This window comes from Cyclopterus lumpus, chromosome 14 (assembly GCF_009769545.1).
Source record: "Cyclopterus lumpus isolate fCycLum1 chromosome 14, fCycLum1.pri, whole genome shotgun sequence".
NCBI lineage: Eukaryota > Metazoa > Chordata > Actinopteri > Perciformes > Cyclopteridae > Cyclopterus > Cyclopterus lumpus.
Window position 1 is genome coordinate 18,910,887 of NC_046979.1, and position 143,323 is coordinate 19,054,209.

General features: G+C 43.5%; 8 protein-coding genes across 13 annotated transcripts in view; 4 read left to right on the forward strand and 4 right to left on the reverse strand.

Moving 5' to 3' along the window:
* The first annotated feature begins 6,944 nt into the window (after nucleotides 1-6,944).
* On the forward strand, nucleotides 6,945-15,629 carry spns3 (spinster homolog 3 (Drosophila)). 3 transcript variants are annotated; one of them, XM_034550744.1, is made up of 13 exons: nucleotides 6,945-7,003; nucleotides 9,457-9,688; nucleotides 9,778-9,843; nucleotides 10,193-10,329; nucleotides 10,697-10,848; nucleotides 11,898-11,964; nucleotides 12,042-12,184; nucleotides 12,407-12,559; nucleotides 12,647-12,836; nucleotides 14,044-14,109; nucleotides 14,205-14,303; nucleotides 14,429-14,600; nucleotides 15,255-15,629. In XM_034550744.1, exons 2-13 carry the CDS (start codon nucleotides 9,478-9,480, stop codon nucleotides 15,353-15,355), a joined length of 1,557 nt encoding a protein of 518 aa, XP_034406635.1. In that variant the 5' UTR covers nucleotides 6,945-7,003; nucleotides 9,457-9,477; the 3' UTR covers nucleotides 15,356-15,629. The 3 variants fall into 3 exon arrangements, with proteins under 3 accessions (XP_034406635.1, XP_034406636.1, XP_034406634.1); XM_034550745.1 differs by lacking the exon at nucleotides 6,945-7,003 and adding an exon at nucleotides 8,353-8,719 and having other exon boundaries at nucleotides 12,497-12,559; XM_034550743.1 differs by lacking the exon at nucleotides 6,945-7,003 and adding an exon at nucleotides 8,354-8,719.
* An 11,827-nt stretch (nucleotides 15,630-27,456) lies between these two features.
* spns2 (spinster homolog 2 (Drosophila)) lies at nucleotides 27,457-83,956 on the forward strand. Its single transcript, XM_034550415.1, is given in 16 exon segments — nucleotides 27,457-27,953; nucleotides 43,211-43,233; nucleotides 43,235-43,277; nucleotides 55,874-56,010; nucleotides 58,971-59,122; nucleotides 61,339-61,405; nucleotides 65,860-65,999; nucleotides 66,807-66,959; nucleotides 67,247-67,440; nucleotides 69,683-69,747; nucleotides 70,389-70,487; nucleotides 73,828-73,882; nucleotides 73,885-73,925; nucleotides 73,927-73,991; nucleotides 76,384-76,430; nucleotides 80,941-83,956. Coding segments are annotated over 15 exon segments (1,509 nt in total). The 5' UTR covers nucleotides 27,457-27,721; the 3' UTR covers nucleotides 76,427-76,430; nucleotides 80,941-83,956.
* A 10,888-nt stretch (nucleotides 83,957-94,844) lies between these two features.
* Nucleotides 94,845-100,220, reverse strand: ruvbl2 (RuvB-like AAA ATPase 2). Its single transcript, XM_034551021.1, has 14 exons — nucleotides 100,110-100,220; nucleotides 99,107-99,161; nucleotides 98,883-98,938; nucleotides 97,953-98,094; nucleotides 97,633-97,762; nucleotides 97,474-97,540; nucleotides 97,247-97,353; nucleotides 97,063-97,156; nucleotides 96,742-96,960; nucleotides 96,540-96,658; nucleotides 96,187-96,306; nucleotides 95,941-96,070; nucleotides 95,649-95,763; nucleotides 94,845-95,225 (listed from the first exon to the last, which is right to left on the reverse strand). The coding sequence occupies exons 2-14, from the start codon at nucleotides 99,159-99,161 to the stop codon at nucleotides 95,200-95,202; spliced, it is 1,380 nt and encodes a 459-aa protein (XP_034406912.1). The 5' UTR covers nucleotides 100,110-100,220; the 3' UTR covers nucleotides 94,845-95,199.
* Nucleotides 100,221-101,444: 1,224 nt separating this feature from the next.
* ftr83 (finTRIM family, member 83) lies at nucleotides 101,445-106,001 on the reverse strand. Its single transcript, XM_034551139.1, has 7 exons — nucleotides 105,334-106,001; nucleotides 104,839-104,934; nucleotides 104,449-104,682; nucleotides 104,081-104,240; nucleotides 103,893-103,949; nucleotides 103,425-103,493; nucleotides 101,445-102,562 (listed from the first exon to the last, which is right to left on the reverse strand). The coding sequence occupies exons 1-7, from the start codon at nucleotides 105,907-105,909 to the stop codon at nucleotides 102,036-102,038; spliced, it is 1,719 nt and encodes a 572-aa protein (XP_034407030.1). The 5' UTR covers nucleotides 105,910-106,001; the 3' UTR covers nucleotides 101,445-102,035.
* Nucleotides 106,002-108,900: 2,899 nt separating this feature from the next.
* ftr82 (finTRIM family, member 82) lies at nucleotides 108,901-114,811 on the forward strand. Of its 3 annotated transcripts, none has more exons than XM_034550715.1 (8): nucleotides 108,930-109,307; nucleotides 109,743-110,361; nucleotides 111,954-112,049; nucleotides 112,149-112,382; nucleotides 112,680-112,839; nucleotides 112,938-112,994; nucleotides 113,198-113,266; nucleotides 113,478-114,811. In XM_034550715.1, the coding sequence occupies exons 2-8, from the start codon at nucleotides 109,771-109,773 to the stop codon at nucleotides 113,996-113,998; spliced, it is 1,728 nt and encodes a 575-aa protein (XP_034406606.1). In that variant the 5' UTR covers nucleotides 108,930-109,307; nucleotides 109,743-109,770; the 3' UTR covers nucleotides 113,999-114,811. The 3 variants fall into 3 exon arrangements, with proteins under 3 accessions (XP_034406604.1, XP_034406606.1, XP_034406605.1); XM_034550714.1 differs by lacking the exon at nucleotides 108,930-109,307 and adding an exon at nucleotides 109,314-109,636; XM_034550713.1 differs by having other exon boundaries at nucleotides 108,901-110,361.
* A 2,146-nt stretch (nucleotides 114,812-116,957) lies between these two features.
* atp5l (ATP synthase, H+ transporting, mitochondrial F0 complex, subunit g) lies at nucleotides 116,958-118,718 on the reverse strand. Its single transcript, XM_034550119.1, has 3 exons — nucleotides 118,598-118,718; nucleotides 118,012-118,172; nucleotides 116,958-117,163 (listed from the first exon to the last, which is right to left on the reverse strand). The coding sequence occupies exons 1-3, from the start codon at nucleotides 118,647-118,649 to the stop codon at nucleotides 117,065-117,067; spliced, it is 312 nt and encodes a 103-aa protein (XP_034406010.1). The 5' UTR covers nucleotides 118,650-118,718; the 3' UTR covers nucleotides 116,958-117,064.
* Nucleotides 118,719-119,034: 316 nt separating this feature from the next.
* pdzd3b (PDZ domain containing 3b) lies at nucleotides 119,035-124,560 on the reverse strand. Its single transcript, XM_034550425.1, has 11 exons — nucleotides 124,454-124,560; nucleotides 122,788-122,815; nucleotides 122,127-122,191; nucleotides 121,816-122,027; nucleotides 121,531-121,735; nucleotides 121,307-121,443; nucleotides 120,951-121,155; nucleotides 120,668-120,864; nucleotides 120,331-120,540; nucleotides 119,997-120,209; nucleotides 119,035-119,892 (listed from the first exon to the last, which is right to left on the reverse strand). The coding sequence occupies exons 1-11, from the start codon at nucleotides 124,485-124,487 to the stop codon at nucleotides 119,857-119,859; spliced, it is 1,542 nt and encodes a 513-aa protein (XP_034406316.1). The 5' UTR covers nucleotides 124,488-124,560; the 3' UTR covers nucleotides 119,035-119,856.
* Nucleotides 124,561-129,164: 4,604 nt separating this feature from the next.
* cltca (clathrin, heavy chain a (Hc)) overlaps nucleotides 129,165-143,323 on the forward strand; it is a 29,206-nt gene continuing 15,047 nt past the window's right edge. The window contains exons 1-7 of one of the 2 annotated variants that reach the window (XM_034550422.1): nucleotides 129,165-129,522; nucleotides 137,995-138,202; nucleotides 138,591-138,593; nucleotides 141,231-141,499; nucleotides 141,625-141,786; nucleotides 141,906-142,019; nucleotides 142,564-142,737. In XM_034550422.1, the coding sequence (XP_034406313.1) occupies nucleotides 129,481-129,522; nucleotides 137,995-138,202; nucleotides 138,591-138,593; nucleotides 141,231-141,499; nucleotides 141,625-141,786; nucleotides 141,906-142,019; nucleotides 142,564-142,737 (972 nt within the window). In that variant the 5' untranslated portion in view covers nucleotides 129,165-129,480. The remainder of the gene's footprint in view (nucleotides 129,523-137,994; nucleotides 138,203-138,590; nucleotides 138,594-141,230; nucleotides 141,500-141,624; nucleotides 141,787-141,905; nucleotides 142,020-142,563; nucleotides 142,738-143,323) is intronic. The other variant, XM_034550423.1, reaches the window with a different exon arrangement.

Consider the following 143,323-nt stretch of genomic DNA (forward strand, 5'->3'; position numbering starts at 1 on the left):
TATCTGTATATATATGTGTATATATACAGTATGTATATATATATATATATATATATATATATGTGTGTATGTATGTATATATATATGTATACATATATATATATATATATATGTATATACATGTGTGTATATATACATATATACATACACATATACATATGTATATATATATATATATGTATATGTGTGTATATATATATATATATATATATATATATATACATACATACATATATATATATACATATATATATATATTGTGGTGGAAGATATCTATGTTTGATCAGGTGGAGAGTTGTGGTTCGAATATTCAATTGTAACAAACAGAGTCTTCGAAGGACTCAAAGTTGTCTTTCCGTTTATTCAAGCTTACAAGCTGGGAAAAGGGTTCAACAGCCACGTATCCCAGTGAGCTGCCGAAAATCTCTTCGTCAATATGTTGTGTTACACTGGGATTTATACAAGCATATGCCCCCTCCTCCATGGCCCCCAAATGACGACAGGGGAAAAATATGTACAGGTCCTAGGAATTGAGAAGGACAAAGAGGAGAGTGTTTTGGTTTCAACAAGACATAAAACAAAGTAGGTCAGGTTTTGGTCATCTGTCCTCCTCCACATCCTCCCTGTTACTCTGCCCTTGATCCAGTCCACAAAATAACACATATGTTTACTGTCACATGATCCAACACCACCTCCACCTCTGTCACATCAAGCAGTTTCTAGCCAGTTCTCTAGCCAGGGACAGGTAAGATACTGATAAGAGGTTAGGGAGAGATATCATTCAGAGCTGAAAGGATTAGTCCATAAATGATATGTCGATCTAGAACTATTTGGATAATCAATGAATTGTATTGCAGAGTTTATTACAAACACTAAGCCAGGACGACAGTGACGACCTGGACGACCTGTTGGACATCCTCCATGATATGGTTGGTGATCTAACACCACCTCCATCTTCACCTGCGTCTCTTCCAGGATCCATCCAACCAGTCTACATCGACCCCCTGACCCTCATGCAGCCGGGTCCCCTGTACAATCAGGCAGCGCTCTATAGCCAGAGACAGGTAAGACACTAAGAAGAGGTTAGGGAGAGATATCATTTATAAATTATATAATATTTTCTTAAACAACAATGAACAGAAATCACCGGTTGCAGCTTTTCAAATGGGAATATTAGCTTTCTAAATGTTTTATTATAAGTGCACTTTGTTGAATGTAATGAGTTATACAACATCCATGTAAGACTCTGTTCATCAATACGCGTAATAACTGACTATTAGTCATAATTCCGAAGTATTTATCCAAGAGTTTAATTTATGGTAAATCTCTTAATTCATCTCAGAGGCTCAGAGATTAAATAAAATTGTAAAAAAGAAAATATTGTAGATTTGATTTTAAATGGCAACCTTTTACAAATATTTTTCCACAACTTAGCAAAGGTTTTTTAATTTTGGGCATATTATTTATGCATGACGCAATAATTCAAACTTTTTGTTTTAAAGACCTGGAAGTTGACAATATTCGTCTCAAGTTATTATTTTTTCTTGAGGAATGACATAAATGATTGTTTTAACAGAATACTACTTGATTGGTTTAACTGTTGTGTGTTTCCATACATTTGAGATGAGTGTTTTATGGCTGGCTAACCTTCCCTCTCTCTTCACAGGGCCAGCCTATCGTCGACAACACCCCCACTGGTTACTCTGCAGCTCCTCCACAAGCCAGTAAGATGCATTTATTTGTTAGATTAAATTAACAATGTATTCATAAATGTATGAACTGTCTGTGTCGGAGTTACACTTGTCAGGCTGAGCTCAAGTTCAATTTATAATTCAACATAATTGCAGCTTAATTCGATCAGTGAACCAGTAAGATCGTCGTTAGTGGCGTCTTCTGATAGACAGGTGACACTGTTGCAGCTTCTCTAACCAGCTGCTCTGTCTGTGTTTGTGTCTCCAGGATAACACTTTTACAGTGCAGCAGATCCAGAGCCTGCCTTTTTTTGGATACCTGTAAGTAACACACGTGTGAATGCAAACACACACACACACACACACACAGACAGACACACACACACATTGAGCTTGTGCTTCATTCTTTAAACACAATCTTTCTATGAACTAGGCCAGATGGACAGGCGGTGCACTTGCTTCCTGCACCGACCACCATTACAACTGCACCGTGTGCCGTGGTCAACACCATTCTAGGACAGAAGGTACGTGTGTTTACACTCAATGTGACACAACCTTCATGACATTTTAGTAAAAGACTCTGCAGATGTGCTTGAAAACTCTTTCCTCTGACTCTACATCTTCACATCTTGACAGCAACTTTTGATAACTTAATGCAAACTGCTAGGACACAAATGCACTGTGGGAGTTTGTGGGAGCCCGCTCTCATTAATGTTGTCGTCTTTCCACAGAGGAAGTCTCTGTACAATGAAGAGCAGGCCAAGTACTACGAACAGGCCAATGGTGAGAGAAACGCCTCCACGCTCAGTGCCACCCTGACCGGACCCCCGGCAACAATTATGTATGTACAATTCATGTTAAAACCAGAATACTAGAGCTTATAAAGCAAAGTCACTGAAAGAGTCTTGTTTTTATCCGCACATGTCGGATGGAAAGTCGAAGGCGCATGGCCGCCTAACTGGACGCCAAACTAGCCGAAGGTAAGACAATTTTGCTGAGGATCACAGCTTGTTTTCATGTGAATGTAACGGAGTTCAAAATACACTTTGTCATTTCTTATTTTCAATGTATTATATTTTATTTTTGTTTATTATTCAACGATCCTGTTGAGTGTGTGTGTGTGAATTTTATTTGGCGTTATTTCTAAAATCAGTTTCCTGTGGAAATTGAGTTTCACAACAGTTTGATATTGCTCAGAGTAAGTTGTGGGGGGAAATGATATTGCACTATATTGTTATATTCTTTAAAAATGTAACCGTTTATGTCACACACGGTAATGGTCGATAATATGATCACGGTGTCCACCTGTTGTGTGTCATTTGGATGGTTAAAATATAATTTTTGAGGCTGTTTCTTTTTGCCTCTTTGCCACCATTTGTATTTGCTACTTCCGCACTTTTGTTTAGGAAGTACAGAAGGCAGACAATCTGGTGTTTTATTGTCTTCTACAGGTATGTGTTTTTCCTTTGTTTAATGTTATAATTTTCGCTAAGTCACACTTACTCACGCAGTTATTTATTTTGTCCACTTGGGGTCGCTGTTTTCCCCTTGTATGTCATGATTCATGGTTTTGATAAGAATTGTTATTTAGATTTAATGTACAGTTTGATATTGCTCAGAGATATACAGAAGAGAAGACAATCTGTTTTTTTATTGTCTTCTGCAGCAAATAAATACTGGAAAAGAAATCATCTGAGTCAACTTCTTTCCTGCCCTATACAAATCTATTACATTGAAACGGATGAAAACTGTAATGACAGGCTCATATTGGACTTGGATAGATCATAGACAGTCAAAATACATCGAATAAGAAGCTTTTACCATGTTCTACCAAGTCGTAGAGCATCGACACCGGGAGAGGTCACCCAGCCGGCTAAGAAGCTGTGTGCGGCCTCAGTGTCCACAGGAGTGGTGGAGGCTCCTCCTAGAAACACAGGGGTAATGGAGACCATCCACTTCCAGGGTCCTGAAGGCGTTCCACCGATGTTGGATGAAGATGAACCCTTCTGGCCGTAGTATATTCTCTCTGTGTCCCAAAAATATTCACTTTAGGCACAGAGGAAACGCTAAATTATCAACTTGAATCAATCAGAATCATGAAAGGGGTTAAGAGAGGGCGTAGACCTGTGTCTCCAGTATGTACGATTCCCGCCAACATACTGACACAGCCGCTTTACCACCGTGCCGTCTACCCCTCTCTACTGCACAGCGGGCGGGACTCTGGGACGGAGTTTACATGTTCTCCTTCGAAAAACATGTAGGATTGGGTTTTAATGTAATGTAATGTAATAATATATGTATTTTGTCCTCCGCATATTTCTGCATTTCTATGTGGATTTGTATGTATTTGTTTGTGGATCGCTCCACATTTGTGTGTGGGTTTTTTATGACGCTGCTGTTTTTGTCAACATGTACACCTATCTGTAGCCGATCAGATGTAGCCCTCATTTTCAACCAATCACATGAGCCCATCTCATGTCTCAAGTCAGCAAACAATGGAGTCTGGTAGTGGCGGTGCTCCCGCTTCAAGTGTAATGCTGTGTTCACACCAAAAGCGTTGCAAATATTGCCAACACTTTACTTGCGTGACTTTACAGCCTCGTAGGGAAGGGAGAGGAGGCGGAACGAAGGTTCCCAAGTCTCTCCACTGGTCCTCTGGTTCTTGGGACAGTGAGATCTGTGGGCGGGAGGATGGCACCTGAAAGAGATGCTGCTGAGAGGGGGTGAGAGAAACAGAAACAGCTGTTTTAAATGTAGACCAGAACAGTGTAGAACACGGAATGTGATCATTTAAATCCTGCAGAAACAACTTTTCATATGGTTTATCTGGCTCATGTGACACATGTGCGGTACAATGGAGATGTGAAGAGGCCATGCACTCTGCTCCAGACTGGACGTTTTCTGCAGCCAGACGAGACAGTTATGTTAGCGCATCGACAGGGATCCACCACTGGTACACCAACAGAGGATCACCAAGGGTTGATTTCACCATCTGAGTGATAGTTCTTTGTCTCACTACTTGCAGTCCTGTGGGAGTAGAGATAAGGCTGATGCCAAAAGAACACATGAGATCTCTGCCCATTAGATTAATGGGACAGAAAGAGGACAGTCAAAATGAATGTCTTGTCATTATGTCAGGTTTAGGGTCAGTTGAGTCAGTGTGTGTACTTGTCATAGGAATGTTAAAGTTTTCAACAACTGTTAAACCTGATGCCCCTTGAGAGTAAACATGTCTGCCACTCAACTTTTGATTAGGAAAATGCTTTTGTTGTATCACAGAGAGTGTTGCTCCTGAATCAACTAAAAATGCTAATTGATTCCCTTGAACTTGAACTGTGGTGGTTGGCATGTCTTTAAAAGAACCTTCTAAGAACTTTGCATAAGTGTGTGTACACAAAGGCTTTTGTTGTTTATGATGTCAACGAGAGCTTGTTGTTGTTCTGGTGTGTGTATGGACGTGTCTTCATTGCAGGCGGCGGTGTGTGTGTGTTTTACTTCCCTTATGACAAGGCCCAGGTGCGTTGGTTACCGTCTCCCCCTCACTGCAGCCTCCTTCTTCCCCGCATCATGTCAATCTGATTGTGCGTTGCCGTCTCTTCCTTGATTGGTTCGTCCACGCCTCCATCCTCTTTGCTGAGTGGCTTTCTGTGGACAGTCTCTGGACCAATGCCCTTGTTCGCCACATTGGAAACATGTGTCATTGTCAGCGGGTGGATCCAAGCTCCTCCTTGGTTCCAGGACTGTCTTTTTGACATGTCACATCCACGCCCTCTGAATCGGTTTCGTTGTTTGGAGTCATGTGGGCGTTCGTTAGTGAGTTGAGTGACAGCTTGGCGCATAGACAGCTGAGCCTTCTCATGTTGACACGGGCACTTCTTTTCCTCTGTACCAGTTTTCTCCTGCGCGATGTCGTGAATCCACCATGCCGGCAACAGAACATCTACTTTTTTTTGCCGACAACCATCAACACTCGTGGAGGCCAGTTCGGGCTCCAGATCCAGACTCAGACTAGTCCACCATGCCTTGGCAGAATAAGATGAATTTGTCCATGAATCTATGTTGAGGATCATCAGATTAACCTCTCCATCTCTGAATTGTCAGGATCTGTAGTGTTGTCGTGTTTCCTGTTTTATTTTGAAGTCCTTGTCTCTCGTGTCCTCTGTTTCTCTGCACTTCCTGTCCCTGTGATTGTCTGCCCTGTCCCTGATTGTTTCCTCCTGTGTCCAATCACCTGCACCAGCCCTCTGTATTTAAGTCCTGTTCATGTCATTCCCCTTTGTCGGTTCGTCTTGTCTAGATCGTGGAAGATCTTGTGTGTGAGACTGTTTTGTATCCTGTTGAGCAAAGTTGCTTTTCCATCGTTGACGGTGTTTGGGTCCTGTGTTTCGAGCTGCACATAACATGAATGTCCCAGCATGCAGCTGCTGCCTCCTAATGAGATCCAGAGGGGCCCTCAGGCTGGACCACGACAAATGCACATGATGGATTTAAAGATGGAGGGCTTTATTTTCTACTCGCTGTATTTACTGTAACAGTTGCTCGAAATCCATCTCATAATTCCACTTTCACTACTCACTTCAGTGGATCAGGAGGTGTCTCAGAACCCTGTATGTTTTCTGTACACTAGGGAAATATAAATGTGTGTCTATTCAAACAACAAATAAGTACATTAATAGATGAATTCTGTCTATTGTCTCCTCAGTGTATTTTAAGAGTGTCCACTAGATGGTACAGCTGCACTACTGTGAAACATGCCATCATGAGGATCCCAGTTCTATTCCATTGATGAGCTACAATGGATTTGACAGATGTTCACTGGGATGTCCAGTAGAACTGCTCTAAAAATGTTCATGTTTGCAGCCTCCAAGGCTCCAAGTGATGATTCACTGTAGGGCTGTTTGCGGTTCTTTGAGGAGAAACATGTTCAGAGCTGTCAATCAAATCAACTCATCGATAAGTCGTCACAATTGTTGTGTAAGTTGACTGAGTTTCTTTGGTGGAGGACATTTACAAGCAGCTGCCTCTGTGCTACAAGTGCCGTCAGCTCGTACAGGTCGCACCACTGCTTTGGGTACAGGTGACTTAAACAACACAGATTCTATGATAAGTGTCTCTATGGCGCTTCTCGATATCCTCAGGCCGTGACGTATGTCAAGCATGACAAGTTTGGGGCAGATTCGAGCAAGTCCAGTTGAGCCAATAGGTGGCGCTGTGATAATGTGAAGTGTAGACCACGTCATGTGACGCAAGAAATTAGCCCTGGCTTGGATGTGAACCCAGTTCTCTGGGTCACAGAGGGAGCACTTATCAAGGTAAGCGAGACCCTGAGATGAATTACATGAGTACATTACGGTCTGAATCTTGTCATTTTATTTTTTTTAGTAGGTGTTTCTATGACAAATTCGAATGTATCTTCATGTAAATGTGTTCAGGCCTTGACTGGCATCATGCATGATTGTTTTTGGAAGGATTGGATGAGTTAAAGCAACAGACTATAACATAACAAAACACAAAGTGGGTGTTTATTGGGGTCCACACCACGTCAAGGTTTTTCGGTGAAAACTGACCATTTTGATAACTAGTCATCTTTAAAGCCTTCAGATCATCCTTGAATAGAATTTTTGACAAAAACGGCTAAATTGGGCAAATTATTTTGTAGAGCAGGTGGAGATTGCCGTGTGAAGTCAATCGGACATTCTCGGTGAGGGGCATCGCCGGTCAAACTTTGAGAGGGCGCTAGAAAGCCATTTAAAAAAAAAGCAAATTTGACGTCTATATCAGATGGCTATTTTCACCAAGCCTGGCAAGCGTGCACAACAATTTGGTAAGTTCCCCACATATGCGCTCAAATGTCTAAAATAAAAAGTGTAATAATAATAATACCCCTAGCAAATACAATAGGGTCCTCTCGGACTGACTTCGCCAGTCGCTAGGACCCTAATGACCACAACACTAATGAAAACATAACGTTTTGTTAAAGGATACAATAGGAAGAAATAGAAATAAATAAAAAGAATAGCATTAAAATGCTTCATGTCATTTAATACACAATTATTTGGGTCATTTTATTTTTTGGCTCACACATTTTTCTACTTCTCTTACGGTGCGATACAAATTGCCACGTTCTCGTTTACCACTTACATCACGGGTTATTTCTTCATCTGGAGGTGAGAAATGATTTGATGCCCGTGGCAGCAGTGAAGGGGGAAGTCCATTTGTGTATCGTGATTGCAAGTTCTTGTGTTGGTGGTGGATGAGCCGGGAAACTAGCTGACTGTTGAACCCTGTGGCTATGTGCTAAAGGATCAGTTAAAATCATCACTTCCATTAGGAATATCCAAGTTAAATAGTAATGTTTATAGAACAGCTGAATCAAGACTTTCTTTAGAGGGCCAACAAGAGACATCTGTGTGTCTTAGTGATTCTCCAAACCTGCTGACAAAAACATCAATTCTGGGGGAGCAGTTCTTGCTGGAAATGGTGAATGACATGTTCACAGTAATAATGTTCAGAATAAAAAGAACTTGCTCAGTTAAAAAAATAATAAAATAAAATAACTGTGAGGAATGATCAGTGATCAGTTTGAGTAGACAAACACCTTTCATAGAGACCTTTTCATTAGTCCAAGTTGACTTCCGCCCCGACGAGCATTGTAACAGGAAATAGAAGTTTGAAAAGCTCTCCGGAACTGCAACCGCCTGTGAAAGTCAGCTGACACCATCAAAGGCTGGTAAAACTCCTCATTGAATCAGTTACTTACTTACTTACTTACTACGAGAAAGAATACAAAATCAAAAGGAAGACCAGAGGTGCATGACACGATGTTGCTTGTTTATGGCATTGCATCACAGTGAGGATCTGTGTGAAAGCATAGGACCAACCCAGAGAGGGCTGGTCCCTTCAATAACTTCTCTCCAGGCATGTTTGAGCTGAGGCCCTTATTAGCTTCTTCAAGCCTCAGAGGCATCCTCTGACAACTGCACATATGGAATGAACTGAGAAAACCCAGAGATAATATCGACAAGCAGGTGGGTCTATAAATTATTTTTATCTGAAGGTTTACACCTGTATGATATGAATATATCAACAGTATCGTAATAATAAAAAAAGTCAATTTTAAGAGTGCAGCTATTCCACTATGTTGGTTAAGAAAAAACATGTTGTGCACAATATGGTCATTGGTGACACTGCATTAACTTGAGACAGGGCAGAATGCATGGGTTCTTTAAAAAAAGAAATACTGTATATATATTTATATCTACTGAAATGCTAATGAGGATAAGCAGTATTGAAAATGGATGGATGGATGAAATGCTTTTATTTACCATATTAGGTATTTTATATATTTTATTATATTTTACACTTCTTATCTTGTCACGTTATAATCTGCCATATGCATGCTTTCATAGTAGTTTTGAAATTGGACAGCATTTGATATTTTTTTCTAAGCTCTGACCACATCCTCTTCTGTTCTCTGGTGTAAGAACCGTGAAGCAGCTGAAATGAAGCTTAACTGAAAAACGCTCCTTCTCCTTCCTCTGACTCGTTGACATAGTGGCAACGCTGTGTTCGTCCACCGTTGTGTTATTGCCTTTTGTGTCATAAAAACTACGTTACCCCCACTCTAAATAGAGTGTCACTGAGCTATATTGAGTTGTCTTATACAACTATTGTGTGCGCACACTGCATCATTACCATCTTTGGTGAGAAGGAAGAGGGTCAACGATCTCTCTGAAAACGAGGTCACACGTTCTCTAATTCTCAGGTGAAGGAACAGCGGCTCACTATGGAGCCAAAAGAGGGGCCGATGCCTCAAAGGAGTCTGGGGTCCGGCTCCGGTCTACCGTACAACTCTTTCGTGGACAGCGTTTCATCACTCACGCCAACGGCAGAGGACAAGGAGAAACCGGCCATATCACCCAGACGCTCCTACGTAGCCGTGGCCGTGCTTTGCTACGTCAACCTGCTCAACTACTCAGAACGGTACACAATAGCAGGTGAGAAGAGCTCCTGTGCATCAACAAACACCCGTGACTGTTTCTCATGTGGTGAGCTCACACATTAATTATTTCTTATCGTCTTACAGGTGTCCTTCCCGACATTCAGACATTCTTTGACATAAGTGACAGTATGGCCGCACTTATACAAACAGGTATGATGATGCAGAAAACACACTCTTACACAAACACACGTGTTTTGAAAGTCTGCAGTTCACATTGTATTACTTCAGTAAGTTATGCAACATGTGCTGCAAGTGAATGTCCTGCAATAACCAACGGTTCTCTGCAAGTGAATTGCAGAGAACCGTTATTATTAGCCGTGGTTATTGCAAGATGTTCTGGTTCTAAATGAGTGAGAGGGCTGCAGGTTGATCACCCACCTTCTTGCAGCCGCTTTAGTTCAAAAAGTTTCACGGGTGGGTTCCCTTCAATAATTATGAAATAAGGAGTCAATGTGTCACATTGTGATGAAGGAATTAATTGTCATCAATGCACTTGCAGTTTTCATCAGCAGCTTCCTGCTTTTGGCCCCTGTCTTTGGTTACCTTGGGGACCGTTACAACCGTAAATACATCATGATTGGTGGTTTGAGTGTGTGGCTTGTGACTGCAGCCGGCAGCTCTTTGGTCACAAAGTCGGTGAGTGAGAACTGGATGTGTTCACATTGTCTGAAAAATGAGATGCGACCAGAGCAGACGTCACTTCCTGTTTCTTGTGGTTTGTCTTCTTCCATCATTTGACCTCATCGTGCATTTACTGCTCAGATGGAAAATGATTTTGCAGTGCAATGGGTGTGTGGTCCAGGAAACTTAACATTTGGACAACAAACAAGCAAAGCAAATAAATATTACACAGGATTAAAAAAAAGATTATTGCAAATGATTTCTTTGTGAATTTGTTCTGTGTACAACATGGACCTTAACAGAAAAAGGAATGTCATATGTTAAACAGAGGATCTTTGTGGTATTTAGGACTGAATCTTCCTGAACTGCTTCTCTCCTTTAGTACTTCTGGCTTCTGATGCTGCTGCGGGCCATGGTCGGGATAGGAGAGGCCAGCTACTCCACCATTGCTCCCACCATCATTGGCGACCTCTTTGTTGGGACTCGACGGAGCGCCATGATCTGTCTCTTCTACATCTGTATCCCTGTCGGAAGGTGATCAACAAACTCAGATCGAAGTCAATAACTGTGTTTTGATCTTTTGTTGTCGCTGCATATTTCAAAACATGGAGGCTACTGTTGTGTGGGAGTGAAATTGAACACATTAATTGTTCCGACACGTCGTGCACGGTAGGAGAAGGTCGTCCTGTCCACTGGAACACTGCGGGGGTCTTACTTTGAAAGGGATGCAGGAACATGTGGCAGATTGTTCAATGAATGGCACGATTCTCCTCTGTACTTCAAATGTAGCCACTGCCACCTTGTGGCACTTGTGCCGCACTACACATGACAGTTTGGCTTGGACACATTGTACATCCACTGTGACGGAAACAAATACAAAAGTATTGTTCGTTTTAACAACATAATACCGTAACAAAAAATCTAACAAGGCAAACAGGATTACATTGTAAGAGAATGAAGCTTTATTCTAAAATATGATGAAATTACACATAAAGGCCTGTTTCCAATACACTGTACAACTTCTTCAAATAAAGCTGGTACTTTGCATTTGAGGTGGTTCGGGCCCTGGTCACTATTTCACACCTACGGTAATATAGTTCCGCATACACATTTTTCTTTTACCAAGCTACAAAGACACACCCACAGCCTAATTGCACCTACGGGGTGAGCACACAGACACACGCACCTGCAACAACGGGGGCCGGTTGTAAGATTTTTAAATATCTCCCAACTCTTCTTGATAGATCAAGGATGCAACGTCCTTCATTCCGACAAATGGTGGAACTTGATCCCTCAGTAACTTCACTTGCTCACTTAGAAACAGACTTTCCAGAGGATAGGCTAACAACGCTGCTGGGAAATAACATGAGAATCTTTTGAACGACGTTGTGAAAAGGATGATGTGAATTTTGTGACAACAAAATCAAGTCTAACTCAGCCAGAACATCCAGATAATGTCCTTTAAACAGTGTAAAGTCAAATCAAAGACATGTCTTGTTAATCTGTGAATTCCACATGATAGGTGTACCCCTATTGTTTCCTCGTGATCACTCAAATGGTTTGACCTTTCTGTGCATTTTCAGTGGTCTTGGATACATAACCGGGGCCGGGGTTGCTCATCTAACAGGAGACTGGCGCTGGGCTCTCAGGGTGAGAACGCTTTCATTAACAGACATGTAAATCTGAGCTGAACACTGATTGATATTTTAAAACGTTTCTGTTATCAGGTCACTCCCATCTTGGGTCTAGTGGGACTTGTCCTGCTGGTCCTCTTATGCCCTAACCCAACCAGAGGTGCTGCAGAAACCCCCAGAGAGGAAGTCACAGGGGAGAGCTCATACCCGGAGGACGTCAAGTATCTTCTGAAAAAGTAGGACACAGAAACTCATACTAGATTAACACTGGAGTCTGGCTAATACTGGATTCATGAGGCCAATACAGGGACGACAGATGACTCTGATGACATTTAGAAATGTGTTTATTAATGTGCACTGTCCCATTCTGTGATACTTTGCATTAGTCCCTAAAATACAGAGAGATATGATGTGTGATCTATATTTAAAATCTCCTTGATTTGTTCCTCTGACCTTAGTAAAAGTTATGTGTGGTCATCGTTGGGAGTGACAGCTACATCCTTCCTCACTGGAGCCCTGGCTTTCTGGGCGCCTACTTTTCTGTCCAGAGCTCAGGTCAGTCAAGGACTCCAACTGCCATGCGTCAAAGAGCCCTGCAACCCCACAGACAGGTGAAGCATGACCTTTGACCCGCATCACCCTTCATTTCCTCCTATTTTTTGTTGTAACAGTGCTGTCTGCTTCTGCTCCCGATACAGTTACATCTTTGGTGCTGTGACGGTGGTGACGGGCGTTCTGGGAGCGTTTCTCGGCAGTTGTTTATCTAGATGGTTTGGGAAAAGGATCCCAAATGTGGACCCACTCATCTGCGCAATAGGCCTGGTGGGATCGGCTCCCTGCCTCTTTTTCACCATCTTTGCCGCATCAAAAAGCATTACCGCAACTTATGTAAGAGACAAATGTCTGGAATGATAATTTTGATATATGGTTGTAGAGATTCCTGTCCATTACTTTATTTCAGACTGAAATATCTCAACAACTATTGGATGGATTGCCATGCAATTTTGTAGACTCCTACTGGCTTTGATGATCCCCTGACATTACCTCTACTGCCATCATTACATTTGAGTTTTTTTTGTTTAATATCTTGAAAACTGGTGGAATGCAATACAATTTGGCACATACCATGTATACTCAGTGGGTGTAACTGGGTGTCCCTTGTCACCGACACAATTTCAAGGCACAGCCAGGGGGAGGAGAGTGTCCGGTTTAGGGACTGCAGCTCTTCTCTTTGCAGATGATGTGGTTCTGTTGGCTCCACTAGATTCCGCATGAAGGGTCAGGATCAGAACCTTCAATTGTGAGAAAACTCTGAATTGTTGGGAAAGTCACTGTAGCAAGCGAGGGGAGTTCCAGTATCTTGTAGTCTTGTTCACAAGTGAGGGACAGGATCGGTGCTGCGTCAGCAGTGATGCACGTGTTGTACCGGACCGTTGTGGTGAAGAGGAAGCTGAGCTTTTTTCACCTATAGTCATGAGACTGATAGAATTAGATCACAGTACAAGCGGGCAAAATGCGTTTCCTTCCTTGGATATAGGGTGAAGAGCTCTCCGGGGAGAGCTCGGAGCTACTACTTAGTCTTGAAAGTTGCCAGTTGAGGTGGTTTGTCCATCTGATCAGGCCTCTGCCGGGCTCCTCCTGTTCAAGGGTTTTCTGGGCACAATCCTGAACACACTGGAGTGATTCTCTCATCTCATCTGACCTAGGAACAGCTTGGGTTCCCCCAGAAAGAGCTGAAAAAACTCATAGTCACTCACTCAGGGGTGACTATGGATCAGTGGTTAGCAGGTCCCTCTTTCAATCAGGGGGTTGGTGGTTCAATCCCCGCCCTAGTTGATGTGTCCTTGAGCAAGACACTTAATCCCAAATTTCTCCCCGTAGCTGTGTCTACGGTGTATGAATGTAACACGTAAAGTGTCTTTGAGTACCTTAAAAAGTGCTATATAAATTAAATGGATTATTATTAGTTAAGGCATTACAGCTCCAAAAAAATGTCAGCTCATAAAGAATGTGTGGTAATGTCAAAAAGTATAGAACAAGAGACATTGTTCAATTTATGAATCCTTTGTTCTGTGTCTTGAATGTCTCATTTCAGGTATTCATTTTCTTTGCTGAAATGTTGATATCACTGAACTGGGCTGTCATGGCTGACATACTGCTGGTGAGTTTAAAATGTGTGTGAGAAAATATAAATATGAATCAGTCTGCTGAAGCGTGAAGCCAACTGGTTGTTCTGTGCTATTTTCTTTACTTCAGTCCATTGTCATACCAACCAGAAGGTCCACAGCTGAGGCTCTCCAGATTTCCGTCTGTCATCTCCTGGGGGATGCTGGGAGTCCTTACTTTGTAGGATTGGTGAGAAAGAGTTCAATGTTCCCTCTTCTTTTCAACTGTACTGTTTCATCAATAGTACCTCTGCAAGCTCGAGGAAACCATATTTTCTGCGTATCATAAAGCTGGCTTCCTACCTTTGCCAATAGATCTCTGATGCTATACGCAAATCTGAACCTGCGACTCATGATTGGAGCTTCCGGAGTCTGCAGTACAGCCTCGTGGTCTGCCCATTTGTTGCTATCGTGGGCGGACTGTTTTTCTTCGTGACTTCACTCTACATTACCGAAGACAGGAAGGCATTGGCAAAATTGGTTGAAGGTACTGTAAATGGGTCATTATTGCCCCTTTATTCTATTAAAATGGTGATACTGTATGACCATGACTCAAACAAAACCACTTTGTTCTTTTCAGCTTTGATTACTCGCTAAAATCAACATATTCTGAGAATGTTCCAATTTGAATGTCTGTGCAGGAGTTCTGTGGGGATGACACATGATGTCCTCACCATTGTGTTTGCTTGTTAACGTCACTTTCACACATGCTGGAGAGCCCTCCCTGAACAATCGCCCTCTATTCAAGTCCCTTACGACAAAATAGCACTCCTCCTTATGCAGTTAAGGCCAAACACATGCCCAGTAACACACTATGTCTAGTTTTTCTTTTGACTTGATCATTTAAAAAAATAATAAAAAACAGCATTTTCTTTGTAGTTTAGATCAGTTTAGCTCATGCTCTTCATTCTATTAGATTGTTAATAATCGACAATTACAGGTTTGTGAAGCAGCTGCACCAACAGGGCGACATAGTTTTTAAAGCCTCCAGCGATGCATGTCAGTGCGATCCCTAACGTGGACCTTGTCATTAAAATGAGTGCTCTGTTCTTTATTTTCAAATGTTTAAACGTGTGTGTGTGTGTGTGTGTGTGTGTGTGTGTGTGTGTGTGTGTGTGTGTGTGTGTGTTTGTGTTTCCAGGAGCTCCCCAACCACAGCAGGGTGCTAATTCTGAGCCCCCAATAGAACTGAGCAACAAGGACAAAAGAAACCCTAAAAATAATGTATCCGTAAATATTTAAAAAGTTCAAAACTACTTTTGACAACAGGATGTTGAAGTGGACTTGAAAGGATCCTTTTTATCACGATACAACCACAAACTGATGACAGAAGCAAAGACGTGTTAATTGTAAGACCATCATAGGCTTGTTTGTTTACCCAGGCAAGTCAAGGTTTTATGAAAAATTACCTCCAATTCAGGGCCCTGTGCTGTTGTATTTTTACTTTAAAAAGTACATGCTTATGATTTCTTAATGGAAATGTTGTTTTTTAATAAATTTAAAAGTTAAACTGTTATTGTGCAGTTCCCTCCTTCCAACCTTGGAGAACTCTCTTCTTTCTCTGTCTATCCGTACGTTCCTCCCTCCATCCCTCTCTGGCTAATGTTATATATTGCCTCATCAATCAAAATTGATTGGTGGGAGAGATGTTTTCATTTTGCTTCAAACTATTTCATAGTACATCTTTTTACAGAACACATCCACTTACAGTGACCGGCCACCACAGAATCTTTCAAAAGACAGTCAATGAGCTGATGTTCCATCATCACAAAAGTAAAGTCATATTTTCCCAATACATTCAAAATATAAAGTTGAGGAAACTTTTATTAAAAGGTGTAAGTAGTATTTTAGGGGGGATTGCAACCTCATTGCTAGATGCTGCCAAATCCTCCTAAGTGCCAACCGTGTGGGAGAGATACGGTGGTCGGCCCTTTAAGCTTTTTGTAAGTGATAGCCAGCCCCAAGACACTGTTTTGCTGACCCCAGCATTTTAAAATGGCTTCGAACTATCTTACTTGTTTTTCTTTTCTTAATGATTCACCTGAAGTTTTTTTGCTGACAACCATCTTCAGTTTGGCCAGATTGAGCTCCAGCTCAGACTAGTCCACCATGCCTTGGCAGAATAAGATGAGTTTGTCCATGAATCCCTGTTGAGGATCATCAGATTAACCTCTCCATCTCTGAATGTCCCAGTCAGCATGCAGCTGCTGCCTCCTAATGAGAACCAGAGGGGCCCTCAGGCTGGACCACAACATATGCACATGATGCTTTATTTTCTACTTGTATTCGCTGTAAAAGTTGCTGGAAATCCATCTCATCATTCACTAGATGGCGTAGCTGCACTACTGTAAAACATACTAGTATAGAGGATCCCATTGTCATCCATTGAACTGCAATGCATTTGTCAGATGTCAAGACAATGTCCACTCAGCCTGGCAAACAATTGTTTTTTGTTTTTACAAATCTTTTTATAAAATATATACATATAGCCCCACATATACATATTCACATGTATATGCTTACATACATATTATCACATGCGTATCTCAAAATGAATGAATACATTCGGTAATGTTTCATTCCATAGATAATTATGAGTTTCATTCACATTTATTGTTTTATCACATCCATCATTTTTCCATTATCTATGACACACTCCTAGGACACACACCCAGTGTTAACTCTGCTGTGGCTGAAACCAACCTGACCACATGACCAATGAGTGTGTATAGGCGTGGTCACAATATAAACCCTAGTCACCTACTGGATATAGCCTACTCAAATCAATGTTCACTATGAAATATACATACATTCACTGGGTTTCTAACCACAATCTGCCCCTGGACATTACCTTGAGCAACTGTATTCTTCAAAACTAAATACAGGTTAAGTCAACAAGCTCAAAATCAGTATGCACGTACAAACAGACATGTTAACACCACCTCATATTCAGTGAGGAACTACATTTCACAGGTGTTAGTCCCTGCAATATTTCCCCACTCTTTTCTTTTTTTCTTTAAGAGTTGACCTTCCATTTTTTAAAAAAGTATTAACAGTTTTCAAATCGTTTGGTAAAGGCATGTGTGATATTAAATGGGTCTAGGTGAATGTAACACAATCACAGCACAGACCGATACACAGCTGTTTTAAAAAAAAAACTTTTAACCCTGCAACACTCATTCACCATTTCTCTCAGATATCAGAGGATCTCCTCATCAATAAAACGTCTGTGGGTTGTCCGTGTGATGTGTTGACATGTCTGACCAACCATACGAGTGTCATACCTCTGACACTTGCACTCTGAGTGTTTACTTTTGATCTTCCCTGAACCTGAAACTGTGAGCGTACGTCCGTGACCTCTGCGGAGTTTGTGGAACATGAGAGGTGCGAACGTTCATCAGCGTGGGCCCGGCTGCGCTTTGAAAAGACGAGCACAGACTAGACAAACAGGACATCGTTACATACCCGAGTGTGACAGCCGCTTGTCACTCAACCTCTCAACCCCTCATGCTGCTGCTGCGGACGTGTCTATCGTCCCCTGGCAAATCCTAACAGCTGCATGTCTATGCGTGCCCCCATTATTTTGAACCGGGGTGGACCACGCAGGGAGGTCAAAGGTTATTGTCTCTCTAAGATACGAGGTCATGCAATGATTGCCATCGTGTTAAACGCCCTTATACAGTCAACGTCGTCAAACATACACAACGTTTTGCTCCAGCCATTAAGATAAAAGAGCAATCTTTAAAAAGCTGCAGTGCAGAGGATCTGTCGAAAATATATTTAAAATTAGTTATTTAATAAATATTAAATTAAGTGTAAGTTCATAAACAGAATTGTATATGGTCTATATTAAATCAGACACTGATGTTACAGCGCTGTGTATTACATATTCTTTTCAACCCAAAAAGATATTTCACAGGGGGTACATCACTGAAAAAAGGTTAAGAACCACTGGTAAAGATAATGAACCCAGATGAATATATACAATTGATCGAAGGCTTTTACAAGCACTGTACGCGCAACCCCAGAGAGTCACCAGCCGGCAGCCAGCTATTAAAGTACTATTGAGTACCATTTGACTGATCAAAATTACTGGAGTTTGTGGCGGCCATTTTCAAACTCAATAAATTCCAAACTCAGAGACCATGTTCTGTACATGACCACAGATAAGGTAGTCATTTCTTGTTGCACACTTGGCTTCTCAGCCAGCTCGACGTCGATGTGAGGGCACGAAGTGTTGGGCCACTCGCTCATGTTTTCTATCCACTCACTATTGGCACACAGAACTGGGAAGTCCATTTGTTTTGGTTGCATTCGCGACCTTTGGTGGTTAATGCCCTCGCAAGTGGAATTGTGTAGAGGAAGTTGCTTGCTGATTAATGTAATTTCTAGACAAATATCAAATATTTCTTATTGTTGAATCCTAAGTGTTGACTGAACGTGACATTCTCAGATGAATGAAAGCTGTAGTTCAAGGCTGCCAGGCCATTGTTAAAGGTTTCATTGCTTTGTTGTGGAATTCACTGGTATTTCCTTTTGTTTTTCAACATTTCAGCCTGACGCGTGTGATTTTCCAGCAGGCATGATTCCTCAGTATGCTGAGGGAATAGATTGGGCAGCAGGACGTCTGCGTGAAATAACAAGCAAGCACACACGCACACTGAAAGGTATGTGGCAAACATTCTAGAGGTAACAGTTCAACCTGGTATTAAAACACAATAGGTATTGTGCGCCATGTTTCTGAGCACTTTATCTGCATACCTCTCCGTTTCCCCTGTCGACCCTGGACGTACAGGAAACTGTCACAATGGCTAATAAATTGTCCAGGCCGATCAATGAGGGAGAGGGGGGGGGGGGGGGGGGGGGGGGGGGGGGTAGAGCAGATACAGTCAGTGTTTACCCAGGGATGGGGAACACTTCAGTCGTGAAAACAGCCCTTCAGATGCAGTCATGCAGAAAAAAACATGCTGATACATACAACATGGGAACAATCAGAATGCTGTCACGATATCAACAATAACCAGAGCGTGTCTCTTGTGCGTTTCGCATATTTACTCTGACAGAAGAGACAGCTTATCTCCTCCATGTTTGTGTTATTCTCACCCTTCCAGGACAATGATAAGAGACGTCAAACCACATTTGTGGATGTGAAGTCGCACTCTTTTCCTTATCACCAGCAAACTGCTGCAGTGACATGACATCATGGAGAGGAAGAGCCCTCTCCGCCCTCAGCGCTGCCCCTTATTTGGACAATTACGTCATATGGGCCTCCTGTCTCTACACCGCAGCCTGCAGGGACACATATGGGTATCCTATTTTACTGTAAAGTGTCAGGACGGTGGGAGCAGGGTCGGTGACGCGCACAAAAAGAACCAGGGAAATCAAAGGATTCGTATTTCAATGCTGAGACTGGGGTGGGAGGGATACTTTTGTAACAATGTACAGCTCTGTGTGTCTGGTGATACAAGTGTGTCTGTCTGTGTGTGTGTGTGTGTGTGCGTGTGTGTGTGTGTGTTTGTGGGTGGGGGGGGGCATACACACACACATTTTTAATTGTTAGCATAAATTAACACAGAGGTTTGGTGATTGGTCTGTTGAGCTTGATTTGGTTGTATCCACAATGTGAATGCTTATTCATGTTTTGTTTTGGATTCAGGGCTCCATAGCAGATCAATCAAGCCCTTTCTCGTTGTCCGGAGCAGAGAGTACAAATGTGGACTGCAACGGAAATGCAGCCAAATCTGAGGTTTGCCCCATAATGGCATACCCACATTCTGGTCCTATGTATTTAGCATTCCTGTTTCAGAGGCGTGCTGGCCACTGGGCTGGAGAGAGCTGATTCCCAGACACAGTCGCAGCAATGGGGTAATTACAAAGACCCGTCTATAAATATGAGCCACGGCACCACACAGATCTGCTCTCACTGCAAGTCAACTTCAGGCACATAAGCAGCACACATTTCTCCAAAGAAGGCAGAGCTTGATATAATAATATATATATATATAATAGCAATCGGTGGAGAATGACTCGGTGGGGGCAGCTGCACACATGCAGCAAACAGCAGATAGGTAAACATGCAGCAACATAGTCATCCTGCATACCCACATGTTGGGGAGAGGATCGACTCGTGACTATTTTGACCAAAACGAAACTCAATTACATGAGAACACAGCAAACAATGCTAACGCCCTAACAAGCTCACGGTGTATGCCATCTGTCACTCTGAAAGCTGAGACACCAGATTCCAATGCTATGTCTAATCACTCCTGGGCCAAAAGTTTTCATTTTATATAGCCATAACCATACAAGTATGTCTTTGCTATTTTGTAATCGAAAATTGCGTTCAAGTTCTTATCAACGCAGTTAAAAGCTACTCCGACTTCTCTGGATCATGTCTGAAATGATTGACGGCCTTCTTCCAGCATCGAACAGCCATACATGTGTCTAAGTCTCCAACCGGTGGATTAATCGTGATACTGCACTCTTCCTAAAGGCATTCACCTTCAATAAAAACATGAGCTGGTCAAATAGACCAATTGGTTATGGTTTTCTTTGAATAGGAGCATGTATGGAGGTCTCAAAACAAAGCCAAAAAACGTTTAATTTAGATGGAATGAGGACCTACATTGACGTGTAAATTACATTAAATGATTTTTGTAGTTACCTGAGAAATTGTTAAATGGCAAAGATGGTACCCAAATGGCAAATTTGAAGATTCTATCTCGACGTGCCTCGGTTAAAACCTCTCCAACTTTGCCCTGCTTCACTTTATTAGCATCAGTATGTGGGACAGGTGATGTCCAGATGTGGTTTTGGGCTGCAACAGCAGCATCACATGGAGATATTCTCTCTAAAAGTGAACCGGAAATGAACTCCTTGAACTGTGTTCCATCTTCATTTACATATACCCAGTAACAAACCGAGGGTGACATCAATCTCATTAGAGTAACCTTTATTATGATACCAAGCTTATTCAGATAGACCCTTTTGGAGCAGGAGCCTGAGCCAGAGACCCGGGTTTATTAAGGCAGACAGTGGAGTCAGCGCTGGTTTTACCTCCCAGACCAACTGAGACTGATGACCCACGACCGAGGAGTCCAGCTTGGATGGAGCTGTCCACTAAATATTTAAATGAGCAGCCGTCGCTGCCCCTGAACACTATATTTAGTCACTGCTGTCTCTCTAACCCCCCGCTGCCCCCCCCCTCCCACTGCACAGTGTGGCCCCCAGATCAGACTTCCAGGGAGTGGAGACATCAGCCAAGATCTATTCAAATCCTCAGCTGCTCTGCCTCCAGACACTCTGTTGCTCAAGTGTGGGAGTGCATGGCAGAATGGGGGCGGGGGGCCGTGCAGGAGCTACAGAGAGCCACTGTCAGGCACAGACGGTCAAGCGGACAGGAGGTCACAGCGGACGAGAGAGGTCGTTATGGTAGAGCCCACACCTCAAGACAGACCCAGACGGCTCCGGCTCCAAAAACAAATGCATGTGACGAGATGGGGAAGTGGGGGGGTCCGCTGCCACCAAACGTCATGTGCTGATGATAACAGCCTTGTCTTACCGAATGTCCCTTTAGTCCCCTGCTGGGCACATGAAAGTGTTCTGGCAATATTAGGGCATCAGTCTGTTGAAGCGGGCCTATGTTAATGCTATCAGCTGAAAGAATGGAGCAAGATCTCCCACGGTCCCTTCTGCTCACTGGCCTGTGTGAAATGAGTCCAGTTAGCTGCTTCATTGCGTCATCATGACCATTTCTACCACTTGTGCGGATTGGCGACATGAGTCGAATAGAAATGGAACGAGTTCATTTCTCTCACGAGAATAAAACAATTGCAGAAGATTAAATAATGTGGCCAGACAACTGGATGTACAGTATGATTATAAGGACGAATTACATGCTACACCAAAATATATGGTGAAAGAGAAAGAGATGACCAAAAAGGTTCAAACACAAACGTTCTCCGGCTTGTTTTCTCCGGATCATTCTCTCTCTCCTTCCGGATCTTTAATGTACATCGTGTACTCAGGGAAACTTGGTACAGGAAGGATCGAGACGACAACGGGAGGATCACAGGCTGTTGTGTGATCACTGTGTTTGAGAAATTCCTTGATTGCTTTAATTGCACAACATTTTTGTTTATTTATTTCAATCTGCACTTGAAAGCAAAGAGATAGAGAATAAAATAGATATTTACACACATTAAAGACAGCAGCAATCAGATGAAAGCGATCCCTATCAATTACACATTGTGAACGTTTTGGAGGGATTCATTGTAACTGATGAAGACCAGAAGCGCAAAGAGGAACACCAAATCATCTGCATACACAACATGATGATGAATCCCAAAAGCATAAAGACAGGCTCCGTCACGTGGGGTGAGAGAGCCTTCTCCATATCTGCCCCCTCCCTCTGGAACTCTCTCCCCAAACTCATCCGAGACTGCACTGATCTTTCCTCATTCAAATCGCAAATCAAAACCCACCTGTTCAGAACTGCTTTTAATGTGTGATTGTTTGTTTTTTTGTTTTTGTTTTCTTATCAGGAGCCGAGCGACTCAAAGTCCCTATTTATTTGTTTTATTTGTTTTACCTGTATTTTAGCTATTCTTATTTATTTATTTTTAGCTTTTAGGATGTTTTAATTATGTGAAGTGTCTTTGACTATTATGAAAAGCGCTATATAAATTAAATGCATTATTATTATTATTATTATTATTATAATGAAGACTTTTATACGCATTAAACCGCCTGGACAAGTTATTCATATACCAGTTAAACAACCTTGACTGACCTGAAAAGAGTCAGATACAGCACTCCATCAAACCTGCATATTTATTAGTTCAAAATACACTTATTGTGAACTCTGAGCCTAAAGAGGTGGAGTCGTGTTCACTAGTAGCACAGCTGATATGCACACAGCTGATAGACACATGTTTCACTCGGGACATTTAAACTTCTTTGGCAGCCACGCGCTGGAACGCAGAAGGAGTCGGCCTTATCGTCCTGCAGCCGCTGGGCGCAGCGATTAGCAGGTTATCTCCCATCCTGCACTGGAGGCTCGGCCCTGGGCAGAGGCAGGAAGGAAGGCCGGGGGGCAGTGACTCGGTGGCTCCGGGACACATAGCAGAAAAGCGCAAGAGATAGGCCACCGAGCCAGTCTGCACGAAGGAAAAACACACAGGGTCCCATAGACATGAGCAGCATATCAACCACATCCCAAAGAATGAGGAGGGGGGAACTGGGGGCTCCAGAGAGAGGAACAACTGTTTACTGGGGCTCCCTCCTAAGCCCTCTGCGTGAGACCACTGGTTGGTTTGGCCCTCGTCTCTCTTCCTGCATCCTCTGTTCCTGGATGTCAGCGCGCGGCACTACAAAAGCCATTCTGTATCGCTCGGCCGTCCTCTGCCAGGCTGCACTGTCGGCATCATCCTTTCCAGGCTCAAAACCGAAGGGGGGAATTTCGAAACAAACTCCATGAAGGGGGGAGGGGGAGGGGGGGAGGTTGCTTTAGGTCTTGCTGGCAGAACTTCGCAGTCTAAATAAGACAATGCAGGTCAACTCAGTTTATGCGAATGCCTTCAAATCTGATACCCTTGCAAATGCCAAACGCCTGCAGAGCCAGGCGAGAGCCCGGCCTCGTCCCAAACGGATGCCAGGCTTCTTCTTCATCGGGTACCTCCTACAGCCTCTCACTAGTTTGCATACTGACAAAAAGATTGGCCTAATTTCACTTTCAGGGTTATTGGGCTGAGCGCTTTTGTTGAAGTACGTGACGTTAAAACACACGCGGCCATTAACAGGCAACCCGGTTCGCGTGGAACGAGAGCCTCTTGGCCAATGTCCCCTCTGGCTTTTCAGTGAAATCAAACTGCACTTGTCAGGAATGCCCCCGCAGCACGCCCACCGTTCACTCACGCACTGAACTCTGCGCTGGTGCTAAATCAACACTCGCTCCTCCTCGCACCTTTCCGTTTAAACTCCTTCCAGTAAGTCTCGGTTCACTATCACAGAACTCCCGACACTCTCGGCTTTTTCTGCGATCTGCAGTCGAGGACGATTTGGGATTCCTGTCTTGGCAAAATTCAAAATACACATTGGAATAGTCTAACAATTAGTGGGAGATGTTTGGCTCCTGTCTGACCGAACACAGATGGCCCAGAAACACTCATCTGCATGCAGGATTGGACCTGTCCCAGTCATTCAGAGAGAAAAAAAAGAAGCTTATTCTCCTCATTCCCAATGAAGATTCACCGAGGTGTGAATAATCTGCAATATTTACACACAATGTGCATTGTCACCTCCCTCAGTGGCATTAAAACCATCATTGTAATCAGTTAAAAACGGTCTCGCAGTAGAATCAACAAAAGGGAGTTATAGACAAACTGTATGGGAGAACAAAGGCTTCCTATGACCTCTCGGCCACAGACTGTAATGAAGTTGGAGACACTGGTGGCTGTCGGATCAGTACAGGAACCCAGCGAAACTGTCAGGACTGGGCCAGTTGCATTGTGTTCATCATTTTAAACAGAACCAGATGATATCCCCCTCTGGATCGGTTCTGTAACCACCAGGAATGTCTCAGACGAGCATGTCCAATAGCCCGATTCATCCAGCGTGATGAGCTTCGTTTCCTCAACAGCTTGTAAGAGGTGACGTCTAAACAGACAACTTTGTTGCTCGCAGACAACACGTTTACTTGTTTTTATTTTTCAGCTGCAAATCATTTTTCAAGAATATGTTTGGCCACCAAAACTCAATCAGAACTTGCCAGAAGGGGCAAATCGGTGTCAGAATGAAACATCTAACGGGTCTGCTGATGCTGGTGAGTGAAAAACAACGTCAGAATCCTACAGGGACCTGTTTTAAACTACCGCTGTTGTCTTTTTGTGTTAACATCTTCTGAATGCGTGCAGTGCAGAGGAGAGGGAGAGGCAGAGGAGCAGCTCGGGCTCAGGTGGACGCTTGAAGTCACAGTATAATCCTCTGAGGCCTTCATGGGTGCCTCAGACATGTCATGCATTTGTGTGTGTGTGTGTGTTTTTGTTTGTATCACTTCAATGTAGGGAGGTTCCTTCATTATCACCACAAAAAAAGAGGGAACAAAATATCTACCTGCAGATGTAGGCCTATAGATTGGTATTACTGAATTATCAGGAGATAAATATAGAAGGTGTGAATTACTGTCTAATCCCTGTGTCACAGTAACATTTTCTTGTCACTGACAAAAGCCTGATTTGGCTGTAATTGTGGGGTTTGAAATGTGTGATTCAGAATGCTTCTATTCTAACTTTTGAGTCTGGATGATATCTGCCCCCACACAAGATCCATGGGAGTTTCAGATGAACCACAATGCTGCACTCTCCTTTCTGCTTTATTGAACAATGGAGTGACACGAGTATGGACTCATTCTTAATTCCATGTGTACAGAGCGCTAGTACGGCTTAGACCTCAGAAAGGCTGTGAAGCGGTCCCCGTTATGTTGATCGGGTATTGTGTCGTGGACTCCTCATCCAACAATGAACCTACGTGACCGCTTCAGTGGCCGGTAACTGTTCAGTGCACTTCTCTGTAAACATTTCATTTACACACACCTCAACAGCAAGTTCCTGTTCACCTGACCAGACCTCTTAATTCATCAAAGCAATCTGTTTCCTTTCTACAGTAATAAAAACATACACAAGCAAAATGCATTAACATATTTAGTTTGTTAGTTGGACTCATAAGACACAAAAAATAATGCAGTAATGAAACATATGACAGGCGTGAACATAAAAAGTATGACAGAAAAATGGAGAAAATGAATCAGAAATGAAGTCCTTAAATCATAATATAATGAACAATAAAGCATCTCGACTAAAGCACATAGCCTGCCTGTTTGGTCGTGTATCTGAACGCAGAGATCTTATATATTTGTGTCCGCTTTAAGTCTGGCTCCTCCCTGTAGTTGTTTTTTGTGTTTGTAACATAAAGGGGTGGTTCAGGAAACATTTTCTTTCAACCTCAGTTCCTATGAAACTGATCACGACAAGTTTGTCTTCTTGAGTAATCGGTGTCATGATTTCTGGAAAGAGACATTGCTGCTGAGCTTTTCACACATACTTGTTTTGGGTGATTGGAGCGCCACAAGCCAAGCGCCTTCAATAGCTGCATAGAAGGCTGATATGTCGACGGCTGATATCCCCAAAACAACTCACACTAAAACAATGTAGACTGATAAACGGCACTACAGGAAGAGGAAAATGATGTACCTTTGATTTGATTTTGGTGTTAACTGTGCCTTTAATATCCAATAATCTACTCCGACGGCACAATCAACCCTCTTGAGTGTCTGCCATTGAATGTAAACTAAGTAATCTCTGTGTTATCTTTGATGCTGGTTTAACATTAATAAACACATCAGCTGTGCTGTCAGCACCAGATTAGATCACTTGCAAAAGCCTTCCTGCCTGTTAAGGATTTGTGGAGAACAGTTAATGCTTCTATGTGTCTTATCTGGTCCATTACACATTCAGACTGCTTTATCCCTGTTGTTGAGTGACGGTAGTTTGCCAGTCACAGTGAGATGTTCTGTTCCATTTCTTCCCTGTTCGGATTTTATATATACTTTTACTAAATTCACTTATTGATCCTCATATGTCTGTGGTTTTATTTGAGTGTCACCATCGATCAAATAATTAAATCAGTCGGTAAATGAATGTGCTTTATAAATTAAATTGACTTTTCTTATTCTTCAATTACAAAAGTTCCAAGCAGACATGTCTTTAATCAGAAATTGCTAAATAGGCATGGCGGTCAGTGTGACATGTTATGGGGATTAAATAAATCTTCTTCGTCTTCTATTTTTTAAAATATTTTAGATGGAGAGAGGACTACATGCATACAAAAACACACACATAAATCCTGAGATCTATTTGGGATCTTTTACTATAAATACGAGCAGACCAAGAGGGAGCTACCGTCCATCTCTAAATGTGCAACATACTTCTGTGACCTGCTTCTATCAGAAGCCTATAAATATTCCGTATTTGTTTCACTCAGTCAGCAGCCATAATGCTCCCTATATGTGAAATATCAAATATATACATTAAATACATGTATATATAAGGGAAGTCACACACACACACCCGTTTCCCACCGCCGTCAGCTTCCTTAAATAACAGAAAAGGGTTTTCCAACCGCACTCTCCTCTCCGGTTGCATTCCCCGGCATCTGTACCACAGTATCAGGTGCGCGCCTCCATCATTCGCTGCGGGGCTTCGGGAGGGGGGCGGAGTTAGTCAAGCCGGGTCACACCCCCTGCACTATAGCGCGGTGGAGGCGACTCTCCTCACAGAAAAAAAGGAAACATAAATCCTAAGGAGCGCACAGCCCGTCCGTCACCGCGCACTGGCAGACCAACATGATCCCGAGAAGATCGAGTCCTGCACTTCCACACTTGCGACAGCAACTCCACTGAGAACAACCGCAGCAGAAATCACAGAGCATCGCCGCGTCCGGTCCTCGGTGAACTATCCTCCTCTCCGTTCTCCCGTCTATTACTCTCTCTCTCTCTCTCTCTCTCTCGCTCTCTCTCTCTCTCCCCCCGCGCTGGATCTTTCGTGCCAGAAGATGTGTGTGGAGAGCGACGGGTGCGACATCGAAGGCTGCAGCAGTTCGGACGAGGTGCGCACGCTGTCGGGCAGCATGAGTCCCGCGCTGAAATCCAACCCGGACCTTCACCCGTGCAAACCCGGGCAGAAATTCCGCGCCGCGCTGCTCAGATGCCACTCACCGGCCGCCGCCGCCGGGATCCTCAGTTTTGGGAACGTCCTCAATTACATGGATAGATACACCGTCGCCGGTAAGTGACCTACCTGACTTCTCCCTTTCTGTCGGAGCTGTTTGTTTATCACAAGGGTGCCGGCAAAAACCTCGCAGAGCAGCCCCGTGTGAGTGTACGTGCATGCGCTAATTGCCCGTGAGCCGCTCCGGGCTCTCGGAGAGCAGCCAGCACCTCAGCGGAGACGGGCGGAACAATGGGGGGGGGGGGGGGGGGGCTTTAATGTGCGCTCCAACCGCACCGCGGTGCGCGTTACGGTGCGGGGAGACTGAGTGTGCTGGTTACACCAAGGCAGGGCAGTCGTGTTGCTGTAAAGGAAATGTCATGTCATTTAGCTGACTGCATGCGCTTGCACTGTGCGTGCGTGTGTGTGTGTGTGTGTGTGTGTGTGTGTGTGTGTGTGTGCGTATTTTTGGGCTCTTCTGTCAGACGAGTTTCAGCGATTGAGAGAGAGAGAAAGAGAGAGAGAGAGAGAGAGAGAGAGAGAGAGAGAGAGAGAGAGAGAGAGAGAGAGAGTGCTTAGTTCCTTTAGTCCATCACCTAATAGCGCGTGTTGTGTGCGGCTGTGATGAGCGGCCATGTGGTCGTCCCACTCAAGTGTCCGCATATTTCCTCACTCCAGCTGAGATCCACAACATGATTTATTAAAGCTGAACACTGTGTACGGATGGAAATTGAGGGTGGTCAAATGTAAAACAGTGCATTTGTACGGGCCAAATTATGGACCTGATCGATTAATTGATTGATTACTAAGATGATTTTGAAGCCAAGAGCAGAGCACAGTGAGATGATGCAGAGATTTTGAAGAACAATATTTTTTTCCTGTTTTTTATTATCGAAAATATTATAATATTATAGACAAGGGCCAAGCAGAGTAATATTATTGAAATAGCCCAGTTTGTAGATTCACACCAGAAATGTATTTGATTTTAGTTGACTAGCAAAGCAAGAATTGTGTAACCTATTGTTATAGCCAAGGACTCTGCCGGACTCTGGTTAATCTTTATCCTCATTTTAGTTTGACCAACATTTGGCAGTACTTATCCAGGCTTGGACATCGGACTGTGGCACTGAATGGGTTAACATTACTGCTGCAGCATGGAGAATGGAGGGAAGCTGTTCATGGCGGAGTAGACTCTTCTGTACAAAGAGACCCCCTCAAGTTGTATTCATTCTCTTTTACTTGCATGACTGTCACACACAGGTCTACTTGAAATTCCTGTATTCTTTACCCATTACCTATAGCAAAGCATATCTGGCATCAAGATTTCTGAAATTGATAAATTAGGGGGAACGTAAAGATGGAATTTCACTCTGTAGCCCCTGGCAAAGAGAAGGAGTGGCTAATCCAAACGGAACAATGTGTACACTTCTAAGTAGCCACATGCCCGCGGCTCCTCATCCTGAGGGCTTCAGGTCCGGTCTGTTAAGAGTCATACACACCCTTGGGCACCTGAGCGACCATGACGGCGGTAAAGCTTTAGCTGCTCAACCGACAGCTAAGAATGTGTTGAATGGTGGGTGTGGGGTGTGTGTGTGTGTGTGTGTGTGTGTGTGGGGGGGGGAGCATATCTAATCTGAGCAATCTTCTAGCACCACTCGGTCACAGCAGATAGATATATGAGAAGCCACACCGTCATCCTCCGTCGTGGATGCGTCAGGCTCCCTCTACGCTGTAGCGATTTGGACTCCTGTAGCGATTTGGACTCCTGTCTCCTCCGCCCCTCCTCGTGCTTTGATCAGAGGAAACCTCCTCATTAAGGGGCTTGCGAAAAACCAACCCTATTGTCCACAGTCCTCTCCACCGTGATGCTGCCACTGTTCGTCTCTGCCCTTCAAACCGCACGAGTTGCTGTGGCACGAGGACGGGAGACGGGGAGAAAGTGGAAACAGGGATGAGGAAGGGAGCGCAGGATGATGGTGTTGGGGAGGGGTGGGTGGTTGCAGCAGCCCGGGCTAACCCTCGTCCCCATCCCTTCCCACCTGAACGCTGCCGGGCCGTTTGTTGCATTATGCATGGGAGGTGTTAGCGGCGGATCCCCTCGCAAAGAGGGACCAGCAACCATGAGCATCCAACACAACTAATACATAGAATACCAGCTGATCTGCCGTCCTCCCTCCTTCTCTCTCCAACCAGTTCTCTCCTCTCCTGCTCTGTGAGCTACGGTGGAGATGTTGCCGATTGTAAAAATGGGACATTAGTCTTAAATCTGGTCTTTTCCTGATGTAATTTCTGAGCTCATTACATTGTTTCTAAGCGGAATTAAGTATCAATTTGTCCGCTTTCCATTTCCACCACCTCGGACACGATCTCCCGTTAGCTCTCTGTCTCCTCTCCTCCTTTCTAATCCCTCTACTTTTCCGCTTCTCCAGCTTCCTTGTTCTCTTTCTGCAGCAGCAGGTACTCAAAACTCATAGATCTTAATGTCAATTAAGCTAGCATGAGCGCACGCATACACACACACACACACACACACACACACACACACACACACACACACACACACACACACACAGTAGAAAAGACTCTCCCCACCATTTCAAGAAGGGCTGAATGAGAGAGGGGAGTAATGAGGGGAGGGGCCGGCTGCTGCAGTGGCAGGCAGTCAGAGGGAAGTGGACGCAGAATGTTGGCTTAGCGCGAGCGATGCTGTCCTCCCCCCGACGTCAAAAGGTCTTTGTACCAACAGCCATTACTGTAGTGTGTGTGGATCACTAAAGCATTGTCACAGAGACAGAGGGTGACCATCACAGACACCGGGGCTATTCTGCACCACAACAATGATGGGAAAATTGCACCAACCAATGCACAGCGGCTGTGTCAAAGACTTGGATCTTCTCTGTTGATCCCCAGTGTCAGAGGTGAAGCCACACACACACACACACACACACACACACACACACACACACACAGACCTTAGTGTTTTTAATAAAAACTATTTAAAAAACAGCACAAACAAACTGAAGTTTATGATTCCAACGCTCGACTTCTCCAAGATGATGGTGAGAGCCACAAAAGAGGGAAGTCACAACGACTTTTTACGAGAGGTTGTTTTGCTCTGGATTTTATAGACGCTCCGCCAATATGTTATTTTACAAGACTTGAATATTTAATGCGCCCAGTATGTGAGGAGGGACGGCTTGGAAACAAAGTAATTGTTTGAGGCTTGCGCTGCATATTGGAGAGGTTTTAGATCTCAGTATGGCACTGGAATGAGTGAAAAAACCAACTCAATATTGATAGTGTCATCCTTTAAATTCACAACAGGGAGTCACTTTTAGTCTGCGATGTATTGTAATACTGTAATGTAAGCAAATGAATACATTTCCACTTGCAATGCAAAAAAAAATGCATTTTGAATATCTGGTTCACTCTTGAAATGCGGCGTGTTCAACTCTGGATCATCAGAGAGATGCCGACAGTCCATATTTTGTCAGTTTCCTTATTTATAAGTTGTGGAATTGAGAAAGAGGAAAGGATCCGTTTTAGACACACTTAAGTCCAAATCCATGTGTGAAGAAAGACAAGTCAGCTACATGCAGCGGGCTGGACATCGGGCCCAGCTGTCCAGCCTGACCGGGAACGCTCCTCCAGAAGCCTGTGCTCGTTTTTACGACCATCTGTGAAGCAGACGTGGCAAAAATGAGGAGCGTCTGGGGTATTTGAGGGTGCCCTGGTAAGCTCGATGGTGCCCTTACCGCTCACTGCATTTGGGAATAACGGTGTGCAGGGAAATGAGATGGAGATTGGACCATACAAGATTGGAGCGGAGCTGGATGAGTTACGATGCTCCGGTTGGGTCACTTGTGTCTGCCCTTCGGCAGCCACAGCCACTGTTATTCATATTCCATTGGCTTTTTAGAGTGTAGCTCTGAGATTTAGAAGGCCACCACGTTTAATTTAATTTGAGGTGGCTTTGGAACCTTAAATCCCTGTGTTGGTCTCTGCGTAGACCCACAGACAGTCCAAGCTCCCCGACAGCTTATCATAAAGAGGGGATTAAGTGTTTCTTCAGAATATGAATAAGAAACTGAGCACTTAACGTTATTCGCTTCTTGGTAAGTAAGTAAACCCTGATGTGTGTCAACTCCAGCCACCCCCTTGCGTGCACCCAGGGTCGCCCCCTTTTCAGCCAGCAATGGGGCAGTTTGGGGGGGTATACCGACTGCAGCCTAATCTGGGGTGGACAGAAACGTTGGGGTGCCGCAGATTAGCGTCTCTTCCAGGCACCTTAAGCTGAGTTATCTCAGTCAAGCTGTCATTCTGGGAATACCCCCCAAAAAAAAAAAAAAACAGGGTCACATCCCATTGGACAAGGGCAGGACCCTTTGCATGTGGACCTTTGGCATCTTGCATTAAGACACAGATGATCGTGTGGTAATAATCCTTTTAAAGCCAGCTCTGGCACTCTGCAAGAAATAGGTAGCAATCTATCCAGTCTGACTGGCTATGCAGATTAATTCCTGATAGCTTTGTCTACTTCCTTTGGGGCTCCTCATTACCAGCGTCCATACAAACCGTTCCTCTGAATTAGCATTTCCTCATAAAGCAGTCGCAGGGGAAATGCTGCGGCTATGTTCTGTCTCCGACATGTTTTTGCTGTATGTTGTCACAACACTAAGCACCCTTTCTGAGGGTGGAAGTGCACCAAGTGAAAGAAAAGGGCATCACTTTCAGTTCCACAGAGGCCAGAGAAGAAGTCAAGACGGCGTCTGTGTCTGTTGGGGACATTTCGGCATAAAGCAAATTCTACGAAAACAAAAGTCCCCGCAGATCTTCTCAGCAACATGAAGTGCTGCAGCGGAATATGCCACGACGAGACAGACAGGAAGTGTCTCCTCTCTGTGTTGGCCACGCTCGAGTAGCTTTGGGCTTTAGCCGTCGTGTGTTTCACCCCTCACTCTTCTCTCCATTTCAACCTCTCTCGTTTTATAGCGCTCACATTAAAAAAATTCCCAAACAACAGCAGAGGCATTAAAATGATGTAAGGGCTTCTAGTAATTCACTTTATAGGGTTGCTGCGTCTTTCTTCCCGTGCTTTTTTCCATCTGATGTGGGGCTGTTTCGAATTAGACCAACGGCCCCCGTACAGTATGAAGCATCCCTGTGGAAGGCATCTTTCATGCGGTATGTTTCGACATCTTCCAAAATATTTCATTTCACTGTTGACAGCAAAATATTGATGCTATTGAACAGATGGTAAATGGAACAATGACATGATATCCTACCAACTGGACTTTTCCAGACCGGTTTCCCACAGATCTCCCACTAATCTCTTTATGTCTATATCCTGGCGTGCCGTTCCCGCTGCTGTGAGAAAACAGTCTGTGTGTTCTTTAGGCTCCGATTTAGCCGACGTCTGTAATAGTAACCGGTGGAATTAGACGGGAGTTTCTTCCTCTGCCAGACAGCGTAGGCCCTTTCATGTGGCTCCTCCGGATTTTACCCTCAAGCAGACGTATTTCCCTCGGTGCAGCTTTCGCTCCTATGACCTCCTCCGACTTGACCCCACCGCCTCGTGGCTCGGCCGATGGTCACTTTGCTGCGACGCTTCCCCTCCGATACCGCTGACATTTTGGCATCGGCCCAACCTTGCATCCGACATCACTCATCACAGCTGTGAGGTCATTACACAAGCTGCATTCTGGAGAGTGTATCCACTTTTCAAGACAGAGTGACAGCGAGATGAGTCACGAGCAGAAGCAGAGGGATTCTCCAAGTCTCCATCCAGCTCCTGTCCAAAACACCCTGTCGCAATTAGCCCCCATGTTATAAAAAGACGTCCCACCCTTCCTGTCCCATTATATAAGAAGACTATTTATCTGAAGAAAGAGCTGAAATTCGTCTCTTCAGACGGCAGAATCGCGGGAAGGAAAGAGGAGAGATTGGGCATGTGTGGAGCACTGTGCTGTCAAATAACAGATCATCCCTGCTTTGGAAATATGATGGGAAAGAAATGTGCTCTCCTCACTCCCTGCATTCCGCCTCTCATGATAATCTCACATTTCTCAGGGAAGTCTGAGAGGCCCAATATTGTAGAAATGAAAATATGTTGGTCTGTGGATTGTTTCTGCATTCATTACGGATTGTATGGGATAACACGGAGAAAATAATATCACGGTGTGCTATTCTAACAGTCAAAAAGCTATTTTATTAGTCAGATGACTGAAATATTGACTGCTCAGACTACATTGTGTGTTTCCGTTTCCCACCCACACACACGCACACCCACACGCACACCCACACACAAACGCACACACACACACCAAGAGATATTTACAAAAAAAGAGAAAAAAACTATGCAACACAAGTGACATTTCTGTGTTGTGAAGGTCATATTCAAATGTCCCCCTGAGTCCAGTGAGTCCAGTGCTGATACATGCGATGAAGAAATGGAAATAGAACACAATGTGATCCATTTCTTACACACACACACACACACACACACACACACACACGCTCACACGCACACAATGAATATTGATCAACAGAGAACAGCAGCTTGGAATGTGTTACGAGTGATGAAACCGCGAAGTCCTGAAGTACTGAAATTGGATTTTTCATTGACAAGTTGTTGTTGGAATACAACATTTGCTCACAGCATGAGCAACAAACCAGCAGACATGCAGCTAGCAGTGATATTAGCTCTCAGCTCCTGGAAGCTCTCACAGCTGCTAGAATAATATTTAGAGTGCTTATTTACAGCGGCTCTATATTTGAAAAGCCTTCCCTGTTGAGGGAAAATGTAATCTCCACCCTCCATTTACATGTGATGGAGTGAAAAGTGGAGCCTGGCACAGGGATTGTGTAATCTTTTATAGCCACGTTCAGGCCCAGGATAAGGTGTGTGCGTGTGTGTGTGTGTGTGTGTGTGTGGGTGCGCGCGTTCCCTTACATGTTTCATCAGCTCTTTTTTAAAATTTCATTTGTGGATATCAGTCATGTTGTCAGAGCTAGATGAGATTGCAGCAGGATTTTCTTTACTGTGGCGTCCTCGTTACTGTGTTCGTGTGAAGAGCCGGAGTTGAGTGAGGGCGCTGACCTCTGTCAGAGACTTAGATGTCCTGGGTCAGAGGTGGACACGCGCGCACACACGCGCACACACGCGCACACACACGCACACACACACACACACACACACACACACACAGCCCTTAGTGTTTTTCTGCAATAAGGGTTTCACACTTAGGATTGAATTCCTCTGAGAATATGTCATTGGTTTTATGTTTCCAAGATGTGAGTGCTGTCCCAGGGACAATAAGTGCATAGGCAGGTATTAAACTTAATGTCGGGCTGGCAGCCACGCATTATCTTATCCGGCCTCTCATTTCAAATCCGGCTAACTTCGCGCTGCACAGCTTGATCAGCAGGCAGCCAGACGTTTGTGTCTGGTTTTCTTTTTCTGGCTGCACGTAAACAAATAGAAATGCTGCATTTCTATCTTAAATGAATATTGCCTATCACATTACAAGCAAAAGAAAAACACTTTGGCTAAATGCTGCAGATATTTTATTCAAGATCACCACAGAAAACTGTCACTAAAAAATAATCGTCAGATTCCATCCGGGGTCTGCTTATGAGACAATAGCGGGCTGAGTTTAGGTGTTTGTTTCTGCAGAGCAGTTGTGCACCAGAATGGTTGGTTACGCCTCACTGCCAAGGGATGGTTATTACAGCGTTCTTTTGATGCCATAAATGTTTACTGGTCCATGTTTAACTGCATAGATCTGCAGGCAGCTTGTCAACACAATACTCCCAACAACTTTGATTGCATGTATTTATAACGCAGAATATAATGCATTCTACTTGAAGCTGAATGTGGTCGTCGTGCCATGAAATGAGGGACTTTAGATGTTCTGCGATGTTGAGGAGGCAAGAGCGCAGCCAGCATCCCGTGTCGTCATGCAGGTTGCTGATGGAAGTATGTGAGCAGCTTCTTATTGTAAATGACAGGTTAGTGCATCAGGCTCGAGGCTCTGTACTGTGCTGTAGGTAAGTGGGCCATTCTTTAATAAAAACACGCGTGGTATGTGCAGGAAGTCAGAGAGGAAGAGCGGTGGAAAGGAAGGTGTGTTTTCCCACGCCGAGAAGAACTTCCATTTTGAGACACAAGATTCAAGCTGGCCTCTGAAAGACACATTTAGGTTTCTCAAAGTGTTTGATGAAATAGCAGAGTAAGTAATGAGATGCATATCTAATTCATGAGCCAGTGAAAGATGAACCCCACGACCTAAACTAAACTAAACTACACCCCCCGCCCCCCCCATAACTGTGATGAAATTGAGTTGCACATTAGTGTCCCTCCCCCTCAATGGAGACAGTGTGAGAGTGCCACTATCGGATTGTTTTTGAGTGAGTATGTGTGCAGCGGCAGGAGGGGTCACCTTGACAGCGCCTCAGAATGAAAACGCTTTTATATGTCGGATCTCTCTGGCTGTGGTTTTGATTGGAAAACAAGCGGAAACCTGAAGATGGACAAAACATGTTTGACATTCATATTTATCTATAAAGTACTATTCAGTACTATTACTAATTTCCAATTTCACACATTCTCACCCATTTTTTACAAAGAAACTAAATAGAAACTCACTACATACAATAAATTCTTGAATTTAAAAGATAATCTGCCATTCACATTCACTAACTATAAAGTACTATTCATCCACATTTGTGTATTGCTGATTTCCAATTTCACATCAGCCATAAAGAAGCAGCTGGGCCCTTATTGCCCCATAATTCTCAATTTTGAGGAGCCTCAGCACTGTGATTATCCAGAGAAGACAGTTGGCTTCTAGCCGTTTGATGCTAAATTGAGCTGAAAACACAAATCTTCACCAATTTTCTTCCTTTTTTTTAATCATGGCTTGAGGTCACTGTGCGTTCCTTTTTCGTGAAACAGCTCTGCGGGCTACACAGACCGCTCAACAGCCTGTGGACATCTTATTGTTACGCTTTACAGCTCACACGGTGAGCAGATCAAGAGGAAGGCAGAGGAAGTAGATGAGTCAGGTGTCAAGTATACCACACGTATACAGTGTATATTAAGTAGATCTGTAAAATATCAAGTATTTAAATGAATAGATCAGCAGCATTTCAGCAAATGCTGCTTAATCGTTGGATAATTAAAGACGCCTCGTCTCAATGAGCTTCATTAACTAAGATAATGTAAGAACGCCTTCCTGCACTGTACGTATACCAGTTTATGATAATTATGGGGCAAGACGTTTCAATGTCCCCCCCATTGTGGATTCCCCGCATCCTCATGAAAGGAAAAAAAAGTGAGGACAAATAAAATCTCAATAGAAAACACTACAGAATGACTTTAATCCTCCACACTGTTATGTAAAAATAGTGCTGGGATTACTGACAGGATTAAAAAAATTCACATGAGCTGACACTGGCACGCACACGTGGTGATGTAAGTGAAGTCTTAGGCTGTTTTAACTACCTTGACGTAACCCTACATTTACTGGTGGTCGGCCCATTGGTTGGTGGGTCCACCGTTAACAGTCGGATGGATGGCCATGGCATTTTGGCTCCACATGCATGTTTCTCTGGGGAATCCCCTGACTTTTAATTTAATGCCAGCAGCAGATCACATTTTTGACTTTGAACCATTGAAATATTTCTACATCCAGAAGGTAGATTGGAACAAATTTCGCCTTGGACATCCACGCTCCCCAGGGGATGAATTGTAAAGTGATTCTGTCATTTCTTATCTTCTATGGAGAATACATCCTACACACTGTTCCTTCCATTGGTCCAGGACAAATAGTGGGCTTGTGAGAGGGACAATGTCCGTATAACCGGATACCGTTTGAGTCTCTCTCTGGTTAACGTGGCTCCTTTTCAAAATTTCACATAAAACACACTCCGTGTCCACATTCAAGGTTGAGTTCAACTGCTGTTCAGTATTCCTGAGAGACGCCCCCCCCCCCCCCCCTCAGCAGTCAGACAGTCTCATCTCATCTCAAATACCTTTGCTTCGCTTCACTGCATGTCTTTCCAATACTTCTAAAGCATTATCTCATATACGAGCATGTGGGCTAGTCCTGGATGTATTATTGATGGGCTATAGGTTTAGTCTGCTCCCTTGATGCTTCACTATGCATCCTCTCCACTACCATCAAATATTTAGCACGTACTGGCTGGGACTAATGCGCCGCGGCACTCGAGCTGAATTCAAGCTTTTGATTAGTGAAAGAAAATTAGGTTGAATTGTATTTAAGTGGTAAGGCTGGCACACCTACAGGCCTCTAATTTGATTTTGGCCCAGTTTGACAGTCACACATTTAGAAGATTAGAGAGAAAGCTGTCTCAAATGTCATAGTGTTTTTTTGTCACTGAAACAACAGCATGGTCATCCTCACACACTGGCAGGACTTCTGATTCGAGTTTGTATTTATCTTGGTGCATTGGTCATCTTTAAGCACTTACACCAGCTGGATTTGACATCCACACATCAACGTCAGTGATATAAGAAAAGAAAAAACGCAAACTGAAACTGGTAGAAATAGGATTTGCATTGTGTGAGCGTGTTACTACGGGTACACAACACACAGTTACTACAGGAAGTACATTCTGAGCAACACGTCCACGACTTCTAGGTAAAATAATGACACAACTAAACTAAAGAATGTGACACAACAATAACACAAATATTCAAAACAGTAGCCTCTCCGCTCCTACATGTGCGTTTGACTCGCTACCAACAGGGAAGAAAGATTATCCTCACACACTCCCCATCTCTTGTGGATTTTTATTCCCCCCGTACGAGTTCCTGAAGACCCTCTCTTTGCAGCACGTTTGCTTTCTGTGTGGCAGGGAGAGGAAGTGGAATGGAAAAAGCACACCCCCACCCACTGCGGACCGCAAGGCAAAGGGAGGAGAGCAGTCGGTCAGGAGCCCGCCGGCCACAGTCGGGCATATTTGTGGTCAGCTTTCTCCTCTGAGACGCTGTGCAGTGTGGCCTGCCTCTCTCCCCGCGTTGGTTCTGTCACTGTCTCTCACACGCTCAAATCCCAAAATTGGTCACGTGAACGACCAGAAAAGATGCACTTTCTCCTCCCTCATTATGCCCCCCCCCCCCTCCTTCCCCCTCCTTCCTCTCCCAGACTATTTATACTGCTGGGGTTGACACATGAAAAGGAATCACCCCGTAGCAGGAATGAAGGGGAAGGATCTGGCCACATGAGCAGAGCGGTTCACCGCTGCCCGTCACACTCTAGCCAGCATGAATGACTTCCATCCATTGGCTCCCTCTCACACACACACACACTGTAAAACCAGGGGAAAGGGGAACACGCACACACGTATATATACTATATATAAACAATGGAAACATTTGCTTTGCAAAACAAATCCAGCCCAGACTGACCCGGTTTTAGCCAGCACCTATTTCTTGTCTCCTCATGACTCCTCTGCTCTCTCTCCGTGTCTCTCCAACACTGTTAAATTGGACTGCTAGTCTCCCCTTCCTCTTAGCCTAGTTTCTATGTGCAGAAATAGAACCAAGGGGGGCCAGAGATCCACCAGTCTCTGTTGGGGATTTTATATGAAATCTGTCCGCTCCAAGCTGACGGTAGTTCTGTGTGTGCATATCTGTGTATGGGCTGTAGTGTGTGTGTGTGTGTGTGTGTGTGTGTGTGTTCACTTCTGGTGTATTTGTGAGTGTATGGTGGTCCCAGAGGAGCAATGCTTGGAGAGTGCGTCACTGCACGAAAAGCTGGCCTTGCAAAAACAGCATGCTGTATCCTCATTTTAAATGTTTCCTCTGGATCACGCCGTCGTGTTGTTATAACTTAAGATTTCGGTGGAGGTTCACCTCTCCCTGTCAACTTGTCCGTGTGATGTTTTTCTTTAAAAAAAAAATGGTGCTGAATAAAAACACAAGAGATTGGTCTCAGTATTCTGGACAGTTATCAAACTGCTGGTCGCCGTATAATGGAAACAGCGAGGACTGAAAGACTATTCATAATCGAAGAATTATCATTCACCATTCACCGCTCTAAATGTGTGTGGCGTGTTCACCAATATGAGTCATTTCTTCTCATGCTATACTGAAAAACAAAGGTGGACGTTATGAGAGTGGAATAAGTGTCAAACACAGGGAGCTGTTTGGCTCAACTCTACGAAAGGGGTCCTGAAGTGTCACGCAATAAATAATGTGGCTCTGCACTGTCCTGGTGCACGTCGCAGGCATGTGTCAAGGGAGTCACGCCGAAGCAAATGGACTGAAGGATTTGTCAAAGTCAGGAAGACAAATAAATGACCAAGCAATAGGAAATCGTCATTTGTGTTTTATCTGTGAAAGGTCAACTAAGGGAGTGTGCACTGCACTGGCTTGTGTGTAAGAAAAGAGTGGCCTGTGAAGCTGGCTGTGCCGTGTGAGTGCTGCTACTTTGAATGAAGATGGAAGTAAGCGGTGTGTGAGTGTTATTTGCTGTCAGGAAGATCCACATTCCTGTCATGTTTTTCGCGCTCGGCGTCATGCTCAGATGCACGCCGGAGGTCTGAGACTTGAGAAACTCATTAACATTCACCTGCAGTGGTAAACTGATATGTAGCGATAATGTTAATTGTCCCGCTTTCCAGCGTTGCCATGGTGTTATACCTGGTATTTCAGGCATCCTATAATAACCGTGTAACTAAGGGACATGTGAGCAGATACTGCATTGTGACATGCGACTGCACTGAGGATCCTAGAATATAAAATAAATTAAAAAGGCAGTTTTCTGAGATTTCAGCAAGCTGAGCTCCTTTGTGGTTTCTTGACCTTTATCTCGAACAGCATCGCCATGGCAACTGAACTGGGTGCTGCCAGCTTGGGGCTGTGGTACTGCATTATCAGATACATCACAGAGTCTATCTTTCTTAATAAGACATGGGGATTGCGTTTCCTCACAGAGGAGAAAAAAAAGAAAAGGTTGAGGAAGGAAGTAAATCAACAGGACATTTAATTGCCAACATTGAGATCAGAGATGATAGTTACGATAGGCTGCTACACAAACAGAGCTGCTGGCTCTCTGTAATCCCTGACAGATTAGCACACTTAATTACACAGCTCATTGCTCTTGAATTGAGAACAACAAACACTGCTGCTTTGATCGCCATTAACATCCACCGCTACCTCGTCAGAACTTCTCATACAACACCTTCATGTGCTTTTAATAGATCTAATCGCGTTAGAGGACTTCATCACACAGTGGTTCTAGTTTATCCAACACCCGCAGCTCTGTTTTCCCATTGTTGCAGTGAATAGCAGCCAACTCTACCTCTATTAATTGTCTGGTGGTTGTGTGGTAAGGGTAGACGGGCGGGGCTCAGACAAATGCAGACTCTGTCCAGGAGGGACGCTCCACCATCTGGCGTTGGAATCCCCCTCTCAGCAGGCTGCGTGTGTGTGTGTGCGTGTGTGTGTGTGTGTGTGATAACTTGTCCAGGCTAATTAGAGTACAGCTGCAGTTGTACAGTCCACTGTTAAAACACTGTTGTCGCTGTTTGACAGACGTGACAAGGGGAAGGGGGGGCGAGACGCTGTCGCAGCCAACCTGTCTGCCAAGGCCATGTAGTGATGGCAACCTGATGTGTGTGTGATCAGATTAGCTAAATCCCTGAGGTGCATGGATGTGATCAGACTCATTTCAGTAATCAGCCCAACTTGGACTTGGATGTGAACTGCCGTGAGATCTGCTGACGAGCAGCACGGTTACAACATGCGAATGCAGCGACGTTGAAGCCGGTCTTTTTAATAACTGGCATACGAGCACCTTCTGAGTCACGTCATCACGAAACGGGAAAGGAGGGCAGAGAGTTTCGAGTGCAGCTCTCAAACAAGAATGCTGCCCCGCAGTGTAAGAATGTGGGCAGGTGGTTTGACTCACATGACAGGAATCTGACGTATGTCTCTGCTATGCAGTCCCAGTCCAACCTGCACCTGCGCCGGCAACGCGCCGCCTTTGTTGACAATTAGTCAGAATCGGCATCCATTGTGTTGAGCGCTTTATTTTCTGCCTGCTTGGCCGTGACCTTTCTCGCCATCGACCGAGCTTGAAATCCCGGAGATCACAAGGACGGGATGCACGAGCACGCTTCTGAAAAGGTGCGGAGTCTCGGGTGCACGAGTCCGGAGGTCAGGTTACGCTGGGTCACGCTGGCCTGCCGGGCTCGGAAAGGAGAGGAGCAAACAGATCAGACGCAGCGTTTTAAAATGTTAGTCATGCTGCTGTTCCATTTTCATGAGCTGTGTTGCAATCGTCGGGACCAGCCTGCCAGTTTTTACAGAGACACGGCCGGCACTGCCGAGCACACGCATCTCGACTGCAACCTATTCCTTTTCTTTCGGTTCGAAACAGAAAATAAGCCTTTGAACCTTTCCAAGCCGGTGGTCCCGAGAGGAGCAGAATTCATTTGATGAGATGTGTTGCTTCTTGTTTACTGGAGCTTAAAAGTGTATGGTAGCCATAAAGGGGGTTTCTTCCAACCCTTAATTAATCCCCGTCTGATCTTCTTCTTCATCTCGATAGTCTGATGTTTACGACGTGGTGAAAAAAATAAATAAAAGGAGTTTATGAGATTTCATGCTTTACATGCAGAAAACTCTGAACACACACACACACGCGCACACACACACGCACACACACGCACACACACGCACACACACGAGTCATAATGTTGTGCTAACAGCAGATACTCAATGCGTTCCTTGCGCTTCCTGTTGCCAAGCAGGCGCCATTCATTCATTAATGCATTGAAGACACAGTCAGAGAATTCCCTCCATTCCACCTTCTGTTGGGTGACGCCAACAGGTTTAACACGCCTTCAAAGAGCCTGTGGTTTCTCTCAGTGGAGGGACGTCATGTTGCTGCAGCGTGTCTGATGAGAGCCCTCGCGAGTATCAACCCCACACGGTTGCTTGCAGTGCCATTTAGAAACGGCAAAATCAACTGCCTGTCGCCGCAGCGCTGGGCAGCCAGTGGTGGAGGAGCTGTGTGATGGAAGTGTCCATTGAGCGGTTAAAAAAAACGGCAGTGAAATCTTTGCGAGCGTTTACTGAAAGTTGACCACTGTATGGCAGCCAAGAGTGCACTTATCAGGGATTTTATATTGCCCTTCAGGGATGTTAAGTGAATGATAGCTTGTCTATCCAACATATCCGACAATCACAAGCCACAAAAGAGATTCCATTTAGCTGCAAATCAAATAGCTCAGTGTTTCAGTTTTTGATTGTGATCTATTATGTCTTGCAACCACATTCACGTTTTACCTCTCTTTACAGGTGTGCTGCTCGACATCCAGCGGCCATTACGATGTAACAGACAGTGGAATCGGCTTGTTGCAAACAGGTAGGTTTCCTCTAATCCCATAATTGCAGTGCAGCTTAACACCTCAACACAAAGTCTGTGTGGTGGGGTAATTACTGCACAACTCTGTTGTTGTTGTGCTGGGGTTTGCTCACTTGGATGGATAAATGCAGCAGCTTTGAGTCCAAGAACAACAGCAACAATGCAGTTTTCTCACACATTAACATGTAAAGGGTTTTTACTTTGACAGTAAGAGATCGACAGCATGATTTACAACTAGTAATGCTGCACATTATGGAGTTGATTTACATAATCACCCCACTAATGATTTACCTATGCCTCTAATCCTTCTCCTTATTACCTATTAAGCTCAAGACATAGGATTTGAAATAGAAACCGAATCTTTTATCTGTTTTCTTAGGAAAAGCAGATACAAATTGGCTCAACTTCCCGGCGTCTAATTTATAGTCTGCGAAGCTTAAACACATTCTAATCTTCACAAGATAAAGCACTGACATATTTGTGTTGCATATTTGAAAACTGCCAACAATTTTAAGACGTTTGCACTTAAAAAAAAAAAAGAATTATTAGCACCGCTGTATAGCAGGCTTAACGTGAGGGAGTGACATCTCCTAACAGCAGCAGCAGCAGCAGCAGGGCAGGTCAACAGAAAGGAAAACACAGTCGGGAGCCAGGCCGGCTGTTCTCCTGAGAGCCTGCACACATGCACCCAGAGCGTCTGAGGACTCTGGCTCAGGGCAGGGCTTCCTGTTCCACTCTAGACCCCAATGAATCCACCTTTTTAGGGAGATACCTTGCAAAGCCCTCTCATTGGAGGACCGGACCCCCGTCTCGTCTCCGCGTGCCCTCAAACTCACTCAAACACCAACAAACTTGCACACAAAGTGCCATTGAGGGCGAGCAGGCGGGTTTGAGATCCAGGGGGAAAGAATACAGCCCAGTGTTCCCCCACCACCCCACCCCCTCACATCCCTTGATGCTTTTAGACTAACTTTAGGTGAGCTGAATGGAGTGGTGAGGACAGAAATATCCACCGGGAAAAAAGAAATCAGTGTTCTGTTGGCTTTTCAGTAAATAGGCCATTTTAATTCCACATCTCATTTACACACAGTTTCACTGCAACATGAAAGTTTCAGTTACGTTTCTATCAGAAACAACTCCTCCACCTTCCTCCTTCATCTCCATGTCTTTTCATGTGTTTGTCGATTCTGTGAGCAGCAGTGGTCAAAAAATTTAATAGTCTAGTGTTTCAAAGAAACTTTTTCATTTTATGCCTGAACGGACTGCTAATAGTCCGGATGTGTCGGATCAAACATGTCATTCAATTCAATTTCTTTTAATCAGCAGGGTGCATGAATTTGTGAAACACACTGACCTGCACCCAGAGATTAGTACGAAATCTTAACAAGAAACTGTGAAGGGTGTTTGACTCCTAATTCTGTTTGCATTGGCCCATTATTTGAGTTATGCACACTACCGCAGACTCCCCCCCCTCCCCCTTCCCCACGCACACACGGTGTGTTAGTGGACGGGCATGTGTAGCTGGTTTGCCCCCTGTACCGTCTGCGTTTGTAGGTCCCCTGAGAGGCGCCCCAGCTGGCCTGCCTAACAGGGCTGCTGTGGGTTTGGTTTGCCCGGCCCGTCGTGGTTCAGACTCCGCTTGGCCCCTGATCCCCAGGCGACCTCTTTCTCACACTGGCCTGAGGAATGCTGGGTGTCTGGACCTTGGGCTGTGAGAGCGGGTAGGCCAAGACGGGGAGCTTAGGTGTGAAGGCGAGGTTAGGAGGCTGACGTCACCAAGGAGCTGGAGGGGAGAGTCTCAGTGTTGTGCGTGTATGTGTTTACACACATGCATATACACACCTTCCGGTTCCCCCAACCCCCCGCTTCCATCTCCAGAGGGAACAATCCCTGCCTCTGTAAGCACCTGCAGGCTCTGCCTGCTCTCCTTCCTCGCTCCCCCTGTCCTGGCAGCTCGCCTCCACCTGGGAAAGCAAACTGCCAACGGAGGTGTTTACAGGCGGTGGGAGTGCTTTCTCTGCTGCCAGGTCACCCTCACGCATTTAAAAACACTCACCACACACTGCAGGATCCAAGACGTAGAACAAAAACATGTCTGAGTCAGAATCACCCCGTGAACTCTGTTCTGGTTCAGTTTGAGCAAAGGATAGTGTTGACCCTTTTTCTTTGGCTCTCGATCAGGACTACTGGAATGAAAATAAAATGTCCCATATCTAGAAGTGTTTGCATTTTGATTACTGCATGTCCATCTCTTGTCTATTTTTTACTGGTTAAAATGTCATTTTCTTAGAATAAGGCCCCCAATCAGTGAGTGTAATTAGATAATTGTGTCTGTTTCCAATGAAAATCAAGTGTTTGTTATTATTCGCTAAAGATAGTTATGCTCTCCCTGGCAGGTACATATACATATTATAAAAATAATAAAAACTATAATTATCACAGCCCCATTGGATGGAAAATAATGGGAGGGGGGTGGGGTGATGATTATAGTGCAGTGCGATGATTGTTAGCTGGTGTTTTTATGCTTAGGGACAACAAATGGAAAATACCTTGTGGTGAGCTCAGCCTCCGCAGCACCAGTTATTTCTGTTGTTTGGCAACTCCAACCTCTTTCAAAAGCAGCTCACACAACACAAATTGACATGAGGTATGCGCTCATTTCTATTGTGTATATGTACGTGCGTGCATGTGCGTGTGTGTGCACGTGTGTTATTAATGCCTGAGGAGGGGAGGTCTCAGCTCTCTGTGTAAGAGGATGCGGTGTTCAGAGCTGTCAGGTTAGGGCTGAAGGTGGTTGGAGCCGTCCATCAGCGTATGGCCGTGGCCTCACCTGAGCTCAGCAGATCTGTCAGAGCACCAGGACGGCCTGAGCTCAGCTCTCCCTCCGGAGATGACAGGCCTCCGTGCTAATGGCCCTTGGGCAGCGGCTAAGTGAGTGACTCTCACACGCAGCTGTGAACAGGACCAGTCCCGAGGGCACGGAGGGCACGCAAGGTTAATGAAGGAGTGAGGGGGTTCACCTGGATGGTGTTACCTTTGGTTGAGAGGGGGTGGGGGGGGTTGAGCACTTTTGTTAACCGGACGTAGAAATCCGAGAGACGGTATTCTCCCCTCCTGTTGACAAGCTAAGGTTATTGTCTCCAAGTGCTCTGAGGCATGGAGGAAAAATAAGAAAAAACTTCTAATGGGATGAATTATCCCTCATGGCATAGTAATTATCCGCCGCTGGTTTAGCATGGAAACAGCAGTTATTGGGGTCAGTCAGGCTGGATGTACATGGAGCTCTCCAAACAGCTCGCGGACTGTCTGTGCCCTGTTCTGTGTGTGGCTGCCTACCTTGTCTGAAACACGACACCAACACGCACACGCACACACACTAACTAACATTGCCCCATGGTGTCAATCTGCCATTCAGTATGTGAGCTGTAAGGAATGAGGCCACAGGTGCTGTGTAAGACTTTAGGCTTGAGCGCCGCCAACACATCAGACTTACACTGCACATACAAAGCTTCAGCATTATACTAAAAAGAGTTTTTTTTATCCCATGCTGGTGCTCGAGCTGTCTGTCGGGATCCTGTTATATTCTGGGTCTGAGGTTTGGCCTGTTGTCTGTAGGTTTAGGTGTCAATCAAAGGTTTCTATTGTAGAATCTCTGATTTCCCTCCCTACACAGTGGGAAGTTGTACTATCAGTGCTTACTCAGCTGTTTTCGCCACTCATAGCTGCTACTATGTTGTCCTTGTTGGTATCCCTCGGTGCCTCCTCTCTCCCTCTAGTTTGGCAGCTGTTGCAGCCTTGTTGTCAACTTACAGGCGTTAGAGGAGTCAGAGGGATGAAAAGGAAATGGAGCCACCTGTGTCTTCCTCTCTGTGGTCATGCATGGCAGCGAGGTTTAATCTTCTCCGCTATTGATTCCCAAAGCCCAATAATTGCATTGCGATGGTATTCAGCGGGCCCCTCTCCTGATGAGACGGGAATAGAACGATGACCTGTGGTTGCATCACAGCGTGTGAGTGTACGTGTGTGTGTGTGTCTCCATCCCAGGCTGTTTTTATAGGCCACGTCTCGGAGGAGGGCAGCTGTTGGGTGATGATTGGCACTCTGCTCCCCGTCTCCTTCCCCCACGCTTTCTGTCAACGAACCAGCAGCACTGCCCATGAGGGACTGCAAATCCAATCCGGATTTTAAGGCCAATGAAATGAGCATGCTGTCAACCCCTCGTCATGTAAATGTCCAATCAGATCCGAAATCGCCTCTTAAGTTGCAAGCGCGACAGGAACTGCACAAACAGAGGGGGTGTTGTGGTAGGGACACATATTTGAAAAAAGAGGCCCCGTTATTTCAGTCCCTTTTTTCCCCGTTGTCATGGGAGTGATCGAGCATTTCTGGCAACAAGATTCGGGGGCGATATTTTCTCTGGCTTCTCAGAAAACGAGGCTGAACACCGATCGATTGCCTGATGCCGGGCGAGGCTGCTCCACTCTTTTCTGCTCCGAGTGACATCAACAGATCAATTGGAAACACAAACACGCACACATGCGCGCTCGCACACACACACACACACACCACAGCCCTAACACTAACTCCACAGCCCTCCTCGTCGAAACACATGTGCTCGATCCATACATACCCTAGCAAGTCAAGGTCAAGGTGTGTAAGTAATCTGTGTGTGTGTGTGCTGGTTTTCATATCCCATTAGTCCCAGTAACAAGGGGAGCACGAAAGAACACAAACAAAGACAAGCAGAGTCCTCTGTCATTAAGCTGGCTGCTCCCGTAGCTACTGCAGGAAAGAAAAACTCCTCATCCTGCGCTCAAGTGCTCTGCTGGATCCCAGCTTAGTGTCATGTCACCAGCCACAGGAATATATCCCTGGGAAAAAATAACTCCATGTTTTTTATTAATGCTGCAGCTTGGATCTGCAGTCTGGAGATCAACTGAGTGCACAACTCACTGCCGTTTCTTGCTTTCAGTAGAGGCTCAAAACAATCAAGCAACCTTCCTTTATTCCTACCAGCTGTGTTTGCTTATGATACGCGCTGGTAATGCGCAAAAGATGATGTTCCAGCACCCTCCTATGTCAGCCGGCCCGGTATTTGTAGCAGCGTGTAATTCTCCCCATCTGCAGCTCTCGCACTGAGCAGGTAGCGGAGAGCTCTGCTGCAGCTGCAGTGACAAGCCATCAACTCTCAGAGTACATTAGATAGAATGCACGGGTATATGTTCCCAGCCTGCATGTGGCATTTATCAAACAGCATCGGTAATCCAACACTGGTGAAGTCTGAACGGAGAGAATTAGCGGTGATCAGAAATGTGAGGAATGCAGAATGTGATGTATGAGAATGTCTGAGTTAGGGTGCTTCGCTCGTCTCTGGTGTCCAACTCAAACTAAAGTTATGTGTCACACCCTCCACATGCAGTCCCATGCATCATTAGAGGAAGAAGGAACAAAGCTGCCACTCCCAGCACACCTTATGGAAAACACATTGTTGCCTCAGTGCACTGGTCACCATTGATTAGTTGGCGATGACTGAAAGGACGATACCACTCCTTGTCCCACCCTCGGTTGTAGTGCATTTCTTCCCTTTGCACTATTTCAGTCAGAAGAAGAAGTTAATACAAATACATGTAACATCTTATCCCAACCTTTGTAGTAATGATATTGATTTTCTCTCTGGATATCATAACAAACAGGCAGAGAAGAGGAAATGAGTCTGCTGGGCATGGATACACAACAGCCTTTTACGAAACCCAGAACTCCAGTAAACAGCTTTAGATGTAGTGCTGGGTTAAAGACAATACACCCGAGATGCTGCAAACCTCCAGGCTGCAATCTCCACAAGTATATGCTGTCCACAGCAATAAACTCGCCATGTCATTTCAACCTCTGTCCACGGTCTCATTATCATAACCACGGGCCCCGGACACCTTTTTTTCACGAAAAAAACTATACTTCATCTTGCAGAGAGCAGCTAGTTATCTAACTGATACAGTCACTTCCTGTTAACAATGAGGATTCCTGTTCCTGTAAATTCACTCAGAAATTCATGAAGCGCTGCTTCACACGCCCCCCAACGGAAACCGTGTGTCCAAGAATGTTCACGATCAGTTTGAATCAGGACGCCTGTGGCTTTGTCGAGACGGCAGGCTTTAAACGTCACAATTGCCAAACAAGGTTTCGAACCGAAGGGCTTTTATTGTGAAAGGTTCACCCTGTTAAGAAAATGCCACGACAGAATCTTGTTTTGCCACAGACTTAGTGGGCGGTGTTGTCAGAGATGTGTCGGCCAGCAGCTAATGCCAAATACACAGTCGTGTCAGTCCAATATCGTGGACGGACTCATTCATTCGGTGTCTTTTCATCGGTTGTCTATAACTGCCTCAATGCATCTCTGTTGTCTGCTAAAGAGGGGAATTGGATGTCACAGACTATCTGGTATTATGTTCCTTTGCTGAAGGGGTCCATGTGGTTGGAGTGCCTGACATTCTTCGTGTGACGAGATCCTTGACAGTAATGTGTAGAGTTGGGTTGCCTTTTGTATTTCCACAACATTGCCAGGGCCTTCTACAGTGCATGACGTTTAACTGGTAACCGTGACACTTATCATTAAAGTGAACTTTTCACATTAGATTTACAGGAAAAATGTACTTCACGTCATCATATCACAAGCTGCAAAATCTCACATAATGTTAAACTGAATGCCTCTGCCTAAGAATTCTGATAATTGTTAGCAATTTGAAGCAGCAATTTTGTTGTAAAGTCTATTAATAATTGATTATTCAATCTGTGTGATAATAGCGATAATATTTGCCAAGACTTGAGCCCTTCTTGGATTTAGCCAATAGAAGGACAGAGTTACAAAGCAGTTTTCCCTGACGAACAGACTTCTTCTCCGATTCCTCTAATTCCGTCTCTGGCAGCTGAAGGACGTTCGAATTCCTCGAACCGCTGTACCATTGGTTACACCGTCTGCCCTGGCTGGACCGTGCAGTCAGTTACGTTGGGAAACACCCATATCGCAAAGAAATGCAGTCTACATCTGCATTTTATGCATTGGAAGCAAGTTAATTTCCACTTTTACAAACACTGTCCGTTGCTGTCAACATTATTATTCCATATACATGTTTTGTTCATAAAAAAGGATCAAATGGACTGCTGAGCATTTGGATCCCCCGGCCAGATGCAGAGCCTCACAGGTGAAACTAGTGTTTCATAGGGAAATGCATCCGGACAGGCTCAGTGAATATCAATCACACACACACTCACACACACACACACACACTCAACATACGTGTGTCTGCATATCCTCCTGATGCTCTATTCACAGTGGCATTTAATCATAGGAGGTGAGTCATCCCAGGAGCTATTGTTCTGCTGGTCAATCAAAGCTGGACATCCGGTGTTTCTAGTCTCCCTGTGTGTGTGGCGGAAGAAACGTGTGTGTGTGTGTGTGTGTGTGTGTGTGTGTGTGTGTGGCGGAAGAAACGTGTGTGTGTGTGGGTGTGTGTGTGTGTGTGTGTGTGTGTGGCGGAAGAAACGTGTGTGTGTGTGTGTGTGTGTGTGTGTGTGTGTGTATATATATATATATATATTTATGAATATCTATTAATGTGCTTCTAAATACTTATTTTACTGTAAAAAAAATCTAATGTGGGTACCAAACTGAATCATGAAGAAGAAGCATAATCAGACCAACCAATTTAAAGAGTGTAATTTCAGTGTCATGCTGAAGGGCAGTGGTACCAACACACCATGAGACATATTTCAGAAGGTTCATAAAGGTGCCACTAATGAATGAAGAATAATAAAGGGTGATAAGTCGGGCCTCACCCACATGAACCATACTGTTTATAAGTGCTTATTCAAATCCCAAAGAGGTAACCATCGGACACATACAGCGTGAATCACCGGCGTCGAGCAACACGAGACAACACAGTAAAGTCACACTTAAATATGTGACTCCAGAGTCTCTCATGTCATTGTGTCTGCTTTTAGACTTCTCGGACAGCCATTGTCCTCTCGTGGAATGTGCAAAGAATTTGGTAATTATTGTAATTTGCCCTTTGAGGGACTGTGAGAAATATGCACAGCATATGCTCAGCATCTTATGTGGAATCTGAACTACATCAGAACCGGTTTGGCACTTCTACCTGAAGCAATAAAATAAGAATTCATTGTATTCTTTGTGGAGATTTTGTTATACATTCTGTCTGAAGTGCACAGAGAGACTTCCAGATACATTTTTCTCTTCAACCTCTGGCTACAAAGAGAATAAAGATAGTAAAGAAGGCGTAATGATTCATGCATCTCCTCTATATAGGATTTAAAATACAAAACCACTTCTCCTAGACCTCAAAAGGGGTCCCTGCAGTCGGATGAGGCGACATTAATAAAATACCTTAATAGTTCAAACAACTCAGTAAGGGACAGGGAATAGTCTCCATATTCACTGCATGGCTTTGTGCAGCATTGTAATACATAATAATGAAGTCACAAATGTCCTTGTCATTAATTAACCGCACAACTTGTTTTCTAAACTTATGCTGCTGGTGTGGAATAGACAATTACTCACAGCCCAAGAGCAGGGAGGTTTGAGATAAACAATAAAACAATAAAATAAATGCACGCGTTTGTTTAGCTAATAGTGGGAGATATCTTACAAACTGTAGAGCTCGTTTAAGGTGTTTCCCAGTCTACGGTTGAGTAGATCACTGATAGTTATCATATCAACAAGCAAACAGTGAAAACAGTAATCATCTAAATGAAAACGAATCCCGCCATATCATTTTAATATTTCATTCTCCTTATCCATCTAATCTGTGAATTCGTAGAAGCAAACTGAGGTGTTTGACATACTTTTGGGCTCAATAATGAAAGTGACGTCTGCCTCTACTAGACTGAAAAAGTAGTAAACTCTGACCATTGTTCTATAAACGAGGTTATGAAAACGTGTGCTCCCCTTTTGGCCTTCAGTGTAAACATCCACAGAGTTCCAGACATCAACTCCTCACTGTTTGGGCTTTCCTGCTGCATATTTGTTATCTACTTCATTTATGAGAGATCGCCATCTTTGGCCATTAGCCACAGCTTATCTCTGCATAAACAAGAATAAACAAAGAGACAATGGTGGTCAGCGTAGGAATGCGACTTGAGAGGACGGGCACCATTTTATGCATGTTTCACATTTCAGGAGCTGTTCTTTTAAAGGTGTTCCCGATTGTCAAATGAGACGCGTCTTCTGCAGAATGAGTTAAGAATCATTAAGCATTTCCAATCAAAGGTTTTGGGTGTGACCTGTCATCTGTGCAGACTTAGTCATGGTGTATTTATTTTTAGTCGGCCCTTTCTTCATAATGAATCATATCATCCACCAGGTCTGCACTGCATTCATAACATTCAGTAAAAACACAATGCCTTTTCAACCGTTTTAAAAACACATCCCTGAAATGACATGACATGGCCGCCCGTTTTTTTCGAGCGTTATTTAAAGAAAACATGCCGGATAACTCCAAATAAGCTGCACTCGGAGCAGGACATCGTTGTTTCCAAGCGTGACACGATCTCCTCTTTTGTCGGTTTAAGACTGACAAGAGAACAGTGGGATCGTTTAAGACGGTCTTTACGGTGACCGGGCATTTCCTGGGAGCCGATGAGCCTCCATAAAGGTTACATGTGACATCTGGTCTCAAGTTTTTTTATATCATGCAGATTATTACTACGCTTTCATGTGAACAATCTGCTAATATATATACAGTGTAACATTGGGTTAATTACTTGAAGTGACACCAAGAAAGATTCCTTTAAATTGTTCTCAAATTAATAGGTACTTGTATATGTCATTCTAAACAACGGCCTTTTTCAAATATTCTATTCCCTTGAAGATCTACAAATTAGGTCAAACAGAACTCGGCATCCTCTCTTGATCCAAATCTGTCGTGCACAGCAGGTTGTCGGTGCCGACTCCGATTAGAACCAATTTGATGAAAGGGAAACTGCAGCAGCCTAAGCCGAAGGGTGTACCCATTTTGCTCAAAATAAATAACCTAACAACATTCCTCTGTGACCTTTGTCAAATAAAGAATGCATTTAATTGTGACAGCCATTCATCATCTTATTATTCTGTCAGATCAAAGCAGCTTCCTGACAAAATGTTTATGACACGACTCCGTGTTGAATTAAAACTAAAAATGGTATTGTAGGTATTTGTTTGGTTTTAAGTTCTGCACCAGAGTTGAAGGAGTTGCTGTTATCTCTCCTCAGCCTCTGCTTTGCCTACTGAAGCGTAACTCACACCAAAAATGCAGGATATTAACGCAGTATAAACACAAGGCCTCTCTTCCCTTGCCCGGAGAGAGAGGAGTAGGGTTAATAAGCAGCGAGGTTAACGGCAAAGAAATGTGAGCGCACAGCCAAGACCGGACTTCATTCCCATGTGCTGACACCGCTAAGAGGTGATAATGAGCCTGAAGAAAAGGGGCGAAGCCTATCATCAAATCACACAATTACATGAAGCAAGACACACGGGAGAGATAGTGATAGAGGGTCATGCTAATGACTTAAAATAGGCCACTTAATGATGGTGAGGATATGACTTTTTGACAAGCTGCTAAACAGTGATCTCCAGTGTCCTGGCTTTTAAAAACCCACGTGGAACCAGCTGGTGGTGGCTGATTGTGGACCTCTCCCTCATCTTAGCTCCAGTTTGCACCGCAGAACACCCTGATCTGTGTGTGAGTGTGTGTGTGTGTGTGTGTGTGTGTGGTTTCCCCACTAGTGCTTTGGCTGCAGGGCGAGCTGGTAAAGCTCTTTAGAGAGCCCGACCCGCACTGAGCAGTCATCAGTGTCATTTAGCATTACACAACAGACCTGCAGCACTTAGCCACATAAATGATCATGATGGAAGCTGCAGAAAGAGAGAGGGAAGCAGGCAACGGAGAGGGAGAGAACGAACACTGGAGGAGAGAGACGGAGAGGGAGAACATACACACTGAGCTGGGAGAGACTCATTATCTGTGAGGAGCAGATAACACAATCGCAGCAGCTGTGAAAGCCCAAAAACTTTAATTGATTCATTATTTAATAATAATTCAAATTAGATTTAAATTAGATTTTAGATTAGATTTCCTTTTCCGAAATGAGATAATGTTTTTCTTCAAAAGTGTTCTTGTATACACATTACTAATATATTATCTCTCATAATATTTACATAATATCTATTGTTATATACTTGACATCTTAAGACATAATCATTTATAATGATAATGATTTTTACCTTTTTATTTTTGTTCTAATGTAACGTAAAAGTAAAGATAGCAAAACACTACAGTTTTAAGAAAAGAGAGACGAGGGGAAACCACAAAGAGAAGAGACCAAAAGAAGAAAAGCATGGGTAATGATATTCAATGCACATCGTCCTCAATTAAATTGGAGCTGAGACAATTTAGTCGACCGATCGATCAAATAAAACATGAACTGATCTGTTATTATTAAATGGGGTACAGTTCATAATCAACTTAAATTGTGGGTGGTAACTCTTTGTGCATAAGATTGTTTACGAAAGTATTTTTACTTTTACGAAAAAATCATACTCTGATATCACATGTTCAAAACTACCGTTAAGGTCTAATCTGATTATGGTCCCTTTTCCTGTTGGTTGGCTTCAGCAGCTGTGGGACTGTGATGCCTGTGTCTTATATAACCCCAACCCCCCCCCTCCTATCAGTGTTCCCTCTCCTCCCTCTTCTGTATGTTTATACTGATGATGTGTCAAAACACCCGAGCCGGCCTCCCTAGCTCCCCACGCCGCTATCAAGAGTAACGTCTCTGCCCTTTCCCCCTCCGCAAAGACGCTCAAACTCGCTTTGTGACCATTAAAAATGCAAGTCTTTTTGGGATGGTCCTCCCCATAAATATTGACTAAAAGGCCTGAGAACGAGTTGTCCAGTCAGCAGTGGGGAAATTAGGGGGCCACTTTAAAGCACTTGTGCTTCTTTAACTCGCACATAAGTCTGGTTGTGACAATTTAAGATGGAGGAATTATTTATGGCCACCACGATCCTCTGGCGCTGGCTTGGGATATATTGCTATTAATCTGGCCAGTATACATGTAATTCAGGCAGTGAAACATTAAACATGAAATTATTGATTTGTTTGATCCCAATAAACTGACAACATATTATCTCTCTTTCAGGAGCTAATGTATTTGGCCACTTTCCAAATTGTATCCGTCGTTACGTCTCCTCCCCTCACCTTTGTCATTGACACTTCCCAGTGCTGTATTATCTGCATTTATATGTTTCAATGAAGTATATCTGAATCCTAATTGACTGGAGATGAATGGAGGTGTCCTCTGGCAGTCCTTGCCTGTGTCTCTGGCTGTCTGGTATCACACAGTCAATCTGGACAGGTTCTTGGCTCAATAAGTGGACCTGAGGGCTGAGATACTTGTCTCAATCCAGTTGAAAAGCGCAATGGAGAAACGCATGATACTGTAAATAGCCAAATCCATGCAGAACTATAGTCTGAATCAGTAACAGTCATTTTCTGTCACGATGTCCAAAGTAACATGTTCTCTTCTCCTTTCTCCCCTTCCGCAGTCTTCATCTGCAGCTTCATGGTGGCAGCTCCCATCTTCGGTTACCTGGGCGACCGCTTCAACCGAAAGGTCATCCTGAGCTGCGGCATTTTCTTCTGGTCCATTGTTACTCTGTCGAGCTCCTTCATCAGTAAAGAGGTACGACATCGCACACGTTTTTTTAGAGGATCCGGTGTGATTCTATTAGTCCGCCGTCCCACTGACAAGCTAATTATTCTGCTATGATTTGGATATGCTTCATGTTAAGGCTAGCGAAAAAAAGACGACACGCTTGTTAAGTCAGACACCCTCTCTCTCTCTCTCTCTCTCTCTCTCTCTCTCTCTCTCTCTCTCTCTCACACACACACACTGGCTACCCGCCAATCAACTAATGAAGGCCCAACTTGTCTCAATTACAATGCTTTGGAAGATAAGACGGTAGTTTCACTGCTCCTTGACAAGCGGATTTACATGTGATATCTCTAAAAGCTCCTATGTGCCGGGCCGTGTTGAATGCATTATACAATAAAATCATTCTTGGAGGCGGGGGGGTTGAGGGGTGTCCCACTGAGAGTGGCCATCACATTACAGTAAAAGGCTCTGTGTGTGTGTGGCGGTGTGCAAACAGACCCCATTATGCAGTCTTGATGATGGACAGTCGTAATAAAAATCCACAGACTGACAATCTGAAGCCGCTCGAATGGCAGATACGTGGCATTGAAAGCTACGCGAGTCAGATTTATGCAGCGTGTGGCCCGTCTGCAGAGCAGCGTCATGGAGTCCCGCAGTGTCGTCTCTCCAGTGATTAAGCCAGCTCACTGCCGAGGCTCGTCAGCCCAGGGCTGCGGAAGGGAATGACAGCTCGGAGATGTCTCAGGGGGGCGTCCTTTGACTTAAATCTCCTATAGACTCGTCTGCTTGGAGGCGAGATGGCGGCCATTTGCCTCAGCAGGAAATACATTCAGGCTGCTCAGTGCTCCGATGAAATTAAGGGCCTCTTCCCCTCTGACAAACGCCTCAAAGGATGTTGATTGTCAATGAGGAGATGCGGACTGATCCTCCGCACCTTCAGTCCTGTGCCCCAAACTTTGCCTTCAAGACCTGTTCCTGAACGCCAATCAAATGAGACAAATGAGAGTAGATGGCTCTTATGTAATAGCTCCGCGGCGCTGTCGCCATGAGAGATGGAAGACATGACATGTAATGAAATGTTAATGGCCACTTACAACTGAGTCCTATCATTACGCATTCAACAAACTCTGGGGCATTTTGGAGGGATTTGCAGCAGATACCGAGCTCAGATCTGATGTAACACAACTAGCCACTGCTGTAAAGTTAAATTGTACACTTTTTTTCTGCATGAGCACAACAGATTATCGTCATAAAATGATCACTTGAAGCGCATGTTAAATTGAACACATTAGTGGCAAGCTATTTATAATGTTATCCAATGGGATGCGTGACTGGTTACACTGTGATCTTGTGAATAACGTTAATGATTTCTGAACCCCTGTTGTAACACAGCCTGACTCCATGGGTGGATAATCATTCTCAGGACAGTTTATATGTCTTTTCATGATCTTTATAGCTGTAACAATGTTTTTATTTGAATAATAAGGTAAAACATGGATGATATATGTTGAGTCCAAAGGGAATTATTATTATTATTATTTATTACAAAATATCTTCTTGAAGTGATGATATCTATAAGATTTTAACGTCTAATGTCAAAGTAGCATCGACAAATGTGCCAAAACCTGTGCATAGTCATTTATCAAAACAAGCGTCGGGGACAGTCTGGTGACCACACACACTAAAAAGGACTCCCATCCATGACGGGACATTCTCTTTCACCCGACACACGCACACTTTTGTGTCACTGTACAACTTCTCACCTTATGCACAGCAGGTCACAATTACTTGAGGCTTTCAGAGGGTCTCAAGTGTCGATCAAAGGGGTCTTGGACCCGCCGCCGTATTTCACTCACCGCTTTAAGTGCCATCCTAAAGTGAGGTGTGTGTGTGTGGAGTGTCATCTCCAGAGCATGTTTGATGGCAGTGTGTATGACCCCATGACATGATGTAAAATTCACCGGCATGAATAGTAGTGTTGGCTCAGCTCAGCTTCTGCTACCTACAGCACAGTCATTCATCTCTTTTCACGGCTCTACAAAACCAACAGAGTGCAACCGTATCACACACACACCACTCTCTCATCACAAGGGCCCACAACGTGCATAGACAAGGACTGATATACTTGGAGTATATATCAGAGTAACTTCACTGCAACAATAACACTTTGCACTAGTTCTGCATGTGGCTCATTTTACTTATGTGGCTAATGGACACTATGCAAATTAGTGGCCAATATTAGTAGTTTGCGTCACTCCAGTGTGTGTGTGTGTGTGTGTCTGGGGGGTCAGATTTATTTGTAGCTTCACGAGCAGGCAGTCTACATCCAGTGAGTAGCAGTTGCCATGGAAACAGTTAACAATCCAGCTGCCTACACAGGTGCCCCCGCCAGCGTGCAGTCTTCTATTAAATCCTTTTAAGTATTCATCTTTTCACTCCTCAGTTTATTACGTCTCATGGAAGATAATGTGCCGTGGAAATTAAATGAAGCTACATTGGATTAAATAGATTAAAATGCTGACGCGATGCCGTTTCACATTCTCGTTAAGTAAAAGAATATATTTGATTGATTAAAATGACCTTGTCTGACCTCCTGGACCGGGCGCAACAAAATCTCAATATTGAAATCATTTTGATGACCCATTTGTTCATGTGGGTTAATTCACTGCCCATCTGGCGTTTACCTCTGTTTCTCTGGTAGATACATTTTTCAGAAAATACGTGGGACTTTGAAATCTGCATTTGAACACATGAGGGGTGAATTCATACTGAATCTGCTGAAACTTTATGGGCTGAGAGCTGGTCATTGTACTGTACATGCATTGGAAGCCTGATTACAATTACAATAGAGATAATTACTGGCTAGAAAAATTAGGGCTAGAAGTAAAGGAAAAATAATTATGACCAAGATAAATGGCCAGTTGGGTTGACACAGAGCTTGATAACAAAACTCCTATTTCTTTCTCTCTCTCTCTCTCTCTCTGCAGTATTACTGGCTGTTTGTACTCTCCAGGGGACTTGTGGGAATCGGAGAGTCCAGCTACTCCTCCATCTCTCCCACCATCATAGGAGACCTGTTCACTAATAACAGCCGCACCATGATGCTCTCCGTCTTCTACCTGGCCATCCCCCTGGGAAGGTAAGAGGCAGATGGGTCATGTATTCTTGAGGCAAACTCTGGGTAACAACCAAATATGGGTTCTACGACATTTCAACATTTGAGAAACTATAGTTTGGTGATTTCTTCCAATTCAGCTGGTTTGCTGCATGTTAAACCCAAAAAGGTGCAATGCAATCAGGAGAATGAGCATCGATAATTGAAATGATCCTCTCATGGGGGCCAGGCTTGCTCCTATGTGCCTCTCTTTCTTTCCCAGAGGCAGCCACACAAGGAGCTCAGACCCTCTGCAGAAAGAAAAGCAGAACTTAAAGTCTATGTAAAGGAGGGTGTGAGAGTAGGAGGTATTGCAATGCTCAAATCTCCAGCTTGTTCAGTTCATTCAATCAGAAAAAGGACCACAGGGAGTAAACCAACAAAGCCAAGTAATAAAAGCTGAACGTACCGGAGGATGCGGCGCGGGAGCCACTTGAGGTTTATCGTTATATATACAGTGCTCTGCAGCATGTGCCGACGCACACAAGGAAATGCTGAATAGTAAAATGCTGAATAGTAAAGGGTCTGCGGTCTCTGTACACTGTCAACATTATAATGTAGAATGACATTAAATGTATGGATAACATGCCACTCAGGTTCCAACGGCAGATTGGAGACAGGTGTAAGGGAGAGTCTAAACTGGCCTGAGTAGTTGTGTTATGAGCTGCCAAAATGTTTGGGTCACAGTAAACTGCCCGGCAACACGGACAATAGAAGGTGAAAGAGTGGGCCTCAGTAAAGTGCAGTCAAACATCCTATCCAGTCTCCCACTTGTTTGTCTTTGCTGAGGTTGTTATGACCGTCTCCAGGAAATGACCTCAGGAATTAGACCGGATTCACAGGAAATGGATTCCCCTGCCCCTGCCCCCCCCCCCCCCCCCATTTCTATGCGGTGATGCCGCCGTTTGATTTGAGCATATTTGTCCTGCTCGACTTTTATTGTTGGCGTTGAACTTTCCAAACACTGATAACATTCGCTGTTAGTCACCCACTGGAAATATCATATGCTGTCTGAGCCTGTTTATATCTCGCTGTTATTTATGGAGGACTAATCATGGAAAGCACAAGCGTCGACCGGTTCCCCCTTTGCTCTGAGTGAGCATGTGCGTGTAAAAGCGTTAAACATCAGCCAATGGTTGGTAAGAGCCCACTGTAAGGTCACTGGCTATATTTGATCATCAATCTATTCATCAACCTGCTATGCTAATAGAACAGCACCTCTTCACCAGACCAACTGGTAATTCAGGAAGTCTAGTGAAGAGGCTTAAAAGCTGTAGGAATGAGCTGGAGGACAAATGAGAGGGAGTACGGTATTGGGCCATCTTAACACTATTTCTTTCCAAGGAGTCTCCCTCGTTTAGTGTTTTGTTAGATTAATTTTTCATTTTATAAACAAAGTCAAGAAAGCATCACAATTTCCTACAGCTCAAGGTGATTGTGTGTTTTGTCTGATCAACGCTCCAAACCCCTACACATATTCAGGTTATTATCACTCTGATTATTACTTAGAGGATTACTTTCTTATCAGAATAGTTCAGGCCATAGAACACAAACAAATACCAAGAGAGCAGTCAGCTCTGTATTTACAACGCATAACGGTGTTGAAGATAATGCTCACATGTTTAGCTTTGTGCTGCCACTAGCCTGGGTTTACTCTCTCTGTCCTTTAAATGCCGATGCTTTCAAGCAGCAGAAGCTTATCGCAGCACAAGGGCCCCTTTATCTGATCTGATCTTATCTAGCAACATTTTCCCTCAAAGGAAATGTTCCTGTTATTTCCCTTTAGGACTCTCAAAACAGTCTTTAACTAAGTAAAATGCGGTGAAATTCAATTTCCCTGTGCCACACACAGCCTTCAGCCTTTAGCCAACCATGTTAGTGCCGGGACGTGGGCGGTAACTTTGCACCTGCATTTTGTGACTATGTGCACAAATCGCCCAGCCACAAATAGACCAAGTAGCCAACCTGCTACCGGTGCTTTGATCAGTTACACTGTCATAAGCTTTCCATGTCAAGTACCCAAACACTCAACATGGCAGACAAACAGGTTGTGTGTAGTGTAGGCGTAAGCTTCTGGACACTGACTCATATACTCAAAATATATATATATATATATATATATATGTACTTGCCGCTATACCTTAGTGAAGCAGGTTCAGAGTAATGTATATAACGATTTGTGTCTTTCTGTCTCTTCGCAGTGGGTTGGGTTACATCCTGGGCTCCAGCGCCAAGGTGGCTGCAGGAGACTGGCACTGGGCACTGAGGGTAAGGGCATGCATCCTCCAACACTGCACACCAACATGCACACAGAGACAGATGAAGAGCCTGTCTTGGATCTGGGGTCAGAGGGGTCGGTGGTGGCTGAAGCACCAGGGGCGCACACATGGATGAACAGGCGGTCCAGGCCCTGACATTGTAGTGATGTGACAGCTGAGAGGCCACATACATCTACATCAGCATCAGTTGAGCCCCCAGCCTTGTGCACAACGCTTTCTCAAAAGAAATATTAACATCAAAACGCATTTGTGTCGTGGTGGTTCAGTTCTGACACGATGGCTGCTGTAAGGAAAGTGGATTTCTATTAAAGATCGAGGCTGGTGCTAGCTTTTTCCTTCGCAGACGCTGTAAATACATTCATCTTTCATCACACTTCACACATCTCTGGTGAGGCAGGATCAATGTCGGCCTCAGTACCTGAGCATTGTGTCTTTTACAGTGTAGGAACCTAATGAAATACAAAGGTTTCATTCTTTAGGGAGAGGTTGGCCCTCTCCCTAAAGAAACAAACATTTTGGCCCTGCACAGGACGCGGTATTAAATGCATGTTCTGGGTGCAGTCAGGGGTTCTAGCTGTACTGTGGATTGTGATTGGACAACCAAATGTGTCACTACGTCACAACAAACAAGTAAAAGAGCCGCAGAACAATAACCACCAGCTTGCTATTGCATCTTTTTTTTAAACAAAAGAGAACAATGAAAAATGCCTGGAATGAAAATGATCCTGTGATAACAATTTGAGGAAAATATGTTGTTTAGACAAAGCAAAAACAATCTGGAAGAAATGATGTGTACCAGAGAAGGCCCCGAGCCTCTGTGTGGGGCGATTCGACCGAGCACAAAGACGCACTTGTTCCTACGCACTGGCTCGCAAAATGCCCCAAAGGTGCTCCAAAAGCATTAAGCTGGGACCCCTTTTAATTAAAAGGCTGATTTCAGTTCTCAAGAGAAATTTATCTGGAGAAATTTGCTAAGATTTCCCACCTCGACAGGGTTTCGCTTCAACAAAGCTAACATTCCTGACTGGACAATTCTTTGCAGTAGCATACTTACAGCGTACTTAGGAGCAAACACAGGTGTTAAATCAGGAGAATAAACCACTTTTTTTACTGGGACTGCAACGGGTATACTCGAGACAAAACGTAGAGAAGCCAACAGCTCAATAAGGCATACCAGCAGCAATGGAGAGGACCAATGAAAGGTCTAACAGGACTCCCCAGGAGCCACTGACTTCAGGGTCAGCTTATAAAACCCTCTAACAAATTATGACCCGACTCTTTTTATGAACCGACCGACATTTTAAAGGAAGACATTAAACGTCCTCTCAGCATGTGGTGGTGGAGAAGATTCCTGGATGTGACAACTCGCTGGATTTGAGGAAACAGGAACACAAAGAGCGGGGCACTTTGTCCCACAGCAGTCACAATGACATTCCAATAAAACAATCTCAAAGCCAATTAATCACCAGTGTGGCGTGCAGAGGAAAAACAAATACCGAGACATGAAACGGGTTCTGTGGAGCGGTATCCTGCTTTAAGGAAAAAAATACTGCAGCGCTTCCGTTTGTTTTTGCCCAACGTGTTCCAGCTACCTTCCTTGTTTATCCTAAAAAATGATAAAGAACAGGGGAACAGGGGGGATGCATGGAAATGAGGAGCAGAGGAGGGCAGTAGCTAATTTGTTTGATTGCCTACCCTCCATACATACAGGAAGGGTCTAATGTGCACAGTGGGAGTCAAAGTCAAGGTCACAGACTAATGAGGAGGGGTCTTGAGTGCAAAACTTGTGAGAAATAGAAGTAATATTTATTTTTCCTTGAGTCGAGCTCTGTATCTTCCATCAAGCTGCCTCTGACTGAAAGTACATTTATAAGATTCTGATGTAGATGTCAATCTAATTAAGTTGCTCCCCACAAGCAGAAGACGATTGGACAGAAGACACACTATAGGAAAGGAACTCATCAGTGTAATCCTCAACTGAGCCACATCATACTCAGAATTACACCCTCAAAGAAAGACTTAAGCCTACACTCAGACATATGCACATTTTACAGCCCTAAACTCAGCATAAATGGCTTTTATAAGCTACCAAATATAATATGATTAATTTCCTGACAGATGAAATTGGTTTTGCTTTTGTGAGCAATATGTATTACTCAAACAAATCCTCTCCCACACATCCCATCCTGCCTTTTGTCTCTGTCTCCCCCACACAGAAGCACACACACACACACACACACACACACACACACACGCTACCTCATAACCCATAAAAGATGATAGTGAACATAATAGCAGATGGGCAATTATGAGGTTTTCACCTTGGTGCAAAAAGCCCCTTTAGAGTCTTATATGCTTATACACAAACACACAAACACACATTAAAAAACCCACAAACGTGGTGCCAACAGTGAGCAGAGGGAATGTTCTCAGCTCCAGGGGGCTTGTATAGGATGTCAGGCAAACCCAGGGGCTGTCCATTCAGATTGTAAAAGTAACCCACTCCAGGGTAAGTACACCTCGCTGGAGGTTCGGAAGGAGCTACGTTTTGGGTGCAATAACCATAAACACGACAACACAAGAATGCAGTCTGCCGATGAACAGCAAAACAAATGCAACATTTACATGGATATGAAAAATTACTTTAAACCAGAGAAAATTGCCCTTTTTATAAAGCTTGGAGTCTGATGAGTCAGAGTGCTCTCTCTCAAGTACATTGTGTGTTCGAGTTGGTCCCAGTCCAAGAAACTGGAACAATCCTACCACAAAGTAGATAGTTCATCTGGCTGTTTCAGTGGCAACTCAGATCCAGGTTCTTGGAGATGCAGCTTGGGGGTGAGGGGGCATCTACTGGACTCGTTGGGGTCTTCTTTCCTGGATCTCCTCTCTCCTGCGTTTACAAACAGGCTTATAGTCTCTGTTCTGCTTTCCTTCACTGATCATAGATGGTTCCCTTGTGTTGCACAACATCACGCTAGCTCGTAACAACAGCAAACTAAGCCCTGATGCAATTAATTTAAACACTTGGAAATTATTTTAAACTCTCTTGTTCAAATTGTCAAATGAAATTCGAATTATTTTGTAGTGACAAAATATGCTTCGCAAATATTGACACAATGCTGATATCGGACATGAAAATCAAATATGTGTGTCAGCAATAAAACACATCTTGCACTTTAGACATTAAATATACAAACGTTACTCTCAGTGAAGCCAACATTTATTTTTCTGTAGAAACACATTACCTGTTTCACCTATTGAGTAAAAACAATGATTTTGACAAATACTCTAAGGTAATCAAATCTCTTATTTCTAGCTACAAGCAGATTAAGTGATAAGAACTCCACATGGGAAGAAGTTCACGTTTATATTCTGCTGAATATTACAAAGAAACATACATTTTAAACACCAAATACAGTTCCCTTCAGACACTTGTTATTCACAAACCACTGTTAAAACGCTACAATAGTCTTTTTACATTGAAATGACTATTTGGCTAACACAACACAGAACTAACGTTAGCTTAATGAGGCACGTGAAGATGAAGCCAATTAAGATGAAACCGCCACTTCTGGTGGTCTCGTGCTGCGGGGCCGTTGTTCACGATTAAAACTCGACTCCAGGAACCGTCTGGACTTAGACTTAGACTTAGACTTAGACTTAGACTTACCGTTTAGCAACTTCTGAGAAGCTCAATGCTGTCACACGGAGCAGCAACGTGACAGAGAGCAACCCTCTGTCCTCTTTCTCATCCTCGCGCTCGCAAACTGCGCTACGTGAACTTCCGGTTCATGACTTTCATTTCTGTTTGCATTAAAGTGGAAATGTAAAACAATATATGCAAAGTGTTACGTCATCAGGAGTAGGCTCTTTAGAAAACGTATCACACAATGTAAATACATGTATAACCTCATAAAAGACAACACATAAATAAATAAATACATAAATAAATGTGCATAAATAAATTAATAGAATTGCTAGAGGTTGTTCCAAGGTGTCACGAATGTTCAGAAGTAGTTTTGCAGTACAGTGCTAGTTCTCATAATGGATACAAAAAAAGTGTCCCTAAATTAAATAAAATAATAAAAAAAGTATTCAACAGACACAGGAGCTTTGTTGTCCTCTATTATGATACCAGTATTTATATAATTTCCGGTAAGGGGGAAGAGAAAAGATATTTGATTATAGCCAGTCATACATTTCACACCTGAAAGTATTATAATCTGGTTAAGGAAAGTGCACTGCAAATACTTACTTTCAGTAAGAAATGGAAATGGATGAAACAGTTCAAACCTTTATTATTTTAACCTTTAATCTTTGATCTCACTGCTCTTTTCCCTGCATCTGCATCATGTCGCCCCCTAAATTACACTCGTACTACATGTCAGTGTGGTGATGTGTTAACCTGGTCCGAGGCCTCATCGTTCTCTCTTCCCCCGGTAGGTGTCCCCGGTTTTAGGGATCACAGCGGGGACCCTGATCCTGCTCTTCGTGCCCGAGCCGAAGAGAGGCATCGCTGACCAGATGGGACGCATCAAGACCCGCACCTCCTGGCTCTGTGACATGAAGGCGCTCGCCAAGAAGTAAGGCCTCGCATCGGCTTCAGAGAACACACCAATTATTTGGGGATATTGACCCATTTACCTGATCAGTGATTAGTATAGACCCCTCCCCCCACCCCCCAAAACAAAGTTATACATTTTTGCCCAGCTGATCACTAAGAGTCATGCGCGCTAACATCACCTTTGGCTGTAGGAAATTGTAATGAGCATTTTATTGACCAAACTATTGACTAAGAAAATAACAGATTAACAGATGATGAAAACGATCCCAGAGCCCTAGATGCAAACACTGCCACTTATTTGCTTGCATTTAGCCTATAATAGCCATTATAGACATGGGAGTGTTGAGACCAGACACAGTGAACGCTGCTTAACTGTGAGCCCTGCATTCATGACACTGTAGATCCTTGTTAGTATATGACCTGTGGATTATAATACATGTTATAAACTCTATAGAGCTCCTCTGATGCAGGTTTATGGGATCTATTTTAGTAGCCACATATTCCTCCCCCACACAGTGAGACTTTTAGCTGTACACAGTCTTCCACATTCACAACTAATGGAAAGTGTTGAATAGGGTTATTTTAGGGTTTATGGCTTCCACATAAAACTGTCAACCTTAAAACTGCACATAATTTCACTTTACCATTTAACCCTTTACATTCTCACCTCCGAGAAAATCGCAAATTCCTGTCCCATTCCTTCATTATGAGTGTTTTTTGTGACATTGTGTGACAGAAAACAGAAGCTTGTTTCCGCGTGCCTTTTCTTAAGCCGAGATAATCACCTGTCTGGTTTGGCGCTCGCGTGTGCTTCTTCCGGATTTAGTCGGAGCTACGTGTTCTCCTCGCTGGCATCCTCGGCGGTGTCTTTTGCCACGGGTGCGTTCGGCATGTGGATTCCTCTGTACCTGGCCAGAGCCCAGGTGGTGCAGAAGACGGGAGAGGACTGCACGAAAGAGGTCTGCAGCAGCACAGACAGGTGAGAGGTTAATGACTACACACAGAGTGCGGGCCTTGAAGTCACAGGTGTAATCTGAAACCATGTAAAAGAGGCATACAAGCACACTTTGTGCTGAAAGCTGCATCTGAAATACTGAAGAGCTGCAACAGTTCAGTCCAGTTCATCCATTTATATTGGAAAGTTGCACCTTTTTTCTAATAACCCAGTGCTTCTACTGAACCAAATCTTCATTTGGGTGGTTGCATGGACTGAAAACATTGCATGATGTGTGAATTAACCTGTCTCGTCTGTGCTCTCCTGTCCAGCCTAATCTTCGGGGCGATCACCTGTGTGACGGGCCTGTTGGGCGTGGTCATCGGGTTGGCCACCACGCGCCTGTGCCGCCAGAAGACGGAGCGCGCCGACCCCCTCGTGTGCGCGGTCAGCATGCTGGGCTCGGCCATCTTCATCTGCCTCATCTTCGTGGTGGCCAAGAAGAGCATCGTAGGAGCCTATGTAAGAGTCGCTCGCTGTCAACTCTTTTGGTTGTCTATTGTGTCTCCGGGCAGAGAAAGTTTAATTCGAACAGTGGAGGGAAGTTATTTCCCTAGAATCAAACGGGTCCTCAATTGACAGATGTCCTTCACACAAAGAGCGATTAGCATGTTCATTAGGATTTGCCTCAGGGTGGGAGAATGAAAGTGAAAAGTCTGATAACCAACCTCAACAAGAGGAGGGCTTAGTAGAGGGCTTATTGTTTGAGTCAGGAATAAAGCAGTAAAAAGGACACTTGTCCCTTTCAGACCCGAAGCACTGAGTGGGTGTTGCTCCTCATAATTAACCACCGTAATTGCGGTTAGATTGAGATGGCCTCAGGGACAGCTGCAGGTAGCCGAGGCTCATAACCTCGTCTTGCCAAAAGTTAAGAGTCTCAGGCAAATAGCCAGAGAGCTTGTGACTAATTGCGTCGTGATGCAGGAAATGGATTGCACTTCACAATCACTGCCCTGAAACAATGCACTCTGGGCTGTTGGGCTCACCCAGCGCACATTTCTCAATCCTATCAAAGACAAAAGAATAGGAACTGACTCTCAACAACTGGGGCGGTAATACGCCGGAAAAGCGGAAAAAGATAGGAAATGTTTCCCCCTGCGTGTAAAGAACATAACAAGCTGAATGCTGTATCCTAAATGTGTGACCCTGGCATGTTTGACCTCTTGGCTTTTTCTTTTTCTTTTACAGTAGTCTGAGGTGTGTTTAAGTACGTGAGCTTGTTGTATGCTCAGGATTGGACAATGACTGCTTTAAAAAAAAACACAGCAAAAACACACTCCAAATTAACAGAGAATTATTAAATTAACATTGCTAAATAATAACCTTATTAATTATGTGTGCCATGCTCCATATACTGTATTGATTGTACCTGGTTTTCAGCAGCTGCTAAGCAGAGTAGTGACTAAGTGATACATAATTACACTCATAACTGATAATTTTGATTTAATGAATTCAAATGTATATGAAACTCCTGCGAGGTCAGAGGGGCCCATTTATTAGGTGTTTGACAGAGGCACGACTCAGCCAATTAAACCCCAGGTGCAGAAGTGTCGCATATTAATTACATGATTACAGAGTCCGTCCCACTTGATTTAGACAAACACTGTGACAGAGAGGGGCTTTTGCACACCAGGTTTATACATTAGTATCGTGTCGGCAAATGCTGAAGATGTGGTCCGCCGATGCTCTCAAGGAGGAATAAAGTGTGTTCTATGAAGACGTACAGCAGCACAACAGGCCGTTGGCACTAAACATGTGACTTCCCGGCTTCTCCCACTACTCTACTGTACAGTATGAAATCGCCGTGCAGTACAGCCAGTTGTAAGTGATCAGCTCAGGTTTCATGGCGAAGCGCTGACAGATGTGGTCGTGTTATAAGGCGTGACGCGGCCCGCAGCGATTGACCCCTCGCAGCTGTTGTCCCGTCAACACATCTGAGGAAAACGCTGGGCTTCTCTTTTCTCCGAGCTAACATGTCGGTCCACGGTGTCTGGTTCGCAGCCCTCGGGACAGACATCTCCTCTGTCAGACTCCCTCTGTGGCTCTCTGTGCTGTACTGTAGGTCTGGCACGCCAAGCAGAAGGGTTATCCCCCGGCAGGAAAACACACAACAACCGGCCGTGTTGAACCGCGCCAGACAAAACAGACTAATACAGACACACGAGATTCCACTGCCAACCAAATCCCTCTGGTCTGTCAAGAAAGTGGCCAAATAGCATCACCAGCTGGGTACTGGCCCGCGTGCATATAGTACGATGTATACCAAGTGATTGCTATTTAAAGTTTGCGTTCTCTCTTCCACCCTTTCAGAAGTGGGACCTAGATTAAAATCCTGCAGCTGGATCTAAAGTGTTAAACCGTTTTTCACATTGAATATACAAGCTTTGTACGAGAATAAACAATCCTTATCGTCCTGTGCTGTTTTTTTCCAGCTCGTAGGCGAAAAAATACTCAGCTCAGTGAGACCAAAATGAAGGCCTGCGCCTCCACGTATAATTGGGCCGCAGCATAATGACATGTTTTTAAACCACAGCAACCGGAACCTTTTATTCAGCGCAGGGTTCCCACACCCAGTTAGCGGCATGAGCAGCCTCCTCTTCTGGCTCCATGTCAGGTTACCCGTCCTTTGTGCAGAGGAAATTGGACGAGCTTAATTAGCGCCACTAATGGACGTTTCTCTCTCTCTCTGCTTTATTTATGTAGGTTTGGCATCTTCATCGGAGAGACGCTGCTTTTCCTGAACTGGGCCATAACTGCAGACATTTTATGGTAAGTACGGGGAACCTATACTTATCCACTGGGTCACTGAGAAATTCCTGCAACAAACGTCGGTCGTCCGACGCGGGTTTTGTGAGACGTGTGAGTGGAATACAGTTTTGGGTGGGGCTGATCATTACTGTCTACTGAGATTGATTCATGCACTGCCCATGGGAACAATGGAGAAGGGGGTGCTGTTGTCTGATATATGTTTTGGTGGGTTTGTAGAGACATATATAGGCCATTACTGAAGCTGGTGCTGCGACTGACAGGTCCTCCTCGGGTGTTCTGGAGGTGGGCTCAGTCATACAGAATTGACTGCAAGAGTCCGTTTTAAAACACGGCTGAGTGAATCTTTCTACCTCTGCGTCTTCGTCCTCCCACACGATCTTGTGCATTGTAATGTGTCCGGCTGTAGCTCATGGGGGAAGAGTGGTCATCCTATTACCACAAGGGTACCCGGATTCGATTCCCCGCTCTCCCCATAGTTGCATGTCAAAGTGTCCTTCAGCAAGTCACTGAACCCCCAGTTTTTCCCCGGGTGCTTCACTGCAGCCCACAGCTCCTTAATAACTAAGGATGGGTCAAATGCAGAGAAGAATTTCACCACTGGGATCAATAAAAGTCTAAATTTCTTTCTTTTCTCTCTGTGTGCAGTTTGTCGTAATCCCACAAGGAGAGCAAACGGCGGTCGCCTTTCAGAGCTTCACCTCTCATCTGCTGGGTGACGCAGGAAGTCCGTACCTGATAGGCCTGGTAAGACTCCTCCAGATAACATTTTAAATGTCCCCCGCACACCAGATACAGGTTTCAGCTCTTGATTTGAAGTGGGCCAGTGCAAAGTGAGGTACAAGAGCAGCTTTCAGCACACACGACTCAGGAGAGCTGGTGAACAGGGTTGTGATTTTCCCCACTGCTCTTCAGGCTGTCAGTGGCGTATTCTAGTGAATCTCATGGTTCCCAGGAGGGGGCCGGTTCACTGTATTTGATTGGTCGGGAAGGTGAAAGAGCCGTTCTGACTGGTAGGCCTCTCAAGGTCAGAGTCACTCAAACCCCAACAGCCCCCCATCATCACCCAAACTGCATACATACATCCGAATACAAGCATTCAATGGAGCGTAAAACAGGATCCACCTCAGACTGTCGGGCAGCATTCTTCTCATTCCCAATAGAGAATGAACACGTCGGAAGTTAAATAGTAACTCCATGGAGGTGCACATTCTGTATGCCTTATTTGAACATACAGGAAGAAAGGACAAATAGACACAAAGACGGGCTGCGTCTCAATCTTCACATCGTATTTCATTTATTTATGATGAACTTTGTGAATTGCTGGGAGAGAAAAGACCCGCCATGTGTTTTACATTGTGTTTTATTGCTGTGCCCCAGGCTCACGGCCCGGGTCATGTTCACAAAGGCAAAGTGGAAGTCTTTGATTAGTGAATCAAACTGATCCCTGAGTTCCTGACTGGCTGGCAGCACACGCAGCTGTCTGTCCGAGCTGCATTCAAGTGTCCTGTTTTTTCCTTTTCTTCTGCTCCTTAAATGGAAATGTGACTGTGCTACTGTTGTCAAAAGCCGGATAAAAGGAGCAGTAAGTTATCTCCAAGTACTGACAAGCTCTTCAGAACACTAAACAAAACTGGTATTAAAAAAATACAAAGATCCACATTCTGGGAAACAGAATCCGGCTCAGAGACCGGCGCTGGTATTGTTTCCTGCAGATCAAATGAAACCCAAGTGTCATCTTCTATTGACACGGTTAAGAGATGCACTACTTTGAAGTACTGTGTGACTCTCGTCTGAATGAATTTAATTCCACTGATGTAAAACATTTCCACCACTCCTGCAAGGATTAACCGATTATAATTGACAGTAATTCTGATAACAAATAAAGCGTTTCAGATGTTAATCAAACAAAAAAACAATCTTCTCAAATGTGAGGGCTTGCTTGTTTCGTATGACAGTTTCAGGTCCGAACAGAGACTCGACAGCAGACACGCCAGGCGCTTGTTCCAGGAAAGCCAAACACAGCAAACACATCCAAAACAAGGGAGTAAGGCAAAAGACTGACAATTGTTGTAGTCGGATGAGCAACACATCGTAGAACAAAGACAATCTGGCAGCGGAAAAGGAAAACAAAAGCAGTATATAAATGGGGTAGGGTGATTATTTAAAGTAGAGTGAGTATTGATTGCAGGTGAGGGAAGGAACTGAAAGAGATGTTAAAATGTCAAAATAAATGAGGACGAAAACCAAAGACAAAATGAAAACATAAGCTGAGGACAGGCCGGAATATCAACTAATTAATTAAAAAAAAACAATGTAAAGATATCACTTTGGGCTCTCTGAACATTTGATCACTATTTTCTGACATTTCATAGACTAAACAAAGAAAAGATGATTGATGATTAAAATAATAAGTTCCACCTTCAGCTTCAACCTTACAACTTCATATAAAGGGAGGCTACACAATACAATTGCTCTGTCTAATATTCCATAGAAGTTGCATAGGTCAGAATAATGCAACACACACACACACGCACACACACACCACACACTGCCAGCCAGACGTGGCCCCAGAGTTCTCTCTCCGGCCTCCGGGGTCACGACTCTCCTCTGACTGACACACTGAATGTCCGGGGCCCTCAGCGGTTCGTGATCTGAGGTTTAGCACTCGAGTGCGACGGCCCTCGTCGGTGACGCGCACTGAGCGCGAGCAGATATACAGTCGCCCCTGCAGACTGGCACAAATCCTGTGAATGAGCACGAGTGGAGAATGTCAAGAAAAAACGTCCGGTTGTTATTGCTAGGCAACCACAGGAGAAAGTAAGGGGAGTGAGTCAGTCCTTTTAGTTCACAATTGGGTTTTCAGATGCGCACCAACCAGCCCAGCAGATGATGCGCTCAGCTCTACAAACCAACGCGGTGTTCCCAGTGCAAATATTTGTGTCCAAATGCCACACGACTACCACTACCACTTCCTGTTGTGCAAAAACATCTTACATCCTGAGATCCAGCCAAGATCCCTCTCCATCAGCACGTAGACCGAAGTAGTTGTCACATTAGCATCCCCGAGAAACACATAATGGACTCCTCCTATACTGCAATGAGCACAACATTGCCGCAGGCAGAGTGGGTGGCAGAGGAACGCCAGGAACAATCTCTCAGCAATCTCCCAAGAAATGCCTTCGAGCTCGATAATTAGACATGCAGCGGTTCACTATGGTATTTTAGCCGTGCACCGTTGCCAGGCAATTTACTGTACCTGAGGAAATAGCTCTGCGCTGGCCACACACACACACACACACACCAGCTGGACGTACTCCCATTTCCTCTCTTTTCTCCGATCACTCCTCGTGATGCGTGCACGCACACACACACACAACCACATACTGTGCACACACGACCACTCCCACTGACATCCTCCCGTCAGCACTTCTCCAGCTCTCTCTCTCTCTCGCTCTCTCTCTCTCTCTCTCTCTCTCTCTCTCTCTCTCTGTAGAGCATCTCATTCTGCTGACGCTAACATGCAGTCAACGTGCTTTGGCCGGCGTGACCTATGGCCGCTTAGACTCTCACACACTCACTCACACACGCACAAGAAGCTCTTGTTCCTGTTGCGCATACATACACATAATCGGCTAAAAGCTACCATCGGCGGCCTCCTCCCTATCACGATTGTCGGCACGGTGATCTGCTTGAGAGAGAGTTGCCTCGTGAGTGACGCTGGGAGGCAGAAACAGCCCCCTTCACACCCACCATTCTCCAGCTGTTGTTTTCCCTCAAGCCTTTGACAGCAATATGCGCTATCAGCTATGAAATTCTGCCTCGCTTCAAACAAAAACAGGGCGTCTTACATCATGTCACTTTTGCCTGTCGCTGTGATGAAACTCGCTCTGCACGTTGAGTCAGTCAGCCAGCATCGCGGCGTGTGTCAGATTCTGAAGGGATATTTTGAAGAACCTTCGGTGGATGATTAGGTTGATTAAAATCTCTCCTCTCTCTCTCTCTCTCTCTGTGTGTGTTTATGTGTGGTGGGTTTTGGTGATGGTGTGTGTGTGTCTGTTTGTCGTTGTGTGTATTTGTGGTGCAGATCTCCGACGCCCTTCAGCAGAGCTACGCAACGTCAGCGCTGTGGCGGTTCCTCAGTCTGGCTATGCCCTCATGCTCTGTCCCTTCATCATTGTCCTGGGGGGGCATGTTTTTCCTGGCCACGGCGCTGTTTTTCCTGGATGACAGGGAGAAGGCCGAGAAACAGTAAGTGACTCAGACATTGTTGAATGACTCGTCATTATTTAATTTGCTGTTCATTCTTTAAATATTTAAGACAGACGCTCGAGATGTCCTCCGCTGAGTTTCTGACTAAGAGCTCCACAAATCCAAAACGCACCACTTCGGTGCACGAGGCTGGGAAGAAGCAATAATATTGGTGTTATTCTGAGTGCCATAAGAGGTTGGAGGTTTGACTGGACAATGCTGTAGTCTTATCCAGTGGTGGGGCTTTGACGCGTGTCGGGGACAATCTGCCCAGTGATGCCAACAATGGTGCCAACCCTGCACGACTCAGAAAGGCCCCAGAGTCAATACAAAGTCCCAGTCAGCTAAAAGTGCTCCAGAGCTGACACAAGCGGTTCTAGCCATCAATTTGTTTAAGTGTGCTTACTTAGACTTTTACCAGCTACCGCCCCTCTTTTTCATGCGTTCATATTTTTCTCCTTCCAACACCAAACACGCGAACCCCAGAGGGGCACGGCATAGCTGGCCATGGCCTTAAAAGGCTAAAGCAAACACACTCATCCTCTATCAGACGGTGAGACATGACTTCTTGTTTCTTTCGACTATTTTTTCCTACTTTTTATCACATTGACTTACTCCCCTGGTGCCAGCGCCCTCAGAAATGACTTCCTTCCTGTTGAAGATGAGGGACATTTTTAAACAGGATGGCAGACTGATGCCTGACGTCCGTCTGCAGCCGCCTTGTCTTCACCCTGTGGAGTAGTCCGCTTGTTGTTCCCACGCCAAAAACTCTTTTGTAGAAAAGAGATTGTTGTACAACTTAAGCAGAATAAGCCCAGTTGTAATCATGTCCTGTAGATGACAAGTAAAAATATGTGAAAGAAATGTGGAGACTGAGCTTCAAGTTTCAGTGGACTTACTGCATTTGATAATCCCGGGGGTCAAGCACCATCTAAGCCGTTAATAATTGCCTCTGTGTAATGTTGATAGTTTTAAAGGGGTTTCTGCAAAGGCATCACTAAGCCCTGCTGTGGCTTCTGTTGGACCTGATCCAGGAAATAAATGTGGAACAATGACTAAAAGAAAAGTCACACTCTTGCCGTCCGTCGTGCCAGTAATAGATAGTAGTGTGTGGTCCAGTATGAGGTTTAAGATATCTCACCACATTATTGCACAGTGTGGGCAGAAGAAGTTCACTCAAACTACATCTAACCACAACCCCTTGACTTTCACACAACGAGCTGTAGGGCAAAGCTAATAGAGCAACAGATGGAGTGAAACTTTCTCCGATACAACACAGACACACTTGGAGGCATTGGACGCTTGTTTCGATATGTACTTTTTCACAAATACAATCTTTAACATAGATGTGTGGAAGCTGGTTTTGGAGTTGTTTCACACTTTTACTAAATAGAGTATCCAAAACTTTTGGGTACACAAAAGTCCCCCTCTATTTAATGAACTCAAATCATTAAGACATTACTAAAGGGTCAAGAGTTTGTCCAATGAGCAAACAAGTCAGCAGCACTGTCATTGATACACAGTAATAAATAGAAAGTCTGCAGTTATAAATGGTAATAACTCATCAGAAAGTGCATCATGTATTTAGCACATGTGTACATCAGAATAGTCCTTGTTCACTTCCAGCTTAGCTTGCTTGCCTCACCGACTGATGGGTTAATCATGCACCAGCTTGTCAGATTACATCAAGGTGTATAAATATGTATGTATACAGTATATATATTCATACCGTCGCATACCTCACATGGTAAACTAAAGGCCTCTCCAGAACTGTACAGATTTGCACTAAGCCTCCCAATGGAGAATAAACTCAAACTTGAACAGCAGCAGCTCTTATGTAACAAGCTGCGAACAGCACCTCAGGGACCAAGAAAGATGACAACATCCACAACTTTGTCAAACTAGACTTTTTTCACAACTGTAATATTTATAGATTCCATTCACGCTATAAAGCCCCCGATTTATAAATCCCCCCCCTCTCTTTAGAGCGTTTTGCAGCTTTTTTTCCTCCTCCTTTGAGTCGGTCCTCAGATATTCAGGACTATTTATAAAAAGTGCGGAGCCGAACAAGTAGCTCACTGGAGCGCGCCTTTCTATTTCCAGCCTTAAAGAGTGCTTTATTATTGAGGTTGTTAGCTTTTTTTGGGCTGCGGGGTTGCCATTAATAGCTCTAGTTCAGTGCCTCCCCCCCCCCCCCACACACACACACACACATCTACCCAGTCCACATTTACACTTAGTGATGTGTGCGAAGACAGTACGCATGTGATGGCCGTACTGTTGGGAAACGTGGGATGGGTTAGAAGAATAGCTGATGAATGTGGTTTGAGACGGTCCTGTCTGAAGGTGTTTGTGCATCCCTGATTCCTAAAAGCCGTTCCTCTCTCCCCAGGTTGAGCCAGATGACACGACCACCCTCCACAGTCAAGGTATGACCAGGTAAATTACCTTTTCTCCCAAAGATGCTTTTACACAGTGCTTTTCACCTCAGCGGTTTAAGTGGCTGCTGACAAAGCGACGGTCTCGGAACATCAGCATTTATAGGGCTCTCTTCTCATTACCTGGGAAGCATCATGTAGAGACTCCTCTCATTAGGAGGAACAGAAAAACAACATTCAGGACTTAAAAGGCACTTTGACCCGAGGCTATCCGAAGCTTAATAACAGTGTAAACGCTGGAGGGGACACATGATGATGATACACATACTATTGATCTATAATCCATTTCCCATTGTGCTCAGGGAGTGTCCAGGCACTCTTGGAGTGCTGGTTATTTGACCAACTATCTGGCCTCTTATCAATACCTGAGCTGCCTTCCCTCCTTCCTGTCTTTATCAGACTCACACACGCAGTGCAAAACCCCTCTAATTATTAACGGAGCAAAGAAAAAGGACACAATAATTGGCAGCACACCAGCCAACTTTGCACTGCGGGACAATGGGGAGCGACTGTATTTGCCGGTAAAGAATAACAAGATTAAACTCTGACTCACTGATTAGAAGGACAAGGAATCTGTTGTGACTTATTTGTAAAGGGTATCATGTTTAGCCAAAAGGTCAAGGTTTTACCCCTTCCTAATCATTCCTTATGTAACCTTATCTGGGTTTATTTGTCCTCTAAACATTCCTACTATATGTACTTCAAGAGCAAAGGAAATAGGTCATGGATGTGTGTACTGCTGGGTTTATTGTCCCCCCCCCCCCCCCCACCACACACACACACACACACACACACACTCCCACACCTAATAATGCTCCTCGTGCAGGCTGAGATGTAGAAGGTCAGAAAAAGAGTGATGACTGTATGACAAACTACTGACTTTTTTTCAAAAGCTTTCCTGAAAAGAAAACAGATCCTTAGTTTATTTCATGGTTTGCAAGTTTTAAAATATGCCAACCAAGATGTGATCCAAAACTCGCTGAGAAGAGCTTATGATGAAATTGCACCAACTTGTGAGAAGGGGGGGAGTCGATGTGTGAAGGGCTTTCTTACAGAATGGTTCCAGTTCAGTTGGGGAAGCCGTGTGATCTGCCAGTTGAACTCTTTGCAGTATTTGAAGGCAACAGTCGATTTGATGGGAAAAAACGATCAAAAGTGCAAATTCCTGCAGGCGGATGACGGGATAATCCCATGAACTACAAGAACCCTTCATACCTCTGCTGCCTTTATTATTAAACCTTCATTAACATATTTCATAAAAACAAAATAGCTAAATTCACTTAAAGTTAGCATTAAACAATGCCTTAAACATATTTAAACATAAAAGCGCAGATAACAGAACAGAACGATGGTTGTCTTAATGTAAATAATCTGGGAAAGATTGATGGTAATATCTTTTAGTTTAAATGTTTGACCCTCCTCACCGTTGGCCTCCTGGTGGTCTGTCATAAGTCAGTGAAGTCACGTCTCCTTTGAGCATCGGCCGATGAAAAGCGTTGCATTCCAGGTTCAAGGGCTTCATCGTGTCGTCGTGCAGCGCTGTATTGTATTACGATGGAATGCAAATACTAAAAAGTACTCTGTGGGTAATAATTCAGAGCGTAGGCGTTAACTGTTGTGAGAAGGTTTTGTGGGGAATTTAATTCAATGTCTCGTATGAATTTTACATGTTGCGCATCTGCAGTCGGACACATTTCAAATCTGCGGCGTGTCCTTGAATGTGCCAGCAGAGAGGCTGCTCCTGAGGCTGCATCACCCCATAACGCCTTGTGATAGTGTGATAGATTGCCCATCACAAGCAACTGTAAAGGCTCCCCGAGTAGCATTGTGCATTGATGAAAGGGAAGCAATGGCTGTCTTGAAAGCAGGAAATCAATCTGAAAAAAAAAAAAAAAGTTTGTGGCATGCTTTAGAAAAATGTATGAAGAAAAATGGAGGATACGCGGTTTGCAAATTAGGGGGCTACAATATGTCAAACTAAAGCTGTAAGGTCTTTTACTCCGAGTCCTTGCCATTGACCGGGTGGCATTAGCATGCACACGGGTGACGTGACAGGTTCCCACATGGCTGCCACACATATCAGGTTTCAGTGGACGCTCTCAGCCTGAGGGTTTCATCCGTCCTCTGTCCTGTCACACACAGCAGCTCAAGCATTTTCTCCCCGCTGTCAAACGGGAGCTAATTATAGCGAACAGCGACATCCAGCTGCATGAGGTCAGAGTCGAATGTACCTGCGAGCTGATCTTTTCAATTCTGAAGTGAACCACTGCGATGATTGATTTTCAACAAATCTGTTGTGGAAGGATAATCCAATCAGTGTCAGCCACCCTTCCCTCCCTCGGGTCTGACTCGCAGATCAATACAGTTCACAGTTCATCCGCTCTCCGACGACAAGTGTCGGGTCTTCAACGCTGCTCCGGGAAACAAATAGGACAGAGAGACGGCGGGGGAGCTGCCGGCGTGAGGCGCCACTGTGGTGATATTCAGATTGTAGTAAAGGTCTGACAAGGAGTGGAAGTGAAGGAGAGGAATTTAGAGGAGGAGAGAAAATGACACAAAATGAGAGGAGCAGTGATCGACTAAGCTGTTGGACATCGCCAGCTATTAATCACCGGTGATGCAATCCCAGACGGAGATCAGATACACTGAGATCCAATTAACTTCCTCTGCCGACCAGATTGACCCCACGGCGCGTGATAACCTGGAGGACATTGCGGGTGGGGGTGAGGGGGGGCTGTCGAAAGAGCGCCGTGAGATCTGACAGCGGAGCTTAGCGCTCATTTATTCAGTAACCACAATCTACATGCTACTGGGGAAGGAAACTCACATCGCGAAGCCCAACTGATTTGGTCACCGCTGTCCAAACTTTAACCGTTATAAGTGTTTACACAGCTGCAGGCGCATACTTTCCTTCTTCACACTCTTATCATTCAACCAAAACTCTGAGTGCTCAGTCAGCAGAATGGGCAGTGAACACAGACCACACACACATATTCACACACACGGTGTACAGCAGGCTCTGACCTGTTTAGCTTATTCAGAAAGGCCTGCGACTTTCTTCTTTCATAATACAATGAAAACGTGAAAGAGAGAACCCCGATCGGTGCTCTCTGTCTCCAGGAATCTTTTGTTTCGTGTACGAAACCGTCCTCGAACGAGAAGCCAATCAGATCCCGCGTGACTCGCATCGTCGCCGCCAAAACCCACGACACGTTTACCCGCTTGCCAGACCGCTCAGACCTCCCCCCGTTGCTCGGGAAGCCAACAGTTCCAAGCGCAGTACTCTGCAAGGAGGCGGGCCAATCTCGCGCATATCAAAGCATCTCGCAGCTTTAATCATCTCAACGTCGCGCTGGCATTTGAGCATCTTCATTTCCAGTTTGGCTCACGAACAATTCACAGTTCACGGCGACGACTGACACCTCCTGTTTATGACGCGTGTCTGCATGTACATATGCAATAGTATATGTCTATGTCTGCACACTGTGGATCCCTGGGTGTGTGTTTGGGAATGCGAGACAGTAGCTAGGGGACATCGCTCCTCCGAGCTCCCTACACTAATCCTCTTGTAGCAGCAGTAGTAGTTTGAGTACTGGAGCATCCAGGCCACCGTACATGACAAACAGCCATCTCTCTCATGCAATCTGAAGACATCACAGGCGTTTAATGGTTCAATCGCCGAATAGTAGTTTTCCCCTCAGGCGCCATACTTTTCCTCATATGTGTTTTGTTTATGTGCATTTCAGCGAGAGACCTTGCGGAAAAAGATACGGGCAATTGAGCACAATGCAAGTGAACAGAGGCAAATAATCCAGTGTGAAATATTGTACTTTTACTCCACTACATTTACTTGACTCCTGAAGTTACACCACTATTTATTTTGATTATTAATATCTTACATTGTATTTATACTTTTACTTGATCTCCCTGGCATACTGTAACAATATAACTTTAACATTTAACATATTTAAGTCTCCCTTAATTGCTCAGTCACAGTGTTTTTGACATATTTGATACAATGCAATGAAAAGCCTTTTTACATCAAGCAAACCTTTACAGACATTAATATTTTGGATATGTTTAGTAACATATTGGATATACACAAAGACATAATCACATCAACATCGAATGGTCAAGCCCCAAAATGGAGAGTTTCTGTGTGTTACTGGTGGTTTATGGCTTGCTGTTGTATAGACTAGGGGGGGGGGGGGGGGGGGGGGGGGGGGGGGGGGGGGGGGGGGGGGGGGGGGGGGGGGGGGGGGGGGGGGGGGGGGGGGGGGGGGGGGGGGGGGGGTTATGTGTTGGTATGCTGTGTGCAGGAAAACATTGAGGTCACAGGCTGGTCCTGGTGTGCAGGCGTTACCAGGAAGGTCCTAACAGATGGCCCAGGAGCTTTCGACCTCAACATTAATTACATGAGAGTGTCCTGTGGTGAGGCCAGAATCTAACCGCACTATTTCCTCCTCTCTCTCTCTCTCTCTCTCCTCTCTCTCTGTCTCTCTCTCTTGCAGGTGACAACAACATGAAGAGGCCACCCGAAAGAGCAGCCAAACTCTATGAGGATGACAAATTGGAGATAAAAAGCGAGGCCAGCTGATCCACTCCTCGAAAGCCACGTTCCACGTTCTCGTCACCGCCGCCCACGCCACAATCCTCCTCCTCCTCCTCCTCCTCCTCCTCCTCCTCCTCCTCTTCCTCCTGCTCTTGGCTCCTGCTGCTCGTCCTCTCTACACACTCATGGAGGCTGCTCAGAACTGAAACGAGGGAGCGTCTTGCCCCTCCTTGAGACGCCTCTAAATCACAGGTCGCTGAGAGCACAGCGGTGAGCTGATGCCGGCCGGCTGACAGCTGGTGTCCTCCTCGCCTCTGTCAGCGAGGATCCACTGAACCGTCCAGGGAGGACGTGGGGTGGGGTGGGGGGGGCGGCTCACAATCCCCCATCACCCCTCCAACTCCTGATGCCATACTACTGAATGCTGACCATGAACCTGCCCTGTCTGTCTGCTTGTTTGTCCATCTGTCTGTCTGTTACATTGGCTGTTAATCTGCACCAAGTGCCATAGCGTCATTACATTCCTTCCTACTTTGCACTGACCAACCAACAACAACCCTCATGACTTCTGATCACTGACTATGTCTACATGCACACCGTAATCGACTAAAACCCGATCACTCTGCACATCTTAGCCTCGGCATCAACACCAGACTTAAACACACTGTTCACACACAGTTCACAGCATTCTCACAATCGTTCAAAGTTCAGCTGTGCATGTAAACATAGCCGTCAAAAGCCAAAAAGTGTTACCGTCAGTGAATCAGCCTTAAAAATTGGAGCTTTACCCATCAAACAGCTGTTTCCTTTGACCCCGGCGTGTGTGTTTTTTTTATTTTGAGCTGTTAGCACTTACATCGGCGTAGACACAGTGCCAGAGAACGTGGCAGAGATTTCTGCACATTATTTTTCGTGAACTTTCTTTTCTTTTGCGTGATGTTGGATTTGAAACTGGAGGTCACTGCCTATGATTGTTTCAGAAGGACGATGATGCAATCTGGGCGATTTAAAGCAGACACTGGACTATATGTTTTTTTTTAAAATAATTTATAATGTAAATGCTTTTCCCAAAACTAAATGAAAGGCTTCTCTTCTGACTTTTAAGGAGTAGCGCCGATGTTTTTTGTGTACACGAGAAGCAATACAAAGAAGCGACCTTTCTGATCCACGCTGCCTTTATCAGTGAGCAGCTCTCTCCAGAGGGATTAGCTCTCTGATGGTTGGTTTTGAATTTCCGGACACGCGGCCCACACAAAGACTGTGTAGGCCGGTTACAATACTGCGCATTGTGGAGAGAGACCGGTCCCCCTTGTAATTGTACATATCCCATTCCACCATTAGGAGAAAGAACCTTTGAGGAGAGCAGGGGCCGCGGTCATCACTCCATTAATGAGGGAAAGCAAAATTCCAGACAGGAACAGGAAATCCTTCCGCCCCAGGTTAGACTGACGGCGAGCTCTTATCGCTGATAACACAGGAATCTCACCCCCATCCTCTTTGAAACCAGACCAGAAGGTCCTCAGATCCCTCTGCAGGGGTCTCCTTTAATACAGCCGCCACAAGACATAGAAGTACACAAAGGGAAAATGTGTTTTTATTAGATTTCCTCATATGCTTTAATTCGTGTTTGTAAATCATGCAACTGTAATGCAAAAAAAGGTTGAAATAGCATCCGCTATAGCTAGTCGCTTGTAAAGAGTTAGGTAAAAGCGCCATTAGAAGCATTAGAAGCGTGTATCACACCTGGTGGATACACTTTTACTAAAAACCTTGAAGCCACTAATGGCGTCAAAGGTTTGAAAACTGATGCGTAAAGTGAAAAAAAAGGATTCTCAGACCTCCAAGAAAACACAGAAAGGAGGAGGAGGATGGAATGACCTTAGCGGAGGAACGAAAGGGAAACGTCGAGGGTGGGTTCTCGTAGCGTCGATGTGCGAGCGTGACTCACCGGCTGTGTGCGGGGTGCTGTAGCTTCACTCCAACTGCGTGGAGCTCTCTGAATGTGAGGCGTTTACACACCTACATCTTCTTAATGGACTAAGCTTCTTACCTTCCTTTTGTTGATTTTCTTTTTCTTAATGTTACCAAATGAGTTTTCATTTTTAATAACTACAATAGATATATATATAGATATAGAGAGGAGAGAGAGAGAGAGAGTTATAAAGCTATATACACGCAGCAACTTTATATATTGTAAATGATAGCTTGGATGCAATGGATTTATTTGTTTGTTATCATAATGAAGAATAATCTATAAAGGGAAGTTTAAGGTTTGAGTATACTACATGTTGTTGTATGTTGTTGGGTTTAGAAAATGCCTGTTTGTTTCATCCTTTTGTATCTTGATGAAACTACACAATACCTTCTCACATCACTGAGTTTATTATGACTGTGATCATGACTGGACCTCTCTCACATATGACACACACAAAAGGAACTGCGATGTGATGGATTTTACGGCTCTAATGTTTAGGGTGCAAACATTTTTTTTTTTTGCATCCATTTTGTAGCTCTTGTAAATGCTTTTTTGTTCCCTTCTTTTTTTTTGTCAACTGATCAAACCATTTTGCACACTTAAAGTTCCGGGACTGATTTGAACCGCAGCCCGGCATCGACTCCACGGCCTTCCGCCTCAGAGGTCCTGTCACGCATGTGGTCACCTGCCATGAGGAGGGACGCTGGCTCTGGTCAGATGGGTCACGAATAGAGTTTTTCACTTTGCCAAATTTAGTTGATCTAGGAGAAATCCTTGAGGAGTATCAGTCCGTATCGAGTAATTCTACGTTGTTAATCACTGACGTGATTGTGCTGAGAAATGTGCTACTTCTTGTCGTACAAGAATTCTGTATAAAGAAACCTATTTCTGATATTGAGCAGAAAACAGAGGTTATTTTTTATGTTTAGAGCGCGTCAATACAAGAGAAGTGTCGAGAAATCAAAAGAATATTGTTCTAGAACTGAACTGTGACGCTCCCATCGGGGGGGGGGGGGGGTGGGGTGAGGGGGGGGGGGGGGGGGGGGGGGGTGATAGAAAATGTACATGTCTGTAAATCAAATAAACCTATTTAATCACTTCATACCACCCGCGTTGTCTCTGTCTGTTCTTGCACACCCTGATGAATCATAGACTAGATAGATTATATGATATAATGCACCACATGCTCTACATGGATCATTGTCAGAGAACATATCATATATTATAGTTCCCGTCCATGTGTTGTATTCTGCAATACAACAGTTCCACTGGTTTCCACTGGTTTTTCCAAACTATTAGTTTGAGATTCATGCGTACATTGAGTTTGGTGGTGAGCAGCAACAATCTGCAATCATATTACAATGGACATGATTGTAGCTCTGAATGTGCTTGTTTAAATGGTTTCTGCTGTCATGAGAGAATACCCTTACCCTCTAATGGATTAATAGCTAGATTTGATCAAGAGCTATTATGAAGCGTCAAGCAACAACAAAGGAAGATCAGGATGGTGGCGAGACAGAGAAAAGAGAGACTGGTGCACCAAGCTTAATGGTTTTCCACCTGAGGGAAAGAGTCGTTGTTTTACTTGTTACCTTGATAAACAAAAGAAGCACACAAAGGACCAGACACATTTAAAGCCTGGCATCATATCCACACCATCAACAAGCCCCTCTTCTCCCCTCAGACCCTTGTCTCCCCTTTCTCTCCACTAAGTAACCACTCTCTTTATATAATTAAAAGCACAAGTAGTTCATATAACTGGTGTCATGTAAGCCTGCCTTCCTTTAAAACACTGTAATGTGAATAATTAGTCAAATTAACTCATTTAATCCAAAGGCAAAACTCTGGAGATTGATATGAAATGCATTTTTAAAGAGGCTGATAATGTCCTTCTCTTTTTGTGCGAACCCCTCCTTGTCCTCTGCTGTTTTTTCTCCTCTTTCCCCTTTTCAAATGAACTAATCTTAAACTAATCTGTCATTTACCTGGTGTCTCCACGTCCGTTTTTCATGAACTAGCTGTGGTTTGTGACGCTCTCACTTACTTACTTCACGGTCACATAAAGCATTTAGATCTATGACAATATTTACTTTGGGGGAAGGTTTGGCTCAGTCGATTCTTGCAGTTTGTGGAATAATTCACGCTAATTGTCCAATTTGGATGAACACCCCAACGTTAAATAGCCAGTATGCTGTGCAATAGTTACAGCTATTGTGACTGACTTCATACACTTGTTCAGTGAAGATACACAAGGATGAGTCGGGTCAAAGGTAATACGGAGACTACTTTATTCTGCAGTGCGCACCACTTTTGAGAACTGGATACCATTTTTCTTCGTCTCCTCATCTTCTTACAAAGACCTGATTTTCAGTCCCCGAATGAACCGGCGCATTGTTCGGGTGCAGTCGGGCAGGCCTCTGTGAGGCTCGGTCTGTAAAGTAATCTCGCGGCCCCCAGAGTGGTTTACAGACGCACCGGCACATCCCAGACGCGACACATCCGTGCTGTGGATGCAGTGGAGAAAAAGAAAAAAAATCAACATAATATTTACCTTCGCAGGAAGCGAGGAAGTCCACCGCTGAAGGCCCTCTGTGTGCTGACGTTCATTAGAATGAGGCTAATAGCACTAATGGACATGTCTATGACAGGGCTGCACGGACACAAAGGGTAAGCATACACTGCGTTGGTGACAAAAGAAGACATGAGACGTTGTTTGCGAGGCCTTTCATTAGGCGGAGCCACTATTTTAAATGGATCGTTGTACCCGACGGGCCCTCAGTTTGAAGAGGGCTAGATTACATAGGAGCCACAGGAGGAATTAGGGTTTGGTCGGTGGATGCCCAGGAGGAACCAACACCCTTTCCCACAGTCAGACCAATATGTACCCCAAAGTCAGACGCCTCCAATCTCAAAGTCAACACACCTAGTCATGCGGCGGGCAGGAAACAGCGGGGCGTGGGCAGGAAAAGGGGAGCCGTTCTAGCGAGCGCTGGAATTTCCATTTGCACTTTGCCACTTAAACTCACAGAGGACAGACTTTGTACAACGTGCATTTAGGCTGAGAGAGCCACCGGTGGAGAGGAAGCTTCAAAACGTCAGCTTCTTTAGGGGTTTTAAAAGCAGCTTTGTTCAGGCCGTCCACTTTTTAAATGTCACTGTGCATTAGGAATCACTGTTGTTTGGAAATGTAAAGTCAGCTTCCAATCCGAGTCAAAATGATACATGTGTACTGCTCTCAGACTTCAGACATATACACACGGGTTACACTGACAATGACACTATATTACTTTACACGTTTCTCATGTGTTTCATGAAATGGACATCTTAAATTCATAATGATGAATAGAATATCACTCTAAATATTATTCCATAACTGATATGAGGGGGTGATACTTTGAATTTATTGATGTTGATATTGTTTATAAAGCTCAGAATGAATCTGAAACACATTTTGAGTTATGTAATCATTTTTTTTAATTAAAATCTTTGTTTACAAGATGCAGTTACAATTTATGTTATTAAATCCTTTAATTACACACTTCGACTGCGAACACTTGGACTGCCAGCAGTATTCAAATTAAATAAATGCATTGGTCATTGTGTTCATTTTCAAGAAAAATCAATCCAGAAAAGAATCCAGTCATCATGCACGGCAGAATGTAGAGCAAGAGTTGAGGTGACAGTCCAATAACGTAATAAATCCGTGAAAACTTTGTGTTCTACTTCATCCCGAGAGATTAAAAATAGCCGGTTTCACTTTGCACCATCCACAAAGGGGCACAATAAACACGCGAAGGCTCCCATTAAAGAATGGTTTCTATTATGAATCAAGACTTAAACGGGCTCATCTTGGCAGCGTCTCATCATGACATCCATCCATCCATCCATTTTCAATACCGCTTATCCTCATTAGGGTCGCGGGGGCGCTGGAGCCTATCCCAGCTGACATAGGGTGAAGGCAGGGGACACCCTGGACAGGCCGCCAGTCCATCGAGGGCACATGTAGGGACATACAACCATTCACTCTCACATTCACACCTATGGGACATTTAGAGATCAATTAACCTGCAGCATGTCTTTGGACTGTGGGAGGAAGCCGGAGAGCCCGGAGAGAACCCACGCTGCCACGGGGAGAACATGCAAACTCCACACAGAAGGACCGCTCCGACCGGGAATTGAACCCGCGGCCCTCTCGCTGTGAGGCGACAGTGCTAGCCACTACACCACCGTGCAGCCCTCATTATGACATGAGAACACAATAGGTTTGTGTTGCGGTGACAACCGCAATCACAATGAATTACTCTGTTTCTTTAACGTAACAATCTGCCAGGGAACGTGACTCATTCAACAAGAATTGTGATCCATCACAAATCGAGAGGTCGGGGGAAGAACAGGAGACTTCTGACTTCTCTTTCGTGTGTGTAGAAAAGCCATCATTAGCAGGATCACATCTCCACTGTGAATCTCTCACCGTCTCTCTGTTGACACCCGCCCAACTCTTCCGATCTGCTTCACACTGTAGAAACACATATAACGAAAGCAAGTGTGGCGGAAGCATTGCAGAAGTCTCACCTGGTGCTTCCAGACTCATTCCACGAGGAATAGTTTCATCTGGATGTGACCGTGAGATCCGGGATCTGTTTTCCATCTATTACGCCAAGAGTTTTAATACCAATTTAGGACGGAATTGCTTTTAGTCCACGGAATATGAAAATACTAAAACGTGAATAAAACATCGATGAAATGAGCGAGGACTACGGCACACGCTGCATTGTGGGAAGACAAAGATGCAAACCGACTAACTGAAGTCGTCTAACGGCCCACAGCACGTATTTCTTACTTCCAACACAAGTGAACATGAGGGATTAGAAGGAGAAACAGAAAACAACAATGGACTCTCCAGGCTGTTTGTGCAATTGAGGGGAAAAGGCAGAAATAGCTGCTTCATTAGAGGTTCGCTTGAGGCGGGGACGTGCTCAAGTTTTCAACCACTGTCATTACAAGAAGACAGGATGGGGATCAAACCGCTGAGTGACCTTCACGGCACGCTGATGCCGGTAAAAGGGCAATTAGAGAAAATGTGGGAAACCAGGGCGTGGACAGTGGCATATGCAAAAAGCAATACATTTGTATTTCATAATACAGTACGCAGTGTTTTTATTGCATTAATAACCATATTTAAATACTTTGAATCGAGCTAAAAGGAAAACATATTTCCCCACATTAAATGCTGAGATTTATTGTAATTAGAAAATACACAAAAAGTGCTCACAACGAGGTCTGTGGATGATCTTGAGTAACCGGGTGAGGATTTCTGGAAAGAATAATTAGCTTTTGAGATTTCTTTTATGGAAGCCTTTAAACAGCACGCGTCGAATGCCAATAGTTCCATTATATTGTTGAGAAGGCAGACAAAGGCAAAGAATAGACAAAATAGTAAAATAAACACCGACATGTGTCTGCCCTCTGTCATGAAATAAGAATTATTGTTTTATTTATCTAAAAATCTTTCAACACAAAACTACAATTTGCTTTTAGCAGCAAAAGCACATTTAGCTGCTTTGATTTCCGGGTTTCCAGGTATTGTGCATGCTGCCCAACTGTGACTCTCACTTGAATAGCACAGAGCCATTGTTGCTATTAGTAACACCGGTGCACTTTTATATGGCAAGATTCCAAAGTGTGCTGTAAAAAAGACCTGTTAGATATGACAAGATATAGCCCTCATTCGAACAACCATGCAACAGCACTAAAACAGAGATGTTTGTATCTTGGTAGTGAATTTGGGGCAAATAATGACAGGGTTTCTACTTTAAAAAGGTATAACTACTTGTCGGCCACACCGTAATGCAAATCACATATAATTTGCCCCAACGGCATCGTGCAGTGAGAACAGAAGTGGTTCGATAACTGATCCTTGAGGTACGCCACATATTTTATATATATATATCTACCAACCAAAGATGTTCTTATTGTCAGATTAAATAGTATTACTAGTGTGAAGGATATGGCGTTCTTCATCTAATGTAGAGGTTTTAGAAACAACCTGGTGAAATAATAAGTCATCCAATACACCAGCAGCTGGGGAGAATGGAATGGATGCACATTTGATGTAGAGACGAGGTGCCAGTGATTCTGCCCACACTGAACGTCATACAGCTGAGAGGTTTCCCTCCGCCTCATCCTTTCCTGTTGTTGAGCATCATTTCACTTCTTTCCTGTGTGAATGGACGGCCGGGCACGAGGAGCCAACTAACCCCTTCAGCTGTCAGGGTCTGCATTTAATACATGGCTCCGTATGTGTCATTAATGAAGCCGACACATATTCCAGGGGAAGCATGAGATGTCGCCCTCCTCCGCCTCCTCCTCTCCTCCTCTTTAGTGTCTGCCCACGTGGAATGAATAAGATATGTGCTTCATGGTGGGCTGAGCAATGTCAATGAAGCAACCAATGCCGAACGAGTCAAGGGGACGTGAATGGTAAGTAATGGCCAGGCCAGAAGACTTCATTACCCCACACAGCCAGTTAGAATGATCCCCGCTCGTCTCCAGGCCTCCAAGCGGGGGCTTCACTTCAAACTGTGCCAGTGAGGTTCCCAATGCGACGAGGGATTAATCTGATTTGCATGCTCACTAACGAGGATGTAATGTAAATTGACAGTGGAAGAGTGTGACCGCGGCTGCGCTTGTTATGTGCCGCAGTGGGGTTCGGTGTCGCGGGCGCAGCAAGTGGGAGTTATGAGTTTGTTTTTTTCTGAATTAAGCATGAGCTTTCTGCTCGACTTGGCAAAGAGTGAGTGATGTTATTTGGCTTTCGTTGCTGTTTTTAGCTCGCGTGGTTCCATATTTAGAACTACTGTTTCCACTGCAGCATGAACTGATTCAGAAATACTTCCAGGGGGCTATTTCTGCATGCGACCCTGTGTGTGTGTGTGTGTGTGTGTGTGTGTGTGTGTGTGTGTGTGTGTGTGCACAGCAGCATCTGCATGTGTCCCACACGTGAATGCAGAGGCTTTGTGAATGATTTGTGTGTGGAGTGCAGGCAAGAGGCAATGAATGGCAACAGCTCTGTGTGAATGGAAGCAGAAGAGCACGCATGCACGTCGACGCACACAGCAAATAGCAGGTTACACAGGTGTGCGCAGCCGAGGGGCCACAAATACACCGACGCACACGAATAGATAACAAACAGACAAGAGAACCAAAGGTCAAGTGGGTCGATTTCAGCAATTTCTCATAGAAATGAAGACATGAATTCAGGTTCTTCCGTAATTCTGTGCCGTTTAATTAAAAGTGCTTCAGTCCGGGGATATATCACACGTACCGATGACGTTGCGGTTCCCTGCGTAATGCGTGTTCTCCAACCGGGCTGAATCGGGTAATAACAATAATAATCCATATAACGCTTTTTTAAGATACTCAAAGACACTTTACATGATACACCGTAGACACAGCTACGGGGAGCAACGCAGGGTTAAGGGTGTTGCTCAAGGACACATCGACTAGGGCAGGGATTGAACTGCCAACCCCCTGATTGAAAGACGGACATGCTAACCACTGACCCACAGTCGGCCCTACAGTCACTCTAATACTTTGCAGCATATAGTTGATGATAGTTGATAGGGGATCAGGGGGTAGACGTGTTTTTGGTCCCTCAGTCTTTACATTACAACACATTCCCTGTCGCTCTGTATTTGAACCTTTATTCAAATGCAGGTAATACTCTTGGCCAACCCTTACATGAAGATGCTTCGCCTCACTCTTTTCATGCTCTGCCCTCTTCTCTCACCCCCCACGTACACAACCAGAGGGAGGACAGCAGGGGTCTGTTGAGCACAGATCTCTCTGAAATGAGTGATGCATGGTGTTGGTAGATTATTCATGCTGGCATATGATCTGCCAGGAACTGCATTCTGCATGTTGCCACGCATCCTTCTCATCAGTCCATCCAGATTTTTTTTTTCTTTTGACATTTGTGCTGCAACATGTTAAATAAAGTTGGAATTGTTTTGGGATCAAAAACTGGAATGACATGTACATTCATAAGTTAAGTGTGCAGTGTGGCAGCCCTCGAGTATTTTCTATTCAGAGTCCTTACAGACTTTACTTTGCATCAAATCTGATGCAGCATGAGTAACATTGTGTCTCTGTTTTTCGATATCAAGAATGTACACATTGTGTGTGAAAGCTCATATGCACTTCCATTGACCTCATCCTCTAATTTGACCACAGGAAATCTCATGCACATCTCACATATGGCAGAGAGAGAGAGAGAGAGAGAGAGAGAATTTATTTTTACTTGGGAACTTCAGGAAATGGACTCGTATTCAATCCATTCACGAGGCCGCCACACTCCAAATCGTGCTTGAATCCTAAATCCTATTTAAGAACGATGACATCAGGGAAGAAAATATGGGAATAATAAACAGAATAGAAAATAGCACAGACAATATGCTCGAGGTGGTCGGTACCGAGATGGATGTAAACTATTCTCATGTTAAGTGTCCATTCCTGCTCTTGTCTTTTTTATGTTGAAATCAAACTTGACTTATTGCTTCTGGCCTCCTTCCGAAATTCCACACGCAATTACCTATCACTTGCACCCAGAATGCATCTGTGAAAACACCTGTGACCAATTAGATGACCACCATAAATATGATTCAGGTGTTCAACCCGTTCTGAAGAGTTAGAGGGCTGTTATTTAAAACATACTGTGTTTAGTTTACAACACAATACCGTAATATGTTCATGTCATCTTCCCTTCAAGGACAAGTCGTGGTGTTTGATACTGTTTAGAGGAAATGAGTATTGAGAATAAACACATTGAATGCGTGTCCATAGTTTCCATATTTACATCATGCTACAGACGAAAATGCTAATCGTGTTATATGCTTACAGTAGCATGTGGTAGAGCTATTTATTTGGCGTTTGCGATGCAAAAATCCTCTTTTTAGAAGAGTTGATATTAGTGTTTGCTTTTTGTGAGAGATGTAAGATATTTTGTGTTTGACTGTATGCTTTTTTGTGTGTGGGTGTGTAGTCTCGACAAAGAGGGGCCCAGTTTGAGAAGTTGTGTTTGAGCAGTGGCAACAAACAACAACTGTAAAAGTCCAGATAGATAAAGCAAGAGAGCTTGTAGTGTAATCACATCCAAAGTCATTGCTTTGTTTGTAACCACAAAATGTACTTTTTTTTAAATGTTAGGACTTTGTAATACGCCAATGAATTCACACAAGGCTTCGTGGTGTTTTTGCTTCAAACATCCAGGTGAGCTGCAATGAGGATTAAATCGTGTAGATATGTCAAAAGGCTCTCATTGTGGTGAAACACACGCGTGATGATCCTAGCTGACTGATATCTCAGTTGAATTGATCGACAAGTCAATTTGTTACGTGAGCGATGGGATTGATTTTCATACGCACCCATTAAGCTAATGACATTCACACCGAGAGCCTCGTCAGACTGAGAATGTCCAATGACCTTTGAAACAGTCAATAGTGCGAGGAGCTTTCCGGGCCGCCACAGAGACCCAGGTGAAAACCATCAGTGCTGTTCAGAAGGTCCCTCACGGATTCATATTCGCCAGCAAAAACCGAACTGGCCGGGGAGAACAATCTCCACATGAAGAGATGGGAGGGGTGGGGTTCTGCTATAGAAAGGGCAGCAGGCAGAATGCCACAACACGTTAGCATGCTGTGCAGCCTTGTAGCCTGTGGACAGTGGTGTGTGTAGACAAAGAGTGGGAACCAATCCAAGAAACCCGGCTCACGCCCGCAGGGCTCCAAACTGAATATAATCCGTAAACAAACGCTTTGGATTCACAGCGAAACACTGGAGACACACAGATGTCTGCAGGTCCCATTCAAACAGATATCAGGTACATGGAGGCGGGTGTAATTGTGCTCAGAGGTACTGGGGGTTCGCAGGATTCATGCTCTCTATATTTCGGAAAAATGGGTTCACCCAAGAGAGGCAGGCAGCGCACACAACCCTTGTGTTGCATACAAACAACTGAGCCCTCGTGAAGTTCATCCCGGCATTAATCCAACCAGTGGAATCCATGAGATGCTTTGGTAGGCAGCAGCCAACAGCAGACTCGTGGGACTCGGGGGGATTATGGATGTAGGCAGCAGGGTAATCCACGCAGAATCTCTCTCCCACCAGCACTAGCCATTAATATTCATTTCCACGTAGAAGACAGTCTGCGCTGTACTATATGCAGGTAAAAATGAATCAAATGGATTTATCTGCTATAAATAGCTATAAGAAGAAACACAGCTTCTTGGTAGAGGACTGTAGGTAATATTATGGCAACCATTTTCAAAAGAACTAAACAGATCACATTGGAGCAGGACTACAAACAACGTTGGGTTTAGAAGTACAAAGCATCTGATTATCCAAATGCAGAAGAATCTAGGTGTGAGAGAGTCTGATCCCCAGTGTGTGTGTGTGTGTGTGTGTGTGTGTGTGTGTGTGCGTGTGTGTGCGTGTGTCAGAGCATGGTAGCACCTATTATAACTGACTGGGTGTGAGATTGAGGTGTGGATCAGCCGCAGTCATTTACAGTACACGCTCACACCCATCACTGAGAAAGGCAGCTTTGATCACCTAAAGGATGCAAAAGGAAGATATTTTTAAGCTGTCAGCAATGTCGTTTTACTTGTTCATGGAAGAACGTGTTCTGGGCTTCCATTTATCTCGGGGCAGTGTGCAGTGAATTGTTTGGAGAGCAGACGTCTACAAGAGATCTTTGGGCTCCACCTGGTGGAAACAATTTCTAACTGCTGCAAACTTCTGTCTTTAGCTCATTTTCTCATTTTTTCTGTCTGAGTTTCTGGTTATTGTTGATGCTCTGTGGTATGTTAAGAGTTTTTGACTTTAGTATTTATTTAACCCTGATCTGTACTTCTGCATATCCTTGTCCTGGACCGGTTCGTAGAGCTCTTTGGTCGTCATGGTGCTTCGGTGGAGGTGTCTCAGGGTACATCCCAAGTCTCTTAATTTCATCCCCGTTTCCCTCACTTACGTTTTTTCCATGCGAGGAGAGAGGAAACGAGGAAGCTTGTTTTAAAAGAAGTGAGTCGTACTTGCCTCTAAAGCGCCGCCTGTTTCTGATGATGGCAGATCAGCTGATCACAGCTGGATTTTTAATCACTGTACTAATATTAAAAAAACCTTATCACTGTACTAGTAAAGACAGTTATCATCCCTGTACTAGTACTAATAAAGACAGTTATCATCCCTGTACTAGTACTAGTAAAGAGTTATCATCCCTGTACTAGTACTAATAAAGACAGTTATCATCCCAGTACTAGTACTAATAAGACAGTTATCATCCCTGTACTAGTACTAATAAAGACAGTTATCATCCCAGTACTAGTACTAGTAAGACAGTTATCGCTGTACCAGTACATCAGTCAGAGTAGAGGTGTTTTCTCTCTGTAGTCTATCACCTGCATTGAGTATTTATATACAGTGTGTGGTATTTATACTGTGTTCTGTTGTTTATAAGTGCAGGATACATTTCTGCCAGCAGAATGTATTCATCTTATTCATGTTAGTCTGTACGTTTTGAAATTTTGATTGTGAAGTATCCATAATAAAAGTTGAGGGAATTAACAGATCATGAAAAAAAAAAATGAAAAAAGAAGAAAGTTGTTTGTGGTTCTTTTGTTGTTCAGACCTACAGTGAACATATATCTGAACCAGATGATGATCTAATTATGTGACTTATGAAGGTGATTCTTATTTAACTTCAAGTGATTGAACTAATGCTGTTCACATCAAATTATATAATTAAAGAAAATGTGTAGTTTGAGGTTCCAAATGAACATTTTCTCACCAATAAAACCTGTTTGGAGACTGAGACAAATACAAAAACAAATTAACACAGTGTGCTTAGAAAAGCCCATTTAATATTTTCATAAAAATAAACTGCGTCAACAAAAACAAAACAAAATAAACAAGGAATGGAACTTCCTGCCTTAAGGCCTCAACGATGAACAGAAATGTGGTCAATTCAGAATCAAGTCAAATTTCAGTGAATAAATTTGAACAATGTAAAAGGTGATTTCAGAAGAAACATATTGCGGCATTCAATCGATTTAATACATTTGAGGTCCATCTTCAATGTACAATGCGGAATTCAAATTTAAAGTAAAATCCAGTTCTGAATTGCCTTCAAACCGCAGAGACGATGGGACAACATAAAAACTTCAGAGTAAGAAAGCCGAGTCATCTTCATTATGAGGTGTCCATTGAACCCGTTGCTGAAATGGAAAGAACAGATACAGGCTGCTTATTCACTGTGAAGAACTGGAATATATGGAGTAGAAAGATGATTCACCTTCTAAAGCTACATCACATTCGGTGTTGCATTTGGGAGAAGGCCTTTTATTATCATCATTATAATTATTATCATTCTAATAATAATAAATAACTTGATGGGACAACTGAGCCGGCTAGAGCAAAGCTGAGCTGGAATCTTGACTCTTCTCTTCTCCGCGTTGCCCAATCAGCACCATGAAGTCTTAGTGATGTAAAAACAGACATCTCTCCTCATCACCGACTGACTCCAGCAGGTGCACCGTTGGACTTGTACTCAACTGCAGCATCAATGTGCAGTGTGGCTGTGTGTTGCCAAGGAATTGGGCTTTGGAAACAGAAACAGAGAGGATGAAGAGAGGACTCACGCGTTTCATTGAAGAGGAAGGAGTCCTGATACTCCTTCATGTACTGAGAGGATCGGGCCTCATCCAGGAACAGAGAGTAAACCCTTTTGATGTCCTCCACCTGAACTTCTGTCCCCTGAAGAAGCCAAAAAAAACAAAACAGTGAAGACATCAATACTGAGAACACAGGAATTCATGCCTAAGCCACTCTAATATAATCTGTCCAGAGACTTGAACAAAAAGGTTCTTTGTAGGCCCTTTTCTCCTCCACATGTTCCAGCTGCAACAATCCGCTTGTTCAGACTGAGCTTACCTTGCGCTTGCGACACACCAGTCCAGCGGTGCTGATCAGCTGGATGGCGTAGCGCAGCGACGTCTCCATGCCGATGCGGGTCAGAACGGTGTGAGCCTCATCGCTCAGCTCCACATCCTCCTCCTCACACCTGAAATAAAAATATATTTTTTTAAAAACATGCAGGTTTATTCTTCCCCTTCCATAAAGCTGAGGAGAAGCAAAACAATCTAGTTGGTGTCAAAGAGGACAAACGCAGATTCTCACCGGATCTTGAGGATCTGCCTCGTCTCTTTTTCGGTGTACGGGGAGGTGGCGATGATGAGTAGGCGATCCAGCAGGTCGATGGGGATGCCGTGAGGGCTCTGATAGTTTGTGCCGCGGATACTAAGTGATAAAAGAGACAAATATATATATATATTAAATTATTTATTGATCTTTAAAAAAATATATAATGCAATATTTTACAGTAGTCTATCAAATAGCCAGACGTACAGGTTATAAATCATTCAAATTCCCCCCCAAAAAAACGGTATGCGACATAAATTCCATATTGTTGTATTCCTAAATAAGACAACTCAAACGATCAGATGGGAGGAAAATGTACGCAGAAATAGTACCGAGTGATGCCTCTGTTGGTGGCCATGATGAGAACTGGGGACAGGTCGGTCTCCAGGGCTCGGTTCAGGTAGGAAAAGCACTCCATGTCCAGCATGTGAACCTCGTCAATAAATAACACCTGGAACCACAAAACATACTTGAAATCAGTCAAATCATAAAAAGACGAAGCAAATATGAATAAACACACACAGTTGCACCTACCCCAGGAATGATCTCGGCCTTGCCTTCTTCCCTCCACTCACACACTTTGGCATTAATCTGCTCCCGGACTTCAGACTTGATCTCTCCGGTGTCTCCGGAGAAGAGAGCCAGGAAGCCTTGCGTGCGGCTGTTGATGACGTCAATCTCGTGGAGTGACACCGTGTGGACCACCTCTTTCCTCTTCTGCAGCTCTCCCTCTGGACACTGTACAAACTGTGTCTACAAGGACGACAACAAAATATAATAAAACGTATTAAAAAAATAAATACACAGGGGCGATGGGGCAACTGCGGCGGAAACTGTATCGACTTGACAGGATACCTGCGCTCCCATGGCATCGTAGTCTCTGGCTCTGGTGAAGGAGCGGCCCAACTTGCTGATCTTTCCGGTGGCTTTGTCAATAGTAATAACATCTCTGAGATAAAAACATAGAGTTTAGAGCGTGTACAGCTATCCCACAATGAGTGATCCTGAAGAGCAAAGATCTATGAAGAGATTAACTCACCCTGCTTGAACCTTATCTTTACTGAGACTGTCGATCATCTTGTTGCCCAAGTCATATATTGTCTCCATCTCAGTCGTCTTTAGAGTCAGCTTGCCCACTTTGGCACCCTGAGACAAAATAAAATATGTATAAGTACGTCTTTCATGACCGACTGTCTTCTAGCAAGTCAGATAGTGCGTTGTGGCGTAAAGAATGACGGCGTGCGACAGCAAGTCATGAGTGCCCACCGTTCCAGTGGCTGGTCTATCAATCTGGATCTCCACCACCTCTCCTTCAATAATCTCCGTCTCTTCTCTGTAAGAGAAGCCCACGGTGAATACTGATTCATTTCAAACAATGAGAATAAAAAAAAAAAGGAAACAATTGGTTTGTGCTTGCTCACTTACTTGATCCTCACACCGATGGCTTTCCTAAAAGCCTGGCTGAGTGACTCGGTCTTGCTCATCTCCAGGGAGAAGATCTCACTACCGGCCAGCGCTGTGAAGGGTGTATCGGGGCCAAGAGACTGGGCGATGCCTGCATTAAGAAAATGTAAAACAACATTTCAGCTAACCTACACTAGTGAATCTGACATTATTTCTTTTTTTAAAAGGAACACTTGCTTTAACGAAACTATACCTGAAGCCAATTACAACAACGGTATGACTTCCAGAGGAGGAGGATGAAAGGATATTGTGTTCTGGAAAGTCTCCAATGTGGCCCTTACCCATAGCGATGGCAGTCTTTCCTGTGCCAGGTTGGCCAGCGATCAGCACCGCTCTGCCAGCTATGTGGCCATCTTTGATCATCTCCAGGATGACCCCTGCAGCCCGACGAGAGGCGAGCTGGCCGACCATCCCCTGAGATACCTGCAGGTGAATGGGAACATGCATCCTTGAAGCCAAACACTAATTAATGCACATCATTCTGTGCTGTAATCCAATATCTAACTATCAGGCAAGGGAATCTGCCCGTCTGTCCTTTGCATATCTCGAGAACTGCGCATACGATCGAATTCACACTCTGTGGGTGTGTTGCTCACAAGAAAGCTTTCGGCAGATTTATTGCAATTTAGACACATGACATGTTCAATGTGACTAAACAACACACGAGAGGATAACAGAAACGAACCGGAGTGTAATTCACTGGTGTTTGTGAGGTTGAGTGAGCCACAACTTTGGTGTGTTTTCTCTCCGCCAGCAAAATACTTCCTCGAATTAAATCTATATTCCACTTTATAAGCCTGGTAGTTATATCAAAGCAAGTCTACTAATATACTATTTGGAAGCTACCTCAGCTAAGTGTATTTCACTGATGTTTTGATTGTTAAAAAAAAAAAAAAAAAAGATTTATGATTTAAGGGCCTCAAGCAAACTCCACCTTGCTTTACTTTTCACTCTAACTGAGACTGTTGGTATTGGCAAGTTCTCTGTCAAGTAAATGTAGTACTACAATGTTTTCTTCTGAAGTAGAACTACACATTAATTAATACAAGTGGTCATTTTCAATTTCTTGACATACACTGGAATCCAAAGAACAGAGCCTTCGAGGGTTCCCTCTAAATATATCTATAGATCACCTCTTTCAGTGCTAAATGTCCACTAAAGAGGGTACAAATCACACAGCTCCAGACTATGAACTTAAGATGCAACGCTACCTGTCTTGGCTCCAAAGCATCATCCAAACCAAGGCCACGAATATGAGAGTGCGCTCCTAAAAACAAAATAGAAATGAAAACATTAATATTGACTACATTTAGAAGAGGGAGTAAAGACCATGTATATCTGGCATAAACGTATGTGAGGGCTGACCTGTGACAGCACACTTGCTGTCATGACTGTGTATCCCTCCACAGCTGAACAGTGTCATGTGGATGCTTACCGATTCTCTCGATCCGTGTGATGTCACGAACCTCTGGAACCTTTGTACTCGCCATCTGTATTTAGTTAGAAGCAGACAGCAGAAATCTGTTTAACTTTTTTAAGTAATTAGTTTCAAAGAATAAATACTTCTCCCAGCTTTTCTGTTTCTCGTTTTGTTGGAAAAAGGCCGTAATTGGTGGTTAAGGAGGAGCTATCGGACACTGTAATAACACTGTGGCAAAGGAATAGAATTAAAGTGGTGACCATGTTGAATATTATTAAAACTAAAAGCACAAAACAACATCTTACAGAAACACTGCCATAAAAGTAAAACAGCAGCATTACATAATTTAAAGGTTGAAATAAAAAAAATGTGACTGAAACATGTCAACAATGTTGAATACAGGTTAGATTTTTGGTCGATCAATTTCCCAAAAAAATTGCCAAGTCACGCAATTTAAATGTTCCAACTTTCTAACAATCAGCCTGGGATGTTCAGGGCGTTCTCCTCCTGTATTTTACAGCTCTGTTAATACCTTAGTTCTTTTCCATTTAACAAGAAAAACACAAAGTTTCACAGAGGTTCCGTGCTGATATGAAGGTAGTTAACATACATATAACTCGGGAGTCAGTCCTGTCGGTTGTCATAGTGACAGTTGTAACGCATGGCACACAACACAAGACCACATTGCTGTGACTTTTAATTTGACATATTTGTCGTTTTTACAAAACACCCATCTTAATCGTCAGCAACGAGATCGAATCAAATGACACGCAGAGGCCGACATCTGAACTTACCTACGCGGTATTTTCTCGACAGCGCTAGTACAGCTAAAGCTAACGCTAGCTAATGTTGTATTAGCAAACTTAGCTATTCATCGGTCTTCCGTCTTCAGTAACTAACGTTGTTGTTTCACACCACCAGAGACGTTACGCGAGAGCGAATAGCGTGACATTATACAAACCATGTTACGGTATCAGGTCGTTAGTATGTATTCCAAGTTTCCGAATAAAAAACTCACCTATGCAGCCACACTTGAGTAAATGTGAGAATGCGGCGCTTCTTTCTAGTGGTGCGCAGAGTAAGTGTGTCCGACGAGAAACAAGTCCTTTTTTTTTCGTGTAGGTACCGGGGTTGACTGCCCTCGTCAGGCAGGGTGGCTAATTCACAAATAACGTTACTTGTTTCCTTTAACTCCGTGTGCTACAAAATGTCAAGTAGGCGTAGGTAGGTTACACAATGTAGTATTTACAAAAACAACTAACTTGTACAAAGAAGTCTAGGTAGGGTGGAATTGTTCAGTGAGGTGTGTCACAATTAGTAGGTTGGTTTTTGCAACAATAGCCAGTCTAGCAAGTTCAAACGTGTTAAATGTGTTAAACATAGTTCTTGCTCTGTTGCAGAATATTTTGTATCTCCAACAGTGCATCGTCTTCCCACAGTGGGGTCAACAGTGTTGATGAGCATTGTGTACATGTGTCCACCAGAGGTCGCAAGCTCACAAGGGATTTTACAGGTATTTACTAAAATGGGACAATCCCTCATCTTTGCAGTGCAAGTCCAGAGCCTGGAGTTTAGTTACATTATGGGAAAATGTTTATTCATAAAACATTTCAATCAGGGATACGATATCACTGAACAATGGCAGAACAAAGGGTTTTGGGCAGTTTTTTCCATATCCTCTCTGGTGTAGTTTCAAAGTGTTTCCCCCAAGGCTGCAGGGATAGGATTCCGACAAGAGAAGGATACTGAAGGCTACAGACGATTAGGACTGAAACAAAACCTTCTTTTTTTGTCAATGTCATGAGCTGAAACGTTTCATTGCACATAACTGGCAACTAAAGTATGATTAAAAGAATGAGATATGGGAATATGTAACTGACAGAACACATAATGAAGTCCAAATGAAAAACATGTCTTATTATCTTTCTAGTTCCTAGTTGTAGGACATGTAAAATGTTGCCAGTGAAACCAAAATAACAACACAGTCTTATTATCTTATTATCAGGATACTTTGACATTACAGGCACTTAAGATTTAGTAAAGAGAAAAAGAAAAATACAGCCAATTGCATGTAATCTTATCTCCTACAATAATCAAGTGGAACTACGTTTGTAAAGAAAAGTGAATGTGTTGCATCGCATAATACTGAATCCAATTTGAATGACTAACTCAATGATAAAGATCTTTCAAGTCAGACTGGACCAAACCCTAGATCCGCATACCACAAACATTTTAAAAGCTAGAACTCAGGAGCCTCTCAGTGACACCTCAGCTACTCCTCTACGAGTCCTCTTGAGCCTCTCAGACCTCCTCAAAGCCAGCACCGCTCAGACACACCATCATGACACACCAACACGTTCTCTCCCTCTGTCTCACAACAGATGCATTTTATTTTGATGTTGGTAATGCAAACACACAGATATGTTAAATTAATCTTAATGCATAGTGGATGTGATTTCTGAGGATAACATTGAATCCGGTGAGATCAAAAATGCAGGCAGAAAGTTAATTAGCCAGCGGAGTGAAAGTCTGTGACCATAGAAGTATGAGTTAAAAAAATAATAAAAATGACACAATGATATCACAGTTCATCTTTGTTTAAAAAAAAAAAAGTTTATCGATCAATTGCATTGTAAGCATTGTATCATAACCTGTATAAATGATCATGTGATACATCAATCAATCAAGTAGAAACTTCACTATTTTCAAACGATAATTTAAATGTATTCACTTTGTACATTTCATACATTTTACATTCATTGTGCAAAATATTTACAGTCATCAAGAACAGCTCCCCCGAATGACAACACGACGCATAGTCAATAAAAAATGTCTTGTAAAAGAATTATAATATATTACCAGATAATAATCATGGTTTTGGTCTGTATATACGTACAACTCTGAATCACATTTGTACATTGATCATAGGAAGCGTGTTATTGAATCACTTATTGATAAGGGTGATGGCTGAGTCATACCAAACCCAGAAGCCTGGATAGACAGCCTCGCTAAAGGAGGCCTTGAAGCGGTGGATGAGGGACATGGTCTCCCCTACAGCGTAGAAAGCCAGGGTGCCCTTGGCGTGGTCGAGGAACACCCCGATACGTGACGAGTAGGGTGCGTTGATCTCGATCTGGTCTTTGCTGTGGCGGGCTGAGTAGCTGGCATCGGAGCAGAAGAGGCTCCACGACTTGCGGTTGTAGCCGATGCGGCAGCCGTCTCCGTAACCCGTCCTCTTGATGCCTTTGTAGGTGACTCCGATGGCAGCCCCCTCCCCGCTCCAGTCAACTTCCCAGTAGTAAGCCCCTCCAGAGAGAGACTCCTTACACAGGACCTGGGGCAGGGAGTCGAACCTGGCAGGGTGGTCACCGTAAGACTGGGGGTCTTTCTTGAGGATGGCTTTCCTGTTCCCCCGAGACAAGTAGAGCTGTCTGTAGGCAGTGTTGGAGTCCAGAGTGAGCTCGCAAGCATCTAGGAAGATAAATCGGTCATTTCATTCACAAGAGGACGCGTTTAAGTGCTTGGTTTTAATGTGAAGGAGGAAACCAAAGATGGACAAAGCACTCCCACACCATTGCACCACCAGTGGCAAGTAGTTAGTTGTTCTGCTTTTGTTATATTCTTAACTTTTGTGTGATTTAAAAGAGAAGTGGAAGACCCTCTGACTGCACACAGAAATCAGAATAATAACTGGGGTTGGATGTCACCTGCTGTTTATCTCCACCTCTGCGGATCACAGTTGGTGGGACGCCCGGTGGGCTCTCCTAGATCTGCCCGGCCTATTATCTCCCGACCTATTATCTGGAATGCCAGAGGTATCAACACTGCTGGTGAGTTTGGCCACAAACTGAAGTTCCGGCTAACAAAGGCCAATCAGGAACTGTAGCTGTAAGGTGAGACCCAAAACCTTTCAACCCCTCCCCCCTTTGACCTTAGAGACGATGCAGTTTGTTTTCAGTGGAATAACAGTAACTGTCACTTTGCCTAAAACAGAATTTACATATAAAAGCAGAACACGAGAACATGTTTTCTCAAGGATCTATTCAGATGTTCTGTTTGTGTTGTAATCTGACTGGTTAGTGGACATCAGAGCTTCACTTAAAACAAGGAGGCGGCGCTTCATTCGCAAACTCCAAAACCCCAAAGCTGTGTGAGTGCCAGCTGATACATTTGTAACGAGTCAACCCTCGTCTCTGTCAACACTGGAGGACGTTCAGCAGAGTTTCTAGGACCACGGGGTCTGACAGAGAAACTCATCAGCAGTTCATTTGCCTCCTGATCTGAAATGAGCCGGGAGAGCAGTGGAAAGAGGAACGGAGGAACTGAGACTCACATTTCAGGAAGTCGTCCCTGTACTGAGGGTCCTGGACCGGCAGAGACTTGTACACGGGGGCTTCGTCACCTGGGAAAGTGAATGTGAATCATTTAGGAAGATAGTGACAGTGGCATAATGGAATATAACAGCTTGGAGGAGGAGTGTGTTAAAGTGAACTCGCTGACATCATCCTAATCAAAGTAAACATTTAACCATGTGGCACCTGAGTGACCCCCGGCTTCCCTCTAATGGATAACATCAAACAGGACTGCACAAAGCCCTACTGAGGACGAGGGAGAATGGAACTCTTAACTAACCACCCCGTGTCAACTGATGCTTCACTTTAAATGTTTCTTTCTACAATTTCTAAAAATGATTGCTCTGCTGGCTTCGTGGATTGTCGAAAAAAAGTCACATGCGCTATTATTAAAACCGTATGTTATCCCATCTAACAGGCGAGTTATTTTTATTAAACGGCTGACTTACTTTTCATTAACTTTTTCTTTTTGGATTCGTCCAGTTGGCAGAAGGTCATTTTGTTAACTGCCAAAAAAAGAAAAAGAAATAGTCATTTAAAAAAAAAAACGAGAAGATGAATGCGGTCACACGTGCATCGTGACACCAGATCATGAACAATAAATTAGAGTATCTAAATCCTGCGCTTCTGAACTCACCTGTCTTGGCCACCTTGACCAGCTCGTCATTGCTGAATTCGTTCAGGTGCTGCTTCATCTCAGAGACGGCCTTCGTGACCGGGCCGAAGGTGAAGTAGGGGTTGACGGTCACCGTCGGCAGCTCCTCCGCCTCCGTCTGGGCTATCAGCATGTGGTAGGTCTAAGCAGGGGAGAAAAACAGCCACGATAAGGTGTACTTTCAATGTGTTTGTTTTTCCACCGCGTTGCAACGGGCAGAGCGGTGGTCGATCTTCTCTTTTTACATTGACTGATACACATTTAAACGGGATAGGCTCCGCCTCCTTGTATTGGATGAACTTTCTCATTGATGGCCCTGACTCTGGCTCGTGTCTCTGTCCCACGGTTACCTGGATGAAGTGGATGTGATCCTCAGTGCGGGACAGCTGGGTGATCTCGTTGTCCCTCCTCTTCAGGTCGGCGATCTCATGGGTCAGACGCTCCACGTGGCCCTCGGCGTTGTTGAGAGCCGCTCTCTTGTTGGCGGCGATGAGCTTGGTCATCTCCTGCTGCATCCGCTCAATGGAGCGCATCATGTCGGCAAACATCTTCTCGCATTCCTGCAGCGCCGTGTGGGCTGAGCTCTGCACGGGAAGCAAGCATTGCACAGGCATAAATCACACTGAGAGAGGCTGTCACCGCTTCTGGAATGTCGTCCGTCCTGGTAGTCGATTTGACTTTCCATTCGGCCTCTCGTTGTTAGTCTGCTTTTATCTGTGATTGATGGCGGTGGCACAAACCTTGAGTGAGTCCACTGCTTGTTTCAGTTCCTCCATCTGCTTGAGTCGGTCATGAATCTTCTCCTGGATCTCGGCCTGGGTGGCGCCCAGCCGTTGCTGTGGGGAAAACAACAGGCGTTGTTGTTGATGATGATCCCTCAAAATAACATCTCAAATTGACAACAAAAATCATCAAATCTGTATATTTTCTTACATTTGTGTTTACTTAACGTTATCATTTATGACACCGAGTGCAGCTCAAAGTTTACCGACGCAAGAAGCAGCTTTATTATCACAGGGGTGTGTCTCGCATAATGTTTGTTTCATCTATTTTAAGCTGCTCTGTGGAGAGTGACCTGCCTCTGTGTCGCAGGTAATGTGTCACCGCCGATTCCCAAATAACAAAAGGGTTCACGCACATTAATCAGTCATGCTGATCAAAGCACATTGTATTGCTCCCAGTAAACCTGTAGCTGAGCTGGTGGCCAGTCTGAAAACCAGCGTCGTCAAACGTACCTGCTCCTCCGCCCGCTCCTGCTCGGCAGACACCATGTCGTGACCTTTGTGTTCTTTCACCGTGCACAGGACGCAGATGCACATCTGGTCAGTGCGACAGAACAGCTCCAGACCCTTCTGATGCTGGGGACAGATCTGTCGGTCCAGGTGGCCGATTTCATCCACCAGCTTGTGCCTTTTAAACGTGTTTGACTCGTAGTGGGGCTTGAGATGCTTCTCGCAGTAGGAGGCCAGACACATCAGGCAGGTCTTGACGGCTTTGTGCTTCTTTCCGATGCAGATGTCACAGCCTACGTCCTGGGGCCCGGCGTAGTTGTAGTCGGGGTCCGGAGGCGGAGGCGGAAAGGATTCGGAGTTGCGTTGGATGGTGGAGCTCCGGGAGCTTCCCATGCGCCTCGGGGTGGGCCTCTTGCTGTACGTGACCCTGCACTCTGGACAGATGTACGAGCCCGTGTGGTCGGCATGGTCCCAGTATGTCTTCAGGCAAACGGAGCAGAAGATGTGGCCACACGGGATGGACACGGGATCCCTGAGGTGTTCCTTACACAGGTAGCAGTTGTCCTGGTCAGATGACATGGAGACGATTCAATGAGGTTCCTTCTAATGCAGTGAAGATGTTGTGTAGACACAACAGTCAGTGGCTCAACACAGTGGCAGAGTGATCCCACAGCTACTGCGTACGTGGGTTTTATAGAGTAAACAGAGAGGGCGGCTAAACTGGTTAAGCCGAAACCAGTCAAACAAGGGCGGGGCAAGACAAGGAGTGAGTGATTAACTCAGCTACAGAATGTAATGACAACGAATGGAACGTGTGATCATGAGATACAAGGATTGGCCTGCCAAAAGTGTAGTTCCTCAAATTATGTTGTTATTTACTGTAATAAAAATGAAATACAACAATATAGGCCATGATGATTTTATACATTTCTGAGCAACGGGGTTCAACCAGAACATGACGAGTGCTGTTTGGAATGCTGTTCGTAGTGAAAGATGTGTGAAAGCAAGCGCATTGAAAAGTAGAAAGTCAGCTATTAAAATCTGTATCGTAAAGAAACCGCAGGTGTGTCACACTTTAGAGTTGGGTGTAGTCTCATTGTAGTTCTAGAGATTGCCTCATGGGAGATCGTTCCCTTTGGGCATGTACAAACTGACCTCTAGAGATTATCTTTCTGCACTTGGACTAATAATAACACAACAACGGAGGAAGTGCAGTGATGCCAAAGGAACCACTGTTGGCCTCCGTTAAAGTTCTGGAGCCTGTGAGACTTCCCTGACCTTCACCTCACCTGGAACCGGTTAATTATTAACTCTTTACTTTGCATTTCATTGCCTCTGATTCCCTCTGACTGGACGCCTGCAGTTTCTGTCAGTCAACACCGAAACTATATTTCAACTGTTATTCCGTCCCGAGTAAGAAAATGTGCACCTTGAAACCAACTCTCTAAATACCTTCCTCTGTAGATTTCTCCTTACAGGGAACACACCTCCAAGCCAAGATGGAGTTTCAGGGCAGTAGAAATGGCGATAGGAATGCGACTACACTTGATAGCCCAGATAACAGGAGGGCCGAGAGAGCCGGCTTCAAAGATTCTATTGTGTGCGAGCCAGCAGGGCTCGAGCCGAGTGCCAGGCATTATATGGTCTGTTGTCTGTCAACAACAGTAACTGCAGCTGATATGCAATCCTAAATGTGGCATCTTATTTGTCAAAAATAAATTCAGTGGCAGGGGACTTGGAACGTCTTGATAGATTGATGGCAATAAGGCGAAATCTGTCACACAGAAACAGATATTTACATTTTCTGTATTTATACACACGTGTTTATTATTCTTGACAACATCTTGGGACATTTTATTTTATTTCAAATAATCACTTTCAACCTCCGAAAGACCTCGAGCCGCCGATTTAGGTGATGTTACACACGTGTAAGAATGACTTTGTGATGTCTTTATATGATGACGTTTTTCCTCTCACGGTTCGAAAAAGGTATTAACCTTTTCAGATTAAAATATTCACTGCACGTCCCGTGTATTATCTAGCTCTAATGGCGGTGACAAAAAATACCAGTGAAAATGGTTGAGTCACCGTGACTTGCTTGCTCATCAGATTGCCAAATTACGCCAGTAGCCTTTAAAATGGCACTTCAACAGGACTGTGACACTCGAATCAATTCTTATTGTCTGGCAAAGCATTTCTTCAAAGATTTCCATTTCCTCAGTGCGTTCTTCCACCAACATCGCGGGACCTTTAACCCTGTTTTTAGCCGAGGGACGGACTTTGCTTCCATAAAACAAAAATGTCAGAATTTTATGGATAAGAAGAACCTGTTGGCCTCCGTGTACTGAACTCCACACCTACGTATCAGTGAAGTGCAAACACGATCAAATGAATATCCGTCAAGTTTCAGTTTGACTGACCAACTTGCTTATCGTGCATTTTTTTTTGCCACACCCACTGCAATGCTTTTCGACGAAACACATATTTATTCATTCAATATTTTCACGCACACAAGCTAACCACGCTAAGTTGTATTTTATGTCAAGATTTGAATATTCTTATCATGAAACCTAAAAGCAATATGGGGCCGACGTTCCATTCACACTCGGTTTCTGTACTCCTCTGTGAATCCACCAGCATATGCAAATTGTATTTCGCAGAACACATTTTGATTATTGTATCTTGCTGTTTTTTTTTTTTTTACGAGGCCATTTGTTCTCATGCAGTGCAGAAAGCAGCTCGACGCCTCTCCTTGAACTGGACTTGGACTGAGCTTCAGATTCTGTCCTCACGGAAGAACCCGGGGATGCAACTCTTTTACAGAAGCCTGTTATTAAGTCTTATTAAAGTCTCTTGTAACAGAAACATGACCGTGCCGCATATTTTTATTTCCTGAAAGAAAGAGACATTTTCGGCCACATGTACACTGCATGGTTCGTCACTTCTATATCAAGAGTTAGAAACTCTAATAAATCAGTAATAATCGAAGGTTTTGGCAGCGGCCACAAACGAGCCGTTAATCTGTAAGCAGAGAGCGCTCCTTTCACCCTGGTGGAAGGAAGGAAAAACTAGTTTATCAGAAACATGACCAAATATGGAGAGGTGTATGAAGTAATGCAATTATGACCCTGAAGGTGCAGCCAATACACGTTTTACAACCTTGATTTACATTGTTCTTTTTTTTTGCTACATGATTCTACATCAGGCAGAAGATAACATTACTAGACTTTAATGTAACTACTCCTTTCCTTCCTCGTAGTGACTCTTGAACCAAGAGAAACCAGCAGGGCTGCTTCAAATGTTAATGCGACGCTTTGAAGTCAGCACACATGTTATGATGCACAGTGAGTCCGGGGCCTCTACAGTCTTTCCCCCCCCCCCCCCCCCCCCCCCCAGCTGCACTATAAGCAGGAGGGGGATATATTTTAAGAAAAAAAGAAAAAAATGCAACCTGACGAAATGTGTGATGAAACACAAATATGTGAGCCGTTGCATTGCAACGACACACCTGGCCCGGCAGGAATGTGCTGCATGCGCACGCGCGCTCGTGCACGTGTGTTTCCGTTTGGTGTCTCAATATTTCCTTTCCGCTGCTCACACATCCACACATCTCGAGTCGACCTGTAAACGCAGTCAGACCGGTCCGACTGGACTCTGTGTAAATAATGCAACTCTTGGATAAACGGCCTGCAGCAGGTTCAACTTCCAACACTTTTTTTCTGGAGATTGAAAAGCAGCAGCGACATCCGTGATGTTTGAAATTGCTCCGAAAGAAACTCTGCTTTGAGCTCAGAGTGTGTCTGTTTGTTCACTGGGTGGTCCCTGAAATTCCTACAGTACTTCAGGCTGCATTTATGTTTGTCGGACTACAACCGGTTTAAGACAATGGCGATTCTGTCCAACAACAATAGGTGGAAATACAGCTGCAGAGAACTGTGTGCACACTTCACCCGCAGATGAGCCACATGAGAACAAATGTGAGAATGAAGGAAACTGCGAAGAAAAGGGAAGCTCTTTTTCTTTTTTTTTTCTGGCACATTAGTTGCCACTTGGTGTGCTTTTTACATTTCATTCATTCTCTTTTTTTTCACCCTGTTCACTCTCTGTGCTCCTCTCTGCTGCCCGCCCCTCTCTCTCTCCCTCTCCCTCTCTCTCTCTCTTTCTCTCTCTCTCTCTCTCTCTCTCTCTCTCATTTGCTCCTTGCTCAACCTGCCTATCTGAACTGGGCAGGGCTCGCTATACTCACAGCACAGGGGGAGGACCTTGCCTGCTTTCAATCAATAACCTCTGGAATTCAGAAATACAAGTAGGTCCTGTCTCTGGCAGGCTGCACCACACTCTTGAGGGCGGGATCCCAGTCACACTCGACAGAATCTCTATCTGCTCCTGGCACTCTCTGTCTGTTCCCGCAGGTCTGACTAGTGTTTGGAGCCCGTCGCGATGGCTGATCACACTTCTTCAGATTATTTCAGCTGCACCCTGTGTGTGAACCTGCTGAAGGATCCCGTGGCTATCCCCTGTGGCCACAGCTTCTGTATGGACTGCATCAGTGGCTACTGGAATGAGGCTGACTACACAGGGATTTACATTTGCCCCCAGTGCAAGATCACATTCACCCAGAGGCCGGTGCTGCGGCCCAACGCCACCCTGAACATGGTGGCTGAGAAGATCAAGAAGAGCGGTCTCAACCTCAACCTCAGCACGTCCCAGGGGAACCTCTACGCCGGGCCCAGTGACGTCCCCTGTGACTTCTGCTCCGGGAAGAAATTCAAGGCTGTGAAGTCCTGTCTCAACTGTCTGGCGTCCTACTGCGAGAAGCACCTGAAGCCACACTACGAGTCAGCCACGTTCAAGCGGCACAAGCTGGTGGACGAGCTGGGAAACCTGGACAGGAAGATCTGCCCGCAGCACCAGAAGTCCCTGGAGCTCTTCTGTCGTACCGACCAGATGTGTATCTGTGCCATCTGCACAGTCAGTGAACACAGGGGCCATGACATTGTCTCTGCTGAGGCAGAGAGGGGAGAGAAACAGGTAAACATCCTTTTAATAACAATTAAAAAAACAACTTAATAAGCAGTGTGTTCAGTACATGAGAGAAACAGGTAAACATCCTTTTAATACAATTTAAAAAAAAAACTTAATAAGCAGTGTGTTCAGTACATGAGAGAAACAGGTAAACATCCTTTTAATAAAAATTTAAAAAACAACTTAATAAGCAGTGTGTTCAGTACATGAGAGAAACAGGTAAACATCCTTTTAATAACAATTAAAAAAAAAACTTAATAAGCAGTGTGTTCAGTACATGAGAGAAACAGGTAAACATCCTTTTAATAAAAATTTAAAAAACAACTTAATAAGCAGTGTGTTCAGTACATGAGAGAAACAGCAAGCTGAGTCAGAGACACATGCTTGATACATTAGATTGACATAGTCACTGGAGTGTTTTGAGTTGAAGCAAACAGTGTTTTCCCAACCCCTGCCCCGGCACTACAACTGGCAGTTGTACTTTGACCCATTTCCCCGACGCTATCAGCTAAAACTGGCAGGCATTCACCGCCAAAACAAATCCAGCTCTCTGATTAGCTGTGGGAAAGCCGGGGGAGTGTCTTCCAGTTATCTTCCTCTGAAAGCTGCTTTTCAGAGAATGCAGTGTTCCAGCTGTGGGAGAGATACACAGAAACTGTCTCTGGACTTCCCTCTGCGGCATTGATACCCACCTGTGGGAGTGGGGGTCTGTAATGATACTGGAATGTCCGGGAGGGAAGGCCTTCAAACGCCTCGCAATCAACCAATCGCGGCGCTGTAACTACGGCAAAGCACATTCAGAATGACTCACCAATCACAGTAAAGGGATGAAGAGGAGATAAGTCAACAGATACTGCAGTGTACATCGGCAGCATTCAGAGCAACTGTTTTTTCCGCATGAGTAATTTAGGTGTTTTTGTTATGGAAGCCATACAGGCTGAATGATGATGGGGTAATAATTCATCCCACTGTTTTCTTCACAACATTAGGAGTCTGGTTTCTCTCATCCAAAGATTAACAACCTGAGTCTCACACGTCTCACTCCGTCTCCTGCTCCCTCCCATCCCTCCCTTCTCCTCTCTCATGTTCACCCCCCCCCACTAGATTCCCCACATTCCTCAAGCTTATCTTGAAGAATGGGTTGGTGGGCTCGACTAAAAGCTGAATTAGAAACCCCTCTATTCTGTGTGTCAGTGCACCTTGAAACATCTCTTTTAAAGTCAGGCAGCGGTATATTCACATTCCTAACGTGATCAGAATTCCATCACCGATTTTTTTTTACCCCCCCCCCTCTCCCTCCGAGATAAAAGCCAACCGTATTAAGAATTTTCTTTGAGCGGGCTTTATTAGACATGCCAAAGGGCCTCCCCAGATATTCCTCGATGAGAAAGAATGTTTTTCTACTGAACCAAGAAATGTGGGGCACAATAACACAGCATGAAATCCAACTACATCTTATAAATCTGAGTTAATGCGACTTTTATGATCAACTTCTGCTGCATAATAAAAAAGAAAATGTAAAAGCCAGTCAGCATGGGAGTGCACGGTGAACAAAACAGTGAAATAGATGGGTGTGTAATGTGCCTTTTATCCCACAGAAACTCTTGGGAATCTCCCAAGCTGAGATTAGACAAAAATACCAGGAGAGGGTGAAGGAGCTGGAGGAGCTGAAGACAGCTGTGGATTCATTGAAGGTAGGGATTTGATGAATTTCCATGCAAAAGAGAGACTGTGAGATGTTCTGTATCGCGGTGTCTTCTCTATACTACTGACACCTGGAGTGCTCTGTCCAGAACTCGGCCCAGAGAGCCATGGTGGAGAGCCAGAAGATGTTCGAGGACATGATCCGCTCCATTGAGAGGATGAGGTCAGAGGTCACCAAGCTGATTGGTATCAACGAGAAGGCTGCTTTCAACCAGGCCGAGGCTTTGATCGAGCGGCTGGAACAAGAGATCGACGAACTGAAGAAAAAGGAGACCGGCCTCAAGCAGCTGTACAGCACTGAGGACCACATCCACTTTTTGCAGGTGAGTAACAGCTCAGGAGCAATTTTAATAAGACTTCCTTACAACCGTCTTATATTTGGTATTCATAATAACGATGGCAGTATAACGTCATTTTAAGTCCTTTGTATCATTTTGGGTGTGAGCCTTTGGAGATGCATTGAAGAGGCGTTAATAAAGCTTATTGCACAAAAAAAAGGTGCCACTTTAAAACCATGTTCCTAGTGTGTAAAATATATCGGACTGTTCCTCCCACGGATCGCGTTGACGTAGTCCTCGTCCGCGTCACGACAATAATTATTTTCTTCTCTTCCCCTTTAGAACTTCCACTACCTCTGCACCCCCACCGATGACGGCTTCATACCCAGAGTGACGGTGAACCCTGACTTCTCCTTCGGATCAGTCAGGAAAGCTGTCGCTGAGATCAAAGACCGCCTGGAGGAGTTTGGCAGAGAGGAGCTGCTTAAGATCTCCAAGTCAGGTGTGATCACAGCAGCAGAATACACAATGCCTCTGCATGACGGGAAGGAGATAACCCACCAGAAAACGTGCTGAATATGAATGTGTTCTGTCTTACAGTGAATGAGGTGCCAGTGTACACCACGGAAAGTCGAACATTGGACAGAAGGAGCAGAGGTGAGTGCTGTCACTTCCTAGAGCCGTATAAGACGGCGGGAGGTTCATTATTATTAAGGCGGACAATGTGGTCGCCATGAACCTTAGGAGGCAAACCACAAAGGGAGTTCATAGTTAGAAACAAATCCACAAAAGAATTAAAGGCATGTGTGTGGGTGTGTGAGCTCTGCGCTGACCTAACGCACTGCTTTCTTCATGTGTAGGCAAAGAAATGGTGGACAACGCTCCCCCTTCTCTTCCAGAGCCAAAGATCAGAGCAGATTTTGTGAAATGTAAGTATCGGGGTGTAGACAATTTAACTCCAACACAATTTGGTTGCACTGGCGGCCTGTCCAGGGTGTCCCCTGCCTTCGCCCTATGTCAGCTGGGATAGGCTCCAGCACCCCCGCGACCCTAATGAGGATAAGCGGTATTGAAAATGGATGAGGGGACAATTTGGTTGCTAATTAATCACCCTGAAAATGTATTGATTCTGCTCCACAGACTTCTGCCAGCTGAAAATGGACCCCAGCACAGCCTACAAGGAGCTGTACGTCTCTGAAAACAACAGAAAGGTCATCCGCACCAGGGACCTGCAGCCCTACGGGGACAACCCGGAGAGGTTCGACAGCTTTGCCCAGGTGCTGTGCCGAGAGGCCCTCTCCGGAGGCCGCTTCTACTGGGAGATCGAATGGAATGGGGAGTTCTCCATTGGGGTGGCCTACAGGGGCATCAGCCGGAAGGGCAAAGGCTCGCTGTGTCTGCTGGGCTACAACGACAAATCCTGGAGCCTGCTCTGCTCCGACACGGGCTACTCCGCCTGGCACAACCGGGTGGACAAAGCCGTCAGCGGCCCCCACTCCCCCAGGATAGGCGTGTACCTGGACCACTCTGCGGGGGTGCTGGCGTTTTACAGCATCGGCAACTCCATGAGCCTCCTGTACAGGTTTGAGACCACGTTTGTTGAGCCCCTCTATCCAGGCTTCGGAGTTGGAACCTCAGTCAAGATCTGCAACGTCAAGTGAACCTCCGATATTTGAGCTCTCCGAAATCCGAAAGCATCTTTCACGTGTTTCTCTTAATATACATCGGTGCTTTTGGAATATATATTTTTGCAATATTTTCAAACTGTACCAAACCACAAGTTATATTGTTCATATTTTTAAAGAAAAATGTTCCTGTCCAACGTGTATACACTTTGTTTTTTTAACACTACACATCACAACTTTGCATTGTGCTCTCAAATCACATTTTCATGTGTTTTTTAAGACATTATTGAAATACATAATTACTATTTAATCACACAAGTACACTAAGAGTGTTTTAGCATCTGAGCAGAACTGCTGTATAATATTATAACATGTCAGTATCAAATTTTACACATATAGTTCATAAAGGGTGTGTCATATCTCAAGTGATGATGTCATTAAAGGTCGTAATGGACATTCTTTGAGAGAAGGAACATTTTATTATGATACATACACATTGTTACATTGTTGGCCAATATAATTTTCAATATCAAGGGTGCATCATTTATGTGATCGGTATGAGTAATACAAAAACATTTGTTTAGGTGCATCCGGATTAGTATTATTATGGTTCCCACACATGGAGAGGAATATTTTATAGTCATTTCATTTTTGTCATGTTTTGATATTATCAGAGTTGTTGAGAGTCCTTACTGTATTTTTTTTCACTTGAACTAACCCTTATTTAATTTGTATGTATGTTTACTTATGTAATGTACAACCAGAGTATAATTGATATCACAAAAGACTTGTTTTGTAACAAAATTGTTCATTGGAAGTTCTAAATAAAGAGCTAAATGAATTAATAAATGTTGGTGTTGAGATTATTTATCTATTCCTCCACAAGAATATATAAAGACCAGATTGTGTTATTTCTATATTGACAAATGAATGGTCTATCTATTGGATTATAAATAATATGGATTTAAATGAGAAGACAGGGCTACTTTTCTTTTATGTTCTAGGCTTTAACAACAAGTATCTGGAGCAACAAATATGTATTTTTCCTTTTTAAGGCTTGAACTGGTATGTGAACTATTACGTTATTAATTACCAAACCACCTGCTCTCAAACTAAATACAGCACCAACAGCTCCTGAACGTTGACAATAGGAATGGCTCCCTCTGTTGTCGATTAAAGGAACTGAACAGTCATAAAAAGTACGATAACTGTTGGTAAGTCATTCAATATATGGTCAGGCTATAGTGTTCTGTTCTGACTGAATATCGTCAAATGTGCTTTAAATGCCAGAAAATCTGACATTAACTTCAGACAAATGTATCTAGACACCTAAATAAAACTACAATCGGGCAGCAATATGCTGTATTACAATACATACACTGGTATAATTGTCCAAACAGCAACTCATTCACACCAAATGATGTCTAAAACCAGCTCATGATGTATATTTATCTACGGAAATAAAGCTCTACATTTCTGGTTATTGCACACACGTTTAAGGAAAGTGTAAATCCAAAGTGTTCATGACAGATGAGGGATGTGACAGCCCAGTGTAGCTACAGGACAGCATCTTGTTTCTTCATACAGTGCATCCGGAAAGTATTCACAGCGCTTCACTTTTTCCACATTTTGTTATATTACAGCATTATTCCAAAATGCATTAAATTAATCTTGCTCCTCAAAATTCTACACACAATACCCCATAATAATAACGTGGACATTTTTTTCATTTTTGCAAATCTATTAAAAATTAATGTACATAAGTATTCAAAGCCTTTTTTCAATTCACAAAATTGAGCTCAGGTGCATCCTGTTTTCACTGATCATCCTTAAGGTGTTTCTACGACTTGATTGGAGTCCACCTGTGGTGAGTTCAGTTGATTGGAAATTATTTTTGATTTGTAAAGAAAAGGCGCACACATTCGACCGTGCATGTAAGAGCACAAACCAAGCCATGAAGACCAAGGAGTTGTCTGTAGATCACCGAGACAGGATTGTATCGGGGCACCAATCTGGGCAAGGGCACAGAAAAATGTCTGTAGCATTGAAGGCCCCAATGAGCACAGAGGCCTCCATCATCTGTACATGGAAGATGTTTGGAACCACCAGGACTCTTCCTAGAGTTGGATGCCTGGACAAACTGAGTGATCGGGGGAGAAGGGCCTTAGTCAGAGACGGAGCTCCTCAGACCATGAGAAACAAAATGATTTAGTCTGAAACAAAAGATTGAACTCTCACCTAGCCAATACCATCCCTACAGTGAAGCATGGTGGTGGCAGCATCGTGCTGTGGGGATGTTTTTGGGAGACTAGTCAGGGACAACTGAATGTCCTTGAGTGGCCCAGCCAGAGCAGACTTTAAACCGATTGAGATCTGAAAATGGCTGTGCACCGACGCTGCCCAAATATGTGTGCCAATAGCATCATACTCAAGACTTGAGGCTGTAATTTCTGCCGAAGGTGCTTCAACAAAGTATTGAGCAAAGGCTGGGAATACTTGCATACGTTATATTTATTCAATTTCAAAACCTGTCATTTTGGGGTATTGTGTGTCTGTGTGTGTAGAATGAGGAAAACATTGTATCCATTTTGGAATAAGGCTAACAAAATGAAAAGTGAAGCACTGAATACTTTCCATCACCTGATTTTTAGACTTTTACAGGGATGCAAACATGTTTTCCAGGTACATAAAGTAAAATTCATTGGAGGTTCCTTGTGAAAGCCATTTTTCCAAGAAGACATTTTAACTAGTGGAAAAAGAACGGTTAGTAATACCAAGAGCAAAGTCTCTTGTCCAACAGTGAGCAGGTAGTTCCCACAATACCACGCTCCTGAATCAGCCAAACAAATGTATTATTTACATCTGAGTGTTTCCTACTGTAGTGTCAATGTCCAGAGAAAAAGGATAATTACTGTGTACATAGTCTATACAAAAAACACATTTGTCAAATACATGCATGTATTCTAAAAGACAAAACAAGGAGTCCCAAAACAAGTTATTTTAAACAATAGATACATCTGTTTATTGGTTCCCAGGATTCTTGCAGGAAGTTGAGCATACAATGCTCAAATGGAAAATAAAAGAAGCATGACAGTCCAAATTTCAGACATCATAGCCAACGATGCCTCCTTTGCCAATGCACTCTCCAATGTAAAACCACATCAACACTTCAGTTGCCACCAGTCCATTCCTTACAGCATCCTGTGAGGAAACAAAATGTTTTATTAGATTTGTCTGCAGATATGCAATACGTGATATTATTCACCAATGAAAATCTGGTCAATGTCATTGTTTACTTTGAGAATTGCTTCATGTTTTGATTGTGTACAGCACAGACTATCAATGACAAGAGAATACAATTACTTTTGCCAGGTTCCAAGATTTTTAAATATTTACGGTCTCTTGACCTGTAAAAATGTTAAGACATGTCTTTTTACAAAATAACGATGTAGTTGTGTCAATGGTTCACCAAGTGCCGTCACAGAGATTGGCGAATAACATGAATTACCAAAGGGAAAAAATGGAAGCTTTTTAGAGAACAGAGTGTATAAGTACACGCTAACCTCCTAATTGCAGGTGATTTGCCAAAACTGGAGGTGTACTGTTGATATCTTGGCCTCCACTATTAACAGTTTGTCAGAAAATATGTTCCATCATAGCTTAGAGAAAGTTGTTCTCAGTAAGGTGTCAGAAATATAAAAAACAATGAATTAAATTAAAACAATTTGCATGGCCTGCGAGGAATAAGATGATAACTTTATTAAGATGAAGGACACTTAATGATTTTGTTCTTCTTAAAAGCTACATTTTGATTCTGTTAACTGTTCGCAGAGTCAAACCTTAATAGCAATTTATTCTGTCCATTCCGACAACAACCTCGTGTGTCCGACTGAGAAATGAACGGTGCATGCTTTGCATTAGGCTTTCTAATGGAATTGCATGTCACGATAGTTTTTGATAACATATACTTGCTATATTTTTTACCGACCGACACACGTTCTCTATATAAAACACACACAACAAGGTCTTCCTGTCAATAACACACGCACCTTCACTGTGATTTGACCGAGACGTCCTGACTGGAAACCCTTGATGACGTTTGCAGCCCCCTCGATGGCCTTGGGGATCTCGGCAGGGGAAGGTGGGACAAGCTCAACACGGGCATAGTACCAGAAGGTCGCTAGCCGAGGTTTTGAGAAGGTGACAGCGGCTACGGCAGAAGAAATACTGACATTAGGGGTCAGGTGCAACTTTCCTACCTACGCTGCGGCTCCAGTTAGCTTTGAGCTAAGGAGCTCATAGCATGTTGATTGGTAGCTTTAGCCACTAGCTAGGGCTATATGGCTTATTCTTAATGGGTGTAAACAATACAAGTCAAGCGTGTTAGTTGGCTGAAACAACAATCTAGTAAGACAAAAGGAAAGCAACATCAAATCCCACTTCAATGTCCCTGTGTGGATTAGCATTAGCTAGCTAACGTTATACCCCCTTCATTCAATGGATGTCTGTGTCGCTGACAGCATCGGCCTAGCTCACGTCACGTCTTGTCAATAAACATTATACTTCCCAGCGCCTACTATTCAGTCCGCATTGTTAAATACTTGCTAAGATTAATAACACAATAAATGAACCTACCGCTGAGCAGTGTTGGTACTTTAGCCACCAGTTTTTGCGCTGCCTGTGCCATGTTGAAGCGTTCGTCGTTGATATCTGCGCCCCTGGTTTCTGTTAGCCGAATGAATGTCACCTCCAGACGAAGGACCCCTGACTTTAACTGACTTCACAACTGCCTGTACAGAAAGAAAACTGCTTCCCTATAATTATGGGTCGCATTTTAAATTATATGTTTAGGTGGTGCAAGTAACATTTGAACGTTTTCAGAATTTCAATATAATTTGATTCTCCCTTTCCTACCTTTTTTATAAATCAGTTACATAATTTTTTACAGGGCAGTGAACCATATTATTATTATTTTTTTTTATTTGATAGTTCACATACTTTAAATAGTATAAATATATAGTATTACAATATATAATTGTTAATAAGAGACACTTAAATAGAGATACAAGTGTATGAGTGACAGATATTTTATTTAAATAGTTATTCCAGTTATAGACATTTTGCTGAAACACTTATTGTGCACATCCCCACTTTTACATTTGTCTAGAAACTTGAGTCTTGTCATGTTTTCATTCATTTTCACAAGGACGTGTTTGAGTTATGTATTCGGCTAGATTATATTTGGTTGGTCAATATTCAGAAAAACAGATGTTGCACAACATAACAACATATTTTTTTTCCCCTTGACTACTATTTTTGCTGTTAGCTTTTATCTCAATAAACAAACACGTAATACTGTAAAACACACACACAACCCTTTATTCCAATGTCAACAATGCAATTAACCATTTGATATAACATAAGGGCAGTATCAGATTATATTTTCATTTATCATCAGTACTTTACATTACTGCTGATCAAAGTGATGATTTACAAATCTGTTTCTAATTTCTCAAAGCTACTGGTTTCCATTCATATTTGAACAATAAGAAATATAGTATAGATGATGGTCCTTTAAGATGTGCAGCATTTTGTATTTCATCTGATTGAGAATAAATGTGGCAATTGTTCAATTTTTTTTTTCACCGGATGTATAATACTGTACCATAATACATGTTCATATCATAGACAAATACACATTACAACATTTCTTCAACTGACGCCATTGCATTTTCATTTAACTTATTTTATGTTTCATCTTTTGATCCCTTTGTAAAACCCGATTTGATTAAGGCAATCTTGACCAATATAATACATTAATAATAATAACAATAACATGTTTTTCTTCAGTAGACATATGGGACCGTTGATTGTCTTGAGAATGTCTTTGACGCTCACAAAATAGTTATCTCATAATTGTCTTCCTCCTGCTGAGATACAAACAAAAAGATATATGTTAAATATTGTGGACACTGATGAAATGATAATCATGTCAACACGTTGTGTGGTAGATACATTTTCTTAAGTTGTTTACCTCACTGTCACTGATATCTCGAGTAGGTGTTTTAGTCTGCTTCAACTTGTAGCCATTCTTCTCCATAACTAGTAAGGTCAGAAATTGTCCTCGTTCCTTCACAAGCATAATCACATCTTCCAGGTACTTCTCCTCCACATTTTGTCCATTAACTTCCATCACCACATCACCCTCAAGCAATCCGGCACTCTGCCCAGAGCCCCCAAAAGCCACCTACAGGGGGCAAGAAAACTAAATATAACACCACATTTGACCATCAATAATAATATCTTGGCCTACTCTCTTCTGTTTTTTTTTGCCTCAGTATCTAGGTAATGTTGTATTGCATCGCTACCTGGCTGACGAAGGTCCCAGGTCCCTGTGGGAAACAGCCTAAGTTAAAGCCAAACCCCAGGGGGCCTTTTTGGACCGAACAGAGCCGGGGCTTGCACGAGCCGTCCACTTCCTTTTGTGGTGACTGCTCCGCTGCAGAGGCTGATACGCTGCTCTCCTTTTCTCTCTCAACAGCACCATCCTCACTAAAGAGAAGAGGTGACAGACCCAACTGCAAAATAAAGCAAAGCAATGGCGCACACTGATCTTTATCGGGATGTTAATGCTCAGCTATGGTCTCCAATCATTATTAATTAATTTATCTTGGAAAAGATACCTATCCGGGAAGCGAAGCCCACCTGGGTGTAAAACTCCAGCCCCTGGAAAGTGATGGTGGTGAGAGAGACCTGTTGTCCACTCAGCCTCACTCTGTCCACAATCTCCTCGTGCATCAGTGACTCCACTGACTCCCCATTGACCTCCAGCAGCAGCTCTCCATCCCGCATGCCCGCCCGCTCAGCTGGACTGCCACTGTCCATCTCACGCAGCACATGAACTATCATTAAAAAAAATACACTGATATTGACTTGAATTGAGAAAGCCTGTGTTTGACTTTTGCACCCCCTTTTTTCGTCCTCTTACATGTGTGTCCTGATGGTGCCTTCTCCAGCCGAAGGAGGAAGCCGTACCCTTCAGGCCCGGAGACCAGGTGCAGCTTTGTGGCCCTGTAAGGCAGGTTATGTGGAATGGCCATGGTGGGCAGGATGGGCATCCTCTGTCGCGTGTAGTTCTTCTCACTCTCACCGTCGATCACTAAGATTGTGATGTGATCGCCACATTTTTTCATCTACAGCACAACGATATTGATGACTGGTAGACAAGGCTGGTTATGAGGAGTTCAATCTTGTCACGGTAAACAGCAAAACAAAGTACAGCAAAACAGTCGTGACTTTAATTTAAAAAAAAAGTTTATTATGAAAAAAAGGCTGACTTCATACCATCCTGCTGAGAGCAGAGTGTGTGAGGTCGGACACCGTTGCTCCGTTCATCCACACCAGGCGATCTCCCTTACACACCCCGGCCTTATCAGCTGCACCTCCCGAGACCAGGCTCACAGAGAAGCGGCCTTTCTCACCTGCAGAGCACAAAAAGGAGGAGCAACTGAATAACACATGTCCTTCTGTCATTTATCTAATCTAGAACCTTGGGCTTGTCGTCTTACCTTCCACGGGCGTGAAGTTGATGCCCAGACTTGAAGCGGGATCCCTGGAGATGTGGCAGAGTCTGGGTGGTTTGCCACCCTCCCCCTTGTGAGCTTGACCCAGACTTCGGAGGTCTTGACCTCGGGACACGGCCTGCTCATACTGCTCCCCACCCAACATTAATAAACATAACTGCTGTCCACTTATCTTTATTTTCTTAGCCACCTGATTCATTAAAAAGAAAAAAGCTCCAGTTAAAAGCAATCCAGTCCTGTCACTTTGATAATAAAGGAAGCTCATCTTACCTCATGGTGAGGGACATCGTCAACATGGCAGTTGTTGACTTCCAGAAGCCTGTCTCCATCTTGAAGGCCGCTGCACTCCGCCACCCCTCCTGATACTACATTTCTGATTATGTGGCCCTGGCGTCCCTTCTCCACCCGCAGATGGAAGCCATAGGACTCCCCTTCCTCTTTTTTAAGAACGCACAGACGCGGGCTCAGTGTCCACACAGAGTCTGAGCCGGGAAGAGACGGAGAAGTGTCGTCAGAGCAGAGTTACCTCAGAGAGCAGAGTCACGTACTGGTACACAGAAGATATTTAGAAATGTGTCTACCTGCGTCTTCCGTGGTCACCATCACCGGGTTGTCTATTCCCTCTTTCGGATTAAATGTAAATTTACTGCAAAAGGAGAAATTAGAGACATTTGACTTCAGATTTAGTTGCAAAACTATAATCACTATTAAATGTGATCATTTGGTAGGTATAAGAAAAAAGAAAATTAAGGGCACTATTTTCCTTTTGTTAATGACCCTCTAAACTTGACATTTAGGCAGATAAATTCGTAAAAATGCCAGAATTCTAATCAGTCAATTGCATCAATTTCAAATAGATTATACTTACTGTGCATATTGGTGGCACAGCCTCACCTGTTATTATCACTACAACAACAGCATTTATCTGTGAAAAGCCTTATCTTGGGCCCAAGGCCTTAAAGATTACTATGTTCCAAAAGCCATCATGCCAAGCCAAGTAAATCTGAATTTTCAAAATTCATGACGAGCTGTATACTTAATATTAGTGCAATAGATTTTAGGGAGACATGAATGTGAAATTATGTTTTTCAGGTTAAATGTCCGACTCTACGCTGTGCCTGATCATCTTAACATTATTCTTTAGCAGTGTACACATTTAAGTTTGAACTGACACTGAGATATTGAGGGTATCTCAAAATGTATGAACATTGGAGCAAACAATTAGATGACAAGAAGACTTACTCTGTCAACTCTGTGATTTCCACCGAACCTTGAAAAACAGATGGATAAAGTAGCTTTAGCAGCGTGGCATTCAGGTCGTGAAATTAATTATTCACACGTTTCTGTATTTACAATATTTACCAAAGATATTGCTACTCATACCACACACCGCAGATAAAAATATTTAGCAAATTTAGCAACCGGGTTTCAGATATGATCATTAACTGTCAATCACATGATGGTATATGATTCTGAACTTACAGCTCTGTGAGGCATCAGCTTCCCAGTTTGATTTGCGTCTGAGCCTCGGATGACATGGCTGCTGACTTTAACTATCAGGGAAGGCGCCATAAAACCGTGGTTGACTTTATGTAACTATCTTTAGTCTTTGGCCTCTCTCAAAGGGGAGGGAGTCAAAGGGCATTAAAAACCTTAAAGTTGTAAATGTCCAACGAATATGTGACGGATAAATAATCAAAACTTGGCAAGACCTACAGTCAGTCAGCATTTTTACAAAAGTGGATTATTAATAGTATCAAGACATTTGAGGTACAATTGTATACTTGAGCTCTCAAAAACAATGCTTTTGTCTGTTCATGGGGTTAAAAGACAAATAAAGGGATGTGACTGAGACATTTATTGAACAATTTAGTCATTCATTTTTATTCCTTCTTTTCTAATATCCAGGTTGTATGGCGCAGGGATCCAATTTGGGCCCTGTCCTGATCACCATGTATGTACATGTGGTTGTCTCGTCTCTTGCTAAGTGTACAATTCACGTTTACACAGGTAATATTGTTTGATACAGTTTTGATGAATCATAGATCAATTGTAACTCTCCTTTAATGCCCTGCAAGATGCAAGACGTGTTATAAAACTAAATTGTTCCTGAATGAGAATAAAACTCATGCCGTTCTCGAGATGCAACAATATATAGATTACAATAACATATATATATTTCCACTCATCCAGTCATAGAATACAAATGTGTTAGCATTTGGCTGAATGATACATACATCTACTATCACTTGAATCTGCTCATGCTTACTCATCTGCCCAGAGTGGCAGCGAGCAGGAGGACAGCTAACTCCACCCCTGCTTATCTATTGGGTTCATCATGTCAGTGACACTGAGTCCTTGTTGCGCAGACACCGTGTCCCGTAGAAACACACTGTTATGATAATGTAACACAATTAGTAACTCTTTGCTCCCAGAAGAATTCCATCCCTCACGTCTAAGTAGCGGAACAGCTTATACCACAGACATGACTCACTGTTTGCTTTTAGCGACCATAAACCTTCTAATGTCCGAGAGCATAGTGGTCCTCTATATAAACACAAAGACAAGCTGCTGATGCTTGATGAGATGTGCGTTTTGAGTTGTGAATTATGATCACAATTGGAAATATCCTTTTTTTTCCTTAGTTCTTTTAAGCACTGTCCGAACTGATAGATTTCATTTCTTGAACAAGTCAAGCTATAGAAATCGAGTGTTCTATTTAAATCTATATTTCAATCGACATATATAGGCAACGGTTGGTCACACTGCAATCTCCCGACTCCTGAATGCAGCACGGTAGAATACCAAGATAACACAAGCATGAGAAGAACTTCACGGACAGAAAGGACAACATGAGATAGCTGGACAACAAAGATTAGAACACGTCGAAAGGTTTTACGTATATTACCTCCACTTGATCTCATGTTGTGTCTCTTTCCCATCTGGTCAGCAGTCTCCCCACACAGAGGAATGGAACAGAGCGAGTACTGTACGTTCAAACATTATTTTGACCACAGAGAGACTCCTCCCTTTGAGGGACGCTTAATGTTTAATCTGTGTGTGAAATGTTTTGAGCACACACATTTATACGTAGGGATCTGATTTGCACTGTGGACTGCAAAACAAGGCTGTTCCCAATACTGTTCTTTTATTGTTGCTATGTGAAAGTTGGAGCTCTCTGTACATGTGGGCCATGTTCCCATGAGAATTACATCCACGACTGGCCGTCGGTGTCAATGCCAAAAGCTTCGTGACAAGTCGCACAAACAGACAACAAGCCCATGAAAGTAACGCAGGAGGGATTTATAGGTCGGTCGGTGGAGCAGAAGGACCGGTGCTGATGAACATGGTGAGCGTGACTAAGAACTGAATGACTGGAAGTGCAGGGAAAATGCAGGCAGGTGATGAGAAAATCAAAACATTATTCTTGGTCGTATCTATTTCACCTCAAGGGTTCCAGGAAGCCGTGCAACAAGTAGACACTGCATTGGAGATATTTTCAGTTGGCCGTCATATTTCTCTGGATAAACAGGAGATACGAGGTCAAAGGGATGACTTCCAGTATCTTTAATGTTCACGTGAGCTCCAGATTTCAGAAATGACAATGAGTGCTTAAACGGCCTGTTTTAAACATGCACATCTGAAAAATGTACGCCAGATTTTAGTCGTTACTTTTAAGACCAATACCAGTTGTAAAGACTAACGATGACTAGTAGAGGTTTGTGAGGGGAGAGCATCCTGCAATTCAGGGTGAACTTGTACAAGGTCAAACTGACATTGCCACCTTTGAGCATGGCAAGCATTCCGATGCTGAGAGGGGAGTGCTGCATACATGGAGGCAGTATTCCCATGTCACAAAGTCACAAAGTCAAAGAAGCATGCCGACAGAAGTGCCGCCCACTTGCGTGTGCACGGTCCTCGAGGTCCAGCAGGTGGCACTGCAGTATCTCCTGAATAATCTACTGCCAATTGCTCTGTGTACTAATACCACTATGACGGATGGACATTCATTGATAGGGGACTTATAGTTGCCCCCCATTAAACTGCACCAAAGCATACAGTTCTAATGATAATGTCACTCATTTTTTTAACATTAATGTATAACCACCCAATATTAAGATTCATTGTGTTAGAATGAGCCCTTCATATATACATGGGGAGCGGGTCCTCTTCACAGAGTCCATGTTTCTACAGCAGCCTAGAAGGGTCAAACCAAACATTGGCTTTAGAGAGAGCCTTTCACCCGAAGGCCACTGACACGCTTGGAAAGGGAGGAGTGAGAGGAGGGGTGTTCAGTTTGTTGTGCAACCAGACCACGAGATGAGACTAAATCCCACACACTGCTGGTTTAAAACTGTATCTAAACCAATAATGTTTAATTGAGGCCTCAGTCCACTAGATGGCCACACATTCCAAATTAAGTGTGTATGAACTGAAAACAGTTTGACCATTTGCATTACAATTACACACAAGTTCAATTACAAATGTAAAAATTGTATTTGTAGGAACTTGGACATATTTTAGTATTTAGTCAACCCCCCAATTTTTTGGGGAAACAAGTTTGACCTCTCTATTATAGGTTTTGAATCGTAGCACTCAGTACAATGAGGACAGCTGACTAATACATAGATTTAACCAGTGCAAAGACAGTAACAGGTCTAAACATTGAGCAGCTCACCATCCAGATCTTGAATCTCAGACTGGCATTTGTGATCAGTGACAATTCTTCATCTTGCTTGCAAGGTGCAAAGGCCCACTCACAGTCAATTAGTAACTTCCCCTCCGGTGACGTTCAAAGGTTAGGCTCCTATATACTACGAGTTTGTAACATGAATGTGCAAGCATTTGGCATGTGTGTGTTATGGTTTAACTTAGACAGATGAAATATTTACAAGTTTACAAGAGTGGTGATATAACCACCCCCATGTGAAAAGGAAAGAGAGAATGTGATTGAACTTGAACCTGCTAAATGACAGACAGAAAGAGAGAAGAAATAGCAGACACTGTATGTGTCTACAGTATGTTGGTGTTCTATCCCCTCCCTTCTTAAAATGGAGCGGAGAGAATGAGAGAGAGGGGAGAGAAGAAAAGAGAGAGAGAAAAAAAAGAGGAGACAAGCCAATAGGCTTCTAAGGGACTTTTCAACCCTGGTTCCGGATCCATGTGTCAGTCCCGCTCAGTCATCCCTGATGGGATCCTCCCAGCCACAGGAAGACACGGAGCTCCCATCTGTGCCGAAATCTTTGCCAAAGCACTGGAGTGTACTAACGGTCAGAAATCTGTAAAGGAAACAGTTACCTTTTTGTGACCATGAACCGGTTTGCTGCACATATCGCAAGTCCGAGCATGGCTGCTCCTCTGTGGGCCTCAATTGACTCCTAGCTTAAATAAAGATGGGGACATGTTTGTTGGAGAGTCGGCTGCAGAACCACCAGCACTGCCCTTCATTTTGCATGAAGCCTGGGGCTCAGCTCAGCCTCAGCGGGCCTGTGTGACATCCTTGCAGTGAATCCAAAGGCCACTCTTTTATCGTGACACACATGGCTTCTCTGTTTGAGTGTCTGAGTCTTGCGTTTCCTCGGCCTGTGAATCCATAGCAACAGCAGCGTGAATGGTCTATTCAGGACGGCCTCCACTGCACCCTCTGCCTCGGAGACTATACGCAAACAAATTACATAGTTTGTTTGTTCCAGGTTTTTTAAGACTCGTTCCCAGGTAGAAAAACAACAATTACATCTAAGAAGAATAATAATAGGAAAACTGTTGTTTATGCTCCTTGCAATCCTCTGTCGTCTGAGCAGTGACTCATTGTCTCCTTTGCTAATTATTATTATTATTATTATTATTATTATTATTTCTTTAACACAAATATGACGATGCAGGTTTACGATGCAGGAATTCCTTTATGAACAATAAAAAAAAATGAACACCTGGCGCACTTCCCCTCCGCATATGATTGTGAAATGTTTGGTTCTGTTCTAGTTTTTTTTTTTTCTTCTTCAGTTTTTCTGAGTAGTTTTGTCCAGGGGGTCATTCTGGATGGATCACAATGCAGATGTTGTTTGGTAGGACACTAACACTATTGGGACAATTCATTATTATCACACGAATAGAAAAGGTCAACACCATCACAGGGAATTTCAACATCATTTCTAGCCCAATCAAATAACATTCAGTGTGTGTATTTTAACCTAACTTGATTTGTCGTCTATTAATTGATCTGAAATGAAATTGTCTTGATGCACAGCACGACAACGGGGCATTTGCAAAAGCAGTTGGTGTGAATGAGTTCTAGTGTTTATTCAACAATTTAAAAAATGTTATTGCTCTCTTAATAAACCGAGAGCGTTTACACCTGAAATAAATGTTCATGTTATTTATCGTAAATAAACTTTTAACAGGAACATGTGTCTCCACTGTTTGTAGTTTATATTTTTGCAACTGTATATTTGGCTGGTGTCTCTTTACCAATATTTTTAACAAAAGGGTTGACTTAATTTTGCTGTTATAATTGTCTAGATATGAACGCAATGAAACATTGTATAAAAAAATGTGTTCCAAAATACAAACCACAATAATCAGTTGACCAACATGTGAGGACAACCTTTTTCACGATGTGGTCTATTTTATATGTATATGTATCTACATCATGGTGGCCTTGCAGGGAAAAGTACTGCATTCTTCAGGCATGACCAAATAATGACCAATTCCATGTACACATTTTCTTCAGTAGCCATAATTGCTGGCTCAGCATAATGACATATCTGCTAAAAGGTCATCTTGTTTGAGGAACGGTTTTCCCAACATTCAGTTTTGCATTGAGCAATGAAGTAACATCCTCTGCCAACAGAAATTGTGGATGTAAAAAAGGGAAATGATCACTTGGTTGCATACTCCACCCAAGAGATATTGCATAATTCTGACAAAAAAATGACAATCTAGTTATCAAAGAGTAGCTACATCATCATAAATTGCTTTGCTTGCAAAATTTTAGAGGAATAGTTTGTGTTGGACAAGAATCTGTCTGCGTATCTACCTGTGTCACAAAAATAGTTACAATAAATGCTACAGTGTATGTTGAAGGGCATTACAACACACATACTGCAGAGACACATTTATCTACAAAAGGTGTGTTGCCAATATGTGTGTCGAGACCATCAGCATTGATGAAAGTTCATTAAAGTAAATTGTGAATATATACCAGTAATGTTTAACATAAGGCTGAATGGTAGTTTATGATCATATGATAATAGAGGATGTGAGTCATACTGACAGGAGCATATGAAAACGAATTTAAATAAAATGATATGGTCATTAAGAACAAGATTAAGTTGAACGCCTGGCTTGAGTTCAGAGTGTTCTGATTGGCTGAGAGGAACAAGTGTACCCTACGTAGGACTGACGTTAATTTACAAAGACGAATGATGTGGCAAAAATCAAAGGGCGAATAGAAAGAAGTAGTTCCAGTTTGACATTTATTGTTGCATTTATTTGTATGTCTACGTCTTGTGTCACTGTTTGGTAATTCAAAGAGATTATTAAATATATTAAATATGTTTAAATGTACCGGTGAAATAGTGATTATACACGCCATGATGCACTTTTAAAAAGTGTGACTGCGTATTCATCCGCCTCATTGAGTCTACTTCCATTTCCGGGATGTTTTCTCTGCAGACCAACCTCCACCGCCATTGCAGGTCCAGAGAGTCGGTGTAGTGGCAGTCGGTTGTTAGCCAGGGGAAGCCCGCAAGTAAACAGTTCAGGGACGAATTAAAAAGTACCACCACGCCGACAGCAGGTTTTACACGAGGCTTACAATTAATTCATTTGGACTTTAGACTACAACCCCTCTGGCTGTCCGGCTAGCAGCTGAGAGAAGAAGCCGTAATTTGTTAGCATTAGAAGAAACCGGAGGAGAGTGAGAGAGGAACCGCCATGGCTCAAATCCTGCCTATACGCTTTCAGGAGCACCTGCAGGTATGTGGATGAATGAATGGTTCAATTGTTAGGTAAAGTTGTATTTCACTCTTAATCACTACGGGCTTCTGAGTGGCTCATGGGGCTTTTCAAGCACAAGTTAAGGCTTGCTAACAAGCTGAGTTAGCTAACGCGAGCTATGCTAACTAGCTTGGCAGGGTGGATGACGTTTATCTTAGTTAGCATCTAGCCTTCTTGCTAACACTTTGACTAACCACCCTGCTTCGTGATATAGCGTTAAATGACGGAAGCCTGCCACTGCAATGCACGAACACAATGTTTAAACTAAGACTATCGAGTCGTAAGCAGAACGGTTGTATTATCCCACCCTGTTCTTATGAGTTAACGTCACGTATAGCCTTAGTTAACTATCGGCAATGAACACATTCTCAGAAAGTGTCCTTTTTCTCAGAGTAACGTCAACGTCACACGTTGATATACTATTAGCACACACGGTCGCTGCCAATGCTTCTTTAAGGTTAATTGTGAGACTAACTTACGTTAGACAATTAATTCGTTGTTCATTATCGAATTACCGGCACTGACCTGGTTGAACCGTAAGTGGTACAGGAGCTGCATAGTAACGTGACAGCTGACCGTAAAGTAAAACACCATTACCTCTTTTACATTTAACCTACTTGTTTGGCGTTTACACATTCTAGAGTATCCACCGTCCTGTAACTTTGAACGTGATTATCCGACCACAGGAGGATAATGATGATGGCAGGTTGTAGATATGGTCATGTGGTGTTCTGGCTGTCGATAGCAGTCTGACTAATGTTAACCATGTTAAACGACTTCGCCAAAGTGGGCTCAGGTATTAACCAAGAATTACTTCAACCAAGAATTACTTCTGTCACGCTTCCTCTTCCCTTGATATGGTAGTAATTCAGCAGGTATCACGCTCTGTAATATTATAAAACAGGTGGTTTCCTTAATGTGCAGGCCTATGCACTATATGGACTGGACTTGCTCCATGGTTTAATGGCCACACCTTTACTATAACACTAATACAACTGCCAGTTGGTCAGGTTGAGGAAGTAGAAGCAGTCAGGGCTCTGGAAGTCTGACTTTTAAGAAGTAATGAATACAATAGTAACTTTTGGTGTTTAAGTCAAGCCTCAGATGAGATCTATGATCTCTCCACCTATTGGCTTTAAGAATGTAATTTCTTTACTCAAACTTTTTTATTTGTTTTCTAGCCTGGTCTGAAAACACAAACAGCTTTGGGCTTCACAGGCTTATGTAACTGATGACTCTGAGCTAAATGTGGATAATTTACCTGTGATCCAGGCTGTTCTTGTTTGCTTTCATTTTCCTTAATTTCCAAGAGATCCCATCTTAGTTCAACACTTTGTAATGACAACAGAGGTCAGTGTCAGTACTATTGGAGTAGATTGTGACTTTCAGTATCTTGTTTAGTGACAGCTCAGCAGATATTTGAACTTAGGCCTACTGGTCTTATTTATTACTGCTACTATGAAATCACATTTCTTGCATATCTTGTTGGGTTGGACTCTAGGTTGGGTTCTTGTTCAAAGCAGGTGGATGCTGTCCTCAGATTTGTCTTGTTTTGCTTTATTTGTTTTTCTTTTGATGAAAGGCAATTACATTTACAGTGCTGCACTCCAGTCTGTGTTATTTCCATCTTAGTTTGTGACAGCAGTTGATGTGTAGGCCTATCACAAGAGATTATAGAGAGACTGAGCATCACAAAGCTATGCAAAAAGTCTTTTGTGCATACAGTTACAATGAAATCATTATGGAATGACTTTTTTACTCTTAAGTCCTCTTCTGGGAGTGCCAAAACGGAGCAATGCAGAAGTGGTGAATTACTGTGGGTACTCTGAATTATAATTGATCTAATAGTATACTATCAACAAAATGAAAGGCTATGTTCTGACACTAAATCTTTGTAATTTAATGATACAGCTTGTAGCTTTTGAATTGACCTATACGTTTTACTTTTATGTACATTTTGTGGTACAAGAGTGGTGCAATAACTTTTTTATTTTATTCAGATTATTAACTGTACCGCACTCTAGTTCTATGCGATATGAACTGTATGCGTTTCCTGATTTGTGACATTTACACATCACAAGGTCATTTTGTGTGACTAATGGACTCCCAAGAGATCTCCAGCAACTATCACTAATGCATGATCTGCATATGCTGTTTCATGCATGTTTCACAGCATGCACTAGAGCAGATCATGCAGAATATTAAAGCTTGGCGACCGACTATAGTCTAAAATCTGTATCAAGATAAATTGTGACAATTACCTCAGTAATTACAAATGGGTCCCTTTTTTTTTTATTGTGTTGGCTCATTTATGATAAGGTTTGTTCTGGGGAGACTGCCCATTAATCTTGTGAATGAGTTTATCAGGTACAATAAGATTCCAGGTTCACCCTGGTAGCAGGAAGGAAGTTATCCTTGTTTGTTGCCTTTTGAGGATTCTGTTATATTGGGTCAATGAGAGGTGATATGAAGATTTTGTGCAGTTGTTTTGAAGTAAATCTCTCATTTGCACCAAGTCTCGTAAGACCTAGACATGTATCTAGGTATGTGCTCTTTCTCTTCGTCTCTTTCTCCCCTCCCTGAAACTTTGCAATTGTGTCCTCTCTCATCCGGTCAACTTGCCTAGCTTGCATTTTTATATGTCATCCATTTATATAGTGTAGTACATACTCCAGTTTAAGAGTAATCCTCAATACACCTACCTGGAAGTTGGTAATAATGGTGGATAATTAAAAATGACTCGTGATCCCATTTACGTAGTGGTAAGTCTTTCTTGACAAAGGCTTCCCTTGCATATCATTTTTAGTAAGCAGGGTTTGTCAAGCCAGGTTTCCTTTCCTTGGCCAAATAAGCCCTGTTGATGATTTGTGTAGCGAAAAGCCTCAGCATATCAAATATTGTGTTAATTCAACACAGTATTTTACACATCCATAATGACATGTTAATTTACTTTCTCTGCATATGTGGATGTTTTGTTAGTAAAAACGGTAATCAGTTTTTAAACGGTTATATTTACAAAAGGTGTCCAACTTTCCTTGCTCAAAAACACCCACCATGAACCTTATTGTTAAATGTCTAAAATTAATTTATATTTTCTCCAGAACACCTGGCATTCGTTGTTTCATACATAAAAGTGTATATTTTGGTATCCTTAATGCTAAGATTTCATGGCATCGCTTTTTTTGGTGTTTTTTTTACCTCTAACACCTGAGAGAACTTTTTACTCACACACTTCATCAATCCGGGATAGCCACATGAGCAGAGGATCAGACAAACCCAGAGTTATACACTTTAAAAAGAGGAAACAAAGACACACTTAATATACATGATTACCCTTACTTTCGATTGTAAACACCGATTAGGAGTCATTAGATTGTGGTGCCATGCTCTTAAGATATAACCTTACAAGGGTTGGATGGTGCACTTTGAACTGACCAGCTGATATCTCGTGACAGGCCGGTGAGGATACAGAACTGCTGAACACTTGACATTCTGCAGCACTTACTAAATGTAAGATAAAGCGTGCAATTGTGAGAAAAAAGGAAACTGCACTCCCAAAACCACCTCAGCAGAACTGGAGTGGAGATGGATAAGCTCCAGAAAAGCATGCATTCCTTCCTCCCCCTTTTGCTTTATCAGTAACAGTAAAGGCAACCCTCTTGCTCCTCACCCCTGGGCTGGTCACATGTCTCCCACCAGTGTCACATGGTAGTGGAGGAGGCAGCACTGGGCAGGCCTGTTGTTTCAGTCCTGGTAGACAATGGGTCCCTGGTTTCCTGTTGTGGAGCACTGCAATGAAGTGCTGCAAGCCTCAGCACATTACATGGCACATCCTTCCCTGGCCTCCCTTGAACTTCACATGTGTGGGACACACACAGGGCTTTTTCTGCTGAGCAAGACACTGCTTTCCTTTTGAAGGAGCAGCATACAGGTTAAATGAACAAATGGGACTCTCCTGGCGTTGTTTCGAATCGTTCAAATATGTTGGCTGATTCCTTTTTAAAGCAGTGGTCGCCTACGCGTCGGTCGATCTCGGAGACGTTCCCTGTCGCTCTCCAAAATAAAATGAAAATAAATTCAGAAACGCATTGTTCTTCATTCTAGAACATTTTCTGAAGTGTCTTCTGAAATGTTTTCTTACGGACTTCAGAAGATCAACGTCAGAAAAGATTTCTGATCGCCTGATTCATGAACGCCTGTTAATGGGTTCTTACACAGCGGAACCTTCTCAGCTGCGCTCCCCCGAATGAGGGGAACGTAGTCCGCCGTGGTACTACAGGTGGGGCGCAGGGGGACATGCAGAAAGATCTTTATTGGGAACTTCACATATACACAAGTTCAAAGCACACGGACATAAAACTAAGTCATTAATAAATCCATGGTGAAATGCCTGTACCTTCCTGTAAATGTTTACGTTTCAACGTTAACAGGATACGCATGCGCAAAGGCCAAGATTCTTTGCGACTCGCCAGGTCCCCCTCCGTGAGATCGGCTTTTCTGCTGTTGCCCTTCAAAACAAAAGCCAAGTTCAGAACGAAACCCAGATGAGAAAAACTTTCATGAATGCCAAATTTGTCCCGAAAACTGCATAAGTGGAGTTCACCAAATCAAAATCCAGGAGCCGGCTCTCAGACTGGCTGTCTGTGCTTATGAGCCCAACTATAAACTTACAGACAGTGTTCAGTCACAAACATCACACTGACTGGAGTCACATGACTTCTGCTGGCATTGTAATGGGACACAGAGCTGAAATGAACTTACATTAGTAACTAACTGAGCATGTTGTCAGTGTTGTAGCTTCAGTTGATAAATACAACATTAATATTGGTAGTTCATCTAGCCTGTTCATTACAAATGTGTTTTTTCTTCTTCATATTGTGTGCGGTTAACAAATAATTGACTTTTTGTTGCACTGAAATTAAGTAATTTTGTGTGTTCTTGTCCACATCAATTTGAAAGCTGGACCAAAGTGTTTGATTTCATTCAATTACAATTAGGCCAAATAAAAAGCCTCAAGTTGTAAGTCCAGTCTGACCAGTGTTTTTCTCAATGCCTCACTAGGGAGATCTTGCCTATCACCAAGGCAGAGGTCAGGGATCTTGGGCTTAAAAAGGTTGGTGACCATGGCTTTAAAGCAACCATCAGCTCAATTTTGACTTTGAATTCACAAAGTTTTAACAAGCTTTCTTACCAGAACATGTGTCTTCTGAGCTGGATGACTGTTGGCTAAGGATCCCATCAAATGAGCCAGAATACATCACTAGGGCTGCATGATGCATCGGTTATTTGCATTGGGCAAGAGTTACATAAACAAGCGTTGGGATTTTGGGACCCATAACAAACATATGCCTGATAATACACCAGTTGCAGGGAAGCTCTCATGGTTCTACACGCTGAAGAAAAATACAAATATGTTCAAGTAATTTAATGCCCAAAGCTAGTAGTTTGTTGTATTTCTCTTCAATGATTTTGTCAGGGCAGATGCTAATTAACTAGCATTTATTTTGACGTCTGAATCGGAACGAAGCATTATAGTCACTGAAACGATTTCTGTCCAATCTCCCTTGTGCTCTCCTCTTGCTGAACTGTTGTTAATTAGCTGCAGATGGATTTCTAGGTGTTGGGCTCGCATCTGCCCATGAATGCGTGGGCCCGATCCACGGCCCCTCCTCCTGTCTGCGTCAAAGCGTCCTTGAGCGAGACCCTGAACCCCAAGTTGCTCCCCGGGTGGTTTACAGCAGGCCACTGCTCCTAATGCTTAGAGTGGATTAAAAGCAGAGATCAAATTTCGTCTATGTAATGTATGTAACTTTAAAAAAGTAGTTTATTTAACAGCTGAGCTAAATGCAGTAGCACCAAGGCCAGGGCGGGCTAGACTAAATGAGTAAATTATTTTCCACATTGGTTGTAGGTCCACTGGTTTGACCTACCGTAACCCAAATTCCTGCTCATTGATGTCTCGGAAGCATTGGCCCACAAGCGGTGTGTTACTATAAGGTTTCCATAGCAGACTAGTCTTGCCAGACCAAACTGTGCTGTGGTCCATCTTCCAGAATTGCACCACCCGTCCAATTGTTGGTATTTATTCCAGGAGACAGTCGTAAAATATTCATTGTGAATGATGAAAGAGCTTCCTGCTGATCCCAGAATAGATGGCAGAGTGAGTGTCTGTCTTGAAAACTATTGTGCAATGATAGAGGATAGCCTCCTGTCCTGCTTAATACGTAGGCATACCGCTGGTATTATAGAGATTAGAGGGATGATTTAAAGAGTCACAGTCTTCCATCTCATAGCTAATTGTTTTGTAACATTAGTAAGTCCATTCCAAGGAACATGGGATTTTTTATAGTAATCTGTGACAGCAAAGTGTTTGCTAGTTAGTAACACATTTTCCCTCTGGGGGTTCTTTCCTTTTGAGTGGTGTTTGAATATATGTTGCATGAGTAAACAAGCCTTCTGTTCCAGACAATGGAAGCGCCAATGACGTTACTGTATGATGTCACCCTCCACCGTAATGAAAAAACATTCAAACACTGTGGTGAACGCTTGCTACAGACCACTTGTCAGTTCTTTCCCCATAACTGGTAGTAACACTTGTTTTGTGAGGTCATTTATCGCAGTGTCATTGAGAGGGAACGGGGTTACACTCGCGTGAAAGAATGTGGGTGGGGCAGGCTGAGGGAGGGTGTGTCCTGTCATTGATAAAAGGTGTTCCCACTTCGTTGAGCATTTCCTGGAACTGTGGTTTCTGTTTGCTGATTAAGATTAGGACTCAACTACAGCCAATTGTTGACAGTGGAGCCACATTTTATAATTGTCAAGCCTTTAAATGAACACTCGATTCCACCAAACACTGGTAAATTGTGTCTGACGAGATTAAATATGTGTTCACAAAATTACTTTATATTTGAAATGTAACTTGTGTGGCCACAAATTATAAGTGACGGGTAAAGCAGTCATTAATACTTTACAGTAGAATACAGAACACAAGAATGCAAACTCAACATTTCCCTGTTCAGCTAAAGCCATCGGCTAAAAGGTCTTTATGTAATATTAATATAGAGAGTTGTCAGTTATTCATCTCCATTGGTAAACATCCATGTACGCCTGTCTACGTAAGATCTTATTACAGTTTAGAAGTATGCTTCTGTGACGGTGCTCAAAACATAATGCTGGTGTGTTGCTGTAATACTATTAAAACAAATTAATCAAAAAAATGTTCTTGATGGGGATAAAATCAGATGTTTTTGTGGCAGCTAAATATTGTACTTAAGTATTTAATTAATTGTATTTGTTTACATTCATTCATTTTCTTTGTAAAAAAAATGTTCAAGGTAATTGTCTTAATGTGTAGAAATAATTGTATCTGGTCTGTTGGCAAATGGAAATTATGCCACAACAAAGGTGAACAAAATGGACACAAAAGACATTTGTAAAGATGTGTCTACAGGGATGCTGTGACTCAAGTTTCATCAGGAAATTGTGCTCCAGTGTAATTTGTGGATTGCTCTTAGGTTGCAAAAGTTGAGGAAATTGCAACAGCAAACATGTTTTTTTGTAGTTTCATTTCCTCCAGGTTTACTTAACAGTAGTGTTGCCATTTGCAATGTTAGCAAGAATGCCATGACTGATTGTGTAGTGAAAGCATCTTGTCCCTTGCTATGTTAATTGTTGTTCAAATCTGGTTCGCAGTAGTTTCACTTTACAATTGTAACAATAATGCGTGGTTTGTACTTGTACCATAGTCTTGACACTCTAGCCCAGAGCTGTTCTGGCACTGCCACTCCGTAGGTTGTGCTGTGTCAGGGTTTGTGTGAGGCAGGCAGGATGCCCTGTTGCCAGCCTTGGCAGTAAACTGGGCTGCAGAGCTTGCTGGTGTTAGGCTATGTGCTGCAAAGCATTTCACCCATATCCTCGGGCTTTGATGCAGATTAAACCTTTTTGCATCCCACATTGTTTGTTCTGCAGGGGACACCAGGGAAGTCAGGGAAACTGAAGCCACACTGCTGGACTGTAGTTTACTTTCTTTGACTCAAGTTAGTGTCAATCCTTTTATCACAGGTGATTGTCAGGACAGGTGTTCTGGCATAATAGTCTTCATGTAACGCTAGTTCTATTAGTTTTTACTGTTAGAAATCATATTTTGCTGTTAACTCGTGAGCCACCTGACACTTGCTGCAACACTTAAAAGTCACTTCCTGCTGGCCGAGAAGTTTTTTTCCCTCCATTATTTCGCCACATGGTTGCCCGGACATCAAATACTGCACTGGTTTAAAGTGAAATTAGAATAAACTACAACTGCCCCATGGCAAATGGCAGCCTGGAGATGAGATTGTGGCAGGAAGAGTTTGATCTCAATATTTCCATTGATTATATTTGCAAATAATATATTTTACGATTTTGCAGGCTATATTTATTCAACCCAACATATATCCCCCCCTTTTCTCTTAGCTCCAAAACCTAGGGATCAATCCATCCAACATAGGCTTCAGCACCCTAACCATGGAGTCGGATAAGTTCATCTGCATCCGCGAGAAGGTGGGTGAGCAGACTCAGGTGGTGATCATTGACATGGCAGACCCCAACACACCCATCCGCAGGCCCATCTCAGCTGACAGCGCCATCATGAATCCAGCCAGCAAAGTCATTGCACTTAAAGGTAAGGCAGTGTGTTGGCATTGCAGACCACATTTCTCTAAAACTACAACTACATTATATTCTTACTGTTGTATTTTAACTAACTCCCTAACCCCCGTAAGGGGCCCACAGCATTTAGTTCTGACATGTTTGTTCAATATAGCAACAATATCCATTTAATAATTAAGAATCTTTAGAACATATTATCTATTTATGTCCATAAACAAACAGCTACTTTAGTTTTCCACTGTGAATTAGTTTTTATTGGCCAACATGTATGTTTCTTCCAAACATTTGTCCTGTAAATATTCAAAGTAGCATATTATTATTATTCTTTTTGTCCAGCATCCATGATTGCTTTGACTTTTTTGTTTTGTCTTTTTCTTTACTGCTTTCTTATGTGTTTGCAGACGGTGAGTTGAAATTTAACTACTTCATTGTGGAAGTAAAATCCTGTTTTCAAGACAGCATTTATGAAATTATCCCATTGAGCATTGTCCTCTGCAGTAAACAAATTTAGCATATAAAATATATTGATAACAGCTGACATGACTTATCAACTATTGTGTACAATTGGGCACTTTAAACTCAGGTTTTGGTACAATTTACTTAAAGCCTATTTTGTTAATGGTCTTGATTTTTTATATTTTATTTATCTGAACCATCGCTGGATAATTCTTTGGACCTTTTCTTCGTAAACAGGATTTAGCTTTCACAGCCTTATAGCTTGCTGGCATTTAATCATTTTTGTTACATTAGAACCTGTTTAATGTGGTAATACTGTGGGTAAAAATTTCATTTTAATTCACTTTTCTTCTTAATTTTCATTTGAAATCCATGTCTTCTTCCATCTGTGTGAAGTGGTCGTTACCCAAACCTGTTTCACTTGATTTCCAGCTATGTTTAATATTTGTTTGCCAGTCTTATGCTAATTGGATGGATGGATGTCTAAGGCCCTTTGGCCCTTCAGGTTTTCTTCTGACTTGTATATCCTCGCAGTGATCACACGGGCATTAAACTGACCAAATTATTTACCCCAGCTCATTCATTGTGCATACCTAGTGAACATCAGTTAGGGTTCATGTTTACTAATGAGGAATGAGAAGGTAATCACTGGTAGAAGTATGTTTTTGTTGGATTGTTCCTGGGGTGTTGATGGTAAAAGAGCAGTGGCGGGTTGACGGCTTGTGTGTGTGTGAAACCGTCTATCCTCCTTTTGAATTCATTTATTAGTCATATTTAGTTAAACTGCCTTTCTTTGCTGAATGTACCACATCCTCAGTGGAGAAGACAATGTGCAGTTATAAACTTTGTGCTTAACTTTTATGGAGTTCTGGGTCATCACTGACAAAACTTGTGACATGCAGACATGAGCACGACAATAATTTCATCTCTACATTATGCTGCCTCGTTAAATGTCAAGCAGTAAATGCATAAGGCTGTGTTTTCTGTCTTTAAGAAGCAGATTGGTGACTTTCACCCTGATGTCTTTACATTTAATACAAAAGTTATTGTTACTGATGACTTCAGTTTGCTGTAAATTGGGTCCTATGGTGATTAAAGACAGCTGAGGATATGTTTCCCACAAAAGTGTTACTTTCTAAAGGAACAGCTCCAGTAGCTCAACAGTGTATGGTCAGCTCCATATCACCTCAAATTATAGTACCTGTCGTTTCCTCACTAATTATGCAGCATAGTGTTAGTGTAGACTCTTCCTCACTCTTTCTACCACCACTGTCTTCCCTGCTCAGTCTACCATAACAATTATTTTCTTGCCGACCTTGTCACATGACACAGTATCGAGCCGTAACTTTTTCATGTAAACCTTTCTGAAGGACGGACACAATGCGCGCGCACGCGCACACACACCTCCCAACAGCTGATCATAATTCAATAAAAAATCCCTTTTGCTTGCTCTTTGAAATTTGGCTGCTGCTGCAAGTGATCCATTCACCATCCAATCTGTACTATGATCCCAGGCTTAGACAAACTGATCTTCACAGTTGTGCTAACGCTTTGGTCTTTGCTTTTTCTTACTCTGTCGACGAGTATTGAATAATGAGCAAACAAGGACGTCACACTGCTTCTTAATAAAGCTTTAGCTCACTAAATGAATCGTAACTAATAAATATCTAACTTCAATCAACCACAATCATTATGGGAAACCTTTCCTGCGACTCTTGTCCAAAAGTCTCCCCTCCCTGTTAATTGTGCCTGTATCTGTCATGCGCTGTCGTATTCAACCGTTATATATTTGACTCAAATGCAGATGTGTTTGCCTTTTTTGTGAGTTGTTTCTTGCTTCTACCCTCTGTCTGCTTCGTCTCTCTCGATGAAGGCTTTTCATTTGATGGGGTGGGCCACGTAGTCGGACATGACAATACATGACATGGAGTACATTTTTGAAACCTCTTTGAAGAGATATGGCCACCTAAATAAAATACTATGTTTATCAGTCTATATTCTTAATTTATAATTACTATTATGCTAAGAAAGAGGTATTCAGTCATTCACACTCATAGACCGCAGGAAGGCCCTCTGACAATTTTTGTCTTAGTTTTGCTCACTGGATTGTTCGTTAAGTTAACGCACATTGAAAATAACTTTCCTTCTTAATCATAACTTATTTGAACTATAATCCTCCATGCATCTGGCATTAGACAGCTCTGCAGTTATGTTCTTATTGGACTTCCAATTCATAATATACCAGGAGAGTATAGAAAGATGTACTTGCTTGAAGTGCACATAATTGACGCAATGACTACGAAATTTAATTTGCTTGTTTTTCGATACCAATTGTCTCACTACACTTCAGATACAACACTATTTCCGACTACAGCATGTATGGCATCCCCTTTCTATCAGTCATGGCATCGTTGCTTGATGACCTCTGTGTCATGACTACCAATATTTCTAATTTGAATCTCCCTTTGCTATAAAAATCTGATGTTTTCTATGAATGTATGTGTGGACACACTGGCTTCAGTGACTATAACATTCCTCTGGGGCCCGGTTCCTGCCCCCTTCCCCCCTCCTCCTCCCCCAACCAGCCTCCAAAACCCTTCAAATCTTCAACATCGAGATGAAGAGCAAGATGAAGGCACACACCATGACGGACGATGTTACCTTCTGGAAGTGGATCTCCCTTAACACAGTTGCACTTGTGACTGACAATGCCGTCTACCACTGGAGCATGGAAGGTGACTCTCAGCCTGTGAAAGTCTTTGACCGCCACTCCAGTCTGGCAGGCTGCCAGATCATCAACTACCGCACCGACGCAAAGCAGAAATGGCTCCTGCTCATCGGCATCTCAGCCCAGGTAAATGAAGTCCAATACCAAATATATCTAATTACGGTTGAGACATGCCTTCCTCAAAGAGAATGTACACAAGCCAGTCGGTTCAATGATATTCGACATGTTAATGTGGGTTTTACTGTTTTCAGCAAAATCGTGTGGTTGGAGCCATGCAGCTGTACTCTGTTGACAGAAAGGTTTCTCAGCCCATTGAAGGCCATGCTGCCAGCTTTGCCCAGTTCAAGATGGAGGGCAATACAGAGGAGTCCACTTTGTTCTGCTTCGCTGTCAGAGGGCAGGCTGGAGGGAAGGTGATTGGCGTTAATAACATAATGGGGAAAACAGGATTTGCTACAAGAACGCCAAATGACATTAAAATCTGAGTCCCTTTCTCACTTGTGTTTTTTTCTTCTTCTTCTCTTTGACACAGTTGCATATCATTGAAGTGGGGACCCCACCAACTGGCAACCAACCATTTCCAAAGAAGGCAGTGGATGTGTTCTTCCCTCCAGAAGCCCAGAACGACTTCCCTGTGGCCATGCAGGTATGCAGCAAACTACCAGAATTGACCACCTAAGTCAGACTCGGGCTGGCACTTTTTTAAAAAGTCAAGTTTGAATGAATCTGAACTAACAACATGTAATTCGCTTTAATTCATTAAACTGCAACACATAGAGCGTATGCCACCCCATCTTGCAACGGCAGTTGTTCTTTTCATAAAGTGGGCAACAAAAGGTCCACACACTGCAACTTTGATATTAAAATATGCGATAATCATGGTTTTGCTCAATTGATCAATCAACCGTGCATGCAATTGGTCAAGCTTATAGTGAAGTGTTTAGGAATGCCCTCTGCTGGAGCACACACTATATAGATAAGTGCCGATTACAGCAGGTCATTGCAGTTCAAATATGTATGTGTTCCCCACGACAAGCTTGAATTTTAAATAAAAAGTGACGGTCCGTGCTCAATGTGAAATCAGTATGCTAATACGACTGAATGCTAAACAAGTTTACATGATGTCTTTAAAAAACAAAAAATAATAATCTGATATATATTTTACATATACATCTTTGTTTTTTTGACAGATAAGCTCCAAGCAAGATGTGGTTTTCCTCATTACCAAATATGGCTACATTCACTTGTATGACTTGGAGACGGGCACCTGCATCTACATGAACCGCATCAGCGGAGAGACCATCTTTGTTACTGCTCCACATGAGGCCACCGCAGGCATCATTGGGGTCAACAGGAAGGGACAGGTACGGTCAACCTGTGCTCCGCCTCAGTGCTCGAGGAAATTAAATGTATCTTTTGAATGGCTGCTCAGTCTTGAATCATGTCAATGTAAAATTCTGCTGATGAAACCAAATATTTTTTGGAATCTCTAACACACTTCTTTATTACGTACCCTTTATGTCATTAGCAAACATGTGTACAGCAAATCTGACACAGATTAATGAATGTAAACCACCTCAACATCAGTTGTTTTATGGGGAAATAACAGCAACTCTTTGCTGTTACTCTTTTGCAACTCATGACAATGAGTCTGTCATCAGGCAAGCTCAGACTTTGCCAGGAGGCATTATAAATAATCCAAGGTGTAGGGTTTCAGACAGACAGAGAGAGACAGGGGAGAGGGTTGTGTCCTACTGCTTTTGTAAAGCTGAACCAGAGAGCAGAATTGGATCCAGCCAGCTGATTAATAATGTTCCAGCCAGGCCACACACAAAATGAATAATTGAGTGACGGGAGGAAAGCTGATATGAGGCAATGACAGATCTTGCTGTGCAGTGCGTATTTGTGTGTACACGCATCACATGCGCACAAACACGTACACAGTGGCAG

Coding starts and splice junctions, on each gene's coding strand:
- spns3 (XM_034550744.1), top strand. CDS start 9,478: ATGGAGCCAAAAGAGGGGCCGATGCCTCAAAGGAGTCTGGGGTCCGGC. Junction 12,185..12,406: donor GTCAAGTATCTTCTGAAAAA/GTAGGACACAGA, acceptor CTCTGACCTTAG/TAAAAGTTATGTGTGGTCAT. Junction 12,837..14,043: donor AAAGCATTACCGCAACTTAT/GTAAGAGACAAA, acceptor GTCTCATTTCAG/GTATTCATTTTCTTTGCTGA.
- ruvbl2 (XM_034551021.1), bottom strand. CDS start 99,161: ATGGCGAGTACAAAGGTTCCAGAGGTTCGTGACATCACACGGATCGAG. Junction 97,541..97,632: donor GCCATCGGTGTGAGGATCAA/GTAAGTGAGCAA, acceptor CTTCTCTTACAG/AGAAGAGACGGAGATTATTG. Junction 96,659..96,741: donor AGGCCGAGATCATTCCTGGG/GTAGGTGCAACT, acceptor TTGTGGTTCCAG/GTGTTATTTATTGACGAGGT.
- ftr83 (XM_034551139.1), bottom strand. CDS start 105,909: ATGTCATCTGACCAGGACAACTGCTACCTGTGTAAGGAACACCTCAGG. Junction 104,935..105,333: donor AGGAGCGGGCGGAGGAGCAG/GTACGTTTGACG, acceptor TTTTCCCCACAG/CAACGGCTGGGCGCCACCCA. Junction 103,950..104,080: donor GGTCAAGGTGGCCAAGACAG/GTGAGTTCAGAA, acceptor TTTTTTTGGCAG/TTAACAAAATGACCTTCTGC.
- ftr82 (XM_034550713.1), top strand. CDS start 109,771: ATGGCTGATCACACTTCTTCAGATTATTTCAGCTGCACCCTGTGTGTG. Junction 112,995..113,197: donor ATTGGACAGAAGGAGCAGAG/GTGAGTGCTGTC, acceptor CTTCATGTGTAG/GCAAAGAAATGGTGGACAAC. Junction 113,267..113,477: donor CAGAGCAGATTTTGTGAAAT/GTAAGTATCGGG, acceptor TCTGCTCCACAG/ACTTCTGCCAGCTGAAAATG.
- atp5l (XM_034550119.1), bottom strand. CDS start 118,649: ATGGCACAGGCAGCGCAAAAACTGGTGGCTAAAGTACCAACACTGCTC. Junction 118,173..118,597: donor AGTACCAACACTGCTCAGCG/GTAGGTTCATTT, acceptor CTTCTGCCGTAG/CCGCTGTCACCTTCTCAAAA. Junction 117,164..118,011: donor TCGGTCAAATCACAGTGAAG/GTGCGTGTGTTA, acceptor GTTTCCTCACAG/GATGCTGTAAGGAATGGACT.
- pdzd3b (XM_034550425.1), bottom strand. CDS start 124,487: ATGGGAAAGAGACACAACATGAGATCAAGTGGAG. Junction 122,028..122,126: donor GGTGACCACGGAAGACGCAG/GTAGACACATTT, acceptor TTCCCGGCTCAG/ACTCTGTGTGGACACTGAGC. Junction 119,893..119,996: donor GAGATATCAGTGACAGTGAG/GTAAACAACTTA, acceptor TTTGTATCTCAG/CAGGAGGAAGACAATTATGA.